The sequence below is a fragment of the Melospiza melodia genome, chromosome 3 (assembly GCF_035770615.1).
Source record: "Melospiza melodia melodia isolate bMelMel2 chromosome 3, bMelMel2.pri, whole genome shotgun sequence".
Taxonomy (NCBI): domain Eukaryota; kingdom Metazoa; phylum Chordata; class Aves; order Passeriformes; family Passerellidae; genus Melospiza; species Melospiza melodia.
The window spans coordinates 128,485,614-128,629,792 of NC_086196.1; the positions used below are offsets into that span (position 1 = coordinate 128,485,614).

The following is a 144,179-nucleotide window of genomic DNA, read 5'->3' on the forward strand; positions in this document are numbered from 1 at the left end:
GACTCAAGTCAACTGATAACTGATGCAGCAAAGAATTTTAAAGTAGTAAAATGTATATAGAATAATTCTTGGAAAATAAAATAAAATTATGAGGCAAAAAATAGATTCTTACATATTTTGCATCTAAAAAAAATCGTATTTTGTTTTCCCAGAGAACATGATATTGCAACATTAATTTATGTGGCAATGTCTCACATAAGTTTACGATTAGAACCACTCTCCAGCTCAATAAATCTATAATGAAAACCAGTGTAATGCCCAAAGTATTAGTAAAGCCATACTTCTATCCCTTCTACATGTCTTCATTCTTTATTAATGCACAAAAACTTTTCCCCCACAAATTGGAAAAAGACCAATAATGAATAAATCATTCAAATAAGCCTTTCAGCAGAGCTGTATGTTAATGATAATCGTCAATATCTGACATTCTCTCAGGAAGAAAGTCAGTATTTAAAGTTATTTGCTTTGGGAAATGTTTGGGCAACAGGCATTCTTGTTGCTTCAAAACGACAGCAGGGAGTCTGAAGCATACTGTTAACACCCTCTTGAGTAGATGTGACTACATTTTCAACCTATTGAAATTCCTGCTGCGTTGCTTTGTATTTAATCACAGTCTTTATTGGCACTTATTCATTGTAACTGTACTTTATTCATTTATTCACTTAAATGTTTATACAAAATTGAATATCTAAAACTGTGGCAACATCTTTCATGGGCAACAAATAAAAATTAATCCTGCTTGCATTGCATGTGCACGTCTATTCAACAGATGCCCTGTTATTGTTTGATAGATGCCTGTGCCAGAAAAAGAGCTAGAAGCATATTCTGTTTAGTTTAGAAATAATTGGTTCTTAAAAGATTTTCAGTTTTCTATTTATCAGATGCACGAACGTATGTTTATGCATACACTCATTTTATAGTAAGACTGTCATTTGTACTTTCTACAGAAAGAATTCTGATATTTGCCACAGTCAGAATTCTGATTAAAAGGAAACATGACAGATCAGAGTCCTCATTGCTAAAAGTCACTTTATTTAATTTTTCATAAATAAAGACTGAGGCCAGTACAGGCTGAATGAAAGCATGGTCAGTGTTTCTCATAATTACATTTAAAAAAGAGTAAGTGCTTAATATTAAATTACTTTTGTTTTCCTTGTAATATATTTTTCCATTTTTTGCCATGAAATAACACCAGAAAGGCTTCCAACATTTGACCACCACCATGCAACTAAACCATAGCACTAAGTGCCACTTCCAGTTGTTTCTTGAACACCCACAAGGATAATAACTCTGTGCTGCCCATTCCAGTGCTTAATCACCCTTTCAGGGAAAAAATTCTTCCTGATGTCCAGCCTGAACCTCCCCTTGTCCAGCTTGAGGCCATTTCCTCTTGTCTTGTCACTTGTTGTCTTTGAGAAGAGGTCGACCCCCATAAGCAGTCAGAATCAAATTTGTTCTCAGATGAGGGAGATTTGGTGCACTACTGGCAGGACTAAATATTCCCAAAAGGAATGTCTCACAGCAGAAAACCTTTTGTTCTGTGAGCCAATGTCTCAAACTGGGCTTTGTAAAGTGGGAACATGTTACATCTTCAGTAACGAGACCCATGAATAATTTCTCTGCGTGTAACTGCAAGGCTTTTTCTCTAACTTCTTTTATCTGGAAGGCTGTGTCTGGGAATTGTTTCTAGCACAATTATTTCCTCTTTGTACCTGCAGCACTCTGGGCCCTCATCAGAACTGAGCTGCTACAGGTACAGTCTTTATCTCACATTTTAAATGCTGATCCTAAAAGAGAATTTCTGGGGGGAAAAATAAGTTCAGGAATCAAGAACAGGGATTTTAGTCAAATAACTGCTTCTTCAGGCATTTAATACAGAAATTGCCTCATGATAATCACATAAAGACCTTCCTTTTTGTCAACAAAACCCCTATGGTACTTAATTACTTGATTCTGGGTCACAATGAACAGGTCTGTGTCTCTTTTGTGCCTACATCACAGTGTGACTCACAGGTATCTTTACTCTTCCTTAGCTGTGGCATTCTGCTCTAGAGCATGTGCTCTAACCACATGGCATAAACCCACTGGAGAAGACCCCCTGACCACTCAAAAGTTAACATGCTCACTTGGCACTGATCTGGAGCCAGAAAGACTGCACTTAAATTAGTAGACAAAAAGTTTGAGCATTGGCTTGGAGTAAATAAAGTATTTACAGAAGTCATCACAATCACCAGAGATTAGTGTTAGTATTTCACATCATATCCTGTAGCTTGATAGCAAAGATGGAATGACAAATGGGCTTTGAAACTTCCACCTGCTCTGTAGGTGGCTTAGCCCTTTACACAAAGTTCAGTATGTAAACCTGGGAAAGAATGAATGAGTGCACAAAGGTGTGTCTATCCAGGTTGGATTTAGGCTTCTTTGTTTCACAAAAAGGGCTTGAAGCCAAATTCTTCACTTCAGCAACTCCTCCTAATTACCTTAGAAATTTTGTACACTGAGTTTTGTGAATTCTGTTTTGAACTACCTTTCTGGTCATTAAAGTATTTCTCTAATTATTGTGTGCAAATTGTATTTACCTAACTTGTGGCTGGGGATGCTGATAAGTAGAACTAAAGAGGCAGTTTGCCTCACTGCTGCATTGAACAAAAATTTCCTGTCTGAGTCCAGGCCCAAGAGATTATCATTAAGCAGGAAAAAATCCTTTAGATAAGTTTGAATAAGTCCTTTCCCAGTTAAAATATATAGATATTAAAAAAATAAGTGTTCACATTGCTACTTATTGGAAAGTAAGGAATCAAGAAGAACAGTGGTTTTTTGAATTAATAAAAATTTTGAGTTGCACAAGAGGCTTTTTGAGTCCAGTATCAGCCAAACACATATTTCCTTATTTCCTTTATTCTTCTATACATCACTGAAATTTTAAAGTAAGTTATTTCTGGAGGTTGAAAGGGTTTTCCTAATGATTCACAACAACATAACTTTGGACGTATTCCAAAACCATGGCAACTAATAGATTCTTTCACTATCTCAGTCATGCTTTGAGCTAGCTCAATGTCTAAAACATGCACTAAAATACTGACCCAAACAGTGTAGTTTAAGGTGAGCCTTTTATGACTAGTATTACACTTGCCAATAACTAAGTAGTAAAGGTAAGTGACATCTTGAAATTCAATTTATATACTATAAAAAAGAAAGGAAAAAGCCTTCACCTTAGTACATGGTACATAACTTTGCCCACAAGAAGTTTTATTCTGCTGGCACACTAAAATAAATAAGTCAAGAAATGAAAATACTAAGATAATCAAAGAGTCATCATAAAATGGATCAAAATCATATTGTGCATATATTTATATATATATATACACACAATACATACAGTAGCTGAATATGAAATAATAATGGAATGAATTATATCTTAGCACTTCAGTTTCTCTCAGAAGATCTAGCACGCAGGTCTCTGTCACAAAGAGAGAGTCCAGAGTCTGCTTCAGATGAGAATTTGGCCTATCACACTAAGGTGATGTGAGGTTACATGTCCAAAGGAACAAAAATAACTGTCAGAGAAAGTTGCCAAGGTCATTTGACTCCTTGCTGGAATTTGTTTCAATAAGTTGAGAATGAATGATCAAAAACTCAGAGATGACTTAAGAAAATCTAATTACACCCAAGAAACTGTTGACCCTTCCTGTTATCAAATTCCCAGCTACCCTGTGCAACCTCCCTTATCAATATTCTGAGGTAGGATAGAAGGAAGCTCCTGTTGAGTAACTCCTCTGTCACTCTTGCTTCAGTCCAGCACAAATAATTTAATACAGAAAAAAAATAACTAATACCAGCCACAGAGCCACTTATCTTTGATTACCCTGTCCATGGAGTGGTTTAGGGTTTGAACTACAAATGTTTGAGTTTCAAATTAATCTCTGGTCTCCCTGATCAGCAAAACGGCCACCCTCCCATCATCACCATCCTTGGCTTTTGGCACGTCATTATTAACAATGGTGGCTCCAAAGCTGTCAATGAGTATATTTCTGGTAATTTCAAACCAAGCAAAAAGTCCTTTCTATGGCTGTATCCTGAGTAGAGAGATATCCAATCAGCTAGTAGAGAATGCAAAGGAAGGAATGTCAAATTTTAGACAAGCTTGAAAAAATTTAAACCTAATTTTTGTATAAAAATGCCTCCTGATTTGGCTATCAAGCAAAGTAAAGCAGAACTTAATTGTTTCAGTGTGAAGTAATGCAGTTCTAAGGTGAACCTTCATTTAGTGCATCATTGTTCTGTGGTAAAATGATGATCTTCTGTCAAGTAAAGGGATTTGATTGGAAATAAAGAAGAGTGAAATGAGCAGAAGATCCAGAGGAAAGCTCACAAAGAACAGACAATGTTCAATGAATGTGGTTAACAGCCTTCTTTCTTTGACGAAAACACCAGTTTGCACTTCTGAAATGTACCAGCAAGCATTCTTCAACAGCCAGGAACCTAAGCTATTTTCATTAAGGCTTCATTTGTGATATGAATGCTTTTTGTTAAAATATGTTAAATGAAGAAAAGTAGGTGTTATTTTCAATACTCAAAAAACCCCAAGAAATTGCAAAGCTGGGCCTCCAGTCCTTCCCATGAACAGATTTAAGAGATGCCTGCTGAATAGTTATCCTCAGACATCCAAGTCTCTACATATATTGACAACTTCTTCATAAAGATTTACGATATGTTTATTTCTCAATAATCCCTGCCTCCTTTAAATCATGTTTTATTACTATCATGCATACCAAAAGATTGATTTACAGAAGATATCCTAGTGGTGTTCATGTGCAATTTGTAAAATGGACTTCCTAATGTCCCTGTGTGCCTTCTGCAATATTCATTCATTACACAGGAGCGGCAAATGTTGCATATGGTGTATATTGGTACAGTATAAGATGGTGTACAGTCAGTGCCATCAGCTGGAAAGTGTTTGATCCCTGCTCAAAGGTTTGCTAGGGATTGTGTGATCCTCAGGGATTTTATGGGCTCTCCAGATTTGAAATACAGAAACGCTTTACACAGGGCTTGTGGTGCCTGCTGAGTGGTTTTCTGCAGGTTGCATCAATTCACTACACTAATCAACAGATGACAGTAAACAAGAGTCATTTAATTACTATTAAAGACCACTTTCTCCCTCTGGATATGAAAGAACAACTGCCAGTGGCTTTAAAAACAGGTACTAATCTGAGCCTGGGATCTAATTCTATGTGGTTTGGTTTTACTTTATTGCTTAGTGGTTTCACTGCTAGTCCAAGGACCTAGATCATGTTTTCACGTGTCTGTTTATGGCTCCAGCAAAACTACTTTATCAAAGCTCTCTATCAGCATCCTCATGGCCTTATGCCCCAAATGCAGAGGTTTTCACATACTGGAATAGCCTCAGCACACTGGAAGGTTGCCATCAATAAAGAAAACTACTACATTCCACATGCAGCCTGAACAAGGCCACAAGGGGGAAGATTGCTGCTGCTGATCCTCCAAGTCAAACTCTTTGCAGGGGTAACACACCAGAACAATGCACGTATTGCTCAGTTTTCCCCTTCTAAAATGTTGTAGTCCTGGTAGAAGTCACCATAAACTCTTAAATACTTTGGTTGACATGAAAAGGTGGAGCCAGAGACTGCCCACACCTTGACAAGAAAAACCACACAGATGTACCAGCATGGCAAACACCTCTTCCTGCAAGAGGCCCAGCAAAGATCCTCCTTCTCTTGGTCTCATGGTCCAACCTGCATTCATCTAATAATTTATAGCAAAGTTTGGGCAACATTATCCAATTATGCAAATCATTCCTTAGTCATGAACTTAGGCCAAAAAAAAAAAAAAAAAGAAAAGAAATTAAAAAGCCAATCTAGTTGGTGAGATGTAAATTCCACCTTGCAACTTCTGCAGTAGAACTTTCATTCTTGGAAATTCTTAGGAAATTATTCAACACTAGAAATTAAAATGTTGGAGAGCTCATTATACTTTTAAGATTACCAGCTATATTTGATTTCATGGTTGGTACAACTCAAAGAGCTCTGAAACTGTATCTTTACCATGATTAATATGTCAGGCTCAGGAGCACGCATTTTGCTCCTCACCATTGGCAGTAGCATAATCCTAGCCTAGCTGTAGCCTGGTCTCCAAAGACTAGATTCATCTAATCTAATTTTAGATTCTCAAATGAGATAAATAGTTGTCAAGTTCATGCAGTATCCCCATGGCTAGTGACAGGTTACAGGTTTTTAATAACTGCAAGGGCTCAGGATGGAGTTTTTCTCACTCTTCCTGTCTGCTCTTGCCAGTGAAAAGGTTTATTCCAGCTTATGCAGTTGAAACTGGAATTGCCTAATGACCAGGTGGACATCACTCAAATTATTTTAGCCTTTCTTAGTTTTACGTAATTTTGTGTTACAGCACTTATTGCTGTTATAATGTTAATATATGTCCTGTAAATAATACATATTGGTTAGAGGTAGCTATTCTGGTAGTAAGTCTGATTAGAATAAGGCATCTATGGTTCCAGAAAAACAATTTGGTGTAGGGCAATACAAGTACACAGGAACGTGGCCCAAGCACAGAAGCTTCAGGGCTCTGCACAGCTTGCCTGTTATCCACTTCTGAGCACTAAAGGAGCTCCTGGAATGAAGCTCCTGGACTCCAGAAACTGGTTTCTGGAGTCACCAAGAGCACAAGTGGTGTCTGGCATATACAATACACACCATATAGAATTAAATTTAGAAGTAATTTGAAATTGCAATTTAAAGAAGAAAGATATAAGTGTAGGATTTCCTAGAAAGCCACAGTAGGCCTAAATTTACACTTGGCTGAGGAGGAAGAAACTACCAACATCCCTCTTGTCATGGCAAAGGACTTGAGATGCTGAGTGTTCAAGTAATCTGACTATTGAAATAAAGAGGAAAAGCAATGGCCTACAGCGACTGGGTGGGGTGGGGGTAAGAGTTAATGAGTAAAAGATAACCTAAAAGAAAGAATTTTTGGAAGTTATCAACCCAAGACATGTGGAGTCTGATTTATAACTGTGCTGAGTGTTCACACCTAAAAGCAAAATATACTTGACCAATGTTGTATATATACAAAGTTCTCCAGCAAACCTAAGTATTGTGACATTAAGGCTACAAGGGTGATATTTTAAAATATATTCAGGCACCAAAAATTGTGCCTATAGGGATTTTCTCAGAAGACATGAGAAATTAAATCCTTTATACCCATGAGTCAGAGTTAGCATATCCATAGGCTAATGATATCTGCAAATTAATTTGCTTACCTATGCTTGTAAAACTTAAAAAAAAAAAAAATCTGTCTCTGAATATGTGAAAGTTAGGAGTTTGAATTTATATTTTTGACAGGGCTGTCAGGAAGAAACATTAAACCAAAGGCTTTGAAACATTCAGAAGAAGAGTGGGAAAGCTATCAAAACATCTTAGCACCTGATCATGGGCAGGTTTACCCCACAGTAGAATGGATAATGCAGAAAAAACACAGCTCAAGCTATAGCTAGTCAGGAAAATCAAGCCTGTGATGAGAATTTTGAGGGACAGGATATGTGTTTTTCTTTTATTTTCTTGAGAATCTGTAAGTACAACTAAAAAAATTTATGAACAAATGTATGATATCCTTAAGAAATTCTTCCAAATATCACTCAGCCAGAGTGACTTCAACACCTTGAGAGACTTATTGTCAGGTTTTCTATTCTGATTCAAAAGCTACTTAGGTGTGTCAAACAAAGTTCAAAAGGCAACTTGATCACAGTTCATAAGAACCCAGAGGAAAAGACTTCAGATATTTGAGACACTTTAATCTGAGAGACAGCATCATAAAAAGATTCAGATTCTGGGTAAGTTGAAGATAGAAAAGTAAAAACTGGGGAGAAGAGACAGATTTTAGGAAGAGCAGTAATTAATCATTGTTGCAGCTTGCCAACATAAGTGGCAAATTTATCATAACTCAGTCTTTAATTCAAGATTGAATGATTTTCCAAAGGAGACAAACAATAAATTTTGGTGCTAGATAGCAAAAAGGAAAAAAACTTCCCCAGGGAGAATATTTTCTGTCCTGTGATATCCACACATCCAGGCTAAGTCCATGGCACCCCAGGCTGCCTTTGATGATGAACAAGAGATGGACACATACAACAGGATGTACAGCAAGCATTCACTGAACTCAGTAGGGAGCACTTATCTTTTGGCCTGGCAGTGTGCCTTTGGATTTTGTTTTGGTGTTTGGGGGGGTTTTTTGTTTTGTTTTGGCTTTTTTGGTTTTGGTTTTTGTTTTGTGGAGTTGTTTTGTTTTGTTGCATTTTTCCCCCAAAATTATTTACAGGTAATTATTATGAATCCTTTTTTTCAACATTATATATCTGCACTGTTTCTTAATATGTATAAACTCAAACACTGTCCTAGACTTCTGTTCTATCATGAATTGAATAAAAAACTGATCAAAGATTGAAGAAAACTACTGTATAGTATGAAAATTGTTTACATTTAAGAATATCCAATGACATTCTTGTTTTTTGCTTCTTCTGACATTTTGACATTTGCTTACATTTGCCTTCACTGTCTTTGTTTCCAAATCAATGAATGTTTTAGATGTTCCAGAGACTATATTCCTTATCAGGGGTAATATAAATAATAAGAATAGATTTTATACTGGACTTTCCTCCCCCAGAATTAAAAATAAATAAATAAATAAATAAATAAATAAATAAATAAATTATATATATATATATATATATATATATATGTGTGTGTATATATATATATATATGTATATATATATATGTATATATATATACACACATGTAGAAGTAAAAGAACGTGAGGCAGTAGTTTGGAAAAGTTTGCATTATTTTGTATCAACCATAAATTTACATCTGAATTGTATGTTTCTAAAATTCAGTGAAGCCTAAAAGATAGTTAGGAAGCTTTGACAGAGAAGAAGTCTCTCTAATTGAACACTCCCTCAGGGATGTTTTAGTCAATTAAGAGTGGTCATAATTGAGATGGTAGCAACTGAAGAGAGAGGAAGAGAAGGTGGTTTGGGAGTGCCACTTCTCTTCCAAATCTATCTGTTAGTTTTGCAAGACATTTCCTTTCTCCAAAGATGTTGCCTCTCTTACATCCCTAGATTATCACAACAGTAATTCTGCAAATCAATATTTTTTTGTTAATATTCTGACTCGTCTTGTGGTCTGAGGTTTAGTAGAACCTCCTAGGTTTTTTGGAACATATTTCCTCAGGAGAGTGAGTTAAGCTGGAATATTGACATCCAGTGTGACTGATCATGTTTTGAACACACAAATGAAGTTCTGGAGTTTGTAAATGCTCAAAATACATTAATTACTGTATGGATTTTATTGAAGTGGACCTTGGTGGGAAAAAACCTAATCACTGTCCAACTTGTTCTTCAATCTTACATGCTCAAAAAAAAATGGAATGCCAGCAGATTTTGTCCCCATTGTTTCTCTAATGATTCATAAAGTATACAAATTATACTATCTACTTAACTTCAAACATAATTCAACTTTCTCTGAAAATTTGCAAACAATATTTAAACAAAAATTTACCATTATCTGTCATTAAAACCTTTGACATCATGTATACTGGAAGCGGAGGTTTCCTAAGCTCCAAGTTGTTTCTCACATTTCCTGCATCTCCAGTGGTCAGCACAAAGGCAGCCTTTCAAATCCCTCTCTGGGCTACTAACTTTGGCTAGTCTACATACACAAACTTTTCACTGCTGCTTCCCACTCCATTGCATATTTTGTCAACATCAAAGGAATCTGAGGCTTTCCATGTGTCCCAACTGTCTAGCCCACACGATTATAAGATTTGGAGCTGATGTGTTGTTATTACTAGCTATTAGGTGGAACCGTAGAGTGGACCACAATGCTATTGTCCTAAATATTGTAAAAAGTGAGAACAAATGATGGTTTGTGATTCCAAGCACCTTATAGTCCTTCCAGACAAATGACAGAAGACAGAAATCTAAGAGAACAGTGCAAAAGAAAGAGTCAGGTCTATAATTAATTTTTAACAGTTGCAACTGATACTGAAGAAAAACACTGTGAGAATAGAGGATTAACTCTCACATGGGCAAGAAGACTTTTAAAGTTTAATAGGTCCCTTCAAGGACACTGTAAAATGAGTTACTGTGGAGTTAAATGTCTGTACTTCTCTCCATTAGTTTGGTCACATGTACACAGATCAGCCTGTTCTAGTGGAAAATGTCCCCGCCCAGCCCAGCGAGGGTTGCAACAGATCTGTAAAGTCCCTCCCAGCCCAAACCATTCTATAATTGTCTTTATATTTCAAGTAGAAAACATGTCCATTTTTCTCACTGTAGGCTCTCCCCAGCCTGACTGGGCTCTCACATGAAAAGGCTGTATTTCCATTCCCTCAATGTTAGCAGTAAAAATGGCCAGACCACCTGGGTCCTTGTTTTCTTCCAGTAATGCACTCAATAACAGTTACTATATTCTGCAGCCAGTTGCAACTTGAAATCCAGCTATGCCTACATTGCAGACTTCTGTGGGCATAGCCCTGTGATCCACTGATATGGAAATGTCTTACAGAAGCTCCTCTTATAAGCATATTTGTGGAGAAATAGCTATGTGACAAGAACCCAGCTAATCTAAGTCCTGCACCTGCAAGGACACTGCCGTTGAGCATAGCTGTGTTACCATAACAAGGTGCTGTGGTTGAGAGACTAGAGACTTGAGAAAAAGCAGATGTAACTCCTTTGGAATGAGGAAGCTGGTATCTAGAATATAACCAATAGATTGCTTGGCTTGCAGAATATGTATGAGCTTATTATTTGTTGTAGATAAATGTCTAGTGCTCTGATCAATAAATGAAGCTTGCTAATTCTCATATTGAGGGTCCCGAGCCTCCCTGCGCCGTGACACATACTCACATCTGAAAAAGAAAAGCTAAACAAAGCAACCCACAAAAAAACAGAGCTTTTAGCTGTTAAGTTTGTTCAGCTGCTTAGCTGGCTTAATTCAGAGGTGTTCAAATAAAGTATGCAATACATAACTTTCACAAGAGAAGGTACATCCTTATTTAGAAAGGGTTACTACTATGGCACATTACTGTAGGAATAACTTTAAATCATTCCTAGTGATGACATGGCCCTTAATGAAGAATTCTGTTGGTGATACACAGAACAGACAGAGTTTGCAGCGTAATTGTATTGACTTGGTAGCACTGGGAAATTTTCAAAGGTATTGGTAGATTCTTTGTTCCCAAAACCACCAGATTTAACACTGAACCAACATAGAAACAAATCTGTTGAAGTTTTTGTGCTCCCTTTTTCCTGTATTAAGTTTCCATTTAGTGTACCACTACTTCATATATATATATATATATGAAGTATCAACAATACAATACTGGTGCACAAGATAAGAGTCAAGGCAGGAAAGAGGCAGGAGAAATCTATAATTAGATTTTTCTCAGTGCATCCATCTTCATTTATCCAAGAGGCCAAAGTCATTATTATTTACTCAAGAATCTCCTTGGAGACTAGAACTGTAAAGATCTACTGCATATTATGAGAATCTGTAAGTATATTGAAGTTCCTTGGTTCAATTATTTGTCCCTTTTACACTTGACTAAAATGGGAAGAAAGTTATACCAGTTGTATACCATATGTTTGGTTTCTGATTCTATCTTCCCTCTCCGAAGTTGTTCCTGTAATAGAAAAGGGGTAGCTGCATTTCAATTCTTCTCTCTCGCTTTTTTCACCAGCTGATATAATATTACCTGTAAAGGTTTTTGTGTTTGGAAAGAGAAGATGACCAAATTTGTTCAGAAATTCGTGACAGAAAGTCTTAACTAGAATAGTTGTAGTTTTCACAGCTATCCTTTGAGCTCAGTGGAGTTTGAGGCTTAGATGCAGCATGGTCCCTTTAAAGATAGTGGTACCCCAGATCATTTTGAATTCAAGAACTAAGTCCTTGCTTTGTCTTGGCCTGTTGGAGCAAAACACTTTCACAGGATCAGTCCTATGAGTCATAGTGCAGAGGCATTTAATTTTAAATTTTAAATCTGATTATCCTCTATAATGTGGAACTGCTGCTTTGCAAACAGCTTTACTTAACAAAAATGGTACTGTGTACATACCCCCAAAAAAACCCCCAAACCCAAACCCCAAAGCACCCTACTTCACAGCAGATTACTTATTCTTAATCTTGGGCAAACAAAATTTCCTGTGAATAAAAGAAAGCAGTAATATAATCTATTATGTACATTTCCATATAGAAAATATTTTAATTATTTTTCTCTAAAATAAAGACATTAACAGACAGTTAATGTGGCTAAAAAGAGAGACTTAAACCACTCAGATATCAGAGTTCTGAAAGCATACAGTTCTTTCTCAGATTCAAATATTAACAACATTTTGTGTTATTTGTTAAACCGAATCAAACCCAAAGCCTCACTCTGGGTTCGGGTCTCACTGTACAACACGGTTCTGGTCTCAATCTAGGATCCTACTCCTTGTCCCCAACTTTGCAAACTGCACCAAGTCCCTGTGCCCATCAAGGTCATTCGGGCTGATTGCATGGCTCCAGGGGCTGGCATTGGGCAATCCAGCCACAGAAACGGGGCCAGGCCTAAAGCAAGCCGAGACTAATGAATGGCAACAACACCCAGCCAAAGGGTGATAGATTTTTAAATGATGCACTTAACCCCCAATCAATTGCAAATAGTTAAATGCACACCGGACTCCCACAGGCATGAGGTTTCGGTCCTTTAAAATAAATATGGACAAAAAAGGAGGCCTATCCCTGCAAACTCTGATGGGATTAACTTTATGGAAACAGCACCAGTGGAAGAGGACACATTTAGGTACAGCATGTAAGAATTTCAGTAAGCTCTTAAATATTCTTCCTTTAAAAACATCTCGTGTGAATAAGATCATGTTAGATTAAAAAGAAATAATTTTCTTTTTTTTCCATTATTTTGATAAATATCTACTTTTGCAGTTGGCGAACTGATTGAGAATGGAATTGTTTCTTTTGTTTTATTTTTGCAATATTGTTCTGTTTCTTTTGACCCTGACAGTATCATGCTTTTTTACTTTAAAAATATCTATTAATATCCACATTCTCCATTATGTGGGTAAAACCTATTACCGTGCTCTCAGAAAATATTTTGGAACCTTCAAACAGAAGACAGCATAAGTGTGTTTCCAGTCTAAGATGGCAAGCTGAGCAGCCAGCCTTTGCAAATTTATATAGCAACACTATAATCACAAAAAGCCTACATTTTATCTTCCATGAGAAAAAAAAATATTTTCTGCAATTACAAAGGTTTTATAGAAGAGAGGAAACCTAGTATCTAAGAATAAACCAGCTCACTACAATGTCTTTGAAATATAAAAGTTAATATTTGTATTCTTCATAAGTAAAATTCTGCTATAATTTACAAACAGCTAAATCATTGTACATAAACATAAATCCTTGCACAAATATGTAAAGAGGATGCCAGAATCTGAAGTAAGCCCTGTAATTTCCCGAAGAACTGACCAATTGTCAACAAAATAATTTTGGTGAAAAAAAACTATTCAGGGGGCATAGACAAGCTTGCTTTAATGTAAGCTAAATTTGTAGTCAAAGATAGGAGAGCTAAAGCCATTCATCTGAGGAAAGACAGGACCTCAACGGTTCATTTCCTATTCTGAATCTCAGTGAAAAAAATGTGTACACTCAGTCTCTCATTTCTCAGGAATGACTCTAACTACCAGACTATTGTATTGTCCCTGCTGAAGTCATTAATCAGCAACTAGAGAGCAAGTGAGAAACAACAAAAAAAATTAGCTATATTAAAAACTACATGAAATATTTTAAACTCCTGTCTTAACTATGTTAAAAAATATAAGCCAATTTCTTTACCTCTCATGCTAGATAAGAAGATGTGATTATCTATACAGAGCCCAAATCTTTCCCACTGCCCTATTTCCCTTCTCTGACTACATCCATTTCTCTTAACAGCCTAGATCCTCTGCTGGAGGAGGCAAAGAGGAGGGGCAAACGCAGGCAAAATAGTAAAAATCTGCAAGTTAGAATGGTGCTTAGATCTAATCCCAGGACTGAGACCAGAGAAGAAAAACACACTGGAAGATTAATTTATTGAGTTTCTTTGCAGGCTGCAGTGGTTCAAAATGAAACATTAAGTTCTTCTCTTACTGATTTTAGTGATGCCCAGAGCTGGACTTGTAATTTCCCTCCCCTTTCATTTTTGTGTTTGGTAGCTTGGTTGATCCTACAGCAACACAAAACATCCTCCAACCAGGGGCTGTAACCTGCCTTCCAGTACATATTTTTTTGCCAACAGCTGCAGGGAAACAGAGACAGGTCCCTGACCTTCTCTCAATAATCTTATGAAAAAGATGCATATTTTAGTACCTTTTCCTGTTCCCTGGGAGTAATTTTTCTTGTTCCCAGGGAGTTCTCACTAGAATAGCTGCACTCAAAAATACCTTCACACCAGCAGCAAGCTCACGGGGGTTTGAACCAATTCCCACCATGGTTATAGAAATGTTTGTATTGTCTACAGTGAATTTTGGGTCAGGCCTCTCTTTCTGAATAAACCTGCTAGAAGACCAGACCCACTCTCTAGGTGACTCTAGCCCTTACAGCAAATCAGCAGTTTGTGGAGCTACCTGGAAATCTGCCCAATCTCTCTCTTTCCTGGCTTCACAAGTGGGAGCTGTTGATACCTGCACAGCTCCTGGTACAAGGCAGAGCAGAAGAGCACAGTAAATTAATCCACAAGCCATTCAGAAACGTCTAGGACAGAGACAGTGACACCAGGGAATCATATGTCTGCACTGAAAATCGAGTAAATTGTTTACTTGGAGGGTTGATGAGAAACGTGCAAATGAACCTCTGAAGCAACTACTTGTCAGGTAAGGATACTAATGTGCTCTAATAAAAAGCAGTATGTTCTCATCCTTGCAGTATCTTTTCCCCAAATGTACTTGCAGCAGTTTATCAACATTATATAATGCAGGGAGAGTTCAGGACGAGGATAAAGAGTTGATAGCCAGCTTTTGGTGTGCTTGATTTTTTGACTTGCTTGATTCATAGGTCTCATCTTTACACAATGTACTTTGAGCTGTTTTTTTCTTTTATATTTAATGATCAGTATTATTTTTGATCCTAAATAAACATCCAATAAATCCTTTAGGTTTCAGGAGCAAGCTTGAAAGACTGCTTTTAAAAACTAATCCAGTGTATGGTTGGTTTCTCATACAATCAATGACGATTGTATTCTATATTTCCCTCTTGTTTACCCCCATTTTCCCTACCACAGAACCGTTTTGTTTCCTCCTGCCGTGTAGGGGAAAAAAAAAAAGAAGCAGAAGAAAGGAAGAGCAGGAGAGCAGGATAGGAAAGCTCTAGCAGTGCTTTTTCTTCAGGGATTGTGGCGGGAGTGAGGGAGCGGGGCTGGGGACCTCCTGTCCTTCAGAGGAGCAGCTCGCCCTTCCCGGGGGCAGGAGGAGGGAAGGGGGAGTGTGGATGCCCCGCGGGGGCAGCATCACGCCTGCCGTGCCCCGGGGAGCTCCGGGGACAGCCTGCGGCGGAGAGAGCGGGGAGGGGACGCGGGGGCACGGCGGCTCCGCGGCCGGGGAAGCGGAGGGGCTGAGGAATGGCGGGATGGACGGATGGACGAGGGTTAACGGGTGGAGGGATGGAGGGGTGAGGGACGGATGGATGGGAGGATGCGGGGATGAGGGATGGAGGGAGAAGGTGTAGAAAAATGAGAAAATAAAGGCTGGGGGACGAAGGGATGGAAGCGCCGAAGGACAGAGCGAGAGCCCGAGCTTCCCCGCTTCTCCCCCTGCGCTGCGCGCCCCCGCGCCGCTCCCGGTCCCCCCTCCCTCCCCGCTCCGCCGCTGCGCGTGCCCGCGCCCGGGGCTGGCTCCCCCTCGCATCCTCCTCCGGCGGCGGCGACGGCGGCAGCGCCGGGGATGGGCAGCGAGAGCGCGCCCAGGAGCAGCCCGGGCCCCGCCGCTCGCCCCTGCTCCCGCGCCCGCTGCTGCTCCTGCCCCGCCGCCCCCCGCGCCCCGGGGGCAGCGCCGCCGCCGCCGCGCCATCCGCAGCCCCCGCCTCGGACGGGTGAGTGACCGGGCCCGGCGCCCTCGCCCGCGGAGCACCTGCCCTGCATCCCCCGCTCCCGCGCCTCCCATCCCGGAGCGGCCCCGGGGCTGGGTGCTGGGGGAGCGGGGCCGCGGGGGAGGCTCCGCGCCCCAGCCCTGCCCCCGCCCCGGGGAACGCAGGGTCCCGGCCCGGCCCGCTCCGCTCCGCCCGTGCGGAGGGTCCGCGGGGCAGCCGGGATGTCCCCGCCGCTCCGCTGGGATGCGAGCAGAGGGAGGGGCTCCCGCCCTGCTGCCCCTCCCGGGCACCGCTGCCCGTTCCCAGGGGGATCTCCCATGGACAGCCCGGCAGCGCCGCTCCCAGCCGGGGCCAGGAGCCCCCCGAGCCCCCCGAGCCCGCACCCCGCCCGCCCGGGGCGGCTCGGAGAGCGCCGTAACTTTGCGAGGGACCATCCGGAGGTGGGCAGGGAGGACCCAGCCCGGCAGCATCGGCGGCTGCCCCGGAGCGGCCCCGGAGGGAGGCGGCCGAGGGTCCCGGTCCCGGTCCCGGTCCCACCCCGGAGCCGCCAAGCGCGGCCCTTCCCGCGGGGCTCGGGAGCGGCTTCGGGCAGGGCTCGGCGCTCAAATGGACTTTTCTAACACTCCCTCCACCGGCATAATTAAACAAATAAAGTGACGGGGGCAGGGGGTGGGGGTGGAGGGACTGGAAGTCTCCGCTTGCTCTTCTTTCGCTGCCCAGAACGGCGAGTGCGAACGGCGGGATGCTGTCTCTGAAAGGGTTTTCTGGTTTTTATGTGTCATGATGCACACGGCTGGTGGTGGCTAGTGTAGTAACTATCTGTATCCCAATAGTTCCCTGTCGAGGGGTTGTTATGGCAGCGGCGGTCCCCGATGCTTTTATTTTTTTTTTATCTCTGGCACAGGGTAATGTTAAAGACCTGGAAACTGCCTTTATTAAAAGGAAAAAAGAAAGAAAGAAAGGATAAAAAAGATAAATAAAGCATCCTCGTGCCTCTTTGCCAAATAGACAGCAAGTACAAATATAAGATTCACACTCAATCTTCACTCCCTTCTCCAGAAGCTGGTGCTGTGATAACGCTAATGACTTGGAGGAGGCTGGGGGAAAATGTCTTCCCCCCCACCTAATTCCTGCTTTTTGCTAAATTTTGTTGGAATTTTAGCTTGATTGTGGCTTGTGCTTTTTCATGTGTTTCACTGATACTTTTTCATAGTGTTGTTTCTTACTCGCAGAGAATTTCTTTATTCCTGCTTTACACTGGGTAAAGGGATTCAAGTGTTCTTACATACAAGTAAAGCATATCATTTGAAAAATCTTATAATTCTGTAGCTTTTGCTTTTCTGTACAAGTCACAGGATGAGAGTTTTCTCCTTGTAATGCAGAGAGGAATCTCTATGAGACTCATCTCAATGATTTCAGCACATCTTACCTGCCACAGCTGGTGGCAGTTTGAAACAATAAGATTTTAAGGTTATTATGGAAGTAAGTTTCTCTATCACCTTTAATGGTCAGCCTATTTTCAGTCAAAACACATATAGTCCTAAGGGAAACACTCTGATTCTGATTTCAATTTAGTCAGGTTTTTTTTGGACACTGTTTAAACCCTGAAACCATTGAGGAGGATGGATGTTAAAACTCATAAAATTGGTAGTGCGCTGTACGACTTTGACATTTTTTACTCTTCAATTTTGTAGATACCATTTGTTGTCTTCAACCAGAGTTTGCTTGGGTAGAGATTGGGCAGTAAATGACAGGGACAGAGAATTTTTGTCCTGGTAGCTCCTGAATTTTTATTTCCATCAGAATATTTGAAGAATGATATTGATGTTGCAGAATGAAATGTTATTGAATTGTGATATCTTGTTTCCAATTGTACATTTTGAGATGTTTGGCTTATCAGTAGGAAAGCAACACAAACATGTCAATGTTTATTTAAGGATGAAAAAATGCTCTCCCAGGGTGATTCATGTGTAGAAACAGGCTAGATTCAGGTTAAATAAGTAAACTAAAATAACATAGTGTAAGTGATCCATAATTAATTTTCACTGCTAATCATGAAAGCAGGCACTCTTATCTTCGAGTTGGAATTTAGAGATGCTGGAAGAGAGATGAAGAACAGCAAAATACATGTATTTAATGACAGAGGGAACTCTTGAATAAACATCAAGTATTTCTGAGGGAATGCAAGCCCATTTCGTAGTATAACCATCGTCATGATTCTGATCCCAGCTAAATCAGAATGAGATTCTCCCCAGGCACTGCTGTGAGCAGAATCAAAGACAATCCTGCTATCCATTTTTGAGGAATAGGGACACGAAAAGATCATTTGTATTTTTCCCCATTATCACAGCTGGAAGGGTTTATTTTGTATCTCGTATGGAATATTCCACACTTTACCCTCCTAAGCAGTAGTCAGGCCTACAGTTCTTACCTGCTCAGACAACCCAGCTGAGATAATTCTTGTGAGAAAGAGTAATACATGTTTTGCTAGGGGCAGCTATATTGTGACCAAATAATAGTCATGTTAACTGGAAAAAGGTTTGACTTTGAATGATATTTTCATATCTGAAACCACTAAAATTTCATATTAGGGTGTGGGAATAACACATTTCTTAAAATGGGATTATTTGCTTTAAGGTTCTGACACGAAAGGACTAGATTAATTTAATCAAGATGGAGGGTAGATGTTTCTATCTTTAGTGATTAAAAATATCCTTAGTGGTTTAAAAATAACCTTAAGTCGTAATGAAGAAAAGACAAATTTGGACACTCTGAAAAAGGTTGCAAATAAAGTTATTTGATGCAAATGAACCAACAGATTGCACTTTTTTAACACTAGACAGTAGTAAAATGGAATGAAAAAGAAAACTGGCAAAAACAAGGCATCATGGGAAAAGCACAGTATAAATCCTGAAAGAGTTGCAAAAATTCCCCAAGAGATTCCAATGTTGACTGTTTGGCTTCCTTATGGGAGTCAAATGGAAAAAGCCCCATTGACTTCAGTAAACACTAATAGCATGAGTGTATGCTAAGAGAAGAGATGGGTAATTCAACTAAATGCCACAAGAATTCAGAGTGATAGCTGCTTAAATCAGATTAGAAATGTATGGGTTTTCTTCAGTTCGAAAGAAGTCCTGACTTTGCTGAGAATGAATTGGAGGTTTGCTATCTACTTCTCAGGGCCAAAACGTCAACCTGAGAATAATGTTTCAAGTAACTTTTAAAAAACGTGGCACATGATAGTTGATCTGCTTTTAATTTGTGTGATATTCTATTAAAATGATGTTACCTTTGCCAAGCTCAAGTTATTAATTAGTTATTGGTAACCATTTTCCCTTTCTTTTTGCATTTTTTTAAATGTCAATTTTTCAGAAATGGCAAGAAATACAAAACAGTCTTCCTGCAAGACTGCACTTATAAGCTGAATAATTCAAAGCCTGTACTGTCATAGTGCAATCAAATTTTTAATATGATGCTGTCAAAGTCATAAAAAAAGAAAATAAAATGTGACATCATAGAAGACAACCTATATAGCTGACATGACATCCAAATGTTTTAATTTCCCCACGTTATATTTAGTGGTTAATGAAGATAGACTTTTCTTTCTTCCCTCTGAGGAAACTCCTAATACAAGATATTAAATGTTCATAAAAAAACTACTTTATTTTCATAAAAACATATGCAAGTTTTGTCCTGAGCATAAAGGAGATGCAATCGTTTAAGAGATAATGTAAAGCCTTCACTGGGAAACAGAACTGAGGTAATTTTTGGATTATGAAAAAAAATATTGTCAGACAAATTTTCTATAATATGTTAGGTATAATCTCCATAAAGGACATTTTATAAACTGTTCCTAACTATGGATGAACCTCTGTCTAAAGAAAGAGTCAAAGTCACCCTTGCCCTCAAAAAACATAGTAATTTCTTTCTGCAGGAAGAAACATTTTTCTGCTGTTTTTCTCCCTAAATTAAGTATAACTAATTGAAAGTACAATTGGAAGTACAAAGTACTAGATTACCAGAACTGGAAAACGAAACTGTTTTCACCCAGCCTTTGTGGAGCACAGGAGGCAACAGTGCAGTGTGGTGACCCCAGAATGATCTGCCATTTCAGCCTGGTTTCACTAGCCTCCTGACAAAGACAAAACATTTGCCCACTGAGATCTTCCAGGTGGCTAAGGACCAATTTGCTCCAAGGGATCAATGTACTGAGGAAATTTGTCTGGAATGGGATTTTAGTTGATAACCTCAGCCCTGGTTGTGGCTCTGTGGGGACCCAACTGGATCCTGCAAGGAGCTCAGCATCAGTGCCTTCAGAAGTGCCAAGTTCCTGCTCAGGATCCTCTAAGAAATGCAGTGAAATACCAGTTCATTTCACACAGGCCACAAACCAGCTTTCAAATCTCAATGATTTTCCATCGCTACTGCATGTTGGCTGTATTTGAATCAGTGAACTAGAGGTGAAAGGCTCCAAAAATGTGATTTCCAGTCCCCTGAGACATTTAGTTCTTCAAGGAGAGCTTACTGGAAATTCTTACTCGTATTTCAGAGACTGGGGTAGGGGGAAATGAATTAACTATACACAAATATTTTTACTTTGTTTTAAAAAGTCTTTCACAGTTTTTTTTAGGGTTTTTTTTTGGTGGGTTTTTTTTTTGTTTTTGTTTTTTTGGGGGGTTGTATTTTTTTTTGGGTTTTTTTGTTTTTGTTTTTTTTTTTTTATGTTGTAGAGACACTTAAATGCCAGATATTTGATTCTGGAATACATATATAATCTGTGAGCAAACAGCCTCATAGATTTGTATTTCTTTACCAAATAATGCACACTCTCATACCTGGCTAAATTGAAACATTCTAATATTAATGTTTGGAGATTTTGGTTTTTCTCCTCATATCTGCCACTAAAAGATCAAATAAATACTTGTAAAAACAAGTGTAGAATAAATAGACATCTGTTATTTGTCATGGATCTACATCTGTTATTTATCATAGGTCTTTATGTAAAATGACTTATTTTGTCTAATTTAAGCCTAGTACTCTTTTGGGAAAAAAAAACCAGCTTAAAACTATTGTAATCATTTTATGCTACAGTCAAAACCTACAATGTAAATAATGCTACTGAATTAAGGAAAGCCACCAACACTGAAAATGAACATTTAATTAGTAATCCACCTGTTCTAAGGTTTCTTGTCTTTTCTGCAGATGTCTTCTTCCTCTTAGGTTATCCAGGACAGCTACTACAGGAATTTCAAACTGAGAAAGTGTGTTAGAGCTGAAAGTGCAGGAAAGCCTGTTTTCTCATGCCAGTGTTAGAACAAAGGTGAGAGGCAGGGATCCATAAGGTCTAAGCTTTGAAGGTCACAATGACATAAAATAATTGCTTCCTTCAAAATTATTTTTCTCTTTGAGGCAATGAGTATGTGCTTTCTAAAATATGGAATATGGTGGGGGGTGGGGGGCAATTTGTATTTGTCAAGAGCCTTTATTTTTAAAATTAAGCATCATTAACTCCCTGAATATTCAAAGACTTTCTTCCAATGAGTCACCACATCTTGTGCAGTCAGGTACCCACAGCAGTGCCCAGAGCAGATCACCAACCAAGGACAGATGGACGCAGGTGGCAGGGAGACCATGCCAGACACCACGGGGTGAAGCAGGCTCACAAAGCAACAAAACCAGTTTTCTCTCTTTATCAGCATGACATTTCAGATTTCAAATCTCTCCTTTTGAAATAAAAGGCACAAATTTAGAAATCCTCAAAAAACAGTTTATTCATCAAAACGTTTTGGATAGAATAAAAGGTGTTGTATGTGTGTTGTAATACAGATACAAGCATATCAGAAACAATTTAAATATTTCTGGGTTTAAATATTTTTTTTCTTTTCAAACTAAACCCAGCAAAGTTATTTCAATTTTGGGAAGCAAAATGAGTGGAACTTGTATTCTGACAAGATAGGATTTCAGTAAATTTTCTTCCATGGCTTAAACTAGAAAAGAAACACCTTCCTTAAAATTAAGGCTGTGGTGAATGAAGGCATCAATCTAAAATTATTTGTGAGGATGCAGAGTACAGGGAGTGTATTCCAATAAATTAACTGATTGTGCATATCAAGTTACTTATGTGGCAAGTACTTTGAATTTATCAGAATTGAGCCCTTGTTTGGCAAAGTAGTGAAAATATTGTCTTAGAGGGAGAGGGCAGAACTTTTGGTAGAAGTTAAGCTGGAATTCTCCATTAAGATTATTTTTCAATGGAAATAGTTCATGCTTTGAAATTAGAATTGGCATGAGTGTGGGTCAGTAACAGAAGACTACCAATTTATCTTGAAAAACAGAAAAACATAAAGTTTTGCAATTTAGAATTTGGAATGGTAAATATTTTACAGCCACTACTGCTGAGTATTGCATTTAAATAGAATAAGAGGACATCAAACTACACTTAAAACAATTAAATTATTGCCTGTATGCTATGTTTAGAATAAAATTTATCAGCCAAGGCTCTCAACCTAGGCTATACTGATCTTATGATTTATTTAAGCTGACAATAGAAGATTTTCACAAACTAGCTGCTTAAGATTGTTGTTCAGCAGTTCCAAATACCCATAGTTTGAAGGCCAATGTTTAAGTATAATGAAGTAAGATTGCTCTGACACAAATGCTAATTAGTTTCTTGCAACTACCAGACTTAAAAAAGAGTTTTTAAGCAACCCCATTTAGATGAATGGGAAAAGAAAATACAGTGGTATCCAACAAACGGCTTTTGGGAAGGTAACAAGCTTGCTAATTCTAGAACTTGCAATAATCAGGAGAATTTCCAGTGAGAATGTTTGCCACAAACACCTCAACCAGCTACACCGAGACAGCCCATGTCCTACGTTCAGCATTAGGACTGGTATTAGAGTTGGAAGGTGGGAGCTCAGGGAAGGGATTGAGCTTCGCTGCTTGGATGGTCTCCATGGCTTCCCTACAGATGCTCACCAGCCACCCTTTCTGGGCAGCCTGCCTGGTGAGCCTAGGAACGACCAGCTGCCTCCCCAGCAGAGCTTCCTGGGGAACACAGACAAAATTTACAATTATTTGACCTCACTGAGCCTCAGTACTGAGTACACAGCTTGCTGACCTGCTGGAGCTCCAGCACTGGCCTGCATGCCCACCTGCCACAAGCTGACAGTATCTGAGATTCAAACTAAAGAGTATTCAGGGAGAAAGCTATGAGAAATTTTAAAATGACATTTAAAATATTTTGGCAGTTAAAATGCATATAGCTAGAAGTATGTTTCCTTAAGGCCCCATTGAGATGAAAAGCCTTCTTTTCACAGACATCCTAGAGAAGGCAAGCACAAATCGATGAGAGCATCTGTATTTTTAAAGCAATCATAATGAAAAAAAAAATATAACAACAATTACATCTGTTTTATAGAGCTTTCCAGACAATAGACATTTAAGCCTTGCTTGGCAAGTGGTACCAATGTTCAATGGGAAGGAACTCCAAACTGCTTGCACTGGTGTGAAACACAGCAGCACTGCTATGAAACTCAAGGCTGAGAATTTTTATACAGTCGATAAAATCCAGCATGAGCTTGAAAATAATTTAATTTGATTCAATCAATGAAATAAATAGGAAGATGGCTGCTATGTGTTTGCACATGCAAACTGCAGTATGAATGAATCAACTCAATTCAATAAAAGGACAGAAGTAGAGTCTGTTACATTATCAACGAAGCGCTCGGCCACTTGAAAACATGATTTCATTTATGGAAATTTTACAGTTTAACCAGTTCTCCAAAAGAACAAAAACATAAATTGAAAGTTTAAAAAGTGAACTTTTTTTTTCAGTCAGTAATTCTGCTTTAGGTCAACTTAGTGGTAGATAAATTTAAAAGATTGATTATGATAAAACCAAACCAATTTGTTACTTCTTTAAAATGGAAAAAGACACTGCAGTGGAAAAGTATTTCAGAAAAAAACCCTTACAAATATATCTATTTCAAAACAACTTTTTTCTTGAAATTTGCACAATTCCAAGATTTTTTTTTTTGGTGTAAAAATACCAAGCTGTCTTTCGTTCTTCCCAGATAAATTTCATGCAGCTGTAGATCTAGAGGAATTATATCATGTCCTACTAGAAGTTACTGGAAAACCTGCAGTTTTCTGCGTTAAGGTGTAAAACAGCAGTAGTTTAATCTGATGAAGAGAATCACGGTGTCTTAACCATATAATTGGTTTATATATATGTGTGTGTGTCTGTGTGTGTATACATATATATGCATATATATAATTCTTTAGTGTATATATACATACATATATATATATATATACTTACAAAGGAATATGCATATATATCAAATTATACATATGTACGTACAGACAAATATATACTTCTGTTCTTTCTGGTCTGCAATAGCAGATGATCTCCTCAGCCACCCTACCTGGTTAAAATCCTCCACCCTGAAACTGCAGTTTTGGGGTTTTTTTGTTTCCCAATAGAGCAATCTGCTGCAGTGAATTTATGAAGTGATTTTTTTTTTTTTTAAGTTTTTTGGATTTGCCTAATTCATTGGCCTGATTTGTATTTCTTTTTGCTCATATTACTATGCAGATATTTGTTCCTTTCTTGATGTTATAGAATAAGTAATTTTGATGTTTTTGCCCTGTTTTTGTAAGTGTTTAATGCCTTGCAATGGCTATGGATTATCTATGGTTTTCAGGTAGGTAGAAAAAAATAACTCCAGAATTATCCCTCCCTGGAGGTCAGAGAAGCACAGCTACAAATGGAAGCCAAGGTTTTAAGTTCCCAATCCCCAGCTTCAGCCATGCTTCCTCATATAGTACAAAATCAGTTTAGCATAGATTTTCCCTAAAATATGGACAACAATTTTGATGCCGTGAAGGGGAGGCAATGTGTGATAATCATAGGCTATTTCACCAGCAATGAACAAATGCTGGTATGGACTTGGGAAGATGGTCTCTGATCAGTCTAGATAGCTGTCTACTGGTATGTATACATTTGAATGTACAAAAAATCAGTCTTTCTCTATATATGAAATGTATATATTTTTTAAGCTTTCTACAAACTACTGCTTCAAAATAGCATTTTCCTCCTGATTCATTACCACCTGTTTTTCTTTCTAGTTTGTTCCCTCTTAGTCATTGCTTAACATTTCCTTAACTTCTGTGAAACTTTCTTCCTGCATTTTGTTCCTCATATTTGTTTTATTTCAGTTCTTAATTTCCACCTTGTCCTTTGTATCATTTCCCCAATTATTCCTTCTTACTTAATTATTGAAAATTTATTTTTTTCACCCTAGGGAATATAAATGGGAGAAATTTGAAGCTTTCACTAACAATTACCTGTGATGAACAAGAGCAAAATGCACACAGAGACTAACATCTCTAGAGGATTTTATGCAGCAGAAAATGTGACTTGGGTGTTTTTATCTGTATTAGCAACTAATTCAGCCCAATAGGAGCAGAGCAGCATCTGGTATGGAGGTCCTTATATTTAAGCATGATCAATATGTTTTATCACAGACTAGATCCAGTTTCCTGTCTCAGAAAAAATGCTATTACCCTGAAAGTAGTTTGAGGCTATTTGAAGGACTAATTAGTTCAGATCCTTTTGTCCCCACTGCAGGTTGCAGTACATTTGGTACAGACTGTAGGCAGAGCTTCCAGTTTACTTTGCTTCAAGAGAAATCTAATCCATGCCCACCCTCAGCTGTTCCCAAACCAAACCAATGTGTGGCAATTGGGATTCACTGCAAACCAACACCGTGCCTCCCAGTCCAGGGGCAGTCTCCCAGGCTCCCAACAACAAACTCCACCACCTTGTCCTGAAATTGCACATTCCTAACTCAGTTCTTAGCCTTGAAATTTTTATTTGCTCCTGTCCCCAGAAGAGCCCTAAGTCTTCTGAATATTGAACAATTCTGAGAACTGTAAATATTTCATTGTTCTGGCTCACTGACCAAGTACTGCAATCAGTCACTCATTCCTTGGGCAGCTGTGTCAGGCACTAGGCTAAAGAGCCATTCCCCACTACTGTGTGGGCAAATAAATACTTATTTCCCTCATTCTGATCATGGTTCCTGCAGGTGTGGCCAATGTTTTATCTCAGTACAGTCTCTGGGAGTAGCAGTGTCACAACTACAGCAGGGAATCAGCAAAATTGAACTCAGACTGTCAATATTTTGGCTAGCAAATCTAATCACAATATCATTAGGAGAGCATCAGCACATCTCTTATCCTTTTATTTTAGAAGGAAGCTTGATTCCATTTCTGTTTCCCCTCCCTCCACTTTCTAAAAATAAGTTTACTTGGCTAACAAAATCTGAAGCCTGAACAGATAGATGCATCTCTTTTTAATCTTATACAAGGTGCTTAACTTCTGGCTGGGTGAAATTTAAAACAGACTTTGTGATTAACACTCTCCTCTGTATCAAAGTTCCTTTTCAGTGCCATGACATTACCCAGCTCTCTGGGTTTCCCACTACAGTGTGAACTGCTTACCTTCCTGAGGGATGCCCATACACCTCATAAACACTAAAATATGGATGGTCCATCCAGCATGGGGGCAAGACATCAAAAGTGATGTGGTGGATCAGTCTGCTTTGAGCTCCCTAACACTTCTTTGAATGCAACCATCAAGCATTGCATGTTGAACTGACAGGTGCTTTGTTTATAAATATTTTCTCTACCCTGAGTTAGGCTTCCTGCACAGGAGATAGATGGCTAAGAGGGGCAACCAGAGAAATCACTGAGCAGGAGGAAGAATATCCTCAAGAAAATATGATGGGACAGTAATATACATAAAACCTACACTTTTAAGGTACCTCCTTTCAGCACTGGCGAGGTCTCTACTGTACCCTGAAAATAAATATATAAGACCAACCTGCCTTTTCTTCAAAATTATTAGAAACATGCTGCTAATTGATGCCCAAATATCCAGTAATTAAAACACTTACCACTGAGGTGGATGACCTTTTAAACACATAAACACACTCCTGAGTTGAGAAAAAATTTCACTCATAGGCCCTTTCAGGTCAGAAATGTGCCCTAGCTACTCACTGAATGGTTATTTTGGGATGAAGTTAGTGACTTTCTCCTCTTGAAACCTTGCCAATTTGGATAATTGATTAAATAGCTAATGGAGCAGGAACTTAAACCTGACCCCCTTTCTTCACAGAAGAGCAGACTAACATTGGTCTGTGGAGTGAGTTGCTTGCTATTTGGCTGAATAAATATTTAAAAGCAAACTGAATAGTTCCAAGAGGGGAAAATTAAAAAGTTGTCTTGTCAAATAACAAATACTTTCTGATTAATAGGAACCTCCTGGGAGGCAGACAATCTTAATTCTTATACTCTCTGTAGATCAGATAAAGTGGGCTTTGTCAGTTTCCCGAGAGGGAATTTAATTTTCTGCAGTTTCAGAAAATTATCTTTTTTTTTTCTTCCTCCCATGCACGTGGCATCTGCTCTGGCAAGTGTGTTCTCAGAAAAGACAGTGGTTCTCTCTGAGGGGTGAGACTGTGAGACTGCTACCTCTTGAGAACAGGTTTGGGGTGCAGGAACCTTGGCAGGGTCAGGGTTTGAGGGGGCACCCTGGGTTTGAGCCTGAGCACCCTGAGCTGGGACTGAGCTGCCCTTGTCTGGAGGATGGAAAGTGTCAGTGGTGTCTGAATGCTCAACTTGGTATTGAGCAAAGTGGGAGCTGAATCCCTTGATAGAGCTGGTAGTCCATTTTAGGGCATTATAAAGCAACACTTAGAAATACAGGAAGGTACTAATAATGGAAACATTTCGTAAATGTAACATTTTAGAGCAAGATGTTAGTATCCAGTTTGGGGAACTAAAGATACCTCTCCTTTCAAGTAGGAGCTAGAGTGTCGTGAGTGATAATATAGCTTTCCATTATTACTTCACCACTTTGTCTCCATTTATTGTCAGAAGGTATTCAAATGGCAAAAGCATAAAATAAATTAATGTTCAAATGAATAAGTTAATGTTTTAGTTAAGGGAATTAAGCTTCAGATGAAACTTGATATCACTTCCCATAAATAGTCCATTTTGACAGACTATTTACTCAAAAGGACTTAACCAGTCCTTTACCAGTTGCTCTTCCTATTGAAGACTTTTAAGTCTTCATGGGTCCTGTGTCCCAGAAATCATCTCTGGATTAATTTGATAGTTCAACTTAATCTAATATAGCTATTACATTTTTATTTTACATAGGTTTCTGTAGCATTAAAACTGATTTGCTGGTGTCCTTAAAAATATAAATTATTCAAGTTCAGCTAAGCATTCACAGTTCCTAATACTCCTTGAGAAATTTTCAAATTATAGATATAATTCCAGAGAAAACTCTAATGTTTATGATAAATCTTCCCTGATATGGAAAATGGAAGAAAACAAACCCTTGGCATTTATTATTCCCCGTTTAGAAGGAAACCTTTCTGAAGCAGGATGAAGTTGACAAGAGCATTAGAATTTCCCAAATATTTATTTTGTCAATGTCTGCAAAAATATCTGCACTCTGTTGGTGGTAGGCAGGCAGTAAGCTGCCTTCACCTATTAACCTTTTACAACTTCTTCTAACCCAATGTGATGTGACTTAATGCAAAAAAAAGTATCTATGTAAGTTTTAACAGGTTGGAAAATGTTATTTTTCTGATTATAATGTGTAGTTTCATTGTTACTTTTGGATGAGTACCCTGCAATTCATGGATAGACCAATTATGACTCGTGTTCTTCCTGAATTTACAGTCTGGTGACTAGAATATATCTATTCCACAATATTAATCTTTCAGATTATTCTTGGGTTTATGTCTCTGTGAGTTCTGCAAAGTCTGTCTTTTCTTTCTGAAGCACAGATATGCCAAAATGGTCATTGTTTCCTGCTAGAGTCAAATCCTCAGCTATGGATTGAGTGCACATTAATGTGTGTGAGAAAGCCAACTTTAAATATTTGCATTTCGAAATCTCTAAGTTTTCTTTAAAGTCTGTGAGTTAAGATAGAGGTGTGCCTCTGACAGTTAAGTATTTAATTAATTTGAAAGACAGCCTAACCTTCCATGTGAAGCCACCTAAATTTTAGGTTTAAGTATTTTAATCCCAGTATTTTTTTCCTCCTTTTTGTTGCTAGTAATCTGCACCTTTCTTTCTCATCTTCTGTACCTTCCCATCTTTTCTAGCCAGTATTCTACCACTCAGGGTCATGATCTTACTTGTAATATTATATATAATTGACCCAAAGTTGTGAGCCTGGAGAGGTTCAAAATGCACTCATGAGCGGTTTTTCCCTCAGGTAACTTTAGCCACCGAGAAGTCAGGTATCCTGCAAGAGTTCTGTAGTTAGGAGAGAGAAAACCATCCCAAGAGGGCAATTCACTGCACTTTCTGGACCTTTCTCTTAAACTCTCTCCCTCTATAAAGGAGGGAGTCTATGTAGTACTAGAGAGGGGCTTCAGTGAGTCCCATGGAGAACATGTACCGTGGAGGCTTCTTTTTAAAATATGACGGCATTATTTAAGGTTATAAATTATACTTCTACAGGACTTTCAGTTTCCAGTGCGATTGACGTGGGTTATGTGTAGAGAGCAGGAAAGGAGCCAGATGAGCTTGCTGTGCCTCCCCTGCAGTTGGAAAGAGGAGGACTGTGGCACACAGATATTTGAGCTGCCAGCACAGAAGCCTTTGTGGAGCAGCACAGCTGTGTTCATGCAGCACTGCACACTGTGTAAAGAAACACTGCTGAAACCAGCCTCATTCACTGGCAGAATGCAAAAATTCATGGGAATTTTTTTAATAGCAAGCAGACTAGAAAAGTCCACATATTTAGCAAGTTTCTTCCGGATTACCACATTGTTTCAGTTTCTGACTTGGTTTCGGACAGACCATCACAAACCCTCAGAAACATCTTCGATACATCTCATACAAGCTATTTGCTGCTATAGAGTACCTGCTCTCCTGAGAAGCAATGCAATCATTCCTTCACCCTCCAATTTCTACATGTATGCACATCTATATTAAAGAACATGTCAAGAAGGAAAAAAGTGAGAACATCATGATGTTCAGTTCCAGAGGAGTAATTCAACTTAATTAAATTACAGAAAAGTCCTTTTGTTATTTTTTTGTTAATGAATTCAAGCTGAATGATAGTAGACAAGTGCATGTCATTAATTGCTCCTAAGCCAAAAGAATACACAACATAAATTTTGCAATAAATGCTCACAGTGCCCTTCCAAATAAGATTTTCTGAAGCTTTTCGTGATATATCAACACTTCTTTTAGAACTGCAAGACTATGGAGGATAAAACTGCAATTTTTCTTAAAGCCTGAGAAGTAAGTCTGACTTTCTGCACAGTTCTTATCGTTTTACCAGCTGAATAGATTTCATTTAAGTTAGACCCTGTAGTATTAGTGCTTCATAGGGTTTTGTAAGAGAAAGTATTTTGACTGGATAGAATCAAATCTGTGTTTGCCAAGAAAAATATCTTTACATTGGAATAGACTGGTCTCTGTTTTGGTTTACTACTCTTTGTCACAATATAACTGTGTTGTTTCGCCTAAAAGTACTTCTAGGTCAGGAAATGACAATCTGTGTGTTAGGAAATCCTACACCAATACAAGCAGGGCTCAGCTAAATTTACAACAGTCATTCTCAGCAGAGATGAGCTGGGAGCTGTCCTGCTCTGAGGGAATTGCTGGTGCCCCTCCCTAAGAGCTGTCAGGACAGCACGAGATGTGAACTTGTTCTGCTTCCCCAAGCTGCCTCTGCACCAGGAGGAAAGCATGGAGACAGCAGGTTTGGGATCCAGCCCTGGCTTCTTGGAGCAGAGAGTTGACTTTAATTCTTTCACTTTCACACATTGGTTTCTTAATGGACTTCTGATTTAAAAGTAACAACCACACAAAATAATGAAACTAGAACTGGTTTTATAGCAGCAATATCTTTACATTGACTCTACTCCTAAAAATTCACTGCATAGTTTTCCTGCCACTCATGGGCACATGAGAGGGTGGGTGATACCTAATCTCATTATTCTGTGATATATTCTGTGATTTTTTTTTCTTTTAATGCTCCAACTTAGAAAATTATAGCCCTGCATGAAAATCTCAAATGCCATTAGACAAGGAAAAAAATAAAAAAGAGAGAAAGCTAGAAATATACACAGAGTAATACTATACTTTTTATGCAAAAATCTTTCTAGCTACTAGGCATATTATTGTCTTCTCAGTTCTGTTAGGAAACAGATACTATATAAAGCATTTAGGTTACACTAGATATTTTAACCTCAATGACAAAATAAATTATGAGCATGTACTAGTGTGAGAAATTGAACTTCTGGATCAGAGAAATTATAATTTTCAGATGACAGGAGGGTTGGTAGAAGTTAATCAAGGTAATCATATCTGTAACCAGAGCATGATGAAGGATCATGTGCTTCTGAATCCTTACTTTCTAAATATCATGAATGTAGACAATATCTTCAAAAGGCATCCCATAAGAAAAAAACCCAAACAAATGGAACCAAAACAAAAAAGTAAAGAGTATTTTAAAAGCATCCATGTGTCTTTCTATTTGATCCACATAATTTTTGGGAATATCTGATAGTCTCATATCATTTGAGCTACCATTTTAAGCTCTTTTTTCAGTTCTACAAAAAAAATCTATGCTACGGGGGTAATTCAGGTGGAGCCTGGAGAGTGATAATGAATTTGAGTGAGTACACTGAAGTTGGATAAAACTGTGTTTCAAAAATGAGATGGGTTTTTTTCCTACTTTATACATACTCTTTATGTAATTTGACACATTTTTTAGTAATTTTATTTTGTTGACCCTTTTCAGAACTATGAAGTTGTGCAGAAATAAACACTTTTTTTTTTTGACTTATAGAAGTTTCATTTCTTGTAATAAAAAGAAGGACAGTAGGAATAAAATCAGTCCACTTCTATACAAAATAGTTTTCCTAGGCGACCTGTTAAGAAATTGTCTGTTTGATATATGTAATTTGAGCTATCTTAACCTTGGTGAAACCTAATCCAAATTTATTTCCCATAGTTGGATGATTGTATACCTGAGCAGGTAGTACTGTTGACATCAGTGTGCCTACTCACCAGTGGGAATTTAAATCAGGGTGAGTAATCAGCATGGAAATACCTGATGCTAGGATTATAATCCTTCACAAATTTGTGGTCTCCTTGACTGTCCATCTTGCTTCATAACTGAGGAGAAACCTTATGCTTGAGCCTTAGGTTAGTTTGTGTGGTTTTTGGTTATGGGGTAGGGCGTGGGGAATTGGTGATGATGACTCATTATGATTTGATGTCGTGAGCTGCAGCTCTCCCAGAGCAGCTGCTTTTTCTGATAAACATAATGCTCTACACTAGGCCTTTGATTTTCTGCATATTTCACTTGCTCTTTATATATTACTGATTCATTAATATCACCCACTTTACTGTATGTTCCAAGATGGTCAAGTATTTTCATCTGTGTTTTTTATTTTTCTCCAGCAGAAATTGCTGAAAGTTTTATAAGCATGAGTGAATGCAGGTCTAAATTATACCTCAAGAAAACAGTGGGAGAAAGGTGTGACTGTAACAAAAATAGCTGGGTGAGGGACAGAGTACTAAGGGTGTGCACTTTTCTACTGCAGTTTTGAGAGATAAATCAGCTGTACACGAGCTAAAGGTCTGCTGCACCATGGGCACATGCCACCTCTTGGAAACTGTTCCTCTGACTATCACTTTCCCTTGGAAAATACTCAGGTCCTTGGCTGCATGCTGCCAACATTCATTCTGAGCCCTCCATATGGACAGAGGAGGCATTGTTTAATATCTTCTGTATCTGATGCTTATCCACTTTCATGGGAGAGGTTCTTGTTTGAGTTTTGCCGAAGAAAAAAGGTAGTAGTAATTCTATCACTTAACACTTCATGTTTACTTAGTAATTTCTTTTATCATTAATCACAAAAGATTGCATCTGAAATTTAGCTTTATGTATTACTTATGTTTTAGGAACTGTTAACTCATAAGCATCTGGATTTTCTTCATGTATTATCAACATTGTTCTGTAACAGATTAAATATATTATCTAATGGATAATTTTAGAAATTAATGAATTTTCCTATTTTCCTTGGTAATACTCACAAACAACAATAATTTTCATTTTGAATTTTAATCCCAGACTACATTCTAAACCATAGTATTCAAAAGAATTATAACATCAGTGATTTAATGGCCCTGTGGAATACAGCATTTTGTTTCTAAAATTTTCAGGAAAACTTCCGGTTTGCTTTAGGTTATTGAATTTTAGGTCACACTGTGTTTGATTTTGGTTTGGGTTTTTTCTTACAGTCTTATTAAAAAGGGCTCTAGTTCACAGACTTTTTTCAGGTTTTTCTTTTTGGCAAATGGATTTTGGAAATGGAAACCCTCAATTCAATTTATTTATTGTGATACGTAACTACTTTGTAGGCCAACAGTGTATCCTCTACATGACTTAGGGATCACAGTCCTCTTGTCCTATGCACATGAATATTGATTTCCGGATGGATTTCACTCTTGGTACAAGACTGACAAAGTCCTTGAAGAATTTTGAGCATTGGGTTACCACCCTCAAGAGCCAGTTCTTATGTCACTGGAAGAGATTGAGAGGACTAATACTGGAGTACAGACTTCAGATAATATTCAGTTTAGATTAGATTTGTATTTTGGAAGGTGTTATCATCTGGATTGCTAGTTGAGGTTTGCAGTTAACATAATATTGCTCTAAGCTGTGGCATGTAGTATTAAAGGAAATGTTATTTCGCTGTGCGCTCTTCCTGTTGTTTCAGATTAGGAGTTTTCCATTTAGGGAGCCTCACAAACACCTGGAACAAGTGTCAGGCCTCCAGGGAGCACCTTCCCAGCATCTCTCCCACTGCTCTGTGTGACCCAGTTGCCTTGTGCAAGGTCAGAGCATCACAGATGTGTTGAAGTATCCAGGGCAACAAACAATCCATGGTGTTCTAAGGGTTTGCTCCTCCCTGCTGCTGTGAAGCTGGAAATGCTGGGCTGCAGCAGCCAGCACAGCTCCCTGGGTACCCTCCAGGCTTGTCTGCAGCCTCTCATCAGCTGGGCAACTGCACAGGGAACTTACCATGAGGATAAAGGGAAACAACCTCACAGTCCTTCACAACACTGTGAAAGGCTTCCAAAATAGTCTTGGTCTTCTTCTTCACAGAACAAACCTTGCTTTCAAAGGAAATTAAAGGAGTTCTGTAACACCTGTTCTCTGAGAAATCCTCAACGTATACTGTTCACACCCGCTGAATAAAATTTTTTCAAAACTCTTTTCTAATTAAGGAAATGTAAACCTCATCCCACAATATTCCACCACTGGCAGTTGTCATACTTGTTTAAAAGGCCTCAAGTGTTGCATTCAATGTAATTTGATTTCTGTCCATGATGGTCACTGTAGTGTTATCAGTCCATTCTGCAGAACTTGCCAGTTCTTGGTAAAAGCAGTAAATTTCAGTATTTGGAAATGAGCTTAATTTTTAAAACTGTGTCAAGATGAGTAAATTGGATCTAAAAAAATAGGTTTTCTTTATATAGATTCGTAGTGATGCTAAATGAAACTGAATGATGCTGATTATACATATATTTATTTTAAATAATGTGAAACTGCATGCATATCATTAGATCTTTAATGCTAATTTTACAAAATTGCTTCAGTATGGTCAGCATAATCTATTTTTTTATTGGCACTTCAAATTTATTCTGTTTTTGAATCTTACTATCTCTTTACAGCATCAATCATTTTTTATTTATTTAAGAAAGTAATTAAACACAGTTCAGAATATATTTTTAGAGGCAGTATAAAAAGCTCTTGCTGTGATACTAAATGTGAGATATCTTTCTAGGTAAAATTATTGCACTAATGATTAAGAATCTATATTTTTATTCCCCATTTAGAACTTTAATATCTATACAAATAACATCATTAAATAAAACTAAAACAGTTTCTTAACAAGTTCCTTTGGAGTGGAGGAAACTTATTCTGCTTATTTACACAGGCTGTTTTCCTAATGATATTTAAACTCATTGATTCATAAGGAAGAATAAATAGAATGTCAATGTTTAAAAGAATGAACATTTTCTTATTCTTTATCTGAGATTTGGGGAAGTAAATATGTGTTACCTTGGCTTTATTTCAAGGCACAGAATTTGTAGTGAATAAAGACAAGTTTAAGATGTGACTTTTCAGATGTCTGCAGTCAACCATGGACTCCTCAAATTTTACTGTAGTTGAACAATTTTGAACACACCTGCATTGTCATTTCCTCAAGGAGGAAGCATTTCCTTGTGAAACCAGCCTCATGAAGTTTTGGGTTGGTTTGTGTGTGTTTTTAAAAAGATTGAGAGAAACTTTTTTAATGAATGATAACTTTATGTCCAAGAGGATTTTTCTCTCCATGATTAAAGATTTTTATCTTTAGAAAGAAATTATGGTGAACCGATCATTCAGAGTGGGTGATTTAATGATCTTCCCAAGTTGTGCTAAGATGTAGGGAATAAAGCTTTTTTTAAAGACTAGAAATAACAGCAGCACATAACAAAGTGAAAATGTTCATCCAGAGAAGGGTCTTAAAGGAAATAGTTAAAGACAGCAAAATGAAATAAAACCCTTTTATGCTGAGCAAAGACAGAGAAGGAAAAAGAAATGTTGAGGACTACAAAAGCCACTGCAGATAAATTGTTGAAAGCACAATGTCTGCATTACACAAATTATTTCCAGTTAGAGAAATAGAATTTACCTTTAAAATTAGCAAGAAAGGGAAGCATATATGTAAAAATTAAAGATTTAAATAGAAATTCTAAGGGACTGGTGATTTACTAAGACAGGTGCAAAAGGCATGGTTTATGCAGCCTGATTTTTGAATTATCAAGGTGCAATTTTCCCCCAAATTCCATCCAAAGCCTCCTTATGAGGGTAGTCATATATTAAGTGCTTGAAAAGACTGTGCTGGACTTTGCTAAAAATAGAAATAAGACTGGTGTGACCGGCAGCAAGTGGTCATGTCCAAATCCATGACATTTATGGCAGTATCACCCAGGCTGCCTGGTTCTACAAAGAAAATCACTTTCCCTTTGGCCTTTCCACTTCTGAGAACAGGATCATAACTTGCATGATAATCCCATTTTTCCCCCCAGACATCAATGAGATGACACTTATTTCAAATATTAAAAAATTATTGCTTGCTAGCTACCCTGCTTTGTATGTATTCCTTATTTCTCTTTTTCAAAGGGAATAGTTGAATTAGTTTTTTGCTAAAAGTGGGTTGTTCATCTTTAAGAAAACATGGAAGTGGGCACTGTCAGGCAATAGGACTATATATAATTCCCACTTAGATACCCTTCTTTCATGTCTGTAGGTATGGACTGCTGCCAGTTTAAAATGAAGTCTGTTCTCCTGGCATGCATAGAGCTTGATTAGCTAAATACTCCACACCAAACCTGTAGGGACCTGCAGTATATGGAGTCCAATCATGGGCTTCAAAAGACCTTCCAAATTCAGGACCCCCAACAATTTTCATTGCTCCATAAAATGTGATAAATATTGTCTCTTCAAATATATTTAACAAAATCTGTTTGTGATCTGGTTTAGGGATTATCATCTTCAGGCAGCAGGTATACTGAAGGCTCTAATTCTTGTGTCCTGTTCATGAGCATGAGGAAAATGTTAAGAGTGGCTGAAGAAAGCAGAACAAGAGGGAAATGTCCAAACAAGGGATGGTATTTGACCCCATGAATTTTTATCCTTGAGCTCCTTACAACAGCACATAATTCTATATAACTAAACGTGTCAAAAATTAATAAATAATAAAATAGCTCTATTTAAAGCCAAATATGATATGACAGGGAGAGAAAGAATTGTTTCTTTTAAATCCTAAGTAAGCAGCCAAATTAGCTCAAGGGGGGGGCTGTATTTGGGTACTGAATTAAGCAAAACAGTGATGTCTAACTTTTAAATTATTAGCAAAGGCACTAATTTTTTTCATCTTCATTTGAGTCTTGCTGTTCTTACTATCAGAACTGTCTGCCTAATGTCTGTTCTGCAGTTATGACATTTCCAGTCTTCCTTGTTCTGTGTCTTTTTTTATGACATGATCTTAAAAACAGAGGAACTATCACATCATCTCTCTGGACACACCTTATTTTTATTGCTTGATATTCAGCTTTATTATATCCTACCTTTAAAGGGTCAATGCTGCAGCCTACAACCAGCCTTTCAGCTTGGGAAATCTGAGGCTCTGTTAGAGCATTCTGTTTTGTTCTGTTTTGCTGCCCTTGGTTGTCACTAGGTAAAGCTTTTCCCATTCCTGAGAAGCACAGAGCCTCCTGTGAATAGTTCCCTTATAAAAGCGCCCTTTGTCTAAGGTCTTCTCACTCAGCAGAATCAGCAGTATAATAAAAATGTCAGTTTAAGTTTTAGTAGGAAATGCTTGACTTTTTTAACAAGAGAGGAGCACTCAATGTTGAAGCAGTCGAGAAAGAAAATGTCTTTTCATGACCACTGGAAATAGAGGGCAGGGACAGTGAGGAAGAAAGCAAAGGGTGGGAAACTGGCTTTCTTCCAAAATGAGGAAAAGCTACATTTAAGGACATAATTGAATGATGTGGCATTACTTTGAAGAAATAATACAGCATATCCTTTTAAAATTAATAAAATCTAAGTGTATAATAATCTATGTGAAAAATGCATAAATGTTTGAAGTATCAATGGATGAATTTACAAACATTTTAAATGGAGAAAACAAGTGACAACACAATTGCCATGTGAGTTTAAAATTACAAGGCCAATTGTCTTCAATGAAATCACGTTAGAAAAAATAAATGAGGAAACTTTAAAAAAATTAACATCTTGTCAGCACACTGACTTCACTGCTTGCTTAATAGAAAAGTCTGTTATCACTTTTATTTCCTGTGAGGATAGTGAAGAAGCTATTACAGTGTAAAATCCCTCGTGCCCATGAGAAAAGAGCTGAAAATAGATTGAAAAATGTGGGGGAAAAGCAGGCATAATCAGAACTAGTTACTCTGCAGGAACACTTCATTTTTCTATATCCCAGCTAATGATACATTCTGCACATTTTTCTGTTTACCTAAAGAAGATGCTTATAGTATTTTATGTAAGCACAGAAAGGAAAGAAACTGAATTATAGGTGGTTTGAAGAGAACACCAATAATTGCTGCATAAGGCATACTTAAGCAAAGATATTCAAACCCAATAAAACTGGGCATGAATAAATACTAATAGTGTCTAATTAACAAAGAATCTTAGCTGAATCTGTGACATACCGCAAAGGCTAAATATTGTTTTGTGTGCCTAGAAACATGTGTGGGAGGAAAGAAAAATAAGAGCTGTTCATCACAGAGGCACAGTGAAACTTGTCAATAACAACCTCGCAAAGGGCACAACTTTCATCATCTCTGTACCCAATGGCTGCATAATGTAGGATGATTAATGTAAGGCATGTCTCCTGGGGACTGGGGCTTGTGCTTGCCATAGGTAGAAGTGACTGTCAAGTGACTGGTAACATTTATCTTGTTCTAGGAAATATTTTTTCTTTCCCTTTTCGTGAGCAGGCCTGGCATAGCTCTGTGCTACCAAATGTTGAAAGCCTGTGTGATGGCTAGATTTGAGAAGAACAAAATCAAAACACATTTCAAGCGGTGGTCAGCACCAAAATGGGAATTTGTGTCTGTGTTGCCCAGGAGGCAGAGATGTCTCTGCTACTGATCAGGGCTTTTTACAGCAGGAATAAGACTGGAGTGTTGAAGGGTTATTTAGCAGGGAATGATAAGGAGAAATATTTGGGATGTCATGGAAAGGCACATATAGCAAGAATGCCAAACTTATTGTTCTCAACTAAGCCTTCTCACTTCTTCCTCCAGGGCTTCCTATGTGAGGAAGTCAAACATAACAGCTGGCTTAATATAGATTTTTTGTATTATTGTCTTGGCCGCTTCCTGTGGCTGCTTTCTCCATCTCTTGTATTATAATGTATTTTCACTGCAAAGTTCACAATACAGCAGGAAACAAAGCACAGAGGAATGCACAGCATAAAAATTGATTGAAAAGATGTTGGCAATGAAAAATGGAACAAGTCAAGCTAGCATAAATACAATAATAAGCAGGGAAAATTAGCCAGAGAGCTGATATCTTTCTTATCAACTGCTATTGAATAAAAAACTTATTTTGATTGGAAGTGGCCAAGAAACCACCACCATTCCTCAATGGGAAATTCCACTTTGTTTGCTCTGTTCCAAAGAAGAAAGTATGAAAATACCACAAATTATTTCCACTTTTTAGCTTGCAATATTACTTTGCAAGTGCTCATAAGTTTCAGGCTAACACATGGTGGAGTTCTGCTTTAGTCTGTTACAGCAGAATGGCAGCACACTCCTTTGGTTACCAAGTGCAGTAGGAGCTGAGTACATCATCTTTGACCCAAATTACAACAACACAATTTCTCTGAGCAAATGGAAGCACTGCTGTCTATAATGGAATCATAGAATTGTGTAGGTTGGAAAACCTCTAGGATTACCAAGTCCAGCCATGAACCCAGCACTGCCAAGTCCAACACTAAATCATGTCCCTAAATGCCACAGTTGCATGTCTTTCAAATACCCCCAGAGTCTGACTCTACCACTTCCCCAGGAAGCTTTTTCTAGTGCATAACAACTCTCTCCAGGACTGAACTTTTTATGATACCCAATCTAAATTTCCCCTGGCACAGTATGCTGGTTGGACCTGGTCCCCTGGTTGTCCCCCAGATGCCATGTAATGGCACTGAAGGTCATCTTTTTGTGAAGAGAAGCTCATCAAATTAACCAACAAAAATACATAGTCTAAAACATGTAAACAGACCAAAAAAACTGTTTAGCAGGCAAATATCTACTACAAAGTGCCCTGAAATTTTCTTTTTCCATACTTTATAGAAGTCATCCCCACTTCACTTGAAATGAAAGCAACCACATCTTATACAGAATATTGTAAGATATATTCCCAATCATAAATATCTCTGTTCTACATGCCAAACTTCTGGTGATTAGCACATATTTTTAGGTTAATAATTTATAGTTTTGTTTCATTATAGCAAAAAGATAAATGAAAACTAAGACAAAAAATGGTACCTTTATTACTTAGTTTTCAGTATCTTCTGCAGCAGAATGTTCCCAAAGATCCTGTTTTGCTGGCATGGTAGCAAAGTCAGGGAGCAAGCAGGGTAGCCTCCATGTATTTTAATAACTTAAGATTTCAGTTTTAGAGGAACCTGAATTCCATGTTAGATATATGACAAAAGGAAGGATAGGTACTCCTCAAAACCTGGAGAAGCTATTGTTTGAGATAGAAGGAAACAACCTAACCCTTGCCAACAATGTTTTTCTCCTTCCTTTTGCAAGATGAATTTTCTGACAGATTCATCTGCACTGCTTGCCTAATAATAGCAATTGTCTGTGTAATTGGGAGCATAAAAAGAGGTGGGTAAGCCTTTGAGGAAAGCCAGCTAAGCATGCAAATACTGCTTGTAATTGGTACATAAATTTAGATGGTCTAGTTGCATATGTATTTCCTACTTAATGGCAATATTTAGAAACTTGATACTTGTTCTGCTTCCCAACTTTCCAGGCCCTAATCCTTCGATGCATCTGATTTAACATAGCTTTTACAAGACCCTACACCCAGAACTGGTTGTTAGAAATTATACATATTTCATCCATCTGCATTTTGCACAAAAAATAATAATGAAAAAGCAGGAACAATATATATATATATATGGAATTATACTTAGCAGATAAATCACAGTTTTCTCTGCTGTTGTTTCAAATTTAGGTTTGAGCTGCTCAGGTTGACCTTTGTCTGAGCTGTCCTCTGCACAAAGTGGTTTTGAGGATAGACTTGACCACTTATAGACAATTTATCATTATTCTTTTTCAAAATAGAGGTTCAAGGTTACTTCCTTCCATAATTTTCCTTCATTCATAGCACAAAACAAGCCTAAGTGGTTCACATACTCAGAAGTTTCTTCAGGATTCTATTTTCATCAATAAAATATATTTAATTAGTCTTCATTGAACTCACCAGCATCTTCCAAAACCAGCTAATTTTCATTCTGATGCTAACTTCACTTTGTTCTTAATGTCTGGAAACCCATCTCCTTCCATTCCATCCTTCCATTAAATTTATTAATTAATTCTTCTCTGTCCTTTTCATCTGTCTCTTCCCTGCTGTTTCATATTTCCTCTAATTTCCCAGATCGTCTTCATATTGGCTTCCTATTTCTGTCAACACTATTTCCAGTTTCTCCAGGTCATTGAACCCTAGGAATTCCCAAACCAGCAGTGATAGTGAATCCTAAACATTGATAACTGGTAACATCCTCACAAGGTAAAAGATGGTAGCACTGTTTCTGAGACAGTGACTGCAGGTTCTGGCTCCATTTCTGGGCTGCACAGGTAAAGCACTTTGTGTAGAATTTTGCAAGAAAAAGCAAGTCTTTGGTGAAGCCAAACCCAAAAAAGATATACCTGTCTGTTAGCCAGCAATCTGAAATTGTGTTCACACCTCTTCTTATTGAAACCAAAGCCCATACATACAATAGGAGACTTGCAGAGAAAATACTGAATTGGGATGCAGTAACTTGGTGACAGTGATGATGACCATCTTTGTCACTATTTTTTACAGGTAGCAGCAGTTACATATTTAGTTCCCATTGTTATAATTCTTGACAGTGATTGTCCCACTCAGTTTGTGTGCAGGTTTTAAATTGAGACATTATCAGTTGATGAGTACATGTTCCACTAACATCTCAATTATATCCACTCTCTCCACATGCAGTCATGAATATAATTGTGTGCATGAATACTGGCATTGGCATTAAATTGTGTAAAAACGGGATAGCTTAGAAAAATAACAGGCTGCCTGTTGTTTTATTTTACTACTTTTCACAGCTATTGTCATTCTAGGATTCTGGACTCTGCTAGAGTTCCCAGAAGTTTTATTTTTTGTAGCATACTGTGGCTGAACCATTCTATGTGATTTCCACTTGATTTAAAAAATATTTCCATGTTACTCAATTGCAGCATAGATTTTAATTTTCTGAATAAATAATATAAATATATGATGTCTTTTAGAAAGACAGAATCTCCTTTTAACATTGAGAAATGTGTAGGAGAAAGGAAAAAGACATACAGGACTGATAAGACAACTCTTTATTCATAAGCTTAAGTGAAAAAAAGCCAAAATGTTATCATGAGTAATATTTGACTGAGTTCTTGCAAGGGCTTTTATGTAGCACAAGATCATGACTCAGGTCCAAAATAAAACCCCAGTTCTCAGCTGCACTAAGAGAAACCTGGAACCTCAATTAACAAAAAAGATTTTTATGATTTAATTAAGTATATGATAGCACCTTGAGGAATTTATTGATTAAATTACTAATGGCTGACACCTTTCAGTTAAAGTACTTTTTTATCTCCCATTTTTACCATGATATATTTGTAAAAATTCACCACAAGCCCTCTTATTCTCATCTTTATTAGGCCTCTTAAGTTTTCCTAAAAAAGAAATAACCTCCTTCAGATCATTATGGTATGGCTTTTTACATAATTTTTCTGAATGAATAAATTTTACCTAAATGAGGGGAATGAAAATTTCTGTTTATGAAAATTTACCAGGGAGAATTTTATTTCCTGAGATAGAAATATTTTCTGATAGTAATGTGAAAAAATCATTAATTGCTTTTTAAACTGGGACAAATATGATAGCAAATTTCCTGATGAAAGAATAACCCAAAGATGATAGACAAATAAACATGTGAGATTTAGATGCTGTCACATGTTATATAGACATTACAAAAGATGCTATCACAGGAAGATTTTGAAGGTGGCTGTTGTAAAACACGCCCCAGTGCAGATAGATTTTTATGGGATTAGTCCTCTGAGACTTGTGTTGTTACAACTGGTATAAATCAACTGAGAAACAGGAGAAAACTGAAACAAACTTGTTTTCATTCATTCTACTGAGAATGCAGTTAAGTATAAAGGAGGATCAGAGAAGAGGATAGCCAGGTTAAGATGAACAGCAGTAGATTTCCAATTATTTTTTTTTTAAGGTAGAGTACTTTTGACTTTTCCTCTTACATATTTTCCCAAGTAGCCATTTTTGCATTTGCTCTTTGGCAGCGAATTCTGTAGCACCGAAGTTTTCAACACCTCTGTTCACTCATAGTGCCCGCAGCAACATTATTTAATTAAACCATGGGACCCATCTGCTGTACTGTAGGGAATGATAGGTCCTTCACTGTCATCATTTGATTTACTTGTAACTTACTGATGAGATGAGAAAAACTTCCATCTTAGAGAAAAACATCTGCCAACATAAAAATGCATTTAGTGGTACAAGAAGGTGTGCAAAGGAATCTTAATTTGCCTTTATATATCTCATTGATTCTATTTTTATAAACTAAGGACATTAAAAAAGCCGATTTTTCCTGTAGTATGGTATAACACACAAATATTTATTTTTATATCCTTTCAGAAAAGCAGGAATTTCAGATACAGTTCCGACAAACTATAATAAATATCTATTAAAATGTAAAGGAAGAGTAGAAAAGAAAGAAAATGTTAATCTCTCAGGGCAGTCATAACTTTTTTGCTGAAAAATAGTTGTAAAAACCTGATTGATCCATTACCTTTTCCTTTGTGTTTTAAAGATAACTGCAAGTTGCAAAGGAAAAAAAAAACAAAAAAACCAACATAAAACCACGAGAAGCTGTTTGCCCTCTGAAAAAGAAGGCAAATAAGAGCAACATGTATTAATGAACACTGATCCACTCATTGCTGCATGTAGGTAGGTTTTTTTCTGAATTTGCTAACATCTGCTGAAACCTTTGATTTTCAGTTTTGCTAATATGCAAATATTGAGCCTTATGGCCGTTCCAGATGTTTTAGCCTGGGCACATGGTCCTGATTGCTGTAAGGCTCATCTCCAGAAGTTGTGCCATACCTTCAGGACTCTTTATGATGCTGACTGTTACCAGGAAAGACATTGCTATGGCTATGAGAAACATTATGTGCTATGAAATATAAAATACCCAGTAATGGCAGTAACACAACTTAGTATAAAAATGCCATAAAGCGTGAAGTAAGAATTTTATGATGAAATTTTACAATTTATAGAGTACAAATAAAATAAAGATAAAACTGAAATCAATATATCTTTTATACTACCTTTTTACAAATTTGCTTGCAGCTCACTACAGATCTCATTAATTATTGAATGATTCTGCCTTGTATTGAAAACTTAGCAAAGGTATTTCTTTTAATAGTTTTCTGCAATATATCAAAATAAACCAGACAACAAATCCCTTCTTTTCCTTCCCACCTATTTTTTTTTCCACAGCAATCTGATTTTCCCATTTGGCCCATGTGCTGCCAATCCTTGTATTTTTCCTATTCAGAGGCTTCTTGTACAGGCAAGCATTGCTCCCAAAACAGAGGCCATCAGAAAACCCTTTTGCAGAAAGTCAATCCTGGTCACCTTGCAGGTCATAGCAAGAGTATGTGGCAAGAGAAGCAATCTTTGTGGTCGCAGCCTAGTGAGCTGTGGGGGATTTCGAGCTCTTCCAGCTGACCTACAACTGCTGTGGTTTACAGAGGGCGATTTCCAGCCTCTCCAGCCACTGAATTGGATTCTAAAGTTGCACTGTGGTTTTTTGTGACCAGCACCCAGGGTATCTAAACTGAAGTCCCAGAATGAAAGGAGTGATTGACGATTTTGTTCTACCGGCAAAGGGAAACCTTTCCAAGGATGATAAATCTTATTAAATAGAAAACAGTGTTTTTGCTGGGGCCAGTCTGAGATTGAGAAATCGACTCATGCAGGAGGCAAGGTCCGGAACAAGTTGAGTGCCATCCTCCTTTCCAAGTTCAAATTAAATTTTCTTAACCTTTCCTTCTGCAACATAAACATTTAGACAAACAGTCAGACAAGCATTATATGTTGTATAACAAAACATTACACAGTAGACACATCTTCCCCTGGGGAGAGGAATGAAAGAATAAACATGTAACAAGCATTAGTCACATTGCTTAATGCACTACTGGAAAGCACTCAAATACTCCTTGTGAGTGTGCTATAAAGAGATATATGAAGTATAATAAGTGCGCTGTATAACTTGTCAGATAATTTACTGGGCTCTGCATCAACCTGAGTTAGAATAAATTTTAAGAGTTGTTCCATGTGCAGTTGAGAAAAGCATCAAAATCCTGTCAAAAAAATTTTTGCATTTGTCTTCCTAAGTGCAGGTGTGAAAAGCATTCCTGATTTTTTAAAATGTAATTCTTCAGCAGCACCTATAATTGATAAATTGTCAAAGGCCATCTAGATTGACAAATTGTAGAGAAATATCCTGAATAAGGGATACTGTCCTCCTCATCACCATCATCTGACTGTTTCCTAGCAACCTTTCAGTATCATCTCAGTTTATTTCCATTTCCATAGGGACTGAGACAGCAGCAGTTATCAACTACAGCATGTAGATATAGCCTAGGAACAGAGAGCAGCTGTTGGAAGTTGAACAGAAGGAAATCAAAGTTACTGCTGTGCTCAGCAGAAAATTTTGGGAAATGCATGGGGATCCCTTCTAACTTTGAATATTCTATAATTCTATTATTCTATACATAGGTGAAACTTCCATCTCTGGTTGAAAGTTCATATTTACAGTCACTTGCAGTCTATGGTTTATAAGCACTATTTTTAGAAAAGAATAGACATTTCGGTTGGAAACACAAATTAGTTCTTCATACATATAAACTGGAGACAGTAAAAAAAAAATTCCACTGTCTTGAGTTGTCCATACCAAGACAGTTGATGGTCTCAGGTATGGAATATTCAAGACAAGCGTATTGAAAATTCATCAGCAGTCAGAGATGCACTCTGTGATCTGCTCTGCTGACAGAATTCAATTTTCTGACATAATGAAAAACTTTTTATGAAAATAGCAGGTCTGCAGTAGATTCTAAATAGAAACAGTTTTTTAAATATTTTGATTTTGATGGGGGAGATTGTTATTAATTTGTTTGCCTATTTATTTTGCTTACACGGAATATTTCTCTGTTCCTCATCATGTCTTACCCCCTGGCATGGGATTTTCAAACTGCATTAGAAGGAAGTCAGCCATGTCACAATTCCTTCTTTAGACCAGTCAGTGGTGAAAGGTGAAACATATCACATCTTACCAGGAGTGAATCCAACCTTAGTTTTCTACTTTTCCTGTCACTGGCTCATACGTTGTCATCTTGAATAGTCTTTAACTTCTAATGTGGGTTCCACTGCAGTCACTGCAAGTTGTTCAGTATCTCATTGTGTAGGAGTAGCTGAGACCCTGAGCTGTGGCCAGAAGTGGACAGCAGTTCCATGTGGACAGGTCCAAAGTGTGCAGCTAAGAGTGCTTCTCTGAGCATTTCTGCACACTCTGCAGCATGCTGGGAGTACAGACCTACCCTTTTGACTGCAGAGTTTAGGGGCCCAGCTCTGTTTCCTAGGTCAGAATTGCAGAATTTTATGTGGGGTCTCCAGTGCCCGTTTGATTCCGTTCATTTGGCTTTACTGAGTGGTTGAGGAGACCTGGCAGAGCTGCCACTGATGAGGAAGAATCTGGATGCATCATGCAGCTGCAGTGCTTCTTTTTTCAATTCTGAGTTCTTTAAGCTGTGTGTTCAGTTAATTACTCAATATTGTGGTGCTGATGGTGCTTTAGTGGTGACACAGGAGTTTGTGCAGGCTGGGCCCAAACTTTTCTGAGGCTATGGAAAAAAATAATATGGGAAAAATGGAAAATATGAAAAAAAAAATGGAAAAGAGTAGATCAGCAAGCACACTGCCAACTAGGATGCACACACTAGTAAGACAACTTGAAAGTGGAGGGGAATGGGAGGAATTGATTCATTACAACATTTGCAGATGCACTATAAGAATTCCAACAGATATGTGCAATGACTCTTACACAGTAAATTATTTACTCTCTTGCAGAGAGTAAATTATGCAAAACTCTGCCAGTGTCTAACCTTACACAGACTTCAGTGGTTCCAGGATTTAATCAAGTCATCTCAAGCACCACAAAATTAATGCTTTCTTTGAAAATCAGCAAATTAAGCTTTTAGTACCTAAAATGTTATACCCCTCACTCATAATGCATGAATTGAAGCACTAATTTTAGATTTAAGTTTTCCTTTCCATTAGAGGTAAATCACTATTTATCTGTATATGTTATTTATATCAAAGATGCTATCCCGAGAGTGAGGTTTTGTACAAAACTGTAGGCTAAAGTAAACAACCTTCAACTTCTCTTGCAATTTGGTCAATTCTGGTTTTATTTCTCTCTTTCACTTTGGAGCAAACTTTGAGCAGCTTCTTGAACAGAATCACTGAATCCTGTAGAGGGGAAGGGAACTCTTGAGAGCACACAGTCCAATTCCCTTGCTCAACGTCACTTCCCTTTACCATAGTCATTATCACTTTCTACCCTCTGCTCCAAGCACTGCAAGTACATCATCCACAGCCATCTATTCTGAGCTTGCTTCCATTGTGAAGGTTTGTGACTCAGTCACAGGCAGCCATTGGCTCCACATAGGAGTTAATCCAGTTTAGAGCCTTTCCGGAGAGCCAGGAGGGAATGGTGCTGCCCCAGGCTGACACCTGCTGTCCCCCGGGCACAGGCAGGCAGTATCAAGTGCATCAGATAGACAAACCACTTTACCATTTCTCAGTGGGTGTGGAAACACTGGAGGAGGTGTGAGGCAGGGGAAGCTCTGGGTGCAGAGCTGAAGTCTGGGGGCCGTGGGATCTTTTGTCTTCTTGGTGCCCAGCTCAGGGCCCAAAAGGTGTGAGCTCACTGACAGCGTGATGTGCTGGCCAGCATCTTCCTGCAAGCAGGGTGGTGATGGCAACAGACCCTGATGACAGATTGATGAACACCAGCCAAAAACCAGGTAACAATTCAGGGCCAAGGACGAGCCAGGAAATCAAAATAAGGGGTCAGGAACAGGTCTGGAGACCCTGCAGCACCTCTGAAGGGTGCTAACCTGGGATCCTGGGCTGTGGGTTGGTTCAGGGTAGCTTGGCAAGGACAGTCAGGTCCACAACTCTTTCACAGCCCTGCAAAGGTCTCTTTTTAGTTCCCAGTCTACTTTAGGATATGTTGTGAATAAAAATTATAAATTACTACTACAAAGTAAAAAAGCATTCACTCAAGCTGAAAAAAATTGAGCAATACCATTTCATTTTTGTTAACCAAAAAAAAACAGCTGAGAGAACATAAATTATAAGAAAATGGTTTGTATTGACAAAGTAGGTGATACCACTGAAACTGCAAGGTGATCTTATTAGCAGCATGATATTCTACAAGCTTTGCAAAATAATTGTTAAAACACTCCCAATATTATTAGAAAGTTCAAACATATCTCACTTAAAGCCTACTGGATTTTGTCTGATACTGTATTCCCTAGGAAGCTAAATTATTTGTTGGTTTGTTAAGGAGAAAAATTATCTAAATGCAAGAACTGAAGTGTATGAAATTGAGGTTCAAATGGAGGGTCATTAACCCACTCACTAAATTTTAGTGCAGACACTTAAATTGTTCCAAATATAAAAACAAACTCTTTTTCAGTTGGAGCCTTTCCCTGCCAGAAAGTACATTTTAAAAATGAGAAAACTTTGTTACAATTTTTTATTTTAATATCTCACTCTGAAAGAGCAATAAAAATTACTTTTAGGATGACCCAAAACTTGCTTACTTAAGATTATAATCTGAGACTGTATTTTAAGTACTGCTATAGATATTGTGATTCATTATTGCTGATTTTCCAGCATGTCACATTAGAGCACAAGCTCCAAAGGAGTAAAGTGATGGACAAATTTCAAGGCCAGTGAAAAAAATGTGAATCAGTATGTTTTGTAGTGTCAGCATTGGGAGAGTTCATCATATTCTGACTTTCAGCTACAGTCAAGGAAAGAAATTTATTGTAAATTATATGCCTTTAACCTTTGAAAGTAACTTTTCCTTTACAGTTGTATTCCACCAGGCCCTTATTATATTTTCAGTTCCTCTGAGTAATTGAGAATGTTAAACTGCCTCTTAAAAATTAATTTCTCTTGCTAATAATGGGAATATCCTTGGTCTGCAAAAGAATAAATTGTACTTGAATTGATTCAGCCTGGAAGTATTGCCTTCTTCCAGTGCTGTTTTTTGTGAGTAAATGATAAAAAAGTATTTGAGCTTTTAAAAATGAAAGTGTTCTCATCTGTTTGACTTCTGCAAGATATAATTAATTGGATTCTTAGTTCAAGCACTTTCTTCACTGTTTGCAGGTTGGTATCCCTCTAAAATGCTTGTGAGTCCCATAATGGCATCACTCCACAGTAATCATTAATTGTGGATTACGTGTGCTGTGCTGTATGTATCATTCATCTCTGTATTTTCATCTGCAATTCCACAGGTCATACTTTTAAATATTCTTTGAGGAAAAAGAAAGAACAAATGCAGGCTCATAGTATGATGTTACCAAAAGCTTTCCTGTTTCTAACACGTATTCATTATCCTTCCATCCCCCTCCCTTTTCTGTTTCCCTCTCAAATCCGCCTCTGTGCTCTTGTGGGGCCCCTTTTTTCCTTTTCTCTTCATATGTTGTTTTCTCTGTTCTTTTTTCATCTTCTTTGTCTCCCTCCAGGGTATCTAGTGGGAATATTTATTAGCAGTAGAGTTTGGACTTCCTCAGCTGATTTTGTTATAGGCTTGACAGACATACATGGAAATGCTCTTGTCCATGATCACACAAGAGGTCATACCTCATTTTAGCAGCTCTAGCTGGCATTCTTAAAGTATCAATCTCCTGCTTATTTGATGAAAACCAAATGACAGTTAAAGAGAAACTTGGGATTCTGACAGTTCAGATCCAATTTAAAATATTCTCGTGTGTTAACAGAGATTTCTTTTCATTTTTTCTTCCATTGATGATGGATTGATTGCATCTTCTAGGTCTTTTCCTTATCTTTAGTAAAGGATAAAAAACTATATATTCCACAGGTTACAACTGTGTTTGACTGGTCAAAAAGTCCTGTGGTCTCAAAATCTGGCTATAAGATGCCTAGGTATTTCTTCCATGATTTCTTGTGAGTGTTGAGACAGGCACTAAACCAAGATATTATCCAAAATTTTAAGAAACATACTTGCAAAGATTAGATAGGAAAAAAATTCAAACAATATAATCATTAGTCAATTATTTAATTTGTCAATATCTAGATATTGCTTTATTTTACTTTATTTTTGACTCTTTAACACACTCCTCCCAGCGTTCATTTTAAACACATGGGTTACAAAGTCCATGTTGGATAATTACATTCTTAATTTTAAAAGCCAGTGGATAAAGGGTAATTGAAGCAAAAATGTTGTGAACTTGACATCCAGTATACAGTACGGTATTTTCAATTTTGAGTGAGCATGGAATTCAGCCACAGGAACTGTCCTGGAATAGCTTGGTATCTGCAATACTTTGACCTTAGAAATATTGAAGTCTATCTTGAAGATTACATGAGAGCCTAGAACCTGGACTGCAATCATTTTCCCTTCAAACACTAAATTGTGTTAGTTGATGTGATCACCTTTTAGAAAGTGAGCCCACTTCTCCTCAATTCTCTGCTCAGTTTCTGCAGTTTCAGTACAGCAACAGAAAACAGGATAAAAAAGCCCAAGTCAGCAGTGACACTTTCTATAGAGCAGCCCACTAACACCACCATTTACATTTTAGTGGGGTAACAGGAGACATTGGGATTGCTGCCCTAAAGAAAAGTATTTTAAAGAGTACAAAAGTGCAAAGCATATAAGCAAACTGAGATTCTTTTTGGTCGTTTTTCACTCTACTTGTATCTCCCTTATCAAGATTATAAATTCCAACAGCCATGGCAGGAAAACACAGTTCAACAATAAGTATTTTAATTTATTGGGAATTCATAAAAAAAAGTGACTTTCTGCAAAGATGTGAAGAGCTTCCCCTAAAGTACAGATAAGCCCTAATGAAAATACATTTTACTTCTTTATTTCCAGGTTAGTTTGCAATCTGCTAGAGATTCCTTATCCTTTGCCATTCTAGAAGTGCCATTCCTAAAAAATTACTTCCTCTGGCCAAACCTATGGAAAATAGAATAGTACAGAAGGAAAAATTCAAATGGAAGTGAGATCTCCTGATTTCTGGTGACATATTTTAAGAAATGGTCATCCTTTTTTATTTGCTCCAGAATTTTTCTGCCTTAGTAGAAGAAATGAATGTATATTCTGGGTCATGACACCTTGTGTTCAGCATATCATTCATTTGAAACTGAAACGTGTGGCTTCTACAGGAGTGTCATAGGTTGTGAACAGTGGCAGCTCAGAAGGCTTTTCTGAGCCTTTCACTTTTTCTATCAGCTCCCAGGAGGCCAATACCTGTAGGAAGACATTAAGATCTTAAAAAGCCACTGTTGACCAGTTAGAGCCTTGGCTCTGTACTGGTAAAATGAAATTAAAATAAGGCTCACCCACCTGTTGCAATGGCTCACTATTAATACAGAGAAGTCAGTATGGGCACCAAAGCAATAAAAGACTCTTCCCATGAATAAGAACAGAAAAGTATTGGGCATCTAAGACCAAAATTACCTAGAAAAGGAGAAATGGTATGTGTATCACTTGCACAAAACCATAAAACAAACAACTCAAGTAGTAAGACTAACAGAGAAATGTGGAGAAAGAGGCAGCTTTCAGACAGACATCCTTTGTCACCAGTGGGTTTCCTGTATCCTTGAGCATCTCAGCTGAACTGCTATTTTAGAGGGTTCTGTTGCCAAGTGCTTCCATGAGCTATCATAACACATATGTATATTAATTGCCAAAGGTGTTAAATAAATCTTTCTGCATCTTGGCTTTCTTACACATGACAGCCTACACAGAATGGCTTTTACTTTGTTATAGCCTGCTATACTTCAAGTGAAAGAATATACTGGACTTGTGCCATTGACTTACACCCTGTGCATCCTACTTATGGCAGTAGATTTATGCATTACTGACTACAGGGACAGACCATAATCATATATTTCCCCCTTCCATTTTAGTGGAGAAAAATTAATATATCTGATTAAAATATCTTCACAGAATGACAGGAACAGCAGTATCCGTACAAGGGAGATTCTCATTGTGTTTGAAAATTACCTGAGGGGTTTCAGATGGTCTTTTAATTAATTTATAATAACTTCTGAGTAAAAATGGCAATACAAAATCAAATCATTGAAACAAAATGCCTGAATGACATTTGGATTTTATTTGGTAATTCAACCGGCCTGCTGAATTGGGCTTGCCTCATCATATGGCAAAGATTCAAAGAAATTTCCACAAGGAATAAATGACCAGGACAGCACTTTACACATTAGAGTACTCAAGACATTTACCTATTGGAATACATCTATTACTACAGGCCTAATTCTAAAGACTGTGTTCTTGCACTTGTTTCATCAACACCTGTACACTTGAAAGATAATGCCCAAATTACCATTTTGAGTACATTTGCTGGCAGGTCTTTACACCCATTTTGGACACACTGGAGGTGTCTTCACAGTGGTACCAGTATAATTATACACTTAAAGCAAATAGCAAAAATGTTACATGTGCAAATTTATTTTAAAATTAGATTTCTGGCAAGTACATGAGAAAAGATTCAGAGTATGTTAAAATATCTGAAAATAATTGCCACTAAGTTTAATCAGTTATGTGAAATGTGAAGTCAACCCAAGGTCACCTTAAAAAGGAAAAGAACTATTTCAGCAGCCATTGCACAGAACCAGATGGCATGACTGGGAGGTTAAAAACAAGAAAGGACAGAGTTCTTCAAAGCTGTGTTAATTTGTTAATGTATGCAACTAGAATCATGTAAATGAAAGATTCAATGATTATTTACAAATTAAATTCACTAACTTTATAATTGATGAAGAATTGAATGGAGATAAGCTGAAGACACATACAATAGTTTCCAATTCATATGAATAAAAGACCCATATATTTTCTTTAAAGTATTTTATATTGTTCATACACATCTCCTGCTCTTCAGGCTCCCCCTATTCATTTCAGAGTGTAAGGAAGATCAGGCAGGCTGCATGTCTGCTCCAGCCAACCTTTCTACAGAGATCTTCAAGGTCATTTCTATTTTATATCTTTTTATCCTACATTTTAATAGAGGTAGAAAAATAGTTATCTAGTAATTAGGCATGGATAATTTATCCTAGGCTATCAAGTTTACCCTTCAGACTCTCAGTTCCACTCTCACATCTGTACTCCAGATAACAACTTTACATACCTTTAAACTATTATTGACTTTGCTGTTGCTTAAGACACTTGTCTTTCATGGTACCAAAGGCCATTGCATTTGTAATTTAGCTACTATTGTATTAGTTAATGAATAGGTCATAGTTGTAAGCAGCTAAAAGCCAAATGCTCATCAGAGACATCTAACAGAGTACTGGACCTGAAGGCAAGGACTGCTTTGGAAGCAAACACAGCCATACTAGATAAATAGGCACTGCTTGAATAAAGCATGACCAGCAGAACCGTGGTTCTTAGCTATTTCATCTGATTATGATGAGATGCAGAAGGACAATTTTCAAGGAAGACTCTATGATAAATGTGAAGTCCAGTGTCTAAAGAAAGCAGTACAGCAACATTGTTCTGTATCTCACATCCCCAAGCACAAACAGGGACTTAGAGTAACCTTCTGCTCTTTGAGATAAGTAAAATTGGCATAAATACAGCTCAGAAGCTATCTGGAATGTGGCTTCATGGTTAGTGTGTGTGTGAATATGTGGGTGAAAGAGGAAAATATCTAAATACCTATGACAGGAATTTACAGAAAATGGCTTCTCCAGGGGAAAAGACTTGGTTACTACTACAGGGGTGAGATTAAAGAAGTGGCTTGTCATTTAGGAGTCCTGTGGTATGATTAGCATTATGACTCAATTTATTACCAGCATTTACATTCCCTGATAGGATGAAATTCCTGTTTCACAGGCACCTTAAAAACCAGGCATCTTAACCCAAGGCTTCTTCCATAGCAGTTTAGGCACCACTGTTTCCCAGGGCTTTACCCAGCTAGACCTGTGAAGCCTCCAAGGATGGAGACAGCACAACCTCTCCACACAAGCTATTCCACTGTTTCTATTTACATCTAGTTGAACATTTCATGTTTCAAGCTATGCCCACTGTCTCTCACCCTTCCATTGTTCACAGCTGTGAGGGCCAGCTCCACTTTCTCAATGACCACGAGTAGCTAACAGTGGGCTGCTGTTCAGTCTCCCCAAAGCTGCCTCTCCTCCTGCTGATCACTCTTCTCAAAGGACAAGTGCTCCAGCTCACCGAGTGCCTTGGTTGCCCTTGCTGTGCTGTCTCCAAGTTACTGATGCCTTTCCTGGACTTTGGGGGTTGAGGGATGAGAGGTGGCTCCTCCAGGTCACAGACAAAAGTGTTGAGGAGAAGGGGTACCCAGGTAGACCCTGTGATGATCCCTTGTTACTCTCCTTCATGCAGAGTATGACAGATTAAATGCAAGACCCTCAGTCTAACACTCCAGTCATCTTTCTACACTTAGATTTTCTACTCAGTCATAAAGTCCTCACTTGCATACACTAGCATTGAGAGAGACAATCAAAAGCCTTGCTCAAACCCGTGCTGATGACATCCACTGCTCTATCCTTGCCCACAGGTCCTTCCACTTTACTGTGGAAGGCAATAAGGTCAGTCACATGGATTACCACTTGCCTCCATGGACTAGAAGTTTACATGCACTACTGCCCAGATTAGATGCTTTTATGCTGCAAAAATAAGATTTTAAAAAATCCTAAAATTAGTCCTCGATGGTTCTAGGAACTTTTTATTTATGATGTCCATTGCAAACACAGAACTGTTTCCATCACCAACTTGCTTGAACACCGTCCATTAGTTCTTACAGCAATTAAAGAAGTTTCAAGTGACAAAATCATGACATTGTCAAAAAAGAAGGGCTTTTGACAGACAGGATGGTAATTGCAGTATCAGGTATCCTGCTGTTTTAGGTTGGCTCCTCAGTACAGCTCAAGTTGGCAGAGTTAACATTGACACAAAAGCTGATGAGTTATGGTTAGATTTTTTTGACAGGTTTGCCATTTAATCTCCCATTAGAGCAATTGATATATCTTCCATTGCCTTTTGTGGAAACTAGGCTATGCCATGAGAACAATCCAGAAAATCTGGTTTGTCTCATTTGGTTTTGAGATGCTGGAGAAGAGCAGTTTATACTGGAAATTGGATTGTTCTGAAAGAAGAGAGAAAAATTTGCTTAGAAAAAAGAATATTCAGAATCTAGAAACTAATTTCCATACCTAGAATACTTCATTGGCCCTAGTCAAATAGGACTTCTACAATACATTTGTGGAACATGAAAGGACATAAAATTAGCCAGTGCATTTATCTGAGGAGTTCCTAAGAATATTTCAAATTCAGACCTAATTTTTAACAATTAATAATAAAAACATTGACAACCCCAAGGAAGAAATTAACAAACTAACAAACTAACTAATCTTGCTAACCACACACTAACAAACTACACTTTTAAATTTAAAGTGTCTCCTATCCTAAATTTAAAAACTAAATATTTTGCATTTTTAGCAATGTTACATACAGATATTGCTAGTGCAGTAGGTATTATGGTTAAGAAAAAATTATGTATTTTGGCACTCTCTTACCTCTTTCTTCCTGGGAACCTCTCTTTCTGCAGACCATTAGATAGTTCAGACTGGCAAGGAAGCCCCTTCAGACTACATAACTTTAAAATAGTTTATTTTCTTCGTATCCAGCCATCCAGCCATCTGTCCTATTTGCCAATCTGCAGGAGCTGTTGCCATATTAAGACATAAAGTTGCAAGATCCACCATCATCTTCATAAGATTGTTTGATACTCTTTTAAACTATTTTTACATAAACAGCTAAGTGGTTAGTAAGATTCAAAACCTTTAATTGTCTCCATACACGAACTAGTTCCCAGTTTCAAGCAGTGGTCTGAAAACCCAATTTCTAGCTGTTACTCAGAATGAATCATGGGACTCAAAGGCCCCCTCACAGGCAAATACCAAGGGGACAGTCTATCCATGGGGAGGAAATAAAGAGACTGACCTATAACATAATAATAAGCTAGGATGCAGTAGGAGAGGGCTAATGGATGCCATGTTATTTATAGCCACAGCAAAACTCACTGCCTACAGTTTATAGATAGAAAAATTCAGAGTGGAAATATGAGACATGTTTCTACCAGTGAGAGAAAATAGCCATTGGGCCACTTTATGATGGAAAGTAGTAGATTTTCTGTCCATCATGCAACATTTTAAAATCAATAATGGGTTTCTTTCCAGAGATGTACTGTATTAAACCATAAATTATTGGATTTCATATGGATGTCATTGGTGTAGTGTTACCTCCTATGTCACATTATGTGTCAGACTAAATGAGTGCAGTGTTCTCTCCTGGCCTTAAAAGCTATGAAGTGATCAATGTCTGTTTCAGGACCACAACCATGGAAAAAAACAATTATTACTTATGGCTGAAAGAAAAAAAGAGACACCATGTGACCTGATTGGCCTGGTCAGTCACTGCCAACCTATGGAGACTCCTGATACTCCTAAGACAAAAATTATTCAAATATATCTGAACTGTGCTTTCTGCTTTTTAAAAATTCAGTAATTTATCATCTTTGCTTTCCTGCATAAGATATAATGGGTTCTGTTAAGATGTCATTTCATTTAATGGACAGATGCAAGAACTCAAATGATAGTGGCATTCTAATGTATGCAAACAATGGCTGTCCTTCCTGTAATTTTCATCACTGGTCTATTTTACTCTTTTTCTGACCTGAATACCTCCTTTCCATCTGAATAGGATTTCTCATGTTTTCTCCCTGCTTCCCCTAGCTGGCTTTGAAATAATGAATCATTTACACCTTTGCATTTATTTATGATTAAGGAAAAAGTGGCTGAAAAAATAGAAGGAAAGGACTGATGATTGAATGATATAACTCAGCAGGAATGAAAGTGCATCAGAAATTCATTATTCTTTGCTTTCTTAAATATTTTGTATATATTGTGATGCACATAAGTTTTGGGTTTTTTTAAGAACTAAATTAAGAACTAATGCCTTGTTCAGACTGAAAAATTCTGGGAAGACCATAGTCTTATCTTGTATATTGTCATAGTCAAAGAATTGCAGAATGGTTAGTGCTGGAAGGCACTTCTGGAGATCATCTGGTCCAATCCATCTGCTGAAGTAGGTTGCACAGGATCACAGCCAGACAGGTTTTGAATGACTCCAGAGAAGGAGATTTTACAACTTCTTTTGGCAACTCTGTCCACCTCAAAATAAAGTTTTTTGTCATATTCAGATGGAAATTCCTATGTCTCAATTTGTGCCCATAGTCCCTTGTCCTGTCACTGCCCTGAAAACGTGCTGTCTTATTTTTTTGTGCTATTAATTATGTGCTATCTTAATTAATTTAGCTCTAAATTAACCTTTGGGATCCGTGTGCAGTCCGTCTAGAAGGCCACTAGAATACTAATGAATTCTCTTTTCTTTAGCTATTCTGCGTACAGTAGGCCGTGTGGTCAGAAATGACTGAACTCTCTTTGAGAATTTACCTCAAAACAAATTTTTCTTGTCAGACATATGTATTACATGGTGTTCAAGGAAAGTATGTGGTTTAAAAATATGAATATATTCTGGATACTACTTATGAGGAACCTTCATTTTGTTTTCATGATGAAAATCAATTTCTCCTATTGAGTGCAGAGGACTGTGACAAGATGCTAGTAGAAGATGAATTATGCATAGAAAGATACAGATATATAGATACGGATATATAAATAGTTCCATGATCCTGAGAGAAAAGGACAGAGGAGGATGGAAGGAATATCTCACAGGTGTCGGAAGACTCTTCCTGTCCCAATCTCATATTTTGTTTCAAAAATTTAGTGCCTGGGCTACGCCTCTAAGTTGATGCCTTTTCATGTTCTGTACCTTACAAAAACGTTTCTCAAACAGCTGGCTAAAAGGTTCTAGTACATGCATGGGAATTTTGTGATAGGGATTAGTTTCTTATCATGATGTACAGTTATAACAATCCTATCCATCTTAAAAGAGCTGAAAATTCAGATTTATAGAAGTGCAGGTAAAATGCTACAGCTTTATTCTGTGTCATTGTATCAGCAATGTGTAAATTAAATGATTCTTAGTATGCTTTGCTGTAGTAGAAAATGACAGGCTTTCTTTAAAGGATTACAAAGCATTGTATCACTCTGTGCTGCTCCTGTCTGTGTAGAGTGATATGCCTTTAAACTGCCAGAGTAAGATGTAGCTCATCTTTTGTACACCAAAAGAATTGATAAAACTCCATGAGAAGTTGAACAGCATCGTTTTGCCTTCATTTAATTGCAAATTCCACAATATGTACTGGGGGAAAAAAGAAAAATGTTGTCTTTGTATTGGTTGATCATGAACCCATATAGTCCAAATTCTGAAAGACTAAATAAAAAAAAAATAAGCTTGAGAATATTATCTGATTAATTATTCTGAATTTCATCTAAGTTTCACTGGCAATTGTAATGTTACATAGCATCTGTAATAATGGTTTGGGTAGAAAAATAGAATCAAACAGGTGTATTCTGAGAGCTGTTGCTGTCCAGTATATCGAGAAATTTATAGCCTGAAATTTTTGTAACTTGTGTAAAAAGATCAAAACAAATTCCTCTCAGAAGAAAAAACAATATAAGAAAACATCTTCACATCTTATTACTTAGTAGTAAGGAAATATTTTAAAAGTTGTGCAACCAAAATGCACACGTGCTTCAATAATTTGAATATATTTTGATACCCAGTTTTAAAAAGCTGCTTCAGATGTGGTCATATCTCTGGAAGTAGCACCTAAAGCCTAATTAAAAAATATTGTCTCACTATAAGCAAGAGCACTAACAGCAGCAGCAGCCTAAACCTTATAACTTGTTATATTAAAAAAGTTAATTACATATAAAAGTTTAAAAAATATAATTATATTATTTTATTTAGAGATATAAAAGCTTAAAACTTATAATTCAAGCATCACTTTAAACCTTAAAAGCCTTATAAACTTAAAACTAAAAGTGCTTTCAGTCCCGAGTGCTTGGTTTTGAAGATCCTGGTACTCAAAGAAGAGAACAGCATATGCACCCCAGTGCTGTAGGGTAGCCATCTGTGGAGGTTCCCTGCTCCAGCAAGCAAGCTCGGGAATGGGAAGCATCAGAGAGGCAACATCCATGTTCGCCAAATGCCTGAGTAACCACCACTGCAAATCAGGAGAGGAAAAGCACCTTGGGGTATTCTCTGCCATTTAAAGCAAGAGAAAGATAGTAAGACTACTAAATAAATGAGAGACGTGAGTCACATGGACGTTTCATGACTTGCCACAGATTTCTCTATAACTTCTGTGAAAAACTAAGCTGAGACCTTTCTCAGTACCGACCTTACTGTGGTCAAAATGAACATAACAATTCTTCTCACCTGCTGAGATGCTCTATTGCCAATGCCTTTGCACTCAGGGATTCAGAGTAATTGTACTGAAAGGTTGAGCTGATCTTGTCATGCTCTTTTCTATTGAGCGGAAATATTTACATTTTGCTGAACTTCTGAAAATTATAGCCCTGAAAATGAAGGGAAGACTGGAATGTAGGACACTACATCAGCATTAGCTAAACAAGCAAGTCATTATCATCATCTTACACTGGTTAGTTCTTAGCATGTTCCCTGCCTTAATTTTCTCTGGAGCTAAGAAATGTTGAAACACGGTTTGGAGTCTGGCAAAATACAGAGTCAATTCAGCCAGCAGTATTGATAAATCTGACCCACCTCAGGAGAAAGAGGTTTGGCCATGGGACAAAAGTTACCTCAGTCTCTGCCTTGCCTTTTGACCGATAAGTGTGATCCTAAATTCATTGCCATCAGCCATCTTTCTTTAATCAAATACTTGAACTGGGTTTCAATATCTGACCTCAGCTCTCTCCAATCCTGGGTTAAAGGTCATTTACACAGGAGGAATCTGGTCATGCTCATGGCTCTGACCAGGATTTTCATTACAGATTGCAGAACACTTCTTGAAAAACAACAACAAAAAAATCATTTATTATATTGTTTCACCAATTTTGCTTCTGAAAACTCGTGATTTTCTTATATAAAAATATTGAATCTAAATCTGCTCCAAAGATCTTCCTGCTTTGTTTCAGGAGCAAAACATTTTCTACTTTTCAAACATAGGTTTTTTTCTTCTCTCTATACATATTTACACCAATTTTATTGTGAACAGGAAGTAAGAATTTATTTTACACTGTTTTGCTTTTTCAATCACAGATTACAAAGTTCTAAGTATTACTGGTCAGTCACGGCTCATAATTTTGGAAAATGAGACAAAATATATAAAGTCTTGACTGTTATTTTAGGACTTAGCATTTATGCACACCCAACAGTCATAACCTGGCTTTCAAAGCTTTTGCAGCACTACTACATCCTAACATAAGAATTTGTTGAAGCCATAGATGTTTACATGGGCACTGCCAAACATTATTCTAACACAAGAAATACTAGTCCAGTCCATCAGCTGCTTTCATTAATCTCCAGTATTAAATTTAGAGCTCATTCCTCTCTACATCTCTGGTGTTGAGATAGTGTGTAAGGACAGCATGTTTATCTATCAGTGCTAGCAGCAGAAAGCGTCCGAAACAAAGTAGAGCGTTCAGCATAGCTCAGCATGGCAGAACACAGCCTAGAAACAGAACCTCATGGACTTTCATATCTTCACAACCTTTAGCTCTTATACTTCCTAATCCAAATACTGTGGAATTTATACTGGGCTCAAGGCCTCAGAAAATACCTAAAAATGGAGACTTATGAGCACATCCTCACATTCAAACTCAAATTGCATTTTCATATGAAAATGGTACCTACCAGCATGTGTACTTTGGTTTCATATTCATGTCTTTTATCAGTACACACCTTTAGAAAGAGTATATCTCAAGCATAAGAGATCAGTTCAGAAACTGAAGTTCTTAAACAAATTTGTTATATTAACACTGCTAGGAATTTACCATGTCTACTGAAGCAAAAGATTTGCCTTAGATTATCATAAAAGCAATTCTGTAGGCTGTGTCAGTTAGTAACTGGGGGGAAATGAGGAGAATTCAACTTACAAATCAGAACAAGCCAAAGATTTAAATGAGACTGAGATGAAATAATAAATAATGCATTTTAATTCATCAGTCATGGCAGTAGCTTGATTCACATCGTATTCATACAACTAGAGCATTCCACAGCCTCAGAACTATTGATCTCAAAGTTTTAAGATGTAGAACTTATATTTTACTTATTTAGAACTTAAATTCTATTTATTTCTCAGGCAGCTAGTTTACTTGAAATTTACTGGTAACATTGCAGGAGAATGTTGCAGCTGATATTTATATGCTGAAACTGATTATTTTAATAAAAATTAATTTATCAAAATAAATGTTACAAAATCCTGTGTAAATTTATCTAGATCAGTTACACCTATAGCTGTTGGCTCTGAACTGGAAAAGAACTTCAATAGCAGTAAAAAGAACAGCACTGAATATAGAATACACAGCACACACACTGCAATCTAATTTAAAAGGATGAGTGGTTTCTCTCTCTGTTGGTTACCCTTTGGCATGTTCAACTAATGCACTTCCCTCTCTGCCTGACCCTTTCACTGTTCAAGCTTTTTCTCCTGATGCAGAATGAAAACTGCAAGGCTTTTTGAATAGTTAAGTGAGCCTGTTTGACAACAAGTCTAAAATAATTCCCAAAAATGCACATTATAAAGGAGCTCCACTTCTTTTAGGTCAGAAACACATATTTTGTATTCTAAGCCAAATGGAATTAATTTCTGATATTTCATCCAATGCACGGAATTTAGTAGGCATTTAGCTTAGTGGGTATTAGGCTATTAATCTAAGGAACTTCAATTTTGATCCAAACTTAAACTGTCTAAAGGGAAGATCTTCTTCTCCCTCACCATTATTACCATGTGTTTACCAGTGCAAAGTAAAAAAAAAAAAAATGGACATAAACCAGCAAGGCTCTGATGTTTTTATACCAACTTAGCAGACTTGTGATTGTTTACATGAGATATAACATAGTGAGGACAATCCTGAGACTACCAGACTGGCATTCTATCTTGTGTCATACAATAAAAAAGGAATAAAAAACAAGACCTACTGTCTTTATTACCACTGTTACTTAGAAACATTATGATAAGTCCTGAGGCTTAGTGCTTTCATGTTTTGAGGCTCAAAAAAGTCTCTGTGAGATCTGGACAAAACACCTAACTGAGAAAATCACATACATTATGAAAGGAAAAAAAAAAGGAGAGAGAGTTTCTAGAATCTTCCTCTAAGCCCTACGGCACTGGTTAAAAAAAAACCAAAACAAGAGATTGCCTAGCAGAGTTCCTAGAAATCTGCTATAGAACATAAAATTCCTGGTTCATCTGTAAGTGCTTTAAATTACAAAGGTTATTTTTTTCAACTTTACTCTTATGAATGAATAGCCTGAATAAGTAAACAACATAAATGTGAATAAAAGTACAGATGTGAATTGAAGATGAAGGATTGGTCCCTTATTTAATGAGCACTAAGTTAAATGAAGCCACAAAAAATAAAAGAAGATCATTTTGGAGTCAAAATGCAGCAACATATTGATGACACATGACAGCAAAGTAGAGATGTTAAAATGTGAAAAAGGAAACCCATATTTTCCAGTTGAATTGCAAAAGCAATATAGACAGGAATCACCCACATCTAAATTGGCCAAGAGAACAATATTAAATTCATAAAATTCAGCTTAAATTGAACATCTTTCTGGATACACCTTTACTTGTTTTTAGTCATTATTGAGGCACTTGAGAAAATTTACGCTCGGTAATTAAGCGCTCAGTAAATTGCTCAGTCCCTGTGACATGTTGTGGTCCAGAATTTGACCTAAAGAGGAAATGGAATTTCACAGCTTTAAAAAAAGGAAAAATTGCTCTTGAATTATTTAACAGTGTTATTTCAATTAATAGGTCTTATTTACTGGAACCAAAGTTTTGGGGCAGGTGCAGAGAAGGGCTGGGACAGTGAGCAGGCGTTCACTCCACACCTGGGATTCACTGAGCAGGTGAATAAATTCATCCTCATTATAGCAGCAAAGCAGAGTTGATTGCAGAGTCTAGATAGGTATGGAAATGCTTGTTTGCCTTCACAAGATCAGGCTTTTGACCTGAAAGAACACAGGAAATATGACTGGCCTAGATAAAATCTTTTCTTTGTGTACTTTGTAGGTTACTGTCCTCCTGTTAGAAAAAAAATCAAAACAACTAAATTATTCGAAGTTCAATATTACAGTTGTAAAAATTCCATACACCGAAAACTACTCATCCATGACAGAATAAATACATTGCAAGATTTGTGTATTCTTGTAATGTTTTGCTTTAAAATAAGAATGCTCAAACATTATTTCAGGCACTATTTCGTCTCCATCGTATTGGCAGTCACTTATGATGCCTGCTCTTAGGGGACAATTTTATTCCATTCCCAGTAAACCATTTCTGTGAAAAACCGCAATAATCAGTCTGAAAGTGAAGCACAGCTCCAAGTCACTACATGGAGCTGTACAGAGTATCTATATGACAGCACACTTTAACTACAGAGAGCAATATGTTTGGAAATAAACTGTATCTTCTCCAGAGCTATTTTCCTTGACACAGCTGTCTTCTTAAAACATGAAAATTAAATAATGCTGTGTCTTTGCACCATTTCTTTCTGTTTCTGTTTTTGTCATACAGATTAAAAATCTGTGAGTGCTTGTCACTGCATTTATTGTTACTCCTTCAGTTCTAATTCCTCTTTGCCATTGCCAAGGTTTGTGCCCTTTTCCACTGCCATTAGGATTATGCACATTTGTACACTGCCCATTCTACCAGCCAATCCTTCAGGTGCAGATTGCAGTGGTGATTCTGCTGGCACACTCTGCAGGCACCTCAGCTGCTTCAAGGTGGGTACTTTACCCTCAGGTTCTTCTCCTTTCTCCCATGACCCCTTCTTTCCTTTATGATCTCCTTTTGCATCATTCTACAACACCTACAGGGCTCCTACATTTTCTTTAAAGCCCTTCTGATCAGCCTGTTCTTCTGTGATGTCTGCAAGAATCTCATCAGTCATTTATCCACTTAGATGTGTTTATCTAGATAGCATAATAAATAATCCTGATTTGGATCTATCCTTCCAAACATTAGCATAGTTGTGATAAAATATGATCCTGTTATGCAGGGAACTCCTCTGCTTTTACTGTACTGTTCTTCTGCCTTCATTCCTCAGTGATATACATTATGTTACATGTAGTATAATTTGGTTATTTTCTTTGAGTAAGGATCTTTGTAGTTCAGCACAAATATTTGATCATTATTGAGAATCAAATTACAATGTTATTTAAGTTTTTGCAATTGGAAACACAAATATATTTTATCTTGCAAAGGCAAAAATGCATTTTCACTCATTTTAATTCCTCTAAAAATAAATATCATGGTAAGGATGTATTTCAAAATATTTTTCACTCATTAAATAGTTCAATAACACTTATTGAGTACTTGGAGAAAGTAGCAGCTAATATTTTCAGTCTAGAGAATAGATAACAAAGAAAAAAAAGCAACTATATTCAGGCTTTGAACTATACAAAAAAGAAGAGTTTTATCAAATATTATACTAATAGGTTAAAAATCAGATATGGATTTACTCCTAAAGAGAAATATTTTCTGCTGATGGTGTAATAAAGGTGCACACTGACAATCGCTGAAACACAGGCATGAGAACAAAGGGATGATTGCATAAAAGCACAATCAATATAAATCACAAAAAATGTGATTTGAATGTAGTTTGAATGTACTTTGAATAATGAAAGATAGCAGCATCCTAAAAAGTAGGGGGCAAAAGGAACTAAGAAAAATAAATTACATAATTACAAGGTCAGCTAGCAGAGTTGCAGGTATAGTAGCATTTTATCTGATAAATGGCATGTGATCTTACAAAAGAAGACACAAATTATGGTACTTCAGAGGCCACAGTGAGAATTTTAGCATCGAACTCCAAGAAAACAATTCAAAATCTAAAAGCACTTTTGAAGTACTGCTTTGTCTCATGGAGAATTTTCCCTTTTGGGATCACAAAATTCTAATCACAATGTCTGTGCCTGCACAGACTCCAAAATGTGTTAGGAATACAATTTCAAGGAGTAATTTTCATTTTAGTAAATTATGTGCTGGGTCACACAAGAAATGTGTCTTTCCTTACTCTTCACCTGCCTTTTATTAGCGTGGATCACCACTGGAGTCTCTCTACCAAAACCTCTTATTCAGGAGGACAGGACCTGCTCCCTCCTCCCCTGCATTGCCCAAAGTCCATGTTGTCCCCAGTGATTTTAAGGGAAGAAACATATGAAAAGAAAGGGAAATTGAGATATTTTGGACCATCACATCAGCACAGCCCCTGCCAGAATACCAGAACCCCATGCACAAACAGAAAGTGGAGAAGCCATTGAGAGTCTGGGATAATTTGTTTATGATAATAGACACTGATATCTCATCTTCCTCTTCTTTAAAGATGTTCATAGAATATTAATGAATGAAAAAAGGAAAAGATGACTGTTAGAGGTCTTAAAAACAAGAGCTGAACAGAATATGATTAAGGTCTTTTGTGCAGGGCAGTTGTTTGCAAGTGTCTCTGTGGAGCTGGATTGTGTTTTTCCTTTCTGAGCTGTAACTTTCTTATTATTCTGAGAATTTTATGTTTAAACATTTTCTGTTCATGGTATATGTTTAAACAGTTGTCTGTTCATGGTATATTATCCCAAACCCTCTCATGTTGTTCTTTTTTAAAATGAAATTATATTCCTGCCGTGAAATTTCAGTATTGTATGGCCTAAACAGTGTACCTGTGTTGGGCAGTATTTCTTTCTTTCAGATATGTGCCTGTCACTTTATTTTTGTTGAAGCATGATCCCAGATTCTCTTGGGGAGCTGGGCTAATACAAGACCATCAGAAATAAGGGTTTATATTACACCCATGGTAGTAGGGCATGACCACCTATTCTAAAAAATTGGCACAAAGATTAAAAGCTTTTTGCCTGAACATCAAACTTGGAACAAGACACATCTTGTTTTAAAATTACAGCAGGTCACTGTTTTAGAAACCACCAGTCTGAGACAAATCACACGTGGTAACTTATGGAGACCAATAACATCTGTGTTTCTCTAAATTGGTTTATTTCAATGTTTTCAAGAGAAAGCATACAGTATTTCTATAATATTTTATATGTGACTTCTAAGTACTTTAAGTCCTCATAAAAAGTAGCCTTTTTTTTACACTCCCTAGAAAAAAATCCGTTCTTCCTATACTGACTAAATCTTAGTAATTTTTTATATTTTCTGTCAAAATATCTTCATTATTTGTGACATTTATGCGTATTATCCTTGAATGCTTGATAGATTTTTTTTTTTTTTTAATCCCAAGTTATACAGTTGGGAAACTTTTCACCTTTAAAAAAATAGACGTTGCCATCTTTAATTCTTGAATGTGATACAAGATTAATTTCAGTCTCCGAGAAGTGATACCTTTTGTCATTTTACAGTCCAGGAGACAATTCTTCTGCTGTAATTTCATATATATGTATGTGTGTATACATATATGTGTGTGCATGTATGTAAATATGTATATTTATATGCATGTATACATATATATACATGTAAAACTTCTAATAAAGCCTATAAAAGCATATGCTTTTATAAAGCATATAAAACTCTTCATATAAAGAATATACATACTGCATATGTACACATATACAATATTCTTGCATTTCAATATAATTCCAGAATCACAGTTTTTAGTGTGACTTCTGAAGATAGTTTGATATCTGGCTTTTTGTGTAACTTGCAAAGAATTAAAGTCTTGTTCTTAGAATGAAACTGAACAGTGCTCTGATTTGTGTACTTTTATGATTTCATGTTCCAAGGGGATGCATTCCCCAATTAGAAATTTTTAGCATTTTCCACAGCCAATTTAATTTGCACATTTCTCATTACTTTAGGATATTCACAGTAGTTTCTTAATTATGCAGACTGTGGTGAAAGCATGCAGTTGTTAATGCAGACAGTGTTTAAAAAGAGATCAATTCTGATATCAAAATACACTGAAAGGAATAATAGAGATTTTCCAGCTCTGAAAACAGAAACACAAAAAAGGGAAATATAACAGCAATGATAGTGCATGTGCATGTATATGTGTATGTATATATATATATACAACTTTTTTTGTACAATATGATATTGCCTTTCTCCTCCTTGTCTTGAACATGACCACCACAACTGCTGCTCTTTGCTGATGATGTTTAATTGCACTGCTCTTTCATCTATCACTCTTAGACTCCTGATATCTAAGGTACAGTGAAGCCTGCCACCCTCCCATACTGAATTTCTTCAGTTCCTCTTTCAATAGGTTGTGTGTTTCTGCCTCATGTCTCATGAGATATTACAGATTCCATGAGGTCCTCTTTTAAGAGTAACAAATGTCAAGTCATGGATTGGAATAAGAAGAGAAACAAATGTGTAACAAAGAAGAAGAAGGAAGCAGGGAGTTAGAGAATAATTAGAGAAGAAATGTGCGGTTCAAACATAAAGACAACTTGGAGAACTTCCAAAAGGTAGAAGGAGGAAGGAAGATAGAAAGGAAATATTCACAATGTAAAAGGAAAATTAATAGACAAAAAAGATAATTTTAAACCATGTTTATTAGTGCTATGGAGACTCATGACCCAGCAGAACAAACATAAATGGAAGCATGCATCCACTCCAAGTTAATACAGTTCATATAAACTTTATAAGCTTTGTTACAATAATGATAATGTGCATTAATATAGATAGTGTGTACAGATTTTAAAAGTAAATTTTCCAGGTATACTATAACTGTCTTTCATTTCAAACATAATATTTTTTTCAGCAGAGAATATAACCATGAAAAAAATCAGTCAGCTAGGTATAAAATTGATAACCTTGACAAAAATAATTATAGGACAAAATGGATGTCTTTCTATTTTAAATAATTTTTGAATGGCAAATCAAGCAAAAACCCATAACACTTATAGGTTCTGTAGTATGTTGTTTCTTTACGTCCAAATCTTAAACTGGAAATGACTGCCTTGCTTGCTCATGGTTGATCTTTTTGAATTAAATAAATTAGATTCAAAATGAAGCCTAAGGATAGTGCTGCTGTATTGCCAGTCACTTGAACATTATTAACTTGCTTTTTAAAAGGTTTTGGTAGCATATCCAGAACTCTGTATTCCTTGATTAAATAATAAATTGAATTATTGGAATTATTCTTGTTCTAGGGTTCAATCCATTAAAAAGTTTTTGTGTTTTTTTTTTTTTTCTTTTTGCTAAGACGTTTTGCTTGGGGATTTTTATAGATTTTATAAATTACACAGGTAAACAAGAGAGCTATATGAAGTCAATGTGCAGTTCATTTTCCCTTGGTTGAGCACTGTATCATTATATTTTATTTGTTAGTGTTATGGGACATCAGTGAATGTACTCATCTTTGCACATGAAAAAATGTGAACAAGCAAACACTTAATTCACTGTAACTGTGAGCAGAAACTGGTTTACTCTTTTTTTTCTCCTTTGAGTGGGTGGTACTGAAGTGTTTACGAAGTCTGTGACACATTTGAACAGATTTGATATTAGGTATTAAACCTAGTGCTCCAGTAAATTGGTTAGCTGGAGTCTGATTTCAGTTCAATGCAGTATTCTCATTTAAAGCCTTCAGTAGATTACAGCTGCCTAGACCATGCAAGACCACGCAACTGATCTGGCAGAGTCATTGAGTAAGAATCCAAGAGTCACTGAAGCAGGAATGGACCTTGCGACATTTCTAGTCCATTGTCCTGCTCAAAGCAGTCTCAGATCCGAGATCAGACCAGGTGCTCAGGTTTGTGTCCAGCTGAGTCTTGTAAATCTCCAAGGACAGAGACTACTTGATATCTCTGACCAGCTTGGCTGCTTTCAGAATGAAAAATTTTCTCTATTTTTTATTATTTTGATTTTTTCCATCATGTCTTGTTGTCTTTCCAGGTACCACTAGGGAGGATCATGGCTTAGTTTTCTCAGGGACCACATTGTAGGTTTGAAGAGCTGTTAAGTGTCCCCAAAGTCCCTCTTCTCCAGGCTCAAAAGCACTATTCTCTCAGCTTCTCCTCACAGGACATGCTCCAGCCCCCTGAGCATCTTGGTGGTCCTTCACTGAACTGACTCCAGCTTATCAGTCTTGTGCTGGGGGACCCGGTACCTTGCCACAGGGTCTGGGTGTTGTCTGAGCACTGAATAGTGGGGGTTAATAATTTCCCTGGATCCCCAGATGCTGCTGGCCTTTCCTGCCAGGGCAGAGATTGCTCACACCCTGTCTGCTAAGATCTTCAGCTCCTTTTCAGCAGACCTGTTCCCCAGTCATGACAAGGGTTCTTCTTCCCAGGTGCAAGACCTTGCATTTGTTGTGTAAATTTGCAACCTTTTCTTCTGGCCCATTCCTCCAGCCTGCTTAAATCACTCTGAATCACAGCCCTGGCCATTAGCCCTTACCTACTTACTTGGTCACCAAGGCAAAAAAAAAATTCTTACCCAAAACACTTTTTACCAAGAAACATCTCAGTTATCTAAAGACAAAAGCCTATGTAGGATGGTCACTCACAAGTCAACCTAGCAGTGAGAACAGGAGAGCTCATGAAAGTTAAGCCATTCTTAGTCCAAATTAACCTAATTTTTTATTGAAATGGTAATTTTTGGTGCCCTCATTTGACCTTCACTGTTCATTTAGTGCAACTTTGGCATTTTCTTAGCTTCTTAAAAGGTCTTCTTGAGAAGAACACATGATCTAAACCACCTTTGTTGAAAGCAGTACCAAGCTTGTTTGAACCATAGAATAATACCATTTTCAGTCTTTCCTTATATACTAAATCCCACTCATAGTTTTTTCAAGTGCCAGAAATCCTGGAGCCAGGATTATCTTTAGCAGACAGGTACATTCATAGACATGCTGTGCCTTTTTTCTTCACTAGACTATAGAGGGATTTTCATGTCATTTTTTCAAGTAAACATATTTCTGGCTTTCTTCCCCTCCAAATCTACCAATCAAACTCTGTAATTCATATGGTAAACTCAGGGGTGCCCTTTTGGAGGCAGGTATTAACACCTCTTCATCAACCCACACACCAGAAAATTTCTTCAGTATTTCATTTATATATTCATATATAAATATGAATATACTTCATTTCGGGTCAACAAGAGTCTCTTTCCAGTTGGATGGCAGTGTGTTTGTGGTCACTAGGGTAAGAGGTCATTCATCTTTCCTCACACAATGGCAGATGAGTCAGTCACTGTTAAGAGTGGTCAAGGTTCAATACTTTCCACAGCCCCGTGCGTTGAATTTTGGCTGAATGAAAATCTTGTATGTATCCTGCCCCATAAGTTACTTAGCTCCATAGACATACATGATCCTTACATTTTCCTTGCCCAGTGTGATAGGGATAACCATAGAAAAAAGAGGATATAGGGTGAGGACAGCCACTATAGCAGTCAGCATGGCAAATTCTTTCTCCCAGCTCTGATTCTACATTAATATGCTACTGAATTTGAAATTAAAAATCTAGTTATGTTGTCTCTATCACCTGTATTCAATTACTGCCTTTTCTATTTCCATTGCTTTCAAATGTTACTCAGCCTACTGAGCTCTTTTAGATCATTTTGGAATGAGATCACTGGGCTGTCAATCCCCAAAAACCCCTATCATTCCAGTAACATTTCCCTGCATGACTACAAAGCATGCCCACATCCATTGCTGGCTTTCATCCTCAGTCACTGATTAGCAATAGATTTCTTTTACCTTTCTGATCTTTCTCATAAATCAATGCCTCCAGGACTCCTTATCACTCTGTTTCCATTTCGTGGTCCTGCTCTCTTGTCGTCAATATCCTCTGAAGCCTTCCTGTCCAGGACTGTGTCCTCCCACAGCTGCTACAAAGAGGCATTGTATTTTTTTTCTATCTGATGATGCCTTTACAAAAACAGTCCATGTTATTTCACTTTAATTTAGTTTATTTATGACTATCTTAGTCTGAAAAGAGAAAACTCTGAACAAATACTGAACTGGAACATATTTCCGTAGTCTTCTGCTAACCCTGGCAGCTTGTATTCTCTTCACTATGGATTGCAGCCTTGTTATTTTCTTTTCAAAGTAAACACTTTATTTACTTTATTTGTTTGTTGACTGGTCAAACATGTTAATAGCTCAGGAGAACATTGCAACAGTAAGCAAAGTTATACAGATTGAGAGCTGAGATAACAGAGTTGATTTTGCCATGAACATTCTAACCTGAATTTTGCAATAGCTGTATATCAGATTTTAGAGGCCCTAGACAAACATCTAACACTTGCTCACAAAACTCAAACAAACTGGAAAAGAAACCTGAGACTTTTTCCCATTCAGATTTGGAGGAGTAGCTGCAATTTTCCAATTTTTTTCATTTCATAGATCTGGAATCATCTTTAATGATTCCAGATTTCAAGGATCTGTATCATCTTTAATGATCCCACTTCTCTATCAAAAAGAAGACTGTGTTAAGGATCTGAATGGAAATCAGACCAGCTAGTTCTCTATTTTGTTCAAAATACTATTCCTGTTAATATGAATCTCCTGGTCACAGCAATGTTTTCCTAAATCTACTTGCACTTTGTCCAATTTTTTTTATGTTTGGAAGGCATTGTATAGGAAATTCTGAGACTATTTCTGCTGCAACTTTGAGCAGATGAGAGAAAGTGTACCTCATTAGTTCACAGTGAGAACAGGACATTCTCAGGCACTCGAATACAGTAAAGCTAAATTTTATGCAGTGCCTCACAAAATGAAAGAAATGCCATGTGTTAACTTGTTGTCAATTCTTCTACCAAAGGTAATGATTTTAAAATAATTTCTTCCCAGTTTAAAGTGTTATCTTTGTACTTCTATTTTAGAGCTCGTTGCTGCTGTCCATTTTACATATGCCATCAGTATCTTTTCATCTTTGTCACAAGCTCCACGCCTCACAGTCACCTGAGCTCCTCTCAGGCAGGAAAATTTCTCATAAAGCCACAAGGGACCTCTATGCAGTTGATGAGGAGTTCAACAGCATATTTACTGCTTTTAAGTGTTTGAAATCATGGCCTTAATATTACTTCTTTTTTATGCATTGTGAAATTTTAGTGATTTTTTAAAGTCAAATATTCTTTATATCTGTTAATATTTCTTTCCTTATGTTTGGTGCTCTATTTTTATCTTCTCCTTTGTGTTTTATCACTGCATCGTGTTTTATTGCACATCAGACACAATAATGGTCATATGCCTCATACCTGACTATTTCTATGCCCAAATTTGTTGGAATATTTACTGGAAAGTTTCCAAAATCACAAGGGCAACAAATAATCTTTATCAAACAGAACAGATGGCAGAAACCTTTGTATTAATTATGGCATTGTTGCTTTAGAAATTTACAGGTCCAGATGCTAAGAAAAAGATGGAGCTTTGTTCACTGAGACCAATATCTGCTGCTTGTTCCACACTGTGTTAAAATTATGGTAAATATTTCATCTTTTTATGACCCAGTAACTTGGGTTTATATGTACGATTGCCTGTGGGCCTTTATTTCCCTACTTTGTTTTAATAAGAAAATAGCAGGTCAAAATTCAATCTCAGAATTATAGCAGTCAGAAAAATCCCGTCCTATTCATTCTGTTCTTAGCTGATAAACTCTGATTGAGTTCATATCCATCAAGATGGGCTAAGTGCTGAGAACTGAGCAAGAGTTCTCACCACTCACACCTTGAGGTCTCAGCTTCCTCAAGGAGTGATAGATACAATGGCAAAATTGAAAAAGAAGTGGAAGATTTTATTCCTAGGATCCTGTTTCCACAAATATTTTTAGTAGTATATTTTTCTAAGTTTTACCTGACAGTCTCTTTTCTACAAAAAACTAGTGCAGCCCAGTAAAAGCATACAAGAATCCCTCCAAAGTTGCTATGGCCCTCTTTTTAAACTACAGTGTCCAAATACTGATGTACTGTAGACTAACTTGGAAATCCAATGAAGTCTCTTTCCTTTACTTACAGACTGAAGATATCAATAGCTGTAGATAAACTTACCTGGGAGGAAGATAAATAATTACATGCAATGATAAAGAGCAGAGAAGCATTCTCAAAGGTGCAAAAAGACATAGAATAACAGGATGATGTCAAGTCAATGCTTTCTGAAAGCAAAGTAGGAAAAGTTGCTCAGTCTACTTGATGCACAATGAATTCACATTTTTTGGAAAGTTGTGCAACACTTGAATTTAGTTCAGACTATCCTTTCTTTATTTGAATCACACTTCCTACAAATCTTAACTCACATAAACCAGTACTTCACCCACAAAAATAGGGTTGAAGAATTTTGCTTGCATTGGAAAGCCAAAACACAGAGCTGGGAAGTGTCAGAGCCAAGGTTTGTCACTGTCAGTCTGCCCTCGTGTGAATGTGTGTGTTATATCTTTAATTGCACAAAAACTGGTTTTCCCAAAGCATCTTGCCTAACCAGTAACAAAAGTTTGAAAATTCTCAGTGAATGGCCAAAAAGGGCTCAGCTATTCAAAAGAGACTTCTGCTAAAGGAAAGATGAAGACTTTTTGGCCAATAGAACAAAACTGATTAAAAAGGAAGTTACTTTCACTTTATAGAGGTGAAGCAGGTGAATATATAAGGGTTGGCATTAAAGTGTCTAAATACTGGTAGGTTTTTAACATGGAAGTCAGTTGAAAGTATCCTGTTTCCTTCCACAATTTTTAAAGTATTTAAGTATTTAAGTGCCAACAAACTTTAAAGGGATCAAGCTGTTTGACTTCTGCTTACATTAATAATAGCTGTCCAGCTGCATTCTTCAGCAACAGCACAAGTTTTCCTCCATATTTTATATTAGAGATTATAATGCACAGTTTGAAACAAATTATAAGACAGCCAAATTGCACAGATAAATTATAAAGTAAGCAAATGTTTTTAGTTTTATTTAATTGCTAGTCGGTAGAACTACTGGAGGAAAAAAAGTTATGCTAATTTCAGTACTAGGAAGATAGCAACAGAAGGATGAGAATATTGTGGATGATCAGGTAGTTCCAGCATGTGGAGCATAGTTGGAAGATCATTAAGAACAGGAAACCACACTGTTCCCACTCAGCCTCAGTCTGCAGTGTTTTTCTCTGATTGTAATTTATTGTCTTTCCTTATGATTATTCACCATCTGGAAGAATCTTTAGCTGACCAAAACCAAGAGATGAGAGGCAAGACCTGAGGAAGAATGTCAAGTACTTAGCTTACGTACTCCAGAGGAAAAGTGAGATAAATCAAAAGCAATCACTGCCATCACTCAGGACATTTGACCATGTTCTGAAGACAAAAAAGGGAAGTAAAGCAGTGGCCTAAATGTCATCTTCCAAATGCTCAAAGCCATGGTATTTATGATAGCCAGAGTAAAAAGCACAAAGACAGTCACTTTTGTGCATAATGTTGTCTAGGTAAATAATCAAGTTGAAGGCTGATGAGAATAAACAAAGACAAGATTAATCCAGTTTCTGTTGTTATATCCATTCCATAAACTGGTGACTTCTAAGCAATTAGATACTATGTCATCCAATAAAGCTCATTTCTATCTCTAGCTAATCAGCAGCTTAAGCTCCACCATAGACAGGCCTGGTCAAATTGATTCTGAGAGCCTGATATGAAATCTGACTACTTTGCCTGCTATCTACAAAGCAAACCTCCCAAATCAGAAAGTCAGTTTTAAAGGCATTTACATTACTGTTCCACCTAGCAAACCAGTATGGTATGAATGCACAAAGTAGAGGCAAATGAAAGGAAGAAAAATCTTCAGAGGAAATACAGTCATGTGGTAAGATTCATGCAAATAATTTGAAATATAAAGTGTATAAGACTCATTAGGTTGCCTGCACTTTAAAACTCTGTCAGAGAAACACACAAACATTTTCCCTGCGTGTCACTCCATTACTTATTTTATGTCCAGTTATGGACCTATTACAGGTTTTAACAAATAGCTATTTTGTGCTTTAAATTGAAATATCTGGGCAATCATTTTTTGTGCAATTCATAGCCATCTAATATGCAAGAAAACAATTTTATTTCTGCCTTTCCAGTCTCATTTTAAGATTTCTTATGTGTGTGTGCTTAAATAAGTTTCAGTTTTTTATGAGTTTCTACTTGACCTGTTGGTTTGACTTTATTTTTCCTGAAAAGATTTTCACCTGCTTTATTTATTCTGTGGGGATTTTTTGTCAAAAGCAGCATACCTAGCTTCAGTTTTATTTTGATAAATTGCTAAATAAGTATAGGTTTGAACTACAAATTCAATACAGAAGGTAGGATGAAAAACAGAGCACTTAACAAAGCAATTACAGAAACAGATTATCAAAACAGAAAAGAAATTTGACCTAGGTATGTCATGTTTTTTACTGAAGCTTGAAGTTTGAAGCAGCTGAGCTTTGATCCTGCAAAGGCATGCTCAGAGGCTTGCTTTAGCTCACTAAAATCAAGGGGCCTCTTTGCAATGCAAAAGAGCAAGCAGGTGCATCCATCTTTCTAGTACCATAGCATAAATGTGCCAGCAATGAAAAGTGTGCATGAAAGCCCACAGTCTCACTGTTTAACAGTTTTTAGAGAAAGTAATGGAAATTATGTTAATCTGAACTCCACATTGTTCTTGATTTGCATTGTATTTGCTAAAGATTAAAAAAAAGGACAGGGTCTGAAGAAGAAAAGTAAAAGAATAGGGTACTAAAGAGAAAGAATATGATACTAAAGAGACAATCACCTTCATTATGTGCTTCCACACAAGAATTGCTCACCACAATATGGCTTTTGATATTTTCTTTTTTTGAACCATTGTCATTACACAGAAATTCATGCAAAACTAATTTAAGTCAGGCAAACATTTTACTCTTGCAAACTTTGGCTCACTGAGGAAAAATTAACAGATCCACTTCCAAGAAAAGGAGCCTTTTATATTGTTAAGAACTTTGGTGAAAACAGGGCAATGATTGTCACAGAGTTGATTCTGACCATGCTTAGAGTCTGCAGTGATTTTTTCCATCTGATCAATTCTCAGCAGCTTAATGGTACCAGATGGCTTAGTAGATAAGACAAAAGATTTTCTCACTCAAGTCTGTGGGGAAACACACACTTATGCTAGTGAAATTAGGCTTTGTTTTGGTTTTTAACTTTCTCTTCACTTCTGGCCCAAGTGAAAAGAGATAATCTTGGTTCATGAAGACAATGAGACTCTGGTGGTGTCATTACAAAGAGGTCCAAACCAGCATTTCATGCATCAGCCAAACACTTTAGATGGTTAATTTACAGCTTAACAGGACACCATGAATACTGGTGAGTTTAACGCTATGAAGAGATGATCTATAATCTAACAGATTATCAATTAACCAACTATAACACATTACCTACAAACAACAGACGAGATTATCTGTAGCTAACAAACTAAATTTTTTTAAAATGTATTTCATTATTTTATTTAAAACCAAACATTCTGTCTCTAAATGAGTTGGCAGACACAGAGAAGTGCTGCTTATTGGTGGAATTGCAACCCTGAGTCATAGAGATGTTTACTGTTAGTTCTTGCAACTGATGTGTTCATTATTTTGCAATTTTAAAAGTGAGTTGATGATTTTTAAAAATATTTTAACTTAAATATAAAGTGGTTTATAAATTCATTTGATTTATTTCACTATTCTTTTTCCCATGTTCTGCTACCAGATGAAAATTAGTTACCAATTCAGTTCTTTGTCCAAAAGATTGGGCAAAGAACCCTTTGGCGTGGGGTTTTTTTGGTGGTTTGGTTTTTTCTAATTGTGGCTCATCTCCCTTACCCATTTTATTCCTATATTTGAATTTGGATTCTTCTATAAGGCAACAGTGTCTCCTTTGGTAGTGCAGTAGTGTCAGTGGGACAACTGCACAGGTTCTTTTTCAGTTTTTATAGTGGTTGAATATTCTAATTCCTGTGCAGAGAAAATAAAAAAAAATTTTGCAGTGAAACTATTTTGATTAGATAAATGTTCAATTCTTCACTAGCTGTGACACTCTTTTGGTGGCATAAATCACACCTATGTAAAGGACACACCAACAAAAGAACAAAAATCAGCTGGTTAGAACTGCCCATTTGCAACATTAAGGAGATTTCACTTCAGAGAAAAATCCTATACAAATGGATTACATATTTTATAATTCTCTGGAAGAGAAGTATTCTGCATATAAAATCTATGCTACATCACTTAATTTTCTTAAGTGGATGAGGGGGAAATGCAGCAAAAAAGTGACTTATCTTCTGCTAGTTCAACAATTGCCAACTCATGTGTGTCAGTTTTAGGAATAATAACTGGAAAGAGTGAGCAGGGGATAGCTCCAAGGTATATAGTTTGCCCTAATACATACAGATGGAAATTCTAGGGCCAACACAGGTCAGGCTTGTACAATCTGGCACTGCAGAAACACAGTGAAAATATAAAGGCTATATATTCCCAAGACAAGAGTTCTCAAATGGTAAAGTATTTTTACTCTAAATTTCAGCTTGTCTTCATTCTTTGTGTATTCTTTCCCTCTAACCACTTGTAACCTTGGATACTTGCCAGCCTGCTAGTAAAAATCCTGATCATGCAATCCTTATTCAAACAAATCTGTTGTTGATTTTTATTAAGCCCGTTCTGCTCTCTCATATTTACCTACACATTGCTACAGTGTCTCCAAAGGACGCAGGATACAGACATATATACTGGGGAAAATATAACTCTTTATTTGGGAATTGATCATGAACTTTTCAATCAAGCAGAACTTACAGAAGAAAAATAATTTTTCTTTTTTTTTTTAATATATTGGCCAAGTTACTATGTTATTGTCCTACTTTACAGCTGTTGAAGGTAATGATCACTTTTTTTAGATTGAGGTACCGAAAATTTTGTACTCATGTGTAGGTGTGAGGAATCATGTGCATGAGCCTTAGTCTTGCCTTTTTCAAACCAAAAATAGGGCACTTGAATACAAATTGCTTCAGTACAATATTCTCTAAATAACTACCCAAGATGATCATTATCTTAAAATTATTCCTGAGAAATGCTTTTGTATGTGCTTAACTCTTTACATGTGAGTAACAGTTCAGTAGAATTATCAACACACATTAATGAAAATTACTTTTATAGCTCCTTTAGAAAGCTAGTACAATAAGGAATACCAACATCCTTTGAATATTTTCAGTTTTGGAGAAACAGAGAGTGATTCTAGTTTAATACAAGATGTTTGGCTTATATTGAAAATTATATTAAAATCAATTTTGTGTCTTGAAGTAGGTAAATTAAGGAAGTATAAACTGCCCTTTTTGTGAGTGGAATAGATTTATATCATAGCTAGTTAGACAAGAGCATAAGAAATAGTTGAAGAAAAATTATGTTGTCAAGTAAGATAAATAGCAAAAAAGCACTTCTAGGGAAAAAAATCACAGGATCAGATTAAATTGGGACAATGAAAAAGACACAGAAAACTGACAAAAAGAAAAAGTCAAATTAAGATAACCTATGGATAACAAACACACAAAAAACCCTTGAGATACAGTGAATGCCATTTCATCTGGAAAGATAAAGGAAGTTATCTTATGTTTTAAAAGTAGCAGAGAAGAACTTGTGGTGGAAATGGCTTCCTCAAATCTTTTGATGAACAAAGTGGATTGACTGTCAATCAACTTAACAATGCAGGAAGAGAAACTACTTGAGGCTGAAGCAGAAGATTTGTATTATAAAAAGACTAGACATTCACTTTAATAATATTTTTAATTACTTAATTTTATATATGAGTGGAATTTACAATCAGCAAAGGAGATAAAATGTTAAATAGTTGTGAAACATTTTAGTTCTAAAGACAATTTGTAGTATTTTGTACCTTTTTGTAATAGAACACCAGTAAATTTTAATCCATTTTTCAGTGCTATTTAGATACTTACTGGTATTTTTGTGCATATGCGAACCAAGAAAGAAATTATCAACAAGCAGCACTTTAATGTAGGAAGGCTTTGAGGTCTCAAGAGACTAGCTCTGTTCTAGAAAGTATCATGCTGCCTAATTCCCATGGGGACAACTTACCTAGTGTAAACATCAGTAACAAGTAGGCTGTCTTGAATGAAGCTGGAGAAAGTTTAAAAAGGCTATCAAGGTTTGCAAAATTCTTTCCCATAGAGGGCTTTCCCATCAGAACAGAAGCAGCTAGGTACCTTGTAATTTGGAACCAAAGTGGCCATGCTGGTTGTATATATGAGATGGCAGATAAGGGAGACAAGTTTGTACTAACTCAGACAGGAACTTGGAAAATCCCACTTCCATTATTAAGCATCATATATTCTACCTCATGTCCATACCATCCAAATACTTTGTTTGTGTTCAATGTTAAGGTCATGAGTAATTCTGCTTAATTCAAGTGTGAACATTTAGAAGGTTCAAATGGAAAACAATTTCCAAGTCTAAATTCAAAGTAGCATCCAAGCTTCATGGGTGAAGCTTCTGCTTTGAAGATGAGTGTTTTAAGGCAACTATAACTATTCTGGCTTTAGGCCTCCTCAGCACAGGAAGAATTTATTTCTTATCTTTTCAATTATCTCCAGGTCAAACATTATATTTACTGAGGACCTACAATTGAGAATATTTGCAGGATTCCTCTAGAACACTCTTTCTTAGGTGTGTGTTGTAACACAAAACTCTGCACTGGTGAGATGTGGAAAAAACACAATCCTTTTGGCCTTCATTTTTTTCACATTCTTGGCTGACAAAATGCAACAGAGGAAAAAATATAAGCTGTTTCACTAGCATCTTTCCACAATGAGTTTGTTGGTTTGTTGGCTGTGTCACTCTTCTGAAAATACTTGCTCTTACTTGGACTTGATGTTCTTGAAGGTCTTTTCCCGCCATAACATTTCTGAGCGCTGTACTCTACAATCATGCATCCTTCACATCCGAGGGAGGAAAGACCACTTAAGGCCTTATTTGGTAGCCAAGAGCAGGGGCTGGGCTTCAGGACCCATATTCCTGTTAAGGAGACATGACACCTACCACCTGAAGATGCCTACTTGCAAACAAAATGGAGTTGTAAATTAGCCCTGCTCTGGACTGGTTTAAGCAACAAATTGTTTCAGCTGCTGATAAGTGCAAATCCCTCTTGTACACATCTATGTGTTCCATTTGTTCAAGGGAACAGGGGCGCCTGATTTTATAGTGCAAACACAACTCCAAGTGCTCCCCTTCTCAGCAGCACAGTGCACTCCTCAGTGCAAGCATTACACTTGGCTCCAAGTGTGGAAGTTTTAGGCATTGCAGCATTAAACTGTATCTGCCTGAACCCTTTCCTAGTTCTTAAGACAAGTGAGTCTGAACATGTATTCTCCCATTCTTCAATTTCATTTCATTAGAAAAAAGTTACAAAATTGCCACAAGATTTAGATTATAAAAAAAGGCAGAAAAGCCAGAAAAATGTGGCCATATGCTGCCTGCATAAATGACTAGAAGATGCATATGAGTTCAGAGCAGAGGAAATTATCCCTAGAACCTGTGAAGGATGTATTTCAAAGAGTGTTTAGGATGATTTCACTTTGGAGATTAATGTTAAAAGGGAAGTGAGTGGTTGCAGGATGGAAAGACGATTCGTGAGTGTTATCTGGGATGGAATCTTTCCGTTTGGGAAAGAATTGTAGATGCCTGGGCAATATTTGGGCTATTTTTCACTCAGATATGATTCTTGTAATTTGATGGAGAAAAGATGACAGAAAAATGGGTAAGGAAATTATTTAACTCAGGAGCAATGCAATTATTGAGACATAATTCATACAAACAGCATCCCTGTTATTGGCTATAAATGCCTTTTGGCTTCTACTTGTGAAGTATAAATGCATTTTATAACCCTCCCTCCTCACCTGTGCTCTGAGAGGATATATCCTGTAGAAAAGGCCTCTTCTTCAAAAGGATTAAGGGGACAATATCTTCACTGTGGTAGTCACACTGCAAAAGGAGAAAGAGAAGACAATGCTTTCCTCTCTGGCAGCCAAGAGAGCATCCACTCAAGTTCTAACATCTCAGAGTCTAAGGGCAGAATTAGTTATCTACTCAAAAAGATAATAAATAAAGCGATTAGATTTAAAGATTTCAGATTATTCATTCAGAGTATTCAGCAAACACTAAATAAACAGAAATCAGCCTGGAGAGACAGAAGACCACGCTGGAAAATATTTGCTATATAGAATATTTGTAAAGTACACTGGAAAGAAAGGGAATCAAATGAGCATCAGCAATAAGAACATTGACTTAGTATGTGGACACAGAAATACTCTGTGTTTTTCTTACCTAGATGTTCCATCCCTTCCCACAATTATACTGGATTGCCACAAGGCAGTGCTTGCAGATTGTTCAGATAATCCAACATTAAAAATCCAGAGATATTTTAACTTGCAAGAGAAAATTTTCAGTTCCTCCTTTTCCATTGCCTTTATTGACATGCTAAAGCCATGGGGTTCCTTCAGATGAGCTTATACCATGTTTTCTTTTATTGCTGCTAAAGCCCTCCTCTGCTCTCTTAGGTTTTTGACCAGGCTCCTCATCGCTCTGTTCTGCTCATATAAAATACAGCTGCCAAAATAGCCATGTCAGCTGATATGACAGACTTGCTTCTGTTCTGAAGCCCTTTCTCCTTCTCCTGTTTCCTACTACATCAGAGTCAGCCTTTATGTTTCTGCCATTGTGCTCACCTTGGAACCTGTCCATCTTTACATCATTTAGCTGCTGTGGTAGCAAACACCTTTCAAGTTCCCTCTAGGTTGCCCTTTAATTCTACAATAGGCTCCTCAAGTTGATCTTGCCATTAACAAATAAGGAAAGGAAAGTTAAAAAACACCAAAAAAAGAAGAGAGCACTCTGGTATGAATTCACTAGCTAATAGGATGGCTGATATAGATCAGATACTTCAAGTTTTCTAAAGCCATTGGGACCTGCCTACTTAAATGCATGATCTTCCTTGCTCTATTTTTGTCTTATCATTCTTCTCTTCTTTTGCTGCCATTATTTACTGTATCTGGGCTCAGGCAAAATATTTCTTGCGGCAAGTTTTCCACCTGCAATGGAATGTTCATAATACAAACGCAATGAAACTTTTGTTCTGATGGAGCCCTCCAGGAGCTTGACAAAAGATATGTTATTACTATAATATTTTAGAAACTACAACTAGGTGTTACATAAACCAGTTAAACTACATCTTTATAAAGGAACAGGTTCTGCGGTCATATAATTTTGCAAAATATTGAAAAAGTTTGAGCTACCTGATGACCCAAATCAACTCAGTTTGAGGTAGGCACAGTCCATCATCTATTAAGAAAGACATCACTCCTAACACAAAAGTGCAAGTCAAATTCCACTGAATAATAAAGTGTATTGTATACAAACAAAAGTACTTCAGATTTTCAGTTTGAGCAAAAGTGAAAATTTTTCTCATTATATATATCATAGTTTAGAGCCATCAGGAAATAACAACTTCCTTTTTTGTCTTAACTATTTTCCACATGTTTAATAGTACAGCTACCTCTTACATGTATTTAAGTATTTCTCAGATAATGTAATACACTTTATCTTTTCCATTTGTAGTAGCTGAAATTTTAAAATACTATTTAAAACAACAGCAAAAAAAAAAAAATTAAAGCTGAAAACCCAGCTTTGCAGATGTAAGAACCTTACATCAAATTATTCCATTTAGGATCTCTAGAAGCATTGAGCAAGTTCACTCAGTCCCCAAGCTCACATTTGCAGGAGGAAATTCAGAAACAGCTGAACAAATGCATATGTTAAGCAACCTGACCTTGACTCTGTGCTCAGTACATGATGCTAGTGATGTCTTTGTGAGCTGCTGTTTCAGCTGAGCTAATGAGTACAATTCCTAGACAAGATCAGACTGAGAGCTCAGGAGAATGCAGGTGACTCAGAGCTAATGCGATATCAGATGGAGCAAAAAAAAGAGCAAAGACACACACTCATTTTTGATTTCTCTGAGGGGGTAAACAGAAACACTGAAAAAAAAATCTACTGCAAGAGAGGGAGTAGGAAAAGATGCCTTTGGTAAGTGTAGGGAGTTAAGAGGTTTTGTGCTGCCATTCATTTTCAATATTTTGTGTAAAAGATCTGCTCAGAGCATCCTCAAGAGTCTCTCTCTGGGAAATCTCACTGTAGCAAGTAGCTGCTAATTCCATTTTAAATTAGTATGTGTTCCTGAAGTACAATCTTGGCCTTTCAAGAACACATCTACTGAATCCTTTAAGCCAAGTGTTCTTCAGCTGCTTGAAGGTAAGGGTGTGCAGCACACTGGTTCTCCCTGGAGCTGTTCTCCAAGGCCTGCTCTGTGTTTGGTGCAAGGCTGGTTTTATCCTTAGCACACCAGGCAGTTTTAATGCAAGCTACAACACTCAGCTGAAAGCCTTACCCTGCACACCAGCAAGTTGGGAATATTCAAAAGGCTTTGACCCAGCTTTGAAGGAGAATTTGGCATACTGCAGAGAAAACCAGAGGCTAATCAAGAGGAGTTTTACTGAGAAAGTAAATGATAGTGAACTAAGAGAAATCTTTTAGTGGATGAACTAGGTAAAAATAATTTTTTTCACTTTTTTTACCATTAGAAAAATAAGAAACTCTTCTATTTAGGTCTGAAAATACCCAACTACAACTGAAATATTAAATGGATTTGAAATAGCTAGAAAAGGATAAAAAAGTCTGTGAGTACAAAATACGAAATCTGATGTTTTGAGTGTTTGGTTCTTTACCCTGAAGGTGAGACTGGAGAGGTGTGACAAACACATGGGAAAGTTGGACAGCAATAACTCAAAAAAGAATGAACTTATTGTGCCTTTTTTATATTCTAATTGCATTTCTTCCTTGTCCTTCTTCAAATCACATCTGACACTTAGATTAATCTGATAGATTGCAAATGTATTCCAGGGTTGTAAATGTATTTGGCACATTAAAAATATGATCATATTGGTCAAAAATATCTGCATCTTGTCCTTCTAAGGGCATTCAATGTTTTTTTACTAGTAAGTCATAAAGTTTGCACTTTTACTTTGCTCCAAACATTATTTAACATACTTGCTACATGGTTAGATCTGTCATTTTCACTTGTCATGCCCAGTAGCTCTGATATCCTTAGCATTCAACAATATGAAATAGTATTTTTTGCATCCCTGTATTATTTTCTGGGAATTTAGGACCTGTCACACTGACAAATGTTTAATTATCTTCAAGCCTGATAGAAGAGACTATGATTCTGTCCCGAACAGGCTGGTTTTCTTCATCACAGTAAAACTTATTATATTTTTGCATGTTACTGATACCATTTTAAATTACAAAGATTATAATTTCAAATAATAACTAAAATAAATAAGTAAATAATTACACAGCAAACTTTATTGCATATTTTCTAATTATTTTATTTTATTATTTTCTAATTATTTTATTGTGTTATTTTCTTTACCACAACACTTTCATAAACCATTTTTGGATCTGTGTTTATTGTGGATAGATTTTATTTTCTTTTGGGGTTTTTTTGTTTGTTTGTTTGATTCATTTCATGTTTGTAATGGCATGATGGACTTTATATCCCGAGCTACTCCTTGCAGTTTTCAAATAAAATGTTTTTCAGAGTCTGCAACATCCAGGGTAGTGACACTGCCCTTTAGATTTTTATTTTAAAAGAAGGTAGAGAAGACATGTACAGATAAGAGTTCTATATAGACTGTTTTCCACCCTGTTTATAACAGTTCAGGATGTATAGTTCAGCTTAGTCTATAGTCAAGGTATAGTATGTTTCTGATGTCATTGCATTTTATATTACTATATTTATATTACTATATATTCTGATATACATATACTATATGTATATGGGAATACATATATGCAAACTCCACAGAGCAGGATTAAATGTAGATAGGAACGAGTCCTAATCCCCTGGTTTTGTTGTCTTGTTACATATTTTGTGTGAAAACATTAGAATTTTCTCCATGCAAAATAAAATTATTTTTATAACCAGAAAAACCTCTCCTAACTTATGCTGACAAATAAATCAGGTGGGAAGTTCCACCTGCTTAGCTGCATCAAATATTTAAAGAAGTTGAAGAGCTTTGTCCACACACCCCAATCCAAAGTAACAATGCACAAAGTAAGACCAATAACAATAAGAAAATATTTTCATAAAAAGACCATTAACCTCTTTCTGTTGAACTGTGTAGGAAATTTTTGAAAGTATTTGTTGGAAATTGCTTGTTGCTTCAAAGTAGCAGTACTTGTTCATCACAAGTACTGCTCTGCAGTTTCTCTGAACAATTCGCCAACCATTAGAGCACGTTTGGTACCCATGTAGCCTTTTTTTGTTAGTACTGCTTGAGGGGTTTGCTTCTTGTTCTGTCTGGGGTACCCAGACCCCGCAGCTGTGGGGCCAGACCTGTGCTTCAGGAACTCATCACCTGCAAAACAAACCTTGTCTGTTGCCTACAAGTTGCCTACCAGCTCAATCAGAAGCAGAAAGTTGAGGTTTTTTCCATTCTCCAGGACCTGCATGCTAAGCCTGAAGACAATGAGTTCTGTGCTGATTTGGGGGGGCTTTGAACCATTAAATTGTGTAAATATGTTTTACCTGGAAGTCACTCTTTACTCATCTTCCTGTGTACCTGGAAGGTACAATCAGTGGACGTAGACTATTATTGTCCTCTACTGATTTTGAGAGTAATTTGGGCACTAATTACATTTAAGAGACATGAGAAGGACTTCACATACTTTGCTCAATATATTTGTCAGGGTAGTTGTTGGATGCAGGGCTATAAAAAGTAAAGATTTTTGTATGATAAAATAGCTGTGCAAAAATATCAGAGCTTGGTAATAGCAGAAGAATGCTAATCATTCATCACATTCTGCAATCCTATCTATATTCTCTCAGAAGATATAAATACTAAACAATTAAGGCCCACAATCTCTCATCAAGTTCATTCTTATTATTTCTGTTTGATAGAAAAACCACAAGGCACAAAAATGAAACACTTTGGTTAAGGTCACAGAGTAAGTCTGCTGAAGATGTGCAAATAGATTCTAACTCTGCTGATTCTAATTTAGTTTTTTTAACCAAAGAACAGGTTTTTTCTGCAACATTTCTCTCACTCATTAAACATCTCTTGCATAGTTTAAATTAAGAGCATCATTAAGAAGTGAAGTTAATTACCTTCTCTCCTTTTAAAAACTATTTGCTGATTTCTATATTGAAAAGATTCAAGCAGGTTTTCTCATGTGTCTATAATGGTAAAATATCTAAACACAAATATGAAAATAATCATGCTGCTTTGCCATGTTTTCATGGTATAAACAGCCAATAACACCCACAGCAACTTTATTAAGACAAAGATTAGCAAATATAGGAGTTTAATTGGATTTTGTTTTCAAACATATCAAAGCCCTAAAAGACTTGCATTTACACTCTATTTCTTCTTTATAGGCAAACCTGACAGTATGAAAATTAGGTCAGTGTTTGAAGCAACAAAATTTCTGCATTTTTCTAGTGAAATGGGAGGGTAGTTTTTCACAGTATGTTATGAAAGAATTTCTAAAATCTCATTTTCAAAAGGACGTACAAGGCATGGAGAGGACAGAATTTGAAAGTAGGAATGTTAACAGTTTAATATAATACCCAGAATCTTTAGTAAATTCTCTCTGGTGTATTATTTGAATTTTCAGGTCCTTACATAAAAGCAAAACATTTAACCTACAGGCACTTATGGAAATATTTCATATAGAGCCTAGAGAGTCAAAGTCTCATTGAAGAGGACTTGGGCAACAGCTTCAAGTTCCTAAGTTCAAATGTTAAGGCACCTGTGGGACATTCCACCCTCTCAGCTGCTGTGTAGGCTTTCTGTCTCTGGAGACCTCTTCATCCAAATTGTTGGTGAAGTCTCCAGCATGAGAATCCAGACTGGCTGCTTGGCTCTGAGGAAGCCACAGACCTTTCTGCTGTGGCTGAGCTACCAAAAGCCTGATAACAAGTCATTACCCTCCTAGGAATCTCAAACCAAAACGTGCTCTCCCTATAGTATGTCTCAACCTTTCAGGATTTTTGGAGCGTGACTGAACTTCACATAAGTCAGCATGGAGAGAGAGGAAGGATTCCTAATTGACATATAGCTGAAAGACTTATGATGTCACAAGATGTCCCTAAAATGTGTTTTGTTTCATTTTAAAACAGATATTTGTCCATTCTGCAATCTGTCACATGAAGCTGCTGTATTTTAGGATGCATCACAGATGGAAGATTTTGTCTCCACAGCCACAATGTTCTGGTGAGAATCGCATTCTGTAACAGTAGTCAAGTATTTAAGTCTCACCTGTGATGCACAAAGACCCTTATTTCTGAATTCCTCCTTACAGATTAGTTGTTAGATTTCTTTCCTGGAAGATAAGAACCCAAATCAAACACAGAAGGTATTTGGATTTTATTCTTCTATTTTCTACAATGGCTTTTAAGACATGTTCCTTACATTCCCCACCTGCCAATACAGAAAGATTCTACTCCTTCATCCACTTGAATCCAAAAAAGGATTAATAACTACATCCCTAGAGGAAATAAGAAATAAGCATCTAGTCTCCCTAAAAGATAGCTATTTTGTGAATTACTTACTTAGTAGTCTCTCTCCTTAAATATGAAAATAGATTAAACACCCAATTTAGAAAATATGCCTAACTTTTAGAAGATTGAAGTTCCAATTAGAATGTCTCGGTTATTTTTGAAAACAGTGATGGATTTCTGTCACATATGGATGTCAGGTGATTTTTAAAGTGGGACCATGTTCCTTCCACAAGTAGGATGAGTTTCACCGAGCTTACTGTCTTGACTTGGGACTTTGTAGAATTCTGCAACATCTAGCTCAAGCTTAAATTACACTTGTTCTCAAAATCATTAGTATGTACTAAATTAGGAATTTAATGTGGCCATCATAATTAGACTCATATAGTGAGAGTTAACAGGGATTTTTTGTGTGTAAAAGAGTTAATTTCTTTAAGATTCTTTATGTTTATTAAATGGCTAGTCCAAAATTAGGTGATTTATTTATACTCCATGTAAAACAGTTATAAAATACTCTGTAAGAAGCTTTTAAAAGCTAATTTTATATATAAGTCTTTGCAGAGAAGTGGAAACACTTGCTGACACTTAATATTTAATCTTTTTATTGTCACAACACCTTTTTTTAGCTCTTTTTTCTTTAGCTCCCACAGAGAATGGATACTGAAAGAAAATAGAAATAAGAGTCTTCGTTCTTCCCTATTACTCTTATAACAAAGTTTATAAAGCAATATTGTGAGCTTACTAAGAGCATATTAAAGTTATAATACAGAAAAAATTATCTGTGATCACTGCTGTAATTCAAATGTCATTTAAAAGACAGCTCTGAATTGATAATCATGTTTTGGGGAAATAATCTGAAGCACCTGAGAGAAGAAAACTGAAGAAGGAATTTGAGATAACTTTTGCCTCAGAGACAATGGCACAACTGAAAACTTTTAAACTTTCTCAAAAATAACCTTTGTAAAGGAATTTAAATAGCAATGTGCTACAATGGCATAACTACACTGATAATGCAGTAAGAAAAAAGAAGGTAACATGGGACAGAACGACATAAATACTTTTGTTTTCTTTTTTCTAATGTGTAATGTTGTAGTCTACTTCTTCTTATTGATTTCTTTGGGCCAGCTAAAAAAGCATTTGAAATATCTCTGAAAGTAATGAATAGACTAACAGAGACTGCTAATTCCTCTCTACTACCAAGCCTCTAAATATACAGTATAAAAAGGAAGACAAAATGTAATAATAATAATAGCTGTACTGCATATCAGCTTGGAGTATATTTGCCTAGTCTGCTTTTCCTCTGTGCCCATCAGTGTTCTCCTTCTTCATATCACCTTGAGGCTAAAAACTGCTTTTTCCAGGCTTTGAAGTCATACTAAAATAGAAACTGTATTTTCTCAGCTCAAAAAACTTGGTGTCAATAAAGGAAAGTGCATGACAATCTTTCAAGCAGGAAATCCTTTACACACAAGATCCATGCAGTGCATTACTATTACCTGTGCGTGCCTCCTGTGAGCAAAGTTCTGACCCCATTGCCCTTTGGAGTAAAGCAGTAGGAGTGCTAATGCATTGTGATTCATAAGGACTGCCACAATATCTATGCTGTGCAAGATCTTTGCTGCACAGTGGATCTGGCCATACTCAAGAAGTGAGCCAGCTCTGCTCCGTGTTGTTTTACAGGGCATCAGTGCAGCCAGCCCCACAAAGCCATGCTGAAAGGTTGGGTACATCAGCTCAGGCAAATTACAGCTGGTGCTCCCATGATACCTGAATAAAATGATTTATTTTGGTCTCATTTGGAGAGCAAACATATTGGTGTTTGGTGATCTGGACCTACCAGAAATGCAAATCAGAGTTTCTTCTGCAATTTCTACAACCTACTGTGTACACTTGACGTGACACTGAGATTAGGAAGTAATCTGATAGATCACTTTTTGATTTTTGCTTTTCCAGTCTGCTGAATCTCATCTGCGCTGATTTGCAAGCCCAAAGCTGTCACAGACCCCAATTACTCACTTAACAGAGGATTCAGTCAGTACAAGAGAAACAGTTACACGATATTAGTTACATGATAATTTCTGTACCTACTTTCAGAATGCTGTACAAAGAAGGTGAGTCTCTTTAACTCCATTTTTCGTTTGAGGAAACTAAATCAAGGCATAAGATCTGACTGGTCAGTGTCCCCATCAGCTCTTTCAACATTCAAGCAGACCAGGTAAAATGTCATCAACACTCAAACTTATAATAGGTTGCTCTCATTTCTAATTTCTGTCAGAAGTGCCATCACAGCTTCTCTTTTATGGCAATCTGAAGTTAGTTGCCTATGTAAAGGAATTAAATTATACTTTTAAAGTATAAAGAAGTTTACAGTGAAATAAACCTGTTCCTTTTCGTGTAGAGGGAGATTTTATTTGTGTAATAAAAACCTTTATAGCAAAATTAAATACCAGACTAGTAATTATGCTTTCCACAATCTCTTAAAAAACCAGGTTTGTTTACAGGTAACATATCTGGCTATACCAGGATTTCCGAAGCCAGGCAATTGCTACAATGCTCAGCAATCCTTTGGGAGAAATGCTGAAAACTGATACCTCGATTAAGTAGTGAGATTGACAATCTGAGGAAAAAACTGTGAAAGAGACTAGAATGTGAATGGGAACTCCACGTGCATTTGGGAAGACTTGCTGCAGATCAGAGAGCTTTGATGGTTCAGGATGAAGTTTTAGCCCAAGAACAGATCCTAGATCTGAGAGCTCTGCAAGGATCCTAAGTTTTTGGGGTTTTTTCTTTAATAACAGAATAAGGAAAGAGACACTTTTAGTTATTTATAGCATAAGTAGCTCTGAAACCTTTTTTTAGACTTCAGTATATCTTTTCCCAGCAGAATAAAAGTTTCATGTATTTTTTTTACAAAATAAACATATTCTTCATATTTCTTCATATTTTAGGAGCAAGGACAGTGCTGGCAAACCATAGTCATTGCTTTCTTCACCAAATGTGCAGACAGCAATGTGTATATCATTACTGGGAAGAGGAAATTTTTGTTTCACTAGTGCTCTCACTGGTAGAGATACCAACTGAGGGTAGGAGTGTAAAATTCATGGATCATTTTAGGAGAAAAGCAAAAAAAGAAAAAGCCACAATTTACAGAAAATACAATACTTCACCACACATGCTAACTAACATAGACCTACGATGCAGTAAAACAGGACAGGAGCATCCAACTGGTGGCAAATTTCTCCAAATTAGAGCAGTTATTCTGTTACAGTAATAGAGCTAGAGCTATTCAGACCATATTCATTCCACACCTCTGATGAGTTCCAAATCACAGAGAGCATCAGTCAAAATATTTTACTACTCTCGGTCTACACAATTGCTAAACCAGTTCCTAATGATGCATTGCAGCCAAGTGTATCCAGCACAACTTCTGCTCCTGACACAAAATAGGCTGCAGTCATGGTTCAGACCCATGTGGCATCAAAAGAAGAAGAACAAGCAGAAAAGATAGAAAAGAGCATTTGTTCGAGACTATTTCAAACCTTCCACGTTAAGGCCACTCTGCCTTGAGAGAACAAGCAGCGAGCTCTTTATACTCAATTGGAAATAGCAGTAAAACTCAGGAGCTGCTTTCCTACAGTCTCCTAGTAGGATTTTTTGCAATCAATGCTGTATGTTTTGCATCGTAGTTTTTGGGGTAGAGCATGTTACTTTTTTAAGCTTTGCAGTACTGCTGTGATTCCTAGAAATGTTATCTCTCAGGGAAAATGGAATCTCTGTGTATTCACAGTGCTGAAGAACCCAGGAACCTCAGGCTTCCTGGATTTAGGTTTACCATAAAATTGAATCAGAACGAAGGGTAAAACATTTTGAATAATTTAATTATGTGGGACTTTTTTTGTGTGTGTGTGTGAATTCATATGCACATATGCAAGCACACAGGAAAGATACTAAGAGGCAGAAATTGTATTGGTTATGCTCTTTCTTTACCATCCTTCAATGTTACAGGAGTGAGGTGCACTGAAGTCGGGCAATTCTCATCCATGTTTAGCTGCTCCTCAGCAGCTGTCTAAGCCAGAGCAGGTCACAGCATAGGTGTGCTTTCCTGCCATGTTTAGCTGTTCAGATCTATGTTCTGTGTCTGGGAAGTTAAACAAGCTAGTATTAGAGACGCTGTTCAGCTCTTTGATTGCAATAATGCTATTTCCCTCATCACAGACATTTTGATTGGAAATCTGCAGTGAGAGTCACAAAGGACGATGTTGATGTAATGAGGATGCTAAAATGACAGTGACAGCATGTTAGCTGAGCTGTGGGAATGACATCCAAATAGTGGGTTTCATACTCTGTATTTACCACCAAAATACTCCTTCAGACTTGTGACGCACGATAGCAAACAGCTGCCACCCTTATTACAGAGAAAGTGGAGTAACAACAAGGAGGTTATTTAGGGAGTAATAACAGCTTTCAAAGCAAAAGGCAAAGTGCTGATCAGTGCAGACCAGGAAAGTCCATATTTGTGCTTCACCTATCTTTTTTGCCCTTAGAAAAACATCTATCAATTTCCCTATTCCAAGCAGCTCTTTGGAATTATTCTCCTTAGGAGACTTTTCCATTAAAGTTAAAAGGGAGAGGGTTAAGAATTGCCTTCCTTGTATCATTTATTTATTAAGCTTCCTTTGCTCTGCTTTGTCAAAGTGGTTTTCTTCCCTGGCAGCTACAGAAGGAATTACTTTAGTGTGTTATACTCAGTTTGATAATAGTTATACTCTATATAATTCTGTGGTTTTGTGTATTATGCTGCTTTTTGTGGCATCATAATTTGACCAGTTTGTGTACAGATATCTTTATAGCTTAGTGATCATATTTATACTGTGGCCAATCAAAAGGGAAAGTTTGAGAACAGTGATTCCCAATTACATACACATATCAAAATCTTACAAATATATATACAGGCATATTAAAAGTGAGATCCAGTATGGAACCTCACTAAAGAACAGGACTTGGTAGATGTTGGGCCAGATGCAGGCTCTGGATCAGGCATGTTGAGAAACATGGGGAAAAGCTGCTTGTTTCAGAGCATCATCACTGGTCACAGTGCTGTCACCTGCAGCCAAAGTCTTCCAGAAGATCTGAGAAGCAGGACAGTGAGGAAACGGCATTTGGGAACCAACAGAGCTGGACACAGACAGAACATAACACCTCTTATTTCAATGAGGTATTTGTGATGCCTTGAATTTTAGCTTTCATATTTTTTAGATTCTGTACTGCCTTAGTGTGTGACTATGAAATTCATATAAAGTGTTATCTTCACAGTTTAGTTGGACAAAAAAATCCTTTTCCAGCTTGAGAACCAAGGACACCATTGCAGCTTTAGGTTCAAGAAGTGCAAACAATGGTGAATTGAGGAGAGCAATCTGGGAGGATGGGATTTCATAACCTGAAGCTGTAATTGGACAATTGACCCCAATATGTAAATGGACCAAAACTTATAAAAGTGTGAAAATTCGTGACGTGTTGTGCATCTTGCGTCCATCTTGGGTCCACCATTGGCAGAGTCATGGCCAAGATCTTGTACAGCCCAAGGCCCTTGAAGGCCTTTCAATAAATACCCACTTTATTCCTTTAACTCTGTCTAGCCTCTGTTCCAGGCCAGCCTCTTTATGCATCATTTGCATGGCAACCTACACAAAGCCTGCAATAGGTCCAGAAAGTGTATGCAAAATAAAGTGTTATAATGAAATTAATAGGATTTTTAACTCATGCTCATTAACTGGGTAATGATTATACCTGAAAGTCTCAGTGATTAGATCCTGCAGTCATTTTTAATTTGGAGTGTCTGCTTCTGGGGTAACAAGGTCCAGTTAACTCTAGTAATGAATTAGTAGAGTGAAGTGGTGTGAAATGCATGTAAGATTATGAGCCTACACGAAATGTCAGGGATGTAATGCACCCTGCACCTTGTCTCCATGAAAGTAAATGTAGCACCCTTAGTGTAAACATGCATAGGCATGGAGATTAATTTTGCACAATAAATAACATAGTAAAGCCACAATTCTTCAATTCTGATTCAATAATACAGAATAAATAGCACAGTAGGACATATGTATATTATGTCTTTAACAGAAAAGTAACTATCAAGAAACTGCCTCTGTTCTAGCACCTTTACTCTGGATGAGTCTGGAGAACCTGTCTCTCCTGCACACTCTTGAAGTCTTAAGAAATCCAGTTCTTTAATGTTCCTTGTCTGACTGACAATCTTTCCCCTTTCTCAGAGGAACAGTACACAAAAAAAAAATTACAACATTTCAGAATATTTTTCTCCCAGACTTTTCATGGATCTTTATTTCACCAATTTCCATGTATGAAACAATTGTTGTTGAACTAACATTTAAACCCTGGACCCTATCAAAAACACTCAAAGTTCTGCTAATGTGTCCTAAAATATGTAAATGTTCAGTAAATAAAAGCACTCTAAATGATGACAAAGGCTAGGAAAAGAGGCACTGGCAGTGCTATTTGGATACTTCAGTGAAGTGGTTTGTATGTTGCTGGAGCTGACAGAATTCCTTAGTTGTTTCTAATTCTGAGAAATTGAAAGGTTCTGACATTGCCCCAAAAAGAAAAGGAGTAAAGATGAAAACAGGGTCAGAATTATGAAAAGGGAACAGTAGAAGGGAAAAAAATAACAGAGAGGTAGTTAAGAGAGCAGGTCAATCTGTTAGTAGGACCATAATATCTGAGGTTATGACCCTAAGGAGAAGCTTTGCATTGTAGAAGCATTGTACATGTGCATGTTGAGGTACAAGCTCTTTAGGATAGATCCTCTGAGGGGCCCTTACCTGAAATCTTAGGGGACCCTGGGAAGCTCTGGGGACACTGGTACCCCTGTGGGTGCTTGCTGCTAGAGCAACAGTGGCTGGATTCTCTCCTGATTGAAAGTACTAATTACTCAGGTTATGTCTGTATCAAGGTGAGATACATTTCTTCCCCTCTTACTCTCTTTTTAGAAGGTAATTCAGCCTTACAGCTCATGAGAGGGATGTGAGGCTGTTATATCCCATCCTGACAGCATCCTTACATGGGTAAGGATGGATGTCTCTGCCAAGCTTGACAGCAGAAGAAATCTTCCAGCCATTAAGGGAACTTTAATGATAGCTGGGATGACTTTTTGTCCTCTGCAAAATTTTGTGATACTGAAATGTTCCCTTTTTGTTCACAGCAAAATTGAAATATTTCAAACTAATCTCTCCCTAATGAGGTGCACTGACATGAAAGCATCTTTGCGCTTCCCTTAAAATTTGATTCAAATATGGCAAAAAAACACCCCTGAGAAAATGTCAACAAACTCAACTTTCCCAAGGTAGATTTTTGTGTTGACAAACTTATAACCGAAAAAAGAATTAAACATTCTGTGGTCGACTCTCTTTGAACTTTCATAGATCAAAATATAGTTTTGTGCACAATGCATCAAAAAATCATTTTAGAAGCAGTTTATGAAGAGAGAATAGGGAACAAAGGACGCAATTCATCCTGTCCAATGAAAATAAGAAATTCATTTCCACATAGTTTATAGTTTCTATTCTGTAAATCTGAGTTTGTCCTTCACTGGCAGAAAACAGGTTATATGCTGCGGGACTTTGGAAAATAAATTTTAACAATTTACTCTTCACTTCAAATAATTATTGCAGTGGAAAATTTTTTATTGTTCTTAAATATTGTAAGTCAATCTATTCCAAAGCTACATTTTCCTTCATGCTGTTATTTTTATCTAATTTTCCTTCTATGAGGCAGATAAATAAACCAGTGATGTAAAATCCGAAAGGGAAAATAAATCTAGATGAAATAATCATATTATCAACACATCAGCTCTGCAAAACTCTGTCATGCTTCCTTGCATAAAATGACAATTTAAAGTATCTTTCCAGAAGTCTCATGGAGATTATTGTATTTTATTCTCTATTTAGGTTTGAAAAAATCTTAGACAACCTATTTGAAGTCTCCTAGTGAAATACACTTCAGTTCAGCATTACATGCCAGTTTCAGAGAGGTTGAAGTGTAATTTATTTCATTTTACTTTCATCAGCAAGTCAAGTTCATCCATCCAAAACCAGCTTTTCTGGATGTACACATTTCATTTGTTATCATTTTAAGTAGCACAGAGTGCAGTCAAATTCCAATATCTGTCAATCGCACACAAGTACTGTTAAGTAATCTTTTACTTTCTATTTAAATGCTTACACCATAAACATTGAATAAATGCTTGCTTGGCACTCAAACAAACAGCTTAAAGCAGCAAAACTGCCTTTAAACTGTATGGAATTTTCTAACTATTTGATGGGTATCTGAAAACTCTATTTTCCAGTTAATATTAAATTATTTGGAATCTATTAAAAAGTATTCTGCACTGTAGTTACACCTCAAAAAATCAAAAGTAACTCAAATTTTAAAAATACTCCTCTGATCTTCATATCTTTCTCTTGATTTGTTGTACCAAATTCTGCTTACATTTTAATCTTCCCTTTTGGCATTGCAGAACATAATTTCAGAGCAATAAATAACAAAACCAGATGCTAAGGTGTTGAACATGACATAGGAACCTGAATAACTCAAAAGACAAACAGAAGATGTGTAGAAAAAGCCTTTAAAAGGGTTTATTCCAACATGTTCTTAGAATTTTTTTATTATTTTTAAAACATGCTCATAAATCTTAGACACCTGTATTGGCAACTAAAATTAATCCACTAAAAATAGCTTGTTGAAAACAATTGTGTTTGTCTTATTCATCACTAAAAACCTTAAAGAAGAGAAGCCTTGAAAGAAACTGGCTGGTAATAAAAAAGAAGTTGATAATAATTGCTGATGCAGAAAATGCAAAAAGGGACAGAATATGAGTGCAACTTAAATTGGAATTTAAAATTTGTTTATCTTTAAAGCTTTCTATTCATATCAGCTGTATCAATAAACATGCTTGTTTGCTTTATGGGGAATAAATTCACCCAATTCCCCCATGCCATATTTCATCAGAATTCTAGTCTAAGCAACTGCCTTCTGCTCCTTGCTAGACTTTTTCCAGAAATCAAAAGGCAGATTTCCCATCTCCAGTAATTTATACAGAGGTTTCATGCATCTCATGCTGTAAATAATCTTCAGGATTGCAGGATCCAGCCTGCTGCTGTGTTTCCTGATGAAATAATTGTTTCAGAGCAATAGGTTCTTTCATGTCGTCAATGACAAAAGAGTTAAAGGACGTAAGAAAGAAAAATATTTTATTTCCCCTATAATAATACCTGTCTCTACTTTCTGCCTCCTTTTCCCATCCACCCCTCCCTGGCTCAGTGCCCCAGTGAATTCAGTGCTCTTTCCCTCCAGCACGGCATTAATAGTGACTCCATTGCCTTCTGCACCCACTGGCTGTCTCATTGCAGCACATCTCACCAGGACAGCACAGCAGCAGCACTTCCCACGGGGACACAGCCTCCATCCAGGGCCAGCAGCCCGGGCACTGCTGCCTAAACATCCATAAGTTCATCATGTCGGTTTGTTTGCACACTACTTATGTAGAGAGGATACAGAGAAATATAAAGCATAATTGATAAATCACATTTCAGGGAGTCTAAGGAATTAAGTGTGCTACAAATGCCACATATATAGTGCATTTATATACAAGTATTCATAGAAGTATGTATTTATAAAATACAGCAGGTGTGAAAACAGAAACACTTCCAAAAGGTGATTCAATCTTTTCTGAAGTTACAGAATGTGGGTGGCACAGTATGTGTGTGTATAAGGGAGGGTGTTTATTATTTGCACCTTGTTCCAAATTTTAGATTCCCTGTGCTCCAACTTACATCTGTCTTGCTGTCTCCTGAGTTGCCTTAGGATTTTTATTCCTAAGTTAATCTTCAGGAACACAAAGGAACAGCTTTTGAGCTCTCTTTTTTTTTCCTCTTCTTACATGTTGCTGCAATCCATTAAAAGAACAAAACCCTAACCATACTGAAATTAATAGGTTTTACAGTGTGTCTGTGAGCAAAATTTCATCTCTGATACTTCTTGTCTTTCAGCAAATCCAGCTATGCTGGTAGAATTTCAACTATAGCTCTGCAAAAGGGTTGGTTCTTGCTTATTTTGAAGAGGGGGGGTCGCTGACTTTAATCTAACGAAGTCTTCCATTTCTCTGTACTAATTTACCTCACTCAAGAAAGTTTGAAGGTGTTTTCAGAGATTTGAAACAAAGATACATAAAAAAGATATCTGATCTGAATAAATGTGATATGACTATCTTCAGGTGCAGTTTGTTTGAAGAAAATATTCTATCCCACAGATTCAACCATTTTGATGCAAATTTAAATCATAGTTGTCAAATAGTTGTTCAAATTTTCATGATATTGTGAAAATTACTTATCTTTCCTGGACTTGATTTCCACTGCTCCTTTACTCCACACAGTGCAGTTTTAGTAATAATTTTCTAACTGTGGCCTGATTAAAACTTTATGCTTGCAAAAGTCCCAAAGATTCTTTTGGGAAAGACATTTCAAAAGTGAATGTATTGTTTTTACTAGAGCACCTTTTATTTTGGTTCTATGGTACTCTTAATTGGTAGATTTGAAGCTATTTTATTGAAGGAAAGGAGTCTTACACTTTAGGTGTCCATGAGACAAAGTGATTAGTGCCTAACTCAAATGAAATTCTGCTCAACTAAACTCAGATTAAACTGATAAAAGAGCCAGGAAGTTCTCTACCACTTTGTTCTATGTCTTGTGTATGAGATTTTTCAGGGCATCAGCAGGCTCTAATTGCCCAGGTAAATCAATGCTTTCCAGCAGAGCAATGTTCTTGTCAGTGAAATAATGATTTCCTAACATTATTATCATTGCTTTTGATTAAACTTCCTTTAGGAGGACTTACAACAGACATATATTCTAGCAGAAATTCCATTTAATTTGGCTGGGAAGAGGTCTTTGTGGTACTTTAACATTTGTTTTGTGCGACATTTGACCACAACTAACCACAGAGATCAAAGGCTCTCCTCAACACCCACCACCTGCTGACCATTAGCAGGTCTGGTTGTTAGCCCAAAAGCTTCCTTGGGGTTCCTGGAGCACCTACAAAATGCAGACAATCTGTTGGGCACCTCCAAGTGCAACACACCACAAACAGTGAAAGAGGCTGCCCAAGACAGAACTGGGGTTCTTCACTAAGATACTTCCAGTGCTCTAAAGGATTGGGTCCTTCTAGAGATTCAGAAGGAATCTTGAGGAATCAGAGGATTCTTGAGGAAATCTCCCCCAAGAGCAGGGATCTAGTCCCTTCCTTTTATGAAGAAGTTAGGAAATTACACCTTTTGAAGCACAGCCAGAAAATTATTCACCCAAAATAAATACCAGTTTTTGTGTTCTTTCCAACAATGGAGATTTAAACCCTCTCTTTAACCTTCTCTTTACAGGGTTGTAAACTGCATGGAAAGGAAGCCGACTCTACCTTCTACTGCTGCAGATGTGCCCCTGGGCATAAATCATTAGGGAGTCAATAGGCAGGAGACAGAAAGAGGTCAAAAGAAAATAGTATTGTCTTTATTAGCACCTAGGCCTCCAATGAGCGGAAAAGGATTGCTCACCTCTATTCCTAATGCTCTTCACACACTGTAAAATCGACAGACATTGTTGTTTAGGAGCTAGAAAGCCTTTAAGAAAATTGAATCATCAAGATCGCAATCACTTGAGGTTGAAGAAAGATTCATATCTAAATAGATCATAGCTTCAGTTTCTGCACAAAGGGACTTCTTCCTCTGCCTGTTTCCTTTAAATTCAAACAAACAAAAAGCAGCTGTTACCAGTGCATTTAAGATGGAGTCTGCTCTTGTAGGTACATCTATTTCCTTGGGGCTCAGAGCTGGGGTAATAGCTGGTTTATCGATTTTGAGTGGCCCTTCCCCGTGAAGAATGAGCCCCTTCTGGGGATGTGCTGGCACCAGGCAGCTGAGAGCACAGGAGTCTGAAAGGCAGAGGGTCAGAGAGAGTTTAAGCATGACCAGAACTAACAGACAAATGAACAGAGGTTTCCAGGGTTGCAGGATTGCAACGTGTCCCCCGATCCCTACTCGTAGAGCCCAAACTCGTGGTTTGGGGCTTCTTAGGACACTTAGAATTAGGGATTTAGGCTCCTCTTAACATTTTTGTCATCAAATTAGTCCTACCCACAATTGCTAAACAGAATTGCATGGATTCACAGTCGTTTGAAAAGGCAGCTGCTTGCCATCACTTTTTTTACACCAATTTCCTTAAAGTAAAGGAATCCAGCATTAAGTGTTGCTGACCTCATATCTAGACCCCTTTTTAAATCTTTTACAGCTTATTTCCCTTGCTCTTTTTCTTTCTCTCTGTGTTTCCTCCTACCTATCTCTCCAGACTTTCTTTAGAAAGTTACTTTCTGAGTAAGATTGCAATATAAAGTCTTCCTTGCGTGGTAGGAACAAATCTCTTTCTTTCCACTTTTTAAATGCCTAGTTTTAATAAGCAGTCATGTTGTGCCAGAGAAACACGATGGGTTGCAAACCCTAAGATGGAAAAAAGACTACTTGGAAAATTGTATTTCTATGATACTGCAAATAGTTGTACATTGAATTGTTACTCTAGTGGCAAAATATTCATTAATTTCTTATGGAACTTTTTTCTCTATTAAGAGTAGAATAAGGTATGACACTAAAATCCAGTAATTGAACATTAGAATCAAGGGCAAATTGAATATTAGAATTAAACTTAGACTGCAAACATTTAACTTCTCTTTTTAATATGCTTAAAAGGAACACAATAAGCTAAGAAATAGCAAATAACTTGAGCCTTTTCAAAAGAAATATGATCTCTGAACTAACTGCTGGCTTTGTGCAGTTTTTGTCAGCAGCCTGTGCAGAATATTCTTCATTGACATGTTCTAACCTCAAGTTGCTCTCAGAGGCATCAGTGTCTATGTTAACCTGGAGAGTAAGTAGTAAAAAGAAAACATCACCTTAGAACAGGTTGGTGTTTGCAGCTACTGGAGGATTTTTTCAGACAATTGTTCCTTCGACCCATTCCTCTTGTGTATTTGCTATTTCTTCACTCAAGAACTTCAGGTTTTTTCTTTTCTACAGAAAAGTCTCTTCAGTGACTTTGTTAAGCTTTGTATTCTCAGCTTGTTATACTTGTAGTTCCAGCTATCTGCTCCTCCTTTTGTTGTGCACACAAAGAGAAAGTTATGCACACTCCAAGAAATTACCAACTGCTTTCTCTCAACTGCAATTTTGTTTTCTCAGAAGAGTGTACACTTTGAGAGGTTGGGGGATTGTTAGTTTTGCTGGTTTTATAGTATACACTATCTAAAACATATATAGGTTTTTAAATACGCTTTCATTCTTGTTTTATCACGCTTTAGGTTTTGGGGGATTAAGTTTTTGTTTCAGTTTGTGTGCATGCATATGTTTAAACTTCTTAATAGGAAAGTTTCTGAATTTACTTTTTGTGGATCCTGGTCTTTCTCCCTGTGTTTGAGTAAAAAGGCACTTGTATCAGATCTTGAAAGAGATGTATGAGATCTCTTCTGTTCATGTTTTCAGTGTCCAAACTTTACAGTATAGTATAAGCTTCATAGTGAATTACTAATCTTGCTCCAGCACTACAAGAGTTTCATTCAAGAGTCTTGTTTGATAATCACCTTCTATCTTACACTTAACAGCTTATTCTTTTGAAATATTTGGTACTAGCTACACAAGTAATCTTGAGAACATATCTGTTGGTGCACAATGAAAATGATCGGTGCTAGTTTTTCTTTTCTTCCAATTAGTGCTGGTGTCCTCTCACACATTAGTGCTCTACAATCCATCAATTATTTGAATTGCACTTCTCCCAGAGAGAAAATAAGCCTCTGTTGTTTTGGCACTCAGTATGTTACCATATGAAGGATTTGTATTCTCTATGCACAGATTAACCTGAAGTTTTGAGTCACTGATGGGCTTTTAGGAAAGCTGGATCGGTGAGGAGTTCTGCTCAGGGCATCTAGACAACTAGCTGAACCTGGCTAAGGAGTCTTGGCTATCCTGAATCCTCTTGATAAACAGTTACTTCGTAGCTCAGAATAGTCCAGAAGCAATTCTGTTTATTGTATTTTTAAAACAAATGCCAATCCTTCCATTCTGTGAGGGGAAAAAGTCTCATTTGCAAAGAGTATGGATGGACATATTTTAAAAAGTAAGCCTATAAATTATCACCTTTATTCTCTGCTAACATAGTAGTAAATGGCATTCCCCAATTCAGCCACAGAGCAGATTGCAATGGATTTCAGCACTCCAGTAGCTTTCTTTTCTCTCTGGGGCAGTTGTTGTCTTACTGGTAACTACGATCCACAGCACAGAAGATATTTCAAATTAAAGCAAGAACATTGACCTGCATCTGAAAAAAACTGGTTCAATCAGTACAGATCCCAAACCTAGAGGTATAATGAGTCTCTTAAGGAAAAGGTGCTAGGCAAGCAGAGAAGTGAAATGTTAAGCAGAGATCAGATTATGGGGAATTTATGGTATTCTTAAAGGCCTCTCAGGCTTCCTTTCCTGGCTACAGAGCTGTCTCAAAAGTTGCATTGCCAGTGGCAAAATCCTCAGATCTATGCAGGTTTATCTGCACAAAAGGCAGCATTAAACCTCAATTAAATTTTTTGAGCTTGCTTAAGCAGCAAGATAGGGTGGTGTAACTTCTGTACCTAGCCTCTAATCATATCTCTGCACAAACAGTTGGGCTCAGAGCTCCAAAAGCCTTGTTTTGCCACAGAACTAATATACCCCAGAGTAAGTGTTCAATATTATAAGTAGGCATCTTCTGCTTTTTCCTGATTCTGGTTTATCTTCTTCACAGGAGGAGGTTTTTCCACTATACAGGGGAGCTACATATTAGGAAATCAGTCAGAAGCAACTGTGACTGTTTGATGGGGAGTTTAACTTATGTGCACAGGAATGCCTATGGTCCTTCTCCTGCCGCTTCATGCTCTCTCTCTGTTTGGCTTTGCTCACATCATTTTCACAGGCACTGTGAGTTAGCCAGGGCTTTCTGGTGGGCGGGTGGCCATCACAAACACACAGTTTGTGCAGGTATGTTATTCATATTTCAGCTGGCCGGCTGCAGTTTTACAAGCCAGTCACAAAGCTGCTGAAGAGCTCTTTCTGCAATTCTGGCAGAATCAGAGAGAACAGCAGTTTGCTGTTCCCAAACCACATGGAAAGAGGGGAGGAAGAGACCACTTGCTTTTGGAGCACTTTTCTTTGATCAGCTTCATTTTGTGCCGAGCCTTTTCAGGGCTTTTGAAAGAGGCAGGGACTGGCTTGCGCTGCATAACTAGGATGAGCTTTATATTCAGAAAGATAAAAAGCTCTCTTCTAGCAAGGCAGATAAAATCTGCTGCTAAGCTACAGTGGTGAAGAACTCCATTTTTTATACCTAGCACAGTATGGAAAGCCATCACCCATTTCACAGATTGCTGTTGGTCATAAACTAGCTGTGATGTGGACAAGCAAACGTGGAAGTTAAGGTAAAAAAGGTTCTGTCTGCATGCTACCAAGGCTGGCGATGCTGCTGAGGTTCTGATCACTTTGCATGCCATTTATTTTCCAATTGTGCCAAGGGAAGGAAAGGGTACCTCCTGTATCCTCTGAGACAAACTCGTAAGCTCATGATTAGAAAGCAACGCTGCTGCCATGTGGGGTGTCCTGACACTAACTCTGGATTGTCTGCAAAAGTTTCTTGCTGATAGGACTGTATTTTTTTTCTTTTATATGTGATAGTGTTGGTGGACATAAAGTCACTCTGGTATGGACAGCAGATAGCCATTTCCCCCTGCTGTTCTGAGAGACTCTGTGTCCCTGGCTAATGTCTTTTGCTGTACACTGGATCACAATAAGGAACCACTGAGCTGTTGCATAAGCAGCTGGAGAGTGACAGTGTGTGGCTGCCATGGAGAGAAGGAGAGGATAGATGACAATCAGGGGGAGGCTGCTGGGCCATGGCAGGATGCTGTGCACTGCACGGCAATTTGGAGAAGGAAGCTGAGAATAGGATTTTCTTCAGCAAGGGGGTCAAGATTCAGACATTCACAAAATAAAGCAGCTGTACCCCATCCAGCAATTGACAGCAAGATTTAGGTTTAGCCTTTAAAAATAGGGACTTTGTAGTTGCTGTTGTCCACATAATATTTTGCTTTCTTTCAAGTTTTCACTCTGTGCCATGTGGCTGCTTCATAGCTTGCAAGACAAGCTATGAAGTTGAGGATGGGGGATGATTTGACTCATTTATTCTGCAATTCTTTGTAGTTTTAGACTGCCAGTTTGCATTCTTATTAGGTTCATTTTATAAGAATCTGTGTTTACTGCCATGAGCACAAGGCTGGAAGGAACAAAGTGAGGTCATTGTAGCCCAGCCCTAGGACCGGGGGGCACAATTTGATCTCTCATGGCTTAGTGGTGCTTGTCTAACCTGGTTCTTGCCAGTCTCCAGTGACAGGTTCTGCACCATTCTGAAGCAATCTGTCTTAATGGCTACCTCTCCTCGGGGTGCTTTTAGGTATTTTTTTTTAAACTGTTCCAAGTAAAATTTACCACCACTGAATGAAATTATTCTATACTGTTCTCAGAGTGCAAACACACAAAAGTGGAATCTCTGGAATTAACAAATAACTCGAAAACAAAGGAGCTGGAGAGGGGAAGAAAAAGAATGTTGTAAACAGTAGAATAAAAATATGCAGTCTGAGATCAGCAGCTCATTCTGTTTTCAGCCTTTTAACTCTGTGCAGCTCAGTTGAGCCTTTTCATGCTGGGCTGTTTTCAGAAATCTGCGGACAGGCATGGAAATGTGTGGAAACAAGCCTGTGTTTGGATGCTGGGGGAGAAAAAATCCGCTGTTCCAGTTGCAACAGAGGAAGCTTAACTGGGAGAAGTGAGTTAATTCCAGTAAAAGGAGCACTCCTCAGTTTCAGAGCTAAAGCAAAAGCCCTCGGGGGCATGTCCATACAGCACTGACTTGGAGATAAGAAGTTACACGCTGGCTATCCTGAGGCAATCAGGTTTTCTTCAATACTGCAGGTGAAACAGCTCTAGCTAATTGGAAGTGTGCTTTAAGAAAATCCAGCTTTTAGCATAAATGCAAATATGCCATGGCCAAGGGGGGTAAAACATGCCAGAGGACAGGGAGAGCAATCTCAGATGAGCTTTCTTTCTGACAATAACAATTGTTTGCTTGTGATTCCTATCAGTTCTCACTGCATTCAGCTGTCCTTTTATAGCCCTGAAGTATCTACCTAGATTGTCTGCTTCTAGAGGTAGACATCTCTGTTAACCTCAAGGTCCTTCGGCTCTTCACCCACTCTGATGCCAGGAGCGATCCTTGAGGATCTTGAGGTTAAGCATTTCCACCTGAGGAATCCTGAGACCAACTAGTGGTGAAGACAAGAGTTAGCCCCAAACACTTAAGAATTCTAAGGTGTGAAAAGTATTGTGATTTTTTTTTCATTGTTCAGTGTCCATGCTTTTAAGAATCGTAGCTTCATTTTTATTTTAAAATACTGTCCTTTCCCTTTGGAAAATCTCAGTCCTAGACTAGTAATGAAAGTTGTACCTCTGCAAGTAATGGTATATTTTAGGCTACTGACAAAACCTTGAGGAACTGAAGAAATTGGTGCCAAAAAACGCCAGAGAAAAAGGCATCAATATTATTGACGAGAAAGTTCATATTTTCTCCCCACTGCAGTATTGCATAATCAGAAAAAAAGCAAAACATATCTGTCCCTTCTGGAATGACTGACAAGTCCCAGTTGCAAGGAAAATATGATAAAACAGTTTCCATAAAATTCAATTTTATTTCTTAATAAACTGATTTTTCGTCATAATGCATGCAAAACCAGACATTTTTTTGCAAGCCTTGCCTGGTAAACTTGGGGTTAACAGGTCTGATACCCCATTACTATCTCCCTGTTTGTGTTGCTGCTAAATGCAGTTGCTTGCTGATGGAGTGCCAAGATTTGCACTTAAAAAGAAGGCTTGCTAAGTTTTGTACCGAGAAAAACAGTCTTGTACTGATAAAATACTATACTTTCAACTTGGGAAAAAAAGCACCTAGAAAATACTTGCTACTCCACAACACTCTGAAATGTACTTTATAACAAAACTATCAAAAGTACAGAATTCTTCCAGCTGGCAAAAATCTCAGTAAACACATCTCTTTGACAAAGTTCTTCTTTCAGACTCGACATGCATGGGGGAAGGAATCCACAGAAAGGAAATTTGTGATTCTGTGGTGGAAGAAAAGCCATGAAAGGGGAAGGGTGAACTAAGGTGATGGCTTGCAAAAAATGTCTCCTTAGTGTCACCTTTTTAGTAGAATTACAGTCAGATGTTAATGGTTATCTTGGGCACAAAAAACAAGGACATAAATAAATATGGGAAAGACTCCCCATTTTGGAGATTATTATGGAAAAAATTGTCTGTGAATTCTAGTGCACTATAACCTTTACGTCCTAGTAGTACACACAAGCTAATTCTCAAAATATCTCTTCCAACCCGAACCACTTTATGATGCTATGCAAATAATATGTGTCAACAAGTGTTTAACACATGCCTTCACTGTACTTCCTGCTGCCTGACTGTGCCCAGGACTAAATCCCGAAAGTCATGAAAGCAGAGTTTGCTGGTCCATTCCATGGGTCCCTCAATCTGCCTTGGGAAGCATAGAAATTATTGATTCTGTTAGTACTTCATCATGAAAAATCACCACTATTCCCAGTATACATCTGAATAGTTGTTACTGTATTCCACAAAATTGAATACAAAAATAGAATTCCATGAAAAAACCCTGTCCAGCTCCTCAGGGTATGGATAAGTGGTATTTTTAGGTGTCTGCTCAGGTCCTCTGCTTCCTTGCAAGACTCTCATTCAATTTTTTAAAGGGTCCTGCTATTAGAACCTTTTTCGACCATCCCATTAAGAGTAGTTTCAGAGCAAAGCATGCCAGTGATGCCAATACACCTAAAGGATCTGTGAGACTGCATAATGAATGGCTGGTTCTCTGAATCCAAAGGATGCAGGACTATAAAGGACTATAGAGTCTGGATGTAGGTTAGTGTTTTGGTAAAAGGCAAAAACTAAAAACCATGATCCCACATCAGAAGGGGGACATGCCTTCACAGGACAGCAAAACCAGGAGAGGAAATCAACCCAGAAGAGACAAAAATTGGCAAACTCACTTGTTTAACATGGTCAGATGTTAATATTGGTACTTGGGGTAGCACAAACAAGTGATTATCCTCACATTGGCTCTACACTTCAAAAGCTTCCTACACAAAAGCAAGAGTCTGGACAAATTAGAATTTCAGGCAGAGGACAGAAGATATAATACCTGGTCATTTCCTATGCAGTAAGAATTGTCATGTGATGGTGCAGGGGTTTGTTATTAGTTAGCAGAGGAGCTTAGTGTAAAATAATCCCTGACAGAGACTTGAGTCAAAAGGCTTATAACTGGAGGGTGACTATGTGACAAGGCACAACGTTAAAATCCTTTTTCTGATTTTTCATCATCCTTTTTAATCCCTAGAAAATTATCAGCTCCTGAAAATAAACGTGTCCCAATCTATTGTTCAAACTCAGCTGACACTCTCTGTTCAGTGATAAGTTATACCTGTGCTGTGTATTGCTTTCAAAAGTACAGAAACAAAGAACAGCTTTACATGAATATCAGCTCAGTCTCTTGCTTTTTCCTTGAATTGCATCTCCTAGAGCTGTTCAACCTAAATCCCTTCTTCCTTAGAGGTCCCATTATCCCTTTCCCTGTAGTAAGGCAGGGAAGCAGGCTCTCATAGGACATATCCTTCCTTCCAGACATAATTTCAAGAAACAATCAACACAGGCTAAAAAAAGCCAATGTAATGTTGATGTAAAGCCTCATTTTTCTTTCAGAGGGATTTAAACTGATGAGGATAAGTGGAAAAGCCATGGACACACGCCGTTCCCCTCCTTTACTCCCCTCAAAATCATTTTGCTGAAATCAGAGAGGGCCTGCTAAACTATGTCCTTCAGAAAAAGGGCCTTGACAAAAGCACCAGACTCAGCCTTCCATATATTTTATATAATTGTAGGAGGTGTTTGTGCCCAGGCACTGGCAGCAGGGACTCTGGACAGCCTCTCCAAAGAGCAGCCAGGGCCACCCTGTGCCAATTCCAGCATATCCCAACACACCCACTGCAGGGCATGGCTACACCCTGCAGCCAAGGTGCTGGCACCTCTGGGAAAGTGCATTCGAGAAAGGCACAAGCAGTGGAAAATGAGGGGCAACACGTGAGAAACAACCTTGCGAGCACCAAGGTCAGAGAGGAAGGATAGCTGGATGTACTCCAAGCCCTAGAGCAAAGATTCTCCTGCAGCCCATGGTGGCCTGGGGAGGACCCCACAGGAGGATGTGTCCTGAAGCATCCCATGGACAGCCCAATCAGTAACTAAGATTTTTTTTTCCCTGAAGGAATTGCATCCCATAGGAAAGACTCATGTTGGAGGAAGGGAAATGTACAAGGAGAAAGAAGGAGCTAAGAGGAATAGTTGTGGACTGATCACAAACCCGCATTCCTATCCCCCTGCACTGCTCAGGAGTGGGTAGGAGGTATAAGAGTTGGGAATGAAGGAGGAAGCTGAGCCTGGGAAGAAGAGGGAAAAATTTATTTTAATATTTGTCTTTGTGTCTCATAATATAAATCAATTTTAAATGGCAATAAATTACATTATTTTGCCCCAAGATGAGCCAGTGTAGCCTATAAAGTAACTTATAAGTGACCTTCCCATCCTTACTTCAACCCATGAGATTTTCATCTTATTTTCTTTCCATATTTTGTTGAGGAGAGATAGTGAGAGAGTGGCTGGGTGGGTCTGACAGCCAGACAAGGTTAACCCACCACTATAACTAAAACCAGAATTAAAACCATCCATATTTCCCAAACTAGGAGATATTGTGACAATTTCCTTTTCTTCAAGATATAGTGTTAGAGTAAAGCTAAGCTAAGTAATGTTCTGTCCTTCTTCCTTTCCTCAACAATGTATGTGAAAACATTTCTGTTGCAACTGTAGTGCTACACTCACTATACATCAGTTTTTGCACTCACAAAGGCTGCAAAGTTATGTGCTATTAATGGACCCCTGAATCACATTCAATCATGTCTTCATTCTGAATTTAATGATTTATTTCATAGTAGGAAGAGATGAGCTGTGGAAGTGGTTTTAAAGGCCTGAAATTTTCTTTGAAAAACGAAAGTCAGACAACATTTACAGTAATTGTAACACACTGTAGAATCTACAGTGTGCCAGTATGTTCAGAGTACTTTTTCCTGTAACTGACTTCCCTTCCTTTTCCCTTGTGTGCCATGGTGCTGCATGGTTAACTTCTCTTAGTTTTAGAACATTTGTGAGTTCTAGGGCTACATTCAGGATCAAAGGTTAGCAATTAACAACCCCTAACTAGGGTTGTTAGGTTTTGCAAGAACCATATGGTAGAGTAGTTCTGGAAAGAGATTGATCACTTCTCTCAGGAGGAAACAACTAGAGCAAGGACAAAGGAGGCTCTATGAACTTCTCAGCCCTATCTCCCCATGGGAAAAAAAAGGATGCCTCATAACGATGCAGCATATCTCTACTTTTCCTCATTTTTAACACATAGAAACATAATGAAATATACAAGAACATATTTTATATTAATTTCTCTTTATTTTTTTTATGTGGGAAATATGTGAGATATGTGGCTGCATAGGGAAACTCTCTATTGGTGCTTCCTCCCCTAGGTATTTTAGGAGTCCCCTGGAGAAGGCACGAATGTTCATCCCTATGTAGCCACCAGACACGAAATAGTTTTCTAATAAGAGTCTTATTGATTACACAATTAAAGTTCTAGTCCCTTCCTTTTTCAATCCTCTAATCCTATGTCCTCCACATTCACACAAATACAAATGTAACAAATCTGCAGCATGTTATCCTTTATGTTATCCAGACACAGGGATAGAATTAAAGGGTAATTTTTTCTGTCTTCTGTGTTCCAAATGCTTGGCCTAGGTTCTGAGCAAAAAAACTTCTCAATATGTTCTGATTCACCAAGTATGAGACATATTAAAATCTTGCTTTTGTCAGTGAGCTTTTAATGTGAAGAAGAGAAATAATGTCACTTTGTCACAGAGTGCAAGAGACCATGCCCTCTGCATTCAATAGAAATTTCTGAGGTTGCAGTTCAGTGTTATTGAAGTTCTAACTATTGTGATGTCTGATTATTTTAACAAGACATATATATGTAATTTAATACCTGATTTTATTTTCTCTCTTTCTCTTCCTCTTTTTTTCTCAGAGCAAATTATGACATCGACATCTAAAGGAATTTTCCGGCCATTTTTTATTGTCTTCATTATCCTTGGTTGTTTCATGGCATTTATATTAATTTATATCAAACCAACAAATAGCTGGATTTCCGGTCCTATAGAATCAGCCAGTTCAGTGTTGAAAATGAAGAACTTCTTTTCTTCCAAAGCTGATAATCTCAATGAAACTACTGTTTTGATCTGGGTTTGGCCATTTGGTCAGACGTTCGATCTGACATCCTGCCAGACAATGTTCAACATCCCCGGGTGCCATCTGACCATTGACCGCTCGCTCTATAACCGATCCCACGCTGTCCTCATTCATCACAGAGACATCAGCTGGGATCTGGCCAATTTACCTCAGCAAGCCAGGCCACCGTTCCAGAAGTGGATTTGGATGAACTTGGAGTCTCCAACTCATACTCCACAAAAGAGTGGCATCGAACACCTTTTTAACCTGACCCTGACTTACCGGCGTGATTCAGATATCCAGGTGCCTTATGGCTTCATGATGGTTGGCACCAGTTCCTTCACATTTGAAGTACCAAGTAAGGAAAACTTGGTCTGTTGGGTTGTGAGTAACTGGAACCCTGAGCACGCGCGAGTCAAGTATTACAACGAGCTCAGCAAATACATTGAAATCCACACCTACGGACAAGCCTTCGGAGACTACGTCAATGACAAAAACCTGATTCCAACTATCTCCACGTGCAAGTTCTACCTTTCCTTTGAAAATTCAATCCACAAAGATTACATTACTGAGAAACTCTACAATGCTCTCCTGGCTGGATCGGTACCAGTCGTACTGGGCCCTTCCAGAGAAAATTATGAGAATTACATTCCAGCAGACTCTTTCATACATGTGGAAGATTTTCTCTCCCCCAGAGAGCTGGCAGAATATCTTCTGATGCTTGACAAAAATAATAAGATGTATCTTAGTTATTTCAACTGGAAGAAGGATTTTTCAGTGCATCTTCCTAGGTTCTGGGAATCACATGCGTGTCTTGCTTGTGATCACGTGAAAAGACACCAGGAATACAAGTCCATTGGAAATTTAGAAAAATGGTTTTGGAATTAATTTGTGGGGGGGTGTGTGGGTGTGTGTGGGTGTTTGTGTGCATTTTTTTGAAGAAGCCAGAAAGGACTTCAGTCCAAGTGGAGAGGAGAGGAAAAGCGAAAAAAAAGGAAGGAAAAGAGAATCTCACATCATGGTTTATCAGTTATTCTCATTTGGCTATCCTATTTATATTTTGTAAGAGATTTTAAAAGATCAGCAGCAGCAGTCATCAGTACTCAGTTTCAAATTATAATAGATATACTAATTATGTGCACTGAAGAGTATTTGATTGCTTATTATAAATTTAAAACAAGATTTTCCACATTTTCTGTGAAACATGTCTCAGTCTTTCACTTGAAGTAGTCATTTTTATATTTTCTTTTTTAATTTTTACCATTATCTTTGTTGTTTAACCTATTTGGAAAATGAGGAAACAATTTTTAAATGTCAGAGAAAATTTTAAGAACATAATTTGTTGCTCCAGATAGAAATATGTGTAACACTTCAAAAGACAGCAAAGTTTCATATGTTCATCTTGCATTTAAGAGCACAGTAGAATACAATACCTAACATTATGGAAGTGTGATTAATTGCCCCCTTTTTAAGGGTAATGAACCTAGAACTATAGCTTTTTAAATGTATTAGAATAGTGGATCGTCTTTGTTTCTAAAACGGTTTCCTAAAAATGGTCCCATTAGGTTGCTTTAGGAATATATCTCTTCTTACTCTCTGAAGAAAAGAGAAGTCATATTTAGAGAAAATGACCAATCCTGGTGACCAAAACCCAGATTCATCAAATTTTTGAGTGTATTCAAACACAGCACACCCTTGGCCTTCAATATGTCTCAAGTATTTTTCATCTGAACCAGGGCTTTAAGTAGTGTTACACTGAAATAAACAGATTTTTAAAAAGGTGTTTGATTACATCAGATTTATGCACTGAATTCAGCTGGTAATAATGGATTTTTAGAAGCACTTTGCTGAGAAATTTTAGAAAGCTCTCTCATATAATTTCTTGAATTGTAGTGAATTTCCTCCCAATTCTGTAAAGATCTGTTGAATTTTAACTGTAGCTGGACAACTTGATGTTATGACACATAAGTGCGGGAAAAATTAATAAGCAGTCAATTTTCTGAGAGAAATTTGCTAAAATTCAGTAAATAAGCTATGATGCTATATAAACTTCCAACTTACCAAGCTAATAAATTTGGGGGGTTGAAAATATTGTGTATGAGAGGTATTACAAATGAACTCTTCAGAGCAACAACTGCTATCAATATTTGATAATATAAATAGGTTTTTAAGTATCAAATTTGCTCTAATAGCAAAACCAAAATTTTGATGGTTGTCATAATTTTAAGATGTCTGCTTCAAACATGTATCATTTGATTTTACTACTTCTTTCTCTCAGCTAAGACGAATTTCTGATTGCCATATATATTCATATGTACAAGGTTGGTTTAATGGCATAAATGTATGGGTATACTTTAATACCAAATGACAGCAAATCAGCTTGGATTTTCAGGTCAAAGTGCTGCAAATCACACCTGCTACTGGAAAAAAAAAAGAAAAAAGTTAAACTGGAAAGACTTCTGCTTGTGAGATGAATAAGACCCTGGTCAAGCAAAGTGGTTAATCAAGTAACTGAGATTAAATTTGCCGACAAAAAAGTTGCTGCAGTAAGGAAATGAGAGATAAATTATAAATATTTAGCAAAAGACAGTGGGACTTATTACAGGCTGAAATAGAAACACAAAAGGCTATAAGAGTAATTAATTAAATTTATAGAACTCAAAACCCCATGAAAAAGTTATAGAATCACTTCTGCTCTGCCTATGGTTTCAAAAGCTGAATTCTGATCCAGCTAGCTTTCAATATACTGTGAATCACCTAAACTCACCAGCATTTTAGTATGCAGCAAGATAAGCTTACCTTGAACATTAATGCAATACAAGGAAACTGAGTCTTCGAAAAACAAACTTCTGATGTGCATGTAATATAAGTAGTATCTTATCATTTTGAAGGCAAGTTTCTTTAGCTTTTAGTCTGTCCTACAGGACATCATAACATTTTGTTTTCAGGAGGACTGTGAAATTCTCAGTGACTGAACATACCACTGGTTTGGCTGAATAACCTGATTCCCTCAGTGCTGGAATTTGGAAGTCCTTTGCATTAACCTCAGTGAGAGGTGAATGTGTACAACCATCCCTCACTTCAGATTGTGAGCACTGTTGTATATGTTCAAAGACCTTGGGTGGATTCAGACTGGTTCCTTGGCAGCAAATTCAGCTAAGTCCTTATAGTAATAATAAGCAAGAATATATAAGGTATATGAAGTGTGAAATATTGGTCAGTGTATACACAGGAAAGTTTTGCAATATACTCTGAATTTTAATCCTGTAAGTAATGTCTTTACCTCTGTAAGCACAAGATCCAGCCAGCATGGCTAATCTTAGGCTGAATTTTAAGAAATGGGAAAGTCTTTTGATGGAACTGGAAGGAGTGAAGAGTGTTGCTCTCTTCACAAGAAGAAAAGGTCCACACAAGGCTTGTATATATTTCATTCAGGAAACATTGCTAAAATTGCTTCAAAGATTAATAAAACAGGAGAGAAATCTAATTCAGAATTATGCATAAGAATCACTACCAAGTCCTAAAAAATATACATGAGCCTAATGCCTCACTGGCATTCTTGAAGAGTAAGTGCTGGAACAAAATTGAGCCAATTTATTATGAAGATTTTAAGGTGATCTGCAAGTATCAGGTCTTAAGCAGTTCTGGATGGAAACATCTTTGCTGACAGAAGATGAAGCAATTTTGGGCATGTTCAGCCTATGTAGTAAATGATGTGAAGCAATGGATACAAAACATCTGTGCTCAATGCATGCACAAAGGCTGCCTACCTAGACCTAGACACTTAACTCACCTAAGGCTGCTCCCAGTCTCTATCTGACATTCAGCCGTGTGAGGTCTGTGCTTCTTTTGTGATCTACTCTACATGGGCAGCAAGAACAGACACTCAAATAACAAATCACTGTGAAAGAAAAGGAGCAAACTGAGGCAACTGTGGAAGGGACTAGACAAAATAGGTATTGTGCTTTGGTACCGCTGGCAAAAGAAGATAATTACCTAAAAAAAGTGAACTAGAAGTTGGGAAATCACACCAGTCCCAACTGTTTTCTCAAGAAATTTCTTTCAGACATTTAGTTTCTTTTGTTTGCTAGCCCCCAACAATCTTGAGTTGCAGTTAGTGAAGACAGAGGGTAATCACCGTTCTCTGTTTTACAGTGGCTTGCCTTGGATGTTTTTAGGCTCTCTGTCATGCACTGAGCTATCAACACTACTGCTTTTCTCAGTGTGGAAAATAAGACCCAAACCAGATAAAATACTAACAGAACATGCATTGCTACCCCACTGAATGTGGACAGGTATAAGACAAAACTGGCAGCAGATCCTTCTAAAACAGTTTTCCTTTAATTTCATAGACAATTGCCACAGCAGATCTTGCTTAGTATGAGATCCCCATTCCTTAGTGAATCCTGTTGCTAGTTTCTTTGAGTGCCTCATTCCATGTGTCTATACCACAGTGAGCAAGCAGCCTGAGTGAGACATCCAGCAACATATTTGTCTTTTAAGAAACAGATCAAATAAAATGAAAGTTGGACTGAGAGAGCATCAATGTGGGGCTTTGTAGAGTTCATGCAGGCTGAGCAAGACATGGGGAATGGACACCACTGAACACAATAAGGGACTACTTGCTCTCTCTGGACACTCATTGTTTTGTTCTCAAAAAAAACCACAGGCTTTAAAAAAACACATAATTTTCTGCCGTCTCTAAACAAGCAGTTAAGTAACCAATAACTTCTTCTTTTTATTCAAGAATGGGACTCCTGTTAGTCTTGTATTATCTTTTTTATTAGATGCAGAATAACATTCAGGAGAAGAGAAAGGTTTGTGAGTAAGATAATTCTATTTCTTATCTAGATTCAAGGATCTTTATTCTTATTTTCTTATTTGATTTATAAGTCCTCATGCAGCAACACCTTCTGGACACAATACAAAAAGGCATTAAGGATATGCAGATGACAATGAGACTTAAGTGTGTGCTTAATGTTAAGAGCATCTTAAATGCTTTAATGCACTGGGGTTCCAGAGAATATGTTTTCATTGTCTTTAGGAATTGTGCCAAAGTGTGCACTCTATAGACATCAGAGACCAACTCGTGCAGCCTCTTTTGCATCATGCCTCTTTCTCATCATTAAGAGAGTAAAGACTGGCTGAGTACAAAGTGAATAGTCCACAATTAAAGCCTTGGATTCGTTCTGATTTGGTGTCTAACCAATAAATCTTGGCCCAGCTCTTCTCCTCCTCCACCTCCTCAGGCCATCCCCTGAGCACAGCACCTCAATTACAGCCTGCCCGTGCTGTGCAGGGTCACTGAATTTCCATGTGACATGAGGGAGCCAGAGTGGCTGAGGATGCTGAGATAGTATTTCAAGGCCTGTCCAAGGATGAAGGCATAAAACCTGGTCATGTCCTGAAATCTGGACTCACTGTGCCCTACAGAGAGTCAGTCTCAGCCACACCTGATTTTCCTCTGAGGAAAGTATTTGGTTCACTCTAGGTGAGACTGTGAGTAATCACTGTGTGTGCAAAGTGGGAACAAGAGGTGTCTCTGTGTAGGCTTCTGACCTATTTAAACCTAGCAGTGAAAATTTAACAAATACTCAAGTGTTTCCTTGGTCAAAACTAGTGAGTTATTGAGAACAGAGTCCGGGGGAAGTATTTGTATACCCACCTACCAGCTGGTGGGCTTTTCCATTAATTTTGGCTGACAGTTCTCTTTTAGCATTTTTGTTTTTATTAAAAGTGATTTTAAAATGTTAGGAATCAATCAATATGATTCATACAAGATAGGTATTTCACCTTTATCTTTTGCTTCTTGCTTGGGCAAATCTTCTATCAGAGTTAACAGGTGATTTGGGAGATTCCTATGCTAGTAACAAAGGATTGAGCCAAGGATGAAATGGCTTAGGTAGAAAACCCCTGTCTTATTCATGGATATTTCCCTTCTAATTTTTGAATATGTAGTTAATGCTATGGACAATTCTACATTCAGAAAATCAATGTAAAAAGCATACTGGTTAGAGATGCTTATAAAAGGTACAGAAATACCAATAACTTGATGAAATAAACCATGCAGTGGCAATTTTAATTCATGACACTATTGCTACAGGGTGATACAGATGATAAAATCATCAGCTTGTGAGAAATAACTTGGCCTAGAGACATCATCCAGCAGTTTTCGTACTGGAGGAAGTCATTTCATTACTCCATTGCAAATGTAATTAATTGGCAATGTTTAGTGTCACCAATTGACTGAAAGCAACAGCCTCTGTGCAGTGAATATCTCAGAGTTTTGCTCACGTGGCAGAGAGCCTCTCTCCCCCAGGTTAACAGCCTGAATTAGGAGTTGGTTGGCACAGGTCACTGCTGGCAGCCTCTAGCAGGTGGTTCTGTGGTCGCAGGTTTTGCATTGCTGCTTTCAGCCAAGGAGGGCAAAGAACAGAGCTGAGACTCGTCTGACACCCTCTGCATTTCACGGCACACTCACAGCAGGGCTTAAGACATTCTCACTCCTGTAGCCTGTGCCCTGCCTGCCTATGAGAATGCAGAAAACTTTGCTGTTGCAAGAAATAAGAGAATTTTCATTTTTTTGAGGTGTGGTGCCAGTCTGCGCAAATGAATTATTGATGCTTGGGGGAACTTCTCATTAACATTCTTAAGTAATTAATTAGCAGGAAAACAATTTAATCATTGCAAATCGGCAGCAAAAACAGCTGATTGTTATTCTTTATCATGAATTAGTCCAGTGGAAAAGAGGATTTGATGAAACTTTATCCCCCTGAATTGATATAGCCTAGTTGGATTCATACATAGAAACATGTTTGATAGCAAAATTTGAAAGATATATGGTAAACCAACACAAACATATAAAGCTGGGACAAATTTCGTACAGAACCTTGAAACTATAAATAAGCACTTTAGCAGTCACCAGACATAAAATATTCCCATCAATCCATTTCTTTATAACATCATAAGAAAAGCCAGCCTGATATATGCTATTTGGCAAATAAATTAATTACAAAACCTACATTTTCTTTGCTGCTTTGTAACACTCATACGAGCTGAGATTAAAAAGTTTGGAAAGTTAACTCCCTTGGTGTAATTTAATGTTTTAAAGAATCTGTGGACACACTGAAAAGAAGTGAGAAGCTTTTCCATCTATACAAAATCCTAATGTGCCAAACTGTTTCCAGTGAATGAACAACACAGTTAAGTATACTGACTTTTTATTAGGATTTGCAAAATCTTCTATTAACGCACTGTAATTTTGCACTATTTTGTAAGAAAAATTTAAAAAAAGGAAAAAATAAAAAAGGAACTGGAAAAAGAAACAGAAAAAAAATCTAAAAATAGATGCCAAATGTATAGTTTGTAAAATACTATTTTTCTGATATAAGGTGTCATTACATTGTGAATCTAACTGTGTTATTGTAAACTGTGAAAAATGTGATGTTCTGTTGTGACACAGCCTGTGAAGGGCCATTTCTAACACAGATAATTCACCTGGACTTGTTTATATGAAACATATTCATAAATCTGAGATCACTTTTATACTTATTTTTATTAGACTATTTTTCCACATTTGCAACACAACTGTTATTTTATATCAAACATTAATTTTGCTTTAAAATATTATTTGAATAGGTGGGTGAGCGTCTTAAATGTGCCAGAGATTCAAATCTGTAACAGAGATAATTCAGAAACTATTCTTTGCCAAACTGTAATGCTACTAAAATCAATGATGTTTTGTTGAAAAATGGGCACACTGTCAATAAACATAAGTTTCTAGTCCAATAACGATGACAATGTCACATTTTCTAGGATAAATGCCCGGTAGTTATGAGCTGCATTTCCCTGCTGTCTTTGTGTATGTTGAGGAAACAAAACTGTGTGCCATAGCTGAATGTCATAGATATTCAGTCACTTAAAATAATGTGCCGTGGATTTTACCTCTGAGATACATTAATGAGGATTAAGAGGAATAAACAAGGTGTTTGTCCTGATTCAAACTCAGTTTCTGTGATGGGTTGCATGGAAATGGGGTGGTTGTCGAGGCAGGACTGGGACAACCTCAGCAGGGAGAGTAAGTTCTGTGCACAGAAACATGTGGGGACTGCATTTGTTGTGTTAGTGCAAGATCAGGACCAAAGTCCCTTTCTTTTACATTTGAACTTGCACCCATAACACTGAGTGAGATCTGATAGGAACCCTTTCTTCATGTTCCCAGGTAGTGATATTCCTTGTACTGACAACTTTTATGTGTTTTATAGAGTATATATATATATATGATGCATAAATTCATGTGTAAGAAAGAGTAACCACGGCAAATTGAATCTTAATAAAAATAATAGAAACCATTCTTACCTGCAGGCACGTTCTAAGATGCCATGTTGAAAGATATTGTAAAAAGAGTATTTTTTATTTATTAGTGATTGTATATTTTGCCCCATGATCTAGACATTTTATATCAGGGAGTCTACCAAAAACTGGTTTTTTTCTTCCCTTTGAACACTACCATCACCCTGAGATGCATCTGGAAACTGTAGAGGTCAACCAACCACTGATGTTTTGTGGTATTTTTTTAGTATGATGTTGTTGTTGAACTTTCTTCTGATTACCTATAGCTATGTTCAGAGTCTTCAACATAATTTAACTGCAGACTGAAGATACCTACTGAATGAAACTACAGGTAACCATCATTATTTCAAAGACTTTCAGCATTTATGTGAAATTAATAATTCAGAACACTGATTCCAAGGTGGTTAAGAAGCAGCTCATTGACTCTTATTTATTGAGCACTGGAATTCTCCCTAAAGGATAAACACTGAATCATGTAAATAATAGTGCTCTATATAAGCCTAACAAAATATTGTAATAGGTATATTTAAAATAAAAAGAGAACATTCCAAGTGTACCATAGTCTCTGATCATTATTTTATAGGTCTGATGTCACACTTATTCTTCTTGTGGTACTTTTCATGAAAAGCCTGATCTGAAGATTGCTGCTACTCATAACCATGACCTCTGGCAGAGATCTCACAAACAGAATTTTGGTTCTTTTTAAGCTGTTGCACATGAAATTCCTGTAAATGCTCAAGGTCAGACTGAATTCATACAGACTGTCATATGAGTTTACTATGCACAACAACCAGCACAGATGAATTGATATGATATTGTAATTAAGATTACTTTGCCTTGTTTTTAACAATGATCTTTAAAATTTTTCTGGGGAGTGGAATAGTAATTTACTATTTGTAAATGGTCATATTTCATTGCTTTATCTACGGTACAAATAACCTACATTTGCAGAGATTAACTGTATCTAAAATAGCAAACGGTTAAAACAATGGTGTCAGATTTATTTCTAAATATTTATGTAAACAATGGAAATAGCTGCCACTGAAATAAATGTAATAAATAATGCAGTATTTCCAGTAGAAGAGATCATCTGGTCACAGAAATTGCAGGTCATCCAAGATATAATATCATGTCTGACTGCTGTGCACCTTGAAGAATAGGTTAGGGGTCTTCAAAGAACCTTTTCCTTTCTATCAGACAGGAAAATGTACTTTACTTCTGAGGTAACAAACCTTTGTTAATTTGGATACATTCTTTAAAAGTTTATTTAACTCTTGCCCTTTACTTAAAGCAAACTTATCACCATGAGCTCATCCTTGACAAGTACAGACTGACTTTCCAATAGCATGTGTGACAGAAGTTCCTGTCACATTTCACTCACACACACAACCCTTTCACATTCTTACATTCAAAATCCACTTTGAAAATTCAATCTAGGGCAGAACATACAATTTTCTGTCTTTAAAACAGGCCTTTTTTCTTAAATTATCCACTTCTACTTCCTCTCGCAAACTTCCCCTGGATATGCCAACAAAGCCTTGTGTGTTTGGAAAGCCAGGTCCCTGCCCTGGATGTCAGAAGCAGTCAGCTTAATGATATGCTTCTGAAAGCACAGCACTGCAGTGAAACCTGAAAGAGAAAAGGGTCAGGCACAGAAGGTGTGCAGGTTTCTAACCCTGCCAGCAATTGTGTGCTATTACAGATGCTGAAACTGCATCTCTGGCTGATAAGGCTGCTGCTGGCACAACTTCTTCATGCAGTGAAACAAGCAATAAGCTCTTCATAAGCTCTACACAGGCTGATACTGCAGCACAAAGCACTTCATTGAAACAAGCGTGCAGCCAGTGAGCCTGAGCGTAGGCAGCTACCACCACTCAAAATACAAAACACTCCATGTCAATTCTCACACAGACTAAAACAGAAGCCACCTTTCAAGAAATATATCATCTCAATACGTATTTTTATTCTGGTAAATCCTTTGGATGGCATAACAAATCTTTAGATCAAAGACCTGGTGGTAGTTTAAGATACTTCAGAACAGGTTTCTACAGGTAGGTGTACAGAGAAGCATTGAATTCCTAAATTTCCAGTATACATAAGGTAGTCACAAGTCTGAAAAAGTAAATGGAGTCTGAGAATAACTCAGCTCACCTACTCAGAGTGTTTTCATCTTTAATCCTATCTAAGATCACATTAAAAAACCATTTAATGGCTTGCAGTTCAATAACAATTATTACAATTGATTTTGATGTACAATGAATCAGAAGAAGGAATGAAAATAAAACTGCTTGTGTTGAAATGTGAAAAGTTACCAGGTTTCATTTTCCAATCAAAATTAGTTTTTTGTGATGTTATGATTGAAGGCTTTTTGAAAGATCAGAATTCCTGTCAAAATTCCTGTCTTTAATCAAAAACTTAAGATTCCAGTAATTGCCAAATGAAATTAATTTGAGAAATTTCACACTAATTTTAACACTTTTTTCTGAAATGGTTCTTTTTCCTAAAGGAGTCTGTTTTTCTATGACAGGACTCTTGAATGAGGAAAATATCATTAACTGCATTTTCATTCTTCTCTTGGCTTCTGTCATCTGAATTCTCTCATGTGTGAAGAACACATACTCAGTGGGATATGGTTAATCAATATGGAAAGTTGCAAATGGTTTCAAAATAATTTCTATATAGTCACAGACTATTGCCATACCACAATTATCTTATTCCTGCAACAGAAGCAATAATTTAATGGCTGATTTCCAGCTTTCAGACATACCCACTGACAAGTTATGAACTTCACTCTGCTTTTTAAGCTGCCCAGTCCTGTTACCACAGTTTCTGATATTTGTTGACATTCTGTTCATCGTATATCCATGTGGTTTCCACAGACATATCATGTCCTGTCCTTCTACACCAACTGTAGATCTTTACATCCTCTCTCTGCATTTTGACATTTTAAAAAAATATATTTCCAGCTACAAATACAGGCTCTGTAACCTTGAAGTAGTGAGTCCAATACCCTCATGCCACTGCCCCTTCCTTGTCACTGAATTAGATTTAATTCACATTAAGTTTAATGCACTGAAATGAAATGTAATGAGGTACATGGGCAATCGGGTGATTTTAATCAGTCCTGCTTGTCAAACAAGTATATTGCACTGCAATCTGCTGGATATAACAATTACATTCAGAGTGGTGGTTTTACCCTTGAAACCTTTTACTCAAATGCAGATCCAGGATGTCATGTGGTTATACCACACCAGTCCCAGTCCTGAGCTCAAAGACAGCAAGCAATGCTGGCCAATACCACAGGATAATAATTTAGGCAGTTAACCAATACTCCCTGATTAACAGAAGAAAAATCAACCAAAATGCATCTAGACATACCATAATATTTACTACAGTCATACCATCCTGCAGAGGCTCAGTTTGTGTACAGCAGAGTTTGTCAGCTCTGTCTCAGCACAGCCCTTGAGTCTCAGCCCGGGATCTGCCGGGCACTTCTGGCTTCATTGAATCCACAGAACCCTCCAGCACCCTGGACAAGCTTCCCAGAAATAATAAAGTGCAGATGCATCTCCAAGCATTCCTGAGAGCTGGATAGCACTGCCTGGTGTGCAGGATTAATCCTGTAGGCCACCTACCAGCCATATGAGAGCTAGATCAACAAGAGAATATGTTCAAAAGTGCAGCCTTCTTTGTTTCCATTATTTTTCAAGTCTTTCATGTTGGATGTCTGAAAAATTCTTTTATCTTCTATCTGTTTGATATTAAAAAGCTCTGTAAGCAATGGCACTTAATATGAACACTCAAAACCTCTTACAAAAATTACAGAATCAAACCCTTAATCTTGTAGGGATTTTACATGACTCTGATGCATTAAATTTAAGTTTGTGTTCAAGATGAATGCACTTACAGATAAACATATTGTGCAGCAAGGCAGAGGTCATTTACCATTTTGTAAGGATCAAATATATATTTGTAAATCAAAAAATAGTTTATGAGTTCTATCTTATCAGCAAAAATATGCAGGAATGTGCACCAAAATGATAATAATTCTCACAGCCACCAGCCCCATTCAACCAAAGAGATCAAAGAGTTGGTGAAATAGATCTGATCCTTTAGCATCTGTAAAAATGTTTTCCTTTGATGTTGCAAATTGTAGGCTTAAATGGTTTTGAGAATCTTTCCACACTTATGTAAAGCATCTGCACAAGTGTTTTCAGAATTATGGCCTTTACTCTCCAGAAAAACCGGTGTCTTGCATAAATATTTTATTTTATAAATATATTTTATTTTCATATAAAATGTGTTATATAAATATCATGTTTTCATCCTTGCATTAAAGAGCTGAGGCAGAGTTGATAACTGACATTACACTTGAGCTGTCTGGTTGTCTGCATAGGGTGAAGGAGCTCAGTTGTTGCACAGCATGGCTGTACAAAAATACAAACACCTGTCTGCACTGGCCCAGCAGCTAAGCAAGCCCACTTCAAACCATTGCCCTTCTGCAGGGGATCTGCTAAACCTTTCAACTCAGAAAATCTCTAGAATTCTCCAGGAAAGTTAGTCACAAAACAGGCCTTAGGCACTTTTCTAAATTTCTTAATCCGTAGTGAAAGGTGTGACTAAGTCACTGGGAGCACCTCCCTGGGGTGGACATTAATGCATAATTTCACACTTCACCACAACTTTAATAAAGAGGTCTCAAAGATTCTTCTCTTAAACTCTCAGCACAATCCTTTCAAGACAACTCTAACCTATCCTCAGTGGAACATTTAAGGTTTTGGAAAACCCATACTAAAGAGAGACCTGTTTTCTTCCTGCCAATTGGTTTTCTAGTAGTCATCTGTCTCTTTTATACAGTTGCTGGTAGCCTGATATTAAGACTTGACTGAAGATTTAAGACTTGGCTGGAAAGGACACATTCTAGGCCAGGACACCCAGAACTAGCAATTCTCAGTAAATCTGAGTGTACAATTCATGCTGATGCCAAAACTTACTTTTGAAGGTGTTTTGCTGCTCTGAAATCTCAGTTCCTTAAGTCAGAGTATTTCTTCTGATGAAAGTCCATCTCATCTTGTGAGACCACTGTGCTTTATCTTAGGAGGGAAAATACTTTTCTCCTCCCTTAAGTTTAGGCTCATGATGTGCTTCCATAGCATTGCAATCCATCTCCATTTTTAGTTTGTTCTTCCATTTGCTTTCCACATCACAGGTTTGCCATTCCCTGACATTCTTAGCTGCTAGGAGGAATTTATCCTTTCTGAATCTGAGTGACTAGACATCTACACAGTGCTTGACATGCTTGGTCATACCAGCTTCAAAATTTCAAAAGTAGTTAATATCTTTTCCATCTTCTCCCAGTGGCTGATTGCTTAATTTGAGGGCATTTCCCAATTACATTCCTTTAAGAGTTTCTCAGTCACTTATTCCCACTACAGGAGAATTCCCTTCATTCATTTATCAGCTCAGCACCCCAATGTTATCTAAAAGCCTTACATAGCTTTTGTTTTCCCAATTTAACATATTAGCATAGTATAATTGAAATTGCTTATGAAGTCCAGAAACATTAATTTCAAGGCATTGTTGATTTCATTGTTCTAATATCTCCATTGTATGACACTACACCCCATGGACAGAAAAATACATGCTTAATAAGCTTTGTTATCTCCTCTGAAGCTAATTGCTTCTGTGGGTTTTCCTTCACAATGTGTTCTGGTTTTAAAAAGTTTCTCAAAACATCCCACTTCACCATCATTTTTTTAACCCAGACAATATGGTGCTCTTCCTCACCCTCTTTACCAAAACCAACAATTTACCTCCACAGCAGTCTTTCAGCAGAGCTTATCAGCAGCCCCATACTGTTAATAGATATATATTCTTTTTAAGATCCTCTAGCAGAGGAAGCAGTGAAGCTTAATTTATGAATTCAGGTCTTGTAGTTGGATTCTCTAGCATGTAATTAGGCATGATAACTGATTAAAGTTTTACTCACAATTAGGGCACTCATAATAGCTCTCAATTGTGGATTCCCTCATGTCTCTGGGGGGTTGCATTCACGAATCAGGTTCTCTTTCAGAAAGGGGACTTTACAGTTCTGCTTGGACTATTCCATTGTCCATATTGATGAAAATCATGTGAACATATTATCTACTAACACTGTGAAATCAGCTGATTTGCTGATAAGTTAGGAAGTGGAAAGAGGGTGGCAGAAAGGGAAACAGGTAGAGAAAAGAAGAGGAGAAAAATTAATCACTCAAGCTTCATATCCTTAGGGATATCTAATATGTCTAGTTTTGATACATATCTCCTTCTACCATACATCAGTATAAATATGTGCCATTTTTACACACTTGGAGAAATGCAGGTTCAATGATTCACCTTCCATGCAACACAAAAGCCAAGCTCTGTGCTGAAACAACTGCTGCTTCACTTTTAACCCAGTTTCAAACCTTTTTCTTCTTCTTCAGACTGTCTTGAATTTGTAAGTTTCACATAAAGCTCTTTTCACACAATATTTTTCATGTCTCACATACAAAAACTCTGTTTCTCAAATGTCCAGATAAAATGTTTTAAACATGAGAATGACAGCTAAGAATTTTTGCTAAAGGACAACCATTTCCCAACTGTTCATTCAAACACAAGCTGCTCACAAATAAGCATTCAGCCAAACAGCCATTAAAAAATGATTCTTCGACAGCCTACGAAATTGCACATTTGGACATCTGCTTGTGTCTGTTCTTGGAGACAGATCACCCAACCCGGCTGGAGAGACTCCTAATCTACCCAGTTTGATCCTCCTAATGCCCTCACACAAAAGTGCCGTGGTGAGCTTTCCATGAAGCATCTCAGAACTGCCCCACAAGTGGCCAGTGCTTTCCATTCTGGAGACCAATGCCAGCACCACCTTCACTGGACAACTTCTAAAATCCCTGTCTTAGATATTTGACAGTGTGCACTCCTTGGGCAATCCCAGCAGCACCTCTTTTGGTCAGCCTCAGACATGGCAGCAGATAGCAGACCTGTGTAACAGCATCATTTATCTCAAAGGAAGTCTCCTGAGTGAGTAAATTGAAAGTTTTCCTGTCTGCACCTGCAGAAGTGCTAAGCAATGTCCTGCCAGGGACAAGGCAGCTGCACACCTTGGAGACAGCAGTGTGTGGATAGAGCTGCCTCACTACTGCTGTCAGCACCATGACATTGTTGCTGGAATCAATAGTAGAATTCTTGGTCTCTTCCTGGAAAATATAGTCTGGTTTCTGTTAACTAAATCCAGAGCCAGCATTAGCCTCCTGGAGCCACAGGTAAGTGAAAGATGCAGTTCTCTCAGCCCTCTCATAGTTGTCAGAAGGCTCATCCTTGCTTGGCTCTATGGATTTCCACAACTTTTGACCCCATAGAATTTCTTTCCCAACCTACCCCTAAAGCGACTGAGGAATGCACAACTCTCTCTTAAATCTGCTTTTGGTGAAACTATGGGCCAAATATTCAAATGCAGACACAGACAGTGGGAATCAAATATTCAAGGTCACTTTTTCCATCACATCCCAGGCTTTTGTTATCTGATATAGTATGTTACATTGCTAGAGGGATCTAGATAACTTCATTATTGGAGTGAACCCTGCTCCCACTTATGTTTCAGACCACCTGCTGCCCTCCCAGTACCTCCCTAGCACATTTCAGGGGTCATCTCATGCCAAGAAGCACTGAATATGTGACTATTCTGTTCTGGAGGATAGATTTGACTGGTGTGGACATGTGTGGCTAGTCCCAGAGAATGGTCATGGACATAAGTCTCTAGTGAAATGCAGCTGTATTTCAAGTATAGATATGAAGCTAAATTTCAAGTATAGATTTAAGCATTTAATACTAGGTACCTATTTAAACTTGTGAACAGTCTTTCTCATGAACTAAAACATATCACATCCCACCATCTGCAAAAGGCATTGTCACATTCTCTGGGAATGATAATCACGTTATGCTAAAAGAGCCATAAACTCAATTTAGGAAAAATCTTTTTCTGTTACAGTTCAATGCCTGATCAGTTTGGCAGAGTTCTAATAATTTACTCTCCTGTACTTAACGTGATTTTACCCCTTTTTAGTGGCAATTCCTCTTTAATGAAATCAAAATTTTTACAACTGGTATGACATAAAATATGAACCTAATCTATGTCTAAATTTTGTGCTGCTTGATGACCTCCTCCCCTTGATTACTATGAAAGCCCTCCTGCAGAGTTCAACTGTGTAAGAGTGAACTAAATCTTTTTCAGGTATTAGGAGAATTGATAGCTCTTGATTAAATAGTCCATTCATTAAAACACAGCATACAATTTCTATTCAGACAAAAAGGATTCTCTCCATATAATTGAAATAGAAGGCAAGATTCTGTACAAATTTCCAAATACGAGCTGCACAGAACAGGAACTGGTGATCAAGAGAAATATCAAAGCAAGCAGAAGAAATTTGGCTCTTCTGATAAGCTGAAATTCCTTAAATTTCAGGACACATTTTTTACCAAACTGGGACTTAATATACTAGTACAAATGTAAAAGAAATTCACCATGGCAAATCAGATGCCTAGTATGGAAGAATCAAATGAATATTTGCATGTTTGTAAACACAACTAAATAGATGTTCCAAATTCACCTATTTCACACATAATGCATTTCACTTTTCAGAAGGAACTTAGGATATTAATTCATTACTTAGATCAACATGCTTCAAAAATTCCATACCACTCAGATAAAAATCCCCAAAAATTTTATACATATTGTTTTGGTTTGTGTTTTTTGAGGTTTTGAGTAAGGAATGTGCAACCCAGCAGATCTAAAATTTAAAATTCACACAGATAATATAAAGCAGTCCTAGCATATTTACAACCCCACCACTATTTTCTTGTGTTCTAATTTTCGCTACAATACAAGAAAATAACGTTGTCCATCCAAACTCTTGACTGGCACAGTATTTTTCTCTAAAGTGATAGGTTATGACCTCATCATCAAAACTCAGTAAAACAAATTTGCAAAACAACACAGCTTACACATAAACATGGTTAGATGGTTAGAACCAGATGAATGAACAACATTTCTTACCAAAAAAAAATCAGGTTATGCTGAGCTGAATTTATCTCCAATATCCCAAGCTATTCTGAATTAACCTCATGGCAGCAAGATGATACCATCAGATATCTTGGCTGAGTGTGAATGAAAGATGCATACTTTGCAATGTCATTTATTCTTTTTGTTTCTGCCTCAGATCCTCTCTTTCTTCCTCCTGCTTCTGGCAGAAGCCTCAATAAACTGACAAGACCCTTCTATTTCATTCTTGGCATGGCAACACTCAATTGTTCCCATGCTACTCATAAAATCTCACTATATGTTCACTTTCCTTTTTTCCCGAGTGGACCTTACTGACTGCAACTGGATTATACCTCTGCACAATATTAAGCCCTCATACAACTGCAGGCAAGACTGATTATTGGAATAAAGCTTGCTTACTTTTTAATATCTCTTGAATTATCAAGGAAAATACCCTATCCCTTTTTTGTATTTTTCCATGTTCAGTTCCCAGGTGTAGTTTGTGTCTGAACTCACTGGTAATACCAACCAACAGAATTCTTTATCAAAATATTGTGGCCCAGCAGCCTTTTTAGGTGAATGTCTGGTTTGTTCACTGAGGAACATCACTAATATAGCACACAATTTACACACACTAGATTATTCTGCAACAACACTAGATCCATGAAGCTCAACAAAGAGTCTGCTGGAGAAAAAATCTATTTTATTTCCAAAATTACATAAAGCTAATTTCACTGGAATTTGTTCTAAAATTATGTCAGCATATCTTTTGATATTAGTCTGTTTTCTAAGGTTTTTTGTGTTGATTTTCAATTGGTACCCACTGACTTACCTACTAAACATATAATCTGTTAGTAGAACTGAATCTGCATATGTATGGGCTCCCAGCTGGACAAAGCTCATAGACTGGTAGCATAAATTATAATTTAATAGACACATAGCAAGAAAAAATCCCTGCCCATCTGTTTCATCCTTCAACTAAATATTTTGGAAGGAAGTAATTCACCTTGGCAAGATTCCACAGTAAATTATGAATGGAATAAATAAGCTTGCATGTATTTCTGTTTGTACTTGCATTGTTTCTCAAGTTAGGACAATTTATATTTATCCCTTTAAAAACATTTTCACAGTAAATGAATAAAACAGCCACTGTTCTTAAAGGCTGACAGCTTGCAGAGATTGTGTTATAGAACCAAAAGCATTTTTGTCAGGGAGAGAATTTAAGAACTGAACATGGTATCTGGAGGTAAACTGGTTTTAACTACAATATCTCTGGCCAGTGATGTGCCAGAAACTACCCAGGAAACTACTTCTCACACTATAAAGGAGGGATAAAAGTGCTTTTCCTATGAGTAGTTGCCTTGAATCTGCTTTGCTGCAAAGTAACTTTTACCTCTGATCACTATGTAGAATATCCTCATACTTGCATTTTGGTAGCCACAGCTGGCTGCCATCTTCCCATCTGTTCTGTTTTCTAGATCAAATAAGCCCAACTGCTTCCCAAGTGCTTTTTCTTTAATTTCAGTGGTCTTTCTCTAGGTTTTTGTAGTTTCTTCTTTAAATTTGTTGCCCAAGTTCCAGTTTCTCAGCAGTCTTTAACAGAGGAAGTAATTTGTTCCTTTATACACCACTTTTGCTAATACAACACAGAATAAGAGATACTTTTTCTTTCATTATAACATCCCAGCAGGGAATCATGTCTCATTTGTGATCTGCTACAACTCTCACAGCCTTCACTGCAGTATCTCTGACAACTCAGTTATTACTCATTTTGTACTTACACCTTTGATTTTGCCTTCCTGATTGCCGAACCTGTATTTAGTGAATTTTGCCTTTTCAGTTTTAGATTATTTCTTCCATTTAAAAAGAACCATCGTATTCTGATCTTTCCAATGTTTCTTTGAAGTTATTTGGCTGATAATATGGTGAGCTGGACTGGATTGCTGTACATCACATACATTGATCAAAGGATTTATCCAGTGAGGTGACCAATATTGTGTGGTGGGAGGAGCAAACAGAATTGTCACTTGCCATCAGTTTGCTCCAGGAAAGCTCATGAGCCCAAATTCAAAGCCCAGGAATTTTTCAAAAGTGTGCTGATAGTAGAATTGTAGATAAAGTGGAATGGCCACAACTGTGTAAAGTACATAGAATTTTCTCTCCTAATGTCCCACCAAGGGGTGAGGGAACACTTCTACCCTCCACATCCTTCCCCTCATGCGTGGGGCTGTGGTGCATGGCTGTGCTGAAGAAAAGACCCCACTTCCTGCAGCACCACAGCTCAGCACCAGCTCCCTGCTGCTTGCATGGCGAAAAAAGGCATCACTTTGGGCTGGAAACAACAATTTCAGTGTCATAAAAGCAAAGCAGGAGATGAGACAGAATTTCACTGCTGTTCTAGAAGACCTAGCAGCAGAAGGAAGAAACGCTGGGAAATTGGGTTTTATTACATAAAAGATGGGAGTGAAAATGGTTGAAAGCCTGAGAGGTTCAAACAGAAACAATAGTCAGGGAAGTGTAAAGCAAATAAGACATTTCTTAGAAATTACAATTCAGAATCCACAAAATTTGCTATGGTCAACTTAGCTAGAAGGAAAACATAGGAAGTAAATGAAAAAATACTTCAAGAGACGGGGAAAAAAAAAAAAGAAATACTTTTACTGGTTTGTATTGTGCTGTCCAGACTCTTGCATTTTTATTAATCTATTTCCATTTATTTTCAAGGAAAAAATAATAAAGAGCCAGCCCAGTGTCTGTTATGGTATTCCATGCATTTGTTCTGCACACAAGATTTCTAGGGATATTGAGACATCAACAACTTCTGAAATTAAAGATCTCAAAAATAAAAAACCTAGTTCATAAGCAATGCGAAACAGCTGGGTAGATCTAAGCAGCTCTGAAGAGATCACTTTTTCTAAAACCATTACTACTTTTTCATGTTATTTCACAGCAAGTTAACTATCCTAGCATGTTCTCAGTTATATCATCTGATGTGAATTTGACTGCCTCCCATCTCAATATCCAGCAAAAGATTGGCTGGATATATGTTTACACGAACTGATTTGGAAGAAAAGAAAGATTAAAAGCAGGAAATAATTTGGTAATGTACAAATTATAGTAGGCTCACAGCTGGAATGAGCCCAAAGGAACCAACCAGATTCATGGTAATGCTGTTTTATATCACATAAGTTCAGCTGTCTTAAGGCTGGATGTATAGTTTAATGTCTAAGTCTTGACACCTAGGCTTTCTCCTTTCAAATATCTCCATGAAATGACTAATAAGATATGTATTTTAGACATTTAAGATCAATATATACTCGAAGATGCCTGTCTCTCTCCACTAACTGTAAATGAAGTTTAGGTAAATGGCTGAAAGTACAAAATATAAATATATAAATAGTTTATTCATATAAATATCTAAATCCTGTGGAGATAAATTGGATGAAGCATATTCTACCTTAGAAGTCCAGCATGAAATAACATCATTTTGATTTGCACAGACTTTTCAGTCTTGAATGATCAAAGAACTGTTTTAGTGTGTAGAGAGCATTAATGAGTGTAAAAGGAGGGGAAAAGATTATGGTGTGTGTAAAACACAGAGTAAAATTGTAGAGGAAAATTTTCTGAGGGAATGTTAATTTTCTGGAGCAAGGACTAGAATCCAGATGAAAACAGCTTTCTGCTTGTTAGTTTTGAAGGGTAAATATGAAGTGGCTAGTTATACCTGAGGGCTATTTGGAAACTAGGAGAAATCACAATTACAGCTGTAAATTTTAAGACTAGGCTGAAAGAAGTTATTACAAAATGAAACATTTTTGTGTTTCCCCTTGACATTAAATCACATACTCTAAATAAAATGGGGTTGGAGTTTTGCTGGATTTCAGACAAACTCAGCATGGGATTTGAAAGACAATGTGTACTATTACTAGGGATACTAGAAAAGCTGCAGGAAGGCCTTGCGATAACCAAAATACTCTACTTCTAGTGCCTGAAATCATTCAAGTTTCTCTTCCAGGACCTGCACTGAGTTTTAGAGAACTGACTTCTGCCACTGTTATATAGTTAGTGATAAAAGGTCACCCAACATTATTATCCAGGTTCTGTACTTAAATTCTCACCAAAAACCACTGAGTTTTCAGAACTTACATCCAAATAAATTAATGGTGATGAAAAGGAAACCTAGCTGACGTGCTGTACCATTTTTGTAAGGCAAAGTCAAGTCTTTCCAAGTTTATTCTTCCTAGTTGATTTTTTTTTTTTTTTTTTTTTTGCATTGGCTTGATCTCTAAAACATCTTTGAGATACAAAGCTGAATGGGTGCAAATCTGTCCATAATTTGTACATTTCCTCCAGACTTATAAAACTGCAAACAGCTGCAAGCTATACAGAACAATCCCATTTTGAAGAGCTATTTAAAAAGTTTGAGTGGCAATATCCTTCATATGGCATATGAGGCAATAAACACAGAGCAGTTGATTTTTGTGTACTTCACTCTTAAATTATAAAGTGCTTTTCTTGCAGAGTTGGTTTCTATTTCATTCTCTGTGCTCAGAAGTCTGTGCAAAGCAAGGCTGCCTGATGGACACTTGACTTTTATTTTTTCTTCTTGCTCTTCTTTAACTTAAAATAAAGGTAATCAGTAGGGAAAGACTGTATGTGGGGAAAGATAATTCCAACTAAATTAAAATAAATAATACTATAATCCCTATTTAATTCTTTTGGTTGAAAGGAAGTGGTTATAGCTGCTTCTAACTTGAATGATTTTTGCTTTAGCAGCATTTAAAACTTATCATTGTTTTAAAAGTGCATTTATGAATAAAGCATTGGAGTTCTCAAAACAGTCTGGTTTTGCAGTGCTGTGAATTGAGAGGAAAAAAAGAACAATTAATTGGTATGATATAATTTTACCTGATATTTTATGGGCAGAAATCTTACAGCTGATTTAATAACTGAATCATCTTAACTGCAGGGGCAGCCTTGAGAACGGCATCAATAGTTTTGAATGGGCCTGATTTAATTCCTATCATTCAGTTTAATGTAGAAAGACTTTTCATGGCCCCACTTCAAAATTCTATACTGATAGCAGGAGTATTTATAAATGGATTGCTAGGAGGGCAAGAGATAGTAGATACAAATTAGATATTACAAAAAACCCATAAATTACGTATTACAAAAAACCGCACCAGTGTTCTTTCAAAAGAATTACTAATTCTAGAAACCAGCAATATTAAGGCTAATATGGAGTTTCTTTTCCCTTTATGGGAGACATGGGGCTCTATTTTTTCAGTCTTGGAGTAGCCAGAGTGCCTTCAACTTTGACTGACTTTGAGATGAGATACAGACATCCAACACATCACAAGATTAAATCCTTGCTAGCCTGTGGAAGTAAATCTCTCCCTCAGTCTGCTACACGTGTGCCCGTGGGTTTAGGGAAAGGTGCAGGTTGCAATTAGCTTCACTGAATGCTCAGGATTTCTGAACTCTACAGAAAAGATATGGAATCACATGAGATACAAAATCCAGCTCCAAAGGGGCCCCTTGTGCCATCTTAGAGAGATCATTAGGGTTGCACCAGCACCCCTACAGCTCATGGCAAGGTCCTGACAGCAAAAAGGAAGGGCTAATTCAAAGAGCAAACTCAACAAGGCCTCATTTCATGCTGGTTTCTGGTTCAGTCTGAACTACTGTCACTACCAGTTGTTGCTTTTCATTTCACTTTCAGTACTCACACATAAGCAACCTAAGTAAATGCTTCCTGCTTTCAAAAACAGAGACTGTCAGTAATCCTATAAACCCTCAAGCACCTGGTATTATTGGATAACCAGTGCATATACTACAAGAAGTGAAAGCATGGTCTAAACAACGTCCCAAGACACAGCTCCTCAGCTTATATGTACTAGAGTGCTAGAAACATGGTGGGTAATTCTAAATAGATCTCCTGTCTACACAGTTTCACTTAAGAGATTAATCCTTGTGTGTTGGAATCTCTGATGAGGGTTAAGTTTCACAAAACATTCAGGTTTTCTTTGCAAGCTCTCCTTTTAAAAACTGGCATGAAATTCCAGGGAGAAACAGAGTGAAATAGCTCCCAATTCTCAAACACCAGCACGGCTAATTGGAAAGTTGTGTATCAGAAAATCCAGCAAAAATTCATTTCTGTCTAAGGCAGCAGTTTTCTTTTCAGGTGAAGTCACCATGGAGACAAACACACCTCCCAAAGCTGCACTGAGGCATCTCCTCCTCTGCAGCCACTGTGGGCTGTACAACCAGCAGCAGGAGAGGCACTGGACAGGCCCTGCTCTGAATTAGAGCCAGAATGAGATCGGACCTCCAAGCTTCAGGGTTTGGGTCCAGGTGTGCTGTCAGTCCTTGTGCCTAGACACAGTGGGCACTGAGATGAGGCAGGATCCAAGCCCTAAAGTGCATATTCTCACATAACCTTTCTGCTAGCCAAAAAACATTTGCAAATTCCTCTTGCCCACTCTTTCCTCTAAGTAATGTTTTCATTCCCTGGCAAAAAGCTCACTCCTTTGTACTCAAAAATGCCATTGTGCTGTTTTCTGTAATGCTGTGGGCTTTGTCCTATGTGGCAGGGATTTCTGTCTGATTTTCATTCACTTTACTCTGTGAGAGAAGATTCTCCTTCTCAGAAGGAGAATTTCGAGACTGAACAGTCAGGAGAAGGAAAATGAGGAGGATCTCCTAGACAGCAAAGGAGTTCTTGCCAGAGTATTTTTTTTTTTTTTACTGCCTTATTGACCATCAGTGTCAAATAGTTAAGCAGGGAACCTGTGGCTCATTTTCTTTTTCATTTTTTGTGATGCTTTAATACAGGAACATCCCTGTGGAGCTTCCTCAGCTGGACCTCAGCTTCTCCAAGCTCAAAGGTAAGGTCTCTTCAAGAATTAAATGTCCTGTTACACAGAGGTATTGTAGGATGTCCTAATCTCCATATCTTCCACTTATGTAGATGCAAATGTGGCATTTCCTCCAAGACATGGTCCCATGTGCAGGAATACAAATGAATAGGAAAAGTTTCTTTTAATTACATAAAAAAAAAACAATAGTCAAAAGCAGCTGTCTACAGTCTCCTCTGTGATGGTGGTTTTGCAAACAGTTTACAATCAATGTTGAATATGAAAACAGTTAGTTCATTTAATCTGGGACTATTTAATGTTCCAAAGTTAAGCAGATGCCTAATTGCAACATTCACAGAGCAGTAACAATGCCTGAAGTTAATGGTCCCTGACAGTTTTTATTACAATACTTATTTTAGATAAGTTTTTCTTTCCCATACATGATTTATAGCTGGTGGTTTCTTATAAACTCAGCAATTTATAGATTATAAAGTCAAATTGTTCTATACCATTTCTGCAATTAATGAGTGGACGAAGTCAAGCAAGTGTTAGGTACATACAGCAAAGAATTTAATTGGACTTATAATAAGTTCTTTGTTTCCCTGGCCATCTAGCTCACAGTGCAGGTATGTTTGTGGCAACCTTCTCAGCCTTGATCCTTCATTGTTCAAACTGGAGAATGTGGGAAAATGCACCATGAGTCTTCACCTCAGTAGTACAAACCTTCTTTGAATGAAAACCAGGGTCAGGCCTGGTATAAATGGGGTTCACGCCTGTCTCCTTTTCCAACAGGGAGTGGGGCTGTGGCTTGGATGTGCACAGCTCACAGGAGCTGTGAATCTGTCCCAGATCTCACAATATTCATATAATGAAGTGTGAAATATTTTGGTAAGAGAAGAGGAGATTCTCTGGCACAGCCTGTCTCTTATCCCCCAACCACACTTCATGCTATTTTGTTTTTTAAAATGTTCTGAGAAACCTCAATGTATTGCATAATTGTGTTAATGATAATGCAAAAATTAAAGCACACCAATTCTGAATTCAGAATCAAAGCAGCCTAATACTTAATGGCTTATAAGCTTTGACATTTCATAGGTCTTCTGGGACGCTTATGAAATATCCATCTTCTTTTGTGAAACTCAGCTGAATATTTTACTGCTATTCTGTATTAACATTTGGTACTATTTGAAGGTTTCCTCAAAGGATTTTAAAGGATTTTTGGTAGGCTGCACATATAATAATACTTCCTCCCCCATCCTTGTGTTTTATAGCTGTACTATAGACAGGCTGCTTACAAGTTTACACTAAAGGACATAGTGATCATAAAAAGTAATGAGCCAAAATTCAGAATTCCTCCCTGCATAGAAAAAGTGCCTGTAGCCTAGTAATTACTCCAGTGCAATACATTAAGTCAAAGCTTCTGAGAGCTCCTTGTAGCAGCTGTTAAATGATTAATATCACGTTGGTAGATTTCGCAGGAGAATCTGTTAAATAAAGGAAAGTTCAGCGTATATGCAAAGTTTCGATTCCGCACAATTTGGTTTAGAGTCAACATACAATATTGCATATTTCATGGTTCCAAGAGGAGTGCAGCATTCATTAAGAAAATACAGATGGTTTTCAGATAGCTAACAAGATTTCACAGCCATTTCTTTTCTCCCTGCCGTGAAACCTGGAGAGAAAATAACAGTAACGATGAACTCACTATGGCTGAAACCTCAAGGCTCAATTCTGCCAAAATATCAAAATCCTGAATTGATGTTAGCGGTCAAGTTCCACCAAATTTAACAGAGCTAATCTATTTGCAGGACTTTGAAATGTGTCCCTCTTTTCTCCAGCAGTACTTTTCTCACTTTGAGAAAATCCAGCTTTTTGAGGGTGAGACTGCCAATTTATTGTGAGCCCTGAATAGCCAGCAGCAAGCAGTTGTATTGCCCCAGGAGCACAGCAGCCTGAATCTTCAGACTCAGGGAATGAGAATTCAATCCTTGGGAGGTGCAAATCTGCAGCACAGTCACACAGACTCTGCCTTGCCTGCCATGCACTGCCATGCACTAATGTGGAGGGAGGAGTGAAGAGATGAGGGTCAAACCCCTCTGCTGCACTTCTCTGCACAGCAGGACCTTGTTGTGCCTGAAATCTGCATTCAGCGGGCTAATATCCTGTAGAATTTGGGGAAAACAACAGATAACAAGCATGGTTTGCTGCTCTGAATCCACTCAGGAATAACTGATTTCTCTCACAGTTTTCTTGGCTAAAAACCAAGGATTTCAGGATTTCTTCCCACATGCTTTCTGCCTGCAGAAAGAATATTTGATAAATGATGCAAGAATGAACACTGAAAAACAAACAATGGACTATCAGAATTTAGATCAAGAAGTTAGTTTTACCTCCACCTTACACTCTTAAAAATATCATGACTTCTGCCTCCAGTGTCTATGTTTGACTTCCCCTCTGTTATTCTAATGCATTCACCATTTTCCTTCTGGAGCATCTAAGAATAAGAACAAATGTATACATTGAATATGCACACAAAGACAGATATATATTGTTACTGCCCCAAAGATCTTCCAAAATAAAATTGGGATATGTAAAAACTTGCAAATATTTGAAAAATGATGCTAGTCAAACCAAGGACTCTTCACCACTGTGGTGATCTGGTTTTGACTGGAATGGAATTAATTTTCCTCATAGTAGCTAGCATGGGCCTATATTTTGAATTTGTGCTGGAAGCAGTGTTGATAATACAGGAATGCTTTCATTACTGCTGAGCAGTCCTTGCACATAGTCAAGGCATTTTCTGCTTTTCACCCCACCTCGCCCCACCAGTGAAGAGGCAGAAGTTGGGAATGGACACAGCTGAGAGCGCTGACCCCAACTGACCACAGCCACATCCATATGGTGTCATGCTCAGCTTGTAAATCTGGGGGGAAAAGGAAAGGGTAGGGGACATTTGGAATGATGGTGTTTGTCCTTCCAAGTCACTGTTGTGCTTGATGGAGCCCTGCTTTCCTGGGGATGGCTCAACACCTGCCTGTCAATGGAAAATGCTGAAATAATTCCTTGTTTTGCTTTGCTTTTGTGCATGGCTTTTGCTTTAACTGTTAAACTGTTTTTATCTCAGGTCATGAGTTTTCTTCCAATTTCTGTCCCCCATTTCACCAGGGGGGAGTGAGGGAGCAGCTGCACGGTGCTGAGTTGGCAGCTGAGACCAAACCATGAACAGCACCCTCAGATGCACCCATGCTCAATTCACCCTCTAGGACGCAGCACTGGGCCTGCATACAAGCACTCCACAATTAAGTGAAAATAATAGCTTAAGGCTACTGATGCTCAGAGTTTGGTCTTACCCTTACTCTCAAAACTGGGAAGTTAGCCATTATTTAAGTTTTCAGTGAAGAGCTTATAATCTGCTTATTTTCAGGATCTACCAAATCTTTTTCAGCCAGCCCTGAGCTCGTTCTGCTTGTACTTGGAGCTGGCAGAATGCAAGCAAGGTCTCATTCAGAATTCCCATAGCTTCCTAAGACAGCACTTTGCTCTGGGCAAGGTTTACTGTATGACTCCAGGCATGGTGCTTTCAGTGTAAAGTTGGTGAGTATGCTGTTGACTTAGAGTACAGGTGAAACAAGCTTCTGTGAAAGTACAAAAACATCTCTGCAAAAGTATATGTTCATAAATATTTATGGTCTGACACTATTAGCCAGGATTTCAGGCTGCAGGCTCTTGCTGATATTTTAAAATCCTACTTGGAGCTCAAGCTTAGGGCTATTGCTGTTGTACAGTCTCACACATGCAAATGCAGAACTTGCACTGCAGACAAGTTTTTTCTACAAAAACAAAATCAAAATCTCTGCCTACTTTGTATTATTCCATCTGAGTACAATGCCTGTCTCTACAGTACCATGTCTACATCTGCATTTATCCATATTGCTAACCTAGGGAACATTCTTGCAGTGGTTTTGCAGGAGGTATCTCAAGAGGCAGAATGAGTTTTGGAAAATGGCATAGATTTATTTAGTGTCTGTGTGGACCTTGAGGCTCTGGACCCCATTGACTTAGGCCAGTGGATTGGGTAGAGAGATTATCACAGGATCTTGCCAGCTATGTCAGCTTCTGTGTTCGACAGTAGGTTAACATGTAAACCCCATATTCTTATTAGGTATTCCTATTTTGCTATGATATCTCCAGAATGAAAGAGTGAAGGGCCACTGCAGACTCTCTTACAACTGGCTGTACATTAGCTATAGTTCTAGTGAAATCTCTATAGAGATTTCTCTACAGAGATGAAATCTGTCTTGTAAGACTTCTGCTGCAGTATTAATGGAATACTTCATATATAATAATAATTATATGTATTATACTAATGGCATATTTTATATGCATCATATATACAGAAGATACTTCTGATATGGTTCAAGATTTTAGTGGAACTTTATCACATAACTTTAAAGCCTTCTACTCAAAAGCAACTGTATTGTACTGGCAGGAAAAAAATATTATTACCATAATGTTTAAATCTAAATATTCAGTGAATTCTTCATTGGTTACAGTAAATCACATTTCCTGTCTCTCTAACATACACATGCAAGGTTACTGTGGTTAAAACTTCCTTGATGAAACATCCAAGATTATTATATATCTGAGAGTATAAGTGTCCTTTTTCTAAATTTTTGTCTTTTTGCAGTTTCTTTTTGAATTATCAGTTTGCACGGCTTGAATGTGAAGATAGATATATGAGTGGCAACCACAAGTCTTCTTAGAACTCCTAAAAATCTTTGAAGCTTTTGATCCTCTGTCTGTGTATTTTAACTCAGTGTGGCCTGAGTGATTGACTTTTAGTCTGATTACTTATGTGGGATTCAAACATTAATGTTGCTAAAACCTTTAGACCTCATCATGGCACCAAGCAGTCTCCTTACACACTTTTTTTTCTGATCTAGATGTAAAGAAAACCCTTTCAAAGAATAAAAATCCCATCATTTGGTGCCATGTCAAGCAGTCATGTTGTTAAAACTTTCCTTATCGAGCCATGACAGGAATTGTGCCTTTGTAAAAAGGAAATTGAGACCCAGAATGAAGCCAGAACTGCCAACAGAGATCTGGTGTTTTAAAGGGAACCTGTCATGAATTCTAACTATGCTGAATGAAATTGCCCTCAGCCTCCCTCCCTTGTGAAGCACTCCACTTACCCAGAAAAATACTTAACTGTGTTCAACAGGTGTGCCAGGCTTTTTTATCCACTTGTCTTTCCACTCTAAATACACCAGTCATCTTGTTATTGCAGTAAACATTCTTCTCAAACGGACCCAAGTTCCTTTAAAAAAAAAGAAATTTGATCTTAATAAATTCCAGTAAAGGAGAATAACCCCAACTCAAGTTTTGGAAATTACCCAATGGATAATGGTATAGAAGTGGCCTGGAATAAAGCAAGTCACAGATTTTTCAAAAGCAACTTTGTGTTACTGTAATTTTTTACTGATATGAAAAAAAACCTCCTAAAATAAACAATAACAAATAAAACACCCAAAAGCAAAAAACTAAACCCCAAACCAGAAACAAAACAGTGATAGAAGTTGTACTATATCAAACTTTTTAATTTAGCTCTTACACATCTGGCTAGCTCAATGAGTTCATCTATCATTAGATTTACTAATATTTACTATTCAACAAATTGTGCAAGCAGAAATCATTATCAGAAAACCTGAAATAATTACCATACGGAACAATTGCAAAAATATATTCCCTCGTTTTGTTTTCCAAATGTATAATAAAAGAACTCTATTGAAGTGCAAGATACATTGACTGTGTTCTGGAAAGGCAGTGAGGTTAAAGAATCTGCATATGTGTGTCAATAAATAATAAAGAAAACTATTAACCTCTTTTCTATAAGTCATTTTTTTCTGCAGTGATATCATCTGTGCATTTTCATTATGGCAGTTATGCTATTGCCACTGGATTGAAAATCCTATATGCCTACTATCGTTAATTATTTTTAATAACAATTAAATAAATACACATGAAGTTAAAATTACCACTTTGTACAACTATAGCACTAACCGTCCAGATTAAATAACTAACATTGTGAGTATGGAAATTTAGGCTTCCAGGAGAGGACAAATAATTTATATATCTAATTAATTCTCCCTCAGGTTTACATGTGCATGCATACCACATAAGACATGTGCTGTCCTACCTTCACAGGTCTTTTCTATACCCGCACACATTGTCCAAGGTAAATAGATTGTAGCTTGAAATAATTATGGACAAGAGCCTGTAATAACAGTGTGTTCATCACTCTGTTATTTTTGTCAAGAGCAAAGAAATTGAAACTGAGCAGTCCTGAAATTGCTCAGAATGACTCATGACAGTGTGAAAGTAAATTATATTCTCCTCATCTATTGAAATGGGGGTAGTGATATTTACAGTGTCTGGTTTTGTTTATGAAGTGATTGGGAGATGAAAGGTTCAGTTTCACACTGATTCCTTCCATTGTGCCAAAAAAGCATCTTGCATTTCCTTTCTGTGGAGCCATATGTCCCACAAGGACAAAGATTGGAGTGTCAAAGTGCTCTGCAGATAGAGTCCTTACCATGATTATTAGATTAATAATTATGTGAAGCTGCTGTGATAAATTAGAGCACAATCTTCAGTAATAATATTATCCTGAATGTCACTGTATATATAAATATTTCCCTAGTATTAATATTACCTTCCTGTGTGATGTAATTTTATTGCTGTGTTTTTGTTTAAAGTTTTAAGAAGCATCAGAACAGGATTTCATAAAATCAGTGTCAGGAGCATATAATGGATGTATGTGAATTCTGATGTCTTTCAGCTCCAGAAACAGAAGTCTTCGAAACAATTTTAAGTGAAAAACTCCCTGTAATTGTAAGTGAAAGTTGTCTCTTATCCTTTCTGTGGAAAAAACGCCAGAAGGCTATATAGCATTTTCAACCACATATCCTTAATTGCAACACATTACACAGTGGAAGTACTGGCAGCTGTACCACCTTCTCAGAAATTATGTAGTCTGTGTCTTTGTCTCAGCAGATGGTATTTTTATGACCCACAGTTCCTATCCTATGCTCAGAAAGTCTAGAGGAGAAAATAGAAACCAAGCAAAACTGGGAATATAATTCTCATTTTGCATTTCAAAAGAGAGTAACCAAAGTTTTTCAATCTTAATATTAAGAATTATGGGACTAAACATTCTGATTTCAGATACACAGTAATGTGTTAAATACAGCATCATGTGGAAATCATGTCAATTTATGTAGGTGCCCTACCAAGTATTAGTGACTTGGGCAGAAGAACATCAAGGAAACAATTGTTGTTTGCAAAGAAAGCCTCTATAAGATTCTGGGAAAACACACCCCTTCCTGCTGTTCACTTTTATAAGGCTGAGTTCTAGCAAGGGTTTTCAGCATCCCACATCAATTCCATATAGTGTAGTAATTTTGACATATAAATAACAGATCATATCAGACTGTTTCACCTTCACAAGTATGTATTTGATCAACCAAGAATACCAAAATATATACCTCTCTTCATTTTTATCTTATCTCAATCTATGTGCTTAATCAAATTTCATTTTGTGCCCATTTTGCCTGGAGTAGAGTCAATTTCCTTCATGGCAGGTAGCAGAGGGTTCCATAGGGTCTCATGCTCAGAATATAAAGCTGAAAAAGGAAAAAGGAAGAAGGGTGTGACCTCCAGAGTGATGGCATTTGTCTTCCCAAGTAGCTGTTACAAGTGGTGGAGTCTTGCTTTCCTGGGGATGGCTGAACAGCTGCCTGCCCATGCAAAGTGATGAATGAATTCCCTGTTTTGATTCGCTTGAATGTGCAGCTTTTGCTTTAGCTGTTAAGCTGTCTTTATCTCACCCCGCCAAGTTCTCTTGCTTTTACTCTTCTGACTTTGCCCCATCCCACTGTCAGAGAAGACAGAGAGCAGCTGAGTGGCTGCATTAAACACTTGGCTGTTGGCTGCATTAAACCACGACACTTTTTGAACTGGTATTTTGAAAATGGGATAGGTGATTCAAAATTCTTCATTTTTTAATATATTCAAAGATACACAACTGAGCTTAGCTGTGACAAAGAGCAAAAAGACTTAAAGGTAGCTCCACATCTTTTAGTTCATTATCATATGTGAATATTCTGGTTCATACTGTATATAATTTAATAAATGCCCTTCCCTAGATTTACAAATACAGATGCACCATCATACACTCAGCTCTGATCTTTGTAATGATGTAAATCTACCATAACTCCTCATTGGCAATCTCTTTGGATTTCTATTAGTACAACTAGAGAACAAATGTCACCACCCTATCTGAATATTTCATACAGTCCTCTAAAACTTCACTCAAAAAAAAACCTGTGGACAGCTTCTACCCCTTTATCAGCTTGTGAGAAATAGAACAAAGCAAACAAATAATTTCCCAGCTGTTAGAACACCTAAAGAAACTGTCATTCTGATAAATCCCAAAGTACTTTTTGAGTAAACAAGTGTTTATATTTAAAAACCACAATGTCATTCTAAAGAATACTTTCTATCCCGCTCATTGCTCATGGTTAGAGCTAATTGGAAGCAGTTTTCTCAGTCTATTGATGATTAATGAGCAGCACTTTGGTTTTTTAAATACAGTATTCTTTCGTCCAATGTAGAAAGGCAGAAGAAATTAGTGGCTTCTTAACTTAGAATTTCAGAGCAGAAAATAATTTACATGGTGAAAAGACAAAGGAGGACACACAACAAGCGTTATTTAGACAAATCCCCCACTGAGAGCTAGGAGAGTTTGGGACCACAAATAGTAAGCAAAATCAATTAATTTTGGTCTAACTTGAGTAAAGTTATTGATTTTATTTAAGGATTTGTTCTTCCATGCTCGTTAGTTGCCAGCATGAAAAATTAATCTCATTTGACAGGAAAGCATTGAATGCAGAGATTGCAAGACTCTGAGTTAAAAAGGTAGAGGGTAAAAGACACTCTGGATTTATACACTCAGAATTTCTTTGTGGTGTGTGGGACATCTTTCATTCTTCCTTTTTTTAAAAATATGAAACCATGAATATCTATACAAAGTTTAGCTTTCTTGCCCAGCACTGTACCTCCTTTCATGCTGTCAGCACAAAAATTATGACCCATCCATGT

At 37.4% G+C, this 144,179-nt stretch overlaps 1 protein-coding gene across 6 annotated transcripts; it reads left to right on the forward strand.

The window, feature by feature from the left end:
• The first annotated feature begins 14,752 nt into the window (after positions 1-14,752).
• Positions 14,753-119,646, forward strand: FUT9 (fucosyltransferase 9). Of its 6 annotated transcripts, XM_063153033.1 has the most exons (3): positions 87,792-87,872; positions 90,110-90,267; positions 110,539-119,646. In XM_063153033.1, exons 2-3 carry the CDS (start codon positions 90,225-90,227, stop codon positions 111,624-111,626), a joined length of 1,131 nt encoding a protein of 376 aa, XP_063009103.1. In that variant the 5' UTR covers positions 87,792-87,872; positions 90,110-90,224; the 3' UTR covers positions 111,627-119,646. The 6 variants fall into 6 exon arrangements, with proteins under 6 accessions (XP_063009104.1, XP_063009105.1, XP_063009102.1 ...); XM_063153034.1 differs by lacking the exons at positions 87,792-87,872; positions 90,110-90,267 and adding an exon at positions 14,753-14,940; XM_063153035.1 differs by lacking the exons at positions 87,792-87,872; positions 90,110-90,267 and adding an exon at positions 16,118-16,153.
• The last annotated feature ends 24,533 nt before the right edge of the window (positions 119,647-144,179 follow it).

Excerpts from the sequence above, each read along its gene's own strand:
- FUT9 (XM_063153032.1), top strand. The coding sequence starts at position 87,806 with ATGAAGCTGCTGTATTTTAGGATGCATCACAGATGGAAGATTTTGTCT. Across the intron at positions 87,873-110,538 it reads TCCACAGCCACAATGTTCTG|AGCAAATTATGACATCGACA; the intron begins GTGAGAATCGCA and ends TTTTTTTCTCAG.